The sequence below is a fragment of the Diadema antillarum genome, unplaced genomic scaffold (genome assembly GCF_040938485.1).
Source record: "Diadema antillarum isolate AM-2024a unplaced genomic scaffold, OU_Dant_1.0 seq00001629_RagTag, whole genome shotgun sequence".
Taxonomy (NCBI): Eukaryota; Metazoa; Echinodermata; class Echinoidea; order Diadematoida; family Diadematidae; genus Diadema; species Diadema antillarum.
Genome location: NW_027272338.1, coordinates 275,872 through 404,914, shown reverse-complemented (window position 1 = coordinate 404,914; position 129,043 = coordinate 275,872). Strand labels below are relative to the sequence as shown.

Genomic DNA, 129,043 nt, shown 5'->3' with positions numbered 1-129,043 from the left:
TGAAAACTCTGCACTCTCTGCTCACTTTCTGGTTTCTGCTGGAAGTTGGCAGACTTGATGTCACATAAACAAAGACCACAGAGACTCGCATAAGACGGCTCTGTGTCAAATCAGCAGTGTACAATTTGCAATCAGATCAATTCACTTTCGTTTCAACCCGTTAGAACTAGAGGGATACAGGAAATAAGTTTAACCCTCTGTCAGCCACATTTATCTTAAAGGGGATGGCTAGTAACTGATCAGTTGGAATCAGTGGGAATGCTGGGGGATGATTGTTCCAATCCTTGTAGGATTCATTTAAGACTACATTATATGTCTATTGTTGTGTGAAAATTACTTGCTTCAGGTCTCATGTTAGTACTGTGCATGCAGTTCAATGTTTTCAGGTTAGCGTGCCTGTACAGTGACAGGGCGATCGTTAACGGCCCGTTAACGATCGCCCCGTCACTGTACAGGCATGCTAACCTGGAAACATTGAACTGCACATTACTTGAATATGAGGCTATTCTGAAGCAAATAATTGTCACATAACAATATATGTACTCTTAAATGAATCCCACAAGGATTGGAACAATCATCCCCAGCATTCCCACTGATTCCCACTGATCAGTTACTACCTTGCTGGGAAGGATGTTCATCGCTAAGGCGGAGGTGGCGATTGTCACCTTACAGAGAATAAAGTATATGGAGAACCACAATGATACCTGGTTGGACTCTCCACCTCCATGACAAATATCAGAACAAGTTACAATTTTGCAAATTGTACCTGGGCAAACTCATACACGCAAACACGAATAAACGAAATCTTGTGGCGAATCTTTCACTTCATTGAAAAGTGAAATGTGTATGTAATCTGTCCATGTTTCGGTAAGAGATTCATACCTGAATTGCAAGCTATAATTTGTTTCTCCCGACCAATGGTATTTTGACCCATTTGCCCCTAGGTAGTGCTGTGAATAATCAATTCATCTTTCTCTTTCTCTGAACAATTACAAAAATACCGCAGCGGATTTGTCAAGATTGTTGACATGAAATATTACTCTGGCGGATAAAGGATGTGATCCGGTGTCAATGGCTTTCAAAGTCTTATTATTCCACCCTTAATCGTTCGTAAACATCTCCATCGCTATTAATCGTGTGTACCTTTCAAACTAAAAAGAATAAATAAATAAATAGATGAAATATCATAGATGTCGTTTCGGTGATCAATCACTTCATCGTTACCATGATATCTTCTTCCCCTTTCCGATGTATTCTTTCACCTTCCACCAGTGTGCATCTATTATCGTCGGTTTATGAACAAATAAACAAAGCGATTCTTTCTATTTGGTGCAGAAAGATTTTTATCCTGCCGCTGCCCGCTGGGGAACAATGGAATGGAACAGAGAGAGGGCTGACTTATCAGTGAGAAAACGTCTTTGGGTTCCTTTGACAAAAAGTTCATCAGATCAAATCCTTTCCTGGTTTTCCCACCAGTTTCCCTTTCATCAGCTTTGGCTAGGTCGGAAGTATGGAAGATATATATCATAACTTGAGCTCAGGTCGGCTATATCCCTCTGACTGCAGCAAAAACAATAAACCTATCATGCCTATGAATGCCCATCTCACTCGAAAAGAGATCTTGTTAATTCACATTCATCGCGATAGATCTTGGCAGTCAGTATATGCAAACATGTTCACCCTGTCTTTCTTCATTTCGATATTTTAGTAACAGACTGCACCTCTACCGAATTGTCTCCACTTTTGTTTTGCATTGTTTTTGTCTGTATACTCCGCTGTTGCGTATGACGCGCGTAAAATAAGCTCCACTTTTCGCAGACACCCGTACACGTACGGTGACACCTTGTACTTTCGCACGTGCGCCGATGGCCGAACGCGTTGATAATTATTTACTCACGACACTTCAGGGGGTGATTGTACACATAACGGGTCGCAGCACTTGCTGCGTTCTTGCAGACGGGGAGTTGCTGCCTTCTATTTATCTCTCTCGCTCCATTGGAGGAGGTACGTGAACACATTATGTGCAAGCATCTCATATTCTAGTATTATTTTGTCCGACCGGATTATCAAAAGTGATCAGCGTAAGCAATTATTTTCCATATTGGTCCAGGACTCGTGTAGCGATAAAACTTTCGCGTGCTGATACATGTCTTTGTTTGTTTGTTTGTTTGTTTGTTTTTCTCATCTTTTAACGGGTCGCATCAATCTTTAGGATTTAGTGTCATTCCTTATGACTTTTGTGCTCAAAACACTCACGATGCTGGGCAAAGTTGACGCAAATGGTTAAACAGCACATTGAAATTGTGTCGGACACGAATGCTGAGGAATAGTTTGTGTTGTCATCTTCAAATGAATGTGCGGGGGAAAAGAAATGGACGGTAACTGTTGCCGAGTTCGTGAGACTGTAAGTCAAGAAGTAAATTGTACCCGCGCGCATCCTTCAAACGCGGACCTTCTAATTTCACCAGCCACCCACGGGGAAGGGAATAGAAGCGCCCGAGTCAAGGAGTCTAACTCGGAACATCAGCCAACCTCAGCCCGAAGGAAGCCAGTGAAGTGTTCAATCGCATCTTCTTGAATGCCGAGATTCCGTGTTTGAAGAGCCGGTGCATGATACTCTTTTAGAGCGACGGGGAAAAAACGGAGTGAGTGAGAGAAAAGGGAGGAGCGGGAAAAGTAGAGACCGGGCAAAGCAATGGTATCAGAAATGCTGTGCCGAGACGCCGCTGCAACAGTCGCTGAGAGGCGTTGTGCGAAGATGTTTCCCCAGTTATGAATCGATATCCCCGCATCGCTGGCTGATGATATGACTCGCTTCGGGAAGTTTTGAATCTTGATCCAACTCGGGAAAGATATGAGATTTCTTCAGTAATTCTCTGTCTCTTTTTTTTCTTCGCGTCAAGAGTGTGATGCAAGATCAATTCGCTGTGCTGGAGATGAATTAAAATCCTTTTAAAAGTATGTGATTAACACCTGTGCCCATTGGAACCATACTTCCGGATAATGTTCATATCGATCCTTCTCCATACACTCATCTGGAAACATGATTCTTGATGACGTGCGAACCAAATTGCCAGCGGATTTCGTTGACTGATTTCTAGGCAAGACCATGGAATCGATCGAAGTAGTGTTCATCTATTTGAGGAATCTCTCCCTTTCTCTCTTTTGTTCTCTCTCCCTCTCTCTTTCTTTCTCTCTCTCTCTCTCTCTCTCTCTCTCTCTAAGTTGTCATAGCAACAAGAATGAGCGCCTGTACTTCCGAGTCGAGGATTCCAAGAATAAAGTGCGAGTTTTGGCAGCCAAGAAAACATGATAACTTTATTCCCGCATGCTTTGGCGATCCCATCGGAAACTCCCTTAAAGGACAATCATTGACTATCGATTTCGAGACGACGCGTTCTGACTGAGGGGACTGTTCCGTCAAAGCACCTGCATTCCAGCTCTGTGATTTGTTGAATCAAGCTTTCATTGTTGAGCAACTCAGGATACGGTCGACTTCGTTCTCATACCACAGCGTCGAGGTTCGGCTGCTGGTGTGCCGGGTATATTTCGCTCCGATAACAGGAAAAGGCGAGAAGAGAAAGTACGTTGGTGCACCTGCAAGAAAAGGCTCATGCTGTGAAGAAGCATGGCATAGCGTTGTTCATCGTGCGCTGGAAAATATCATATATCTTTGGATAACCAACAATACTTGATTTGACGAAGCAGGCGGGAGTTCTCTCTACTGGAAAATTTCCGCCTATTCGATTGCGTTGTACAGCAAAAAAAAAAGCCCAATAAAACAAAAACAAAAACGAGGATGGGAAGTTTTTAACTTAAGCTGATATCATTTCGGCTCTACTCGCTGTGCAATTCGTGTGATACTTAAAAGTAGCAGACACTTAATTTCTTTCCCCGTGTGCGAGCATCCCTTGGATAAAGATTGCGAAGTATGAGTTTATTGTGGTCACTTTTCTCACTGAGTACTTAAAAGCCATCTGGAAGTTGCACATGTGCATGGACACTGAGACATTACTAGTAAGTGGAGAGCGCAACAATACAACGGAGAGAGCAAGATACATGTATACGAAAAAGTGAAGGATACCGTATACGTCGGAGAAACTTTGGGAGCGGAATGCGAGATACCGCATCACGATTCAATGTTTAACTATTCTGGATAGATGAAAACCCTTTGGTTTGTTTCTTTCTGGATTACCGTCTGGAATAGAAGGATGCTGCCCGAACTCAGTGCATTCTCCATTCTTTTAGGTGAGTTATCTAGACATTTCACTACTAGACTTTGATTTATCTGTGAATGATACTCAGACATAAATGTAGAGATATACAAGTTAATGTGAATTAACATAAACAGCATAATGAATTAACTGCCTAGCAAATTGGCGTATCTTTCTCAACTCAGCTCAGATCACTTTACTTCCGGATGATGCGGTGATGATTGTAATCATGAAACATTATAATTGCATCCATGCATGTAAATGGAAAAAATATGAAAAAAAGAGAAAGGAGGGGGTGATTTGAAGAGATTAACTTAAAAAAGGGGGGAAATGGATATTAACTTTTGAGTAAGAATGGAAGGACAGGTACCAAACAAGTGCCAAAGGAGCTAAACCGGTAAACGTCAATACCATTGTGTGTTTTGAGCACACAGGTGTTGGAAGCCCCGGGGCGGTGTGTTAGAACCACACCACAAGCCCTATCAACTAACAGTCGCCTAGAAACAAGGGTGTTGCGTCGACGCCTGGTCAACAATAGGACACTCACGCGTTCTGTTACAAGATCGCAAAAGTGTAAATGTCGTTTCTTCTTCTTTCTTTTTTTCTTCTTCTTCTACTTTTAATGAGAAACTGACCAGGAAGAAAAGGGGCCAGGTTGAAGCGCATTTGTAACAGTATAAGGGGTACCCTGGAATAACCAAATTCAAGTTTGATGTTGCATCAAATGTTATGATACAGGCACTCTGTCATGTGATTCTGAAGAATTAGACTGGATCATGATCCATGCACAAGCTTGGATGTTTACTTTAGTGCCACTGGACACTGGTAGCTTAACTAGGACTTTTTTCTTGAATCATATAATTTGCCAGTATAAGATTGCAACAAACTGACAACGTACATTGTATGTTTGTAAACAGAGGCGTCTTCCATGCACAGACACACAGACAAACGCAGGAGGCCGCGGAACGCTTTTTATGTACAGTAGTGTGTTGGGGGGGGGGGGAAGGGGAGTTCAAGGGTAATGCTAGTGGTTGGGTCAAGGGTCAATCTCCAGGTGGAACCTTTGGAAAATAATGGGTTTTGAAATGATCTTTTTTTTTTCTCGATTTTTACGCCTCCGCAACGAAGTGTCGCCGGAGGCATTATGTCTTCGGGATGTCCGTCCGTCCGTCCGCAATTGCTTTTGTGGATGATGTAGGGGTATCCGAATGAAACATGGCATAATGTATGTATGAGTGGATGAAGGTGTTTTTATCAACTCGTGGGCGTACACGCTCAGGTCAAAGGTCATAATGGTCAAGGTCAAATTCTAAAAGTTCACTATTTCCCCCATATCTCTTCCATGCCTGAAGGTATTTTCATGAAACTTAGTACATTCTACATTTATTGCCGGACAATGATCTCGTCGGATGTTTTGGATCATGGGTTCAAAGGCCAACTGTCAAAAGGTCAGGGTAAAAGGATAAAAATTACACCACTTACACTGTTTTCTTTATACCTTGGAAATGACTGAATGTATCCACTTATGTAGACCTACATGCATTATATCGTACAATGGTTCTGTATTTTAAGATTTAGGCCATCGGTCAGAGGCGAAATGAACATGCCAAGATTAACTCATTATTTTCCATAACTTGAAAATGGCTCAAATTATTGCAATGAAAATTGGAGTATTATTACCAGATGATAATCATTCACGTTTGCTCTGAAACTGTGGTTTCACATCGGCTAGATGTACTATTGTATAGGCCTATACCTTTTGGAAGAATAATGCGATATAGCATAAAGATGCGAAGTACAACAGTGGCAGAATAATATTTCTACTTTAATATTTCGTCTTCTTTTTTCATAGCCAAAAGTGATGCGGAGGTGGAGACCCTGAGAACATCCACTCACTCATACCAAAATACACTAACTCTTACATAATTAGACTAAAGCGATTTTGTCTTCTTCATCACTTTAAGTCTCCTGGTTTACTGTGCATTCTGTTTGCACAAAATATACAATAAAAGCATACGAAAAGAAATTGTTTTTCTACTGGTTACTGGTTTCAAGTGATCCTTATTTTCATGTACTATTGGCATACACTGCAGCCCCTTACTTTCAGTCTACCACCGATCTCGCCTGTTTCACCTCTACTCTTCTCCTCTGCGTTACTTCATGACAAACAAAAAAAAAGGTCTACCAAATACCACGTTAAGATGCTTTTAAGCTACTGCATTGGTCTTTTGGGGGGAATACTCTTCCCTATAGTGCTTTTCGGCCCTCGAGCGGTTTTTTCGTCACGGTTGTCTGTACAGTAATTATATTTCATCAGCCTCAGTTTTCCTTTTTAACTTGATCCTTGGGTAATTCGATATTTGGGCGAGGATTTGCCGGTCCGCCGCCCGCGTATTTGCCCTAGTCTGTGGCCCCTTGAGGGGTCGCAGTTTTATTGAACCAAAGAATATTGCACCAGAAACAACTTAAAAGCTGGGGGAGAATCCAAAAGGATCAAATAGAGTCCATCGACGAAAATTAAAAGGGCATGTCCCATTTTTATTATGCTATATTATAAATGCCACATTCGATCGATGGCATTTACCGCTATTAACTTCCCCCGTCCAAACAAATCAAACGGAATAATGGCTGGAATCTCATCGTTTGACGGAAGAGTTGATTTATGTTACTTTTATTGTTTGGGATTTTTCATTTTTCAATTTCTGTCTTATAAAATGTCCTCTTTGATCAAATTAGAAGTTGCCCATCTATTGCCTTACGATTCCAAAGTGATTAATTGATATTCATGGTACTCAACACCCCTGATGAAAAAAAAAAGAAAGAAAATCAGTTCACATTAATCTTCATGTCAACTTGTCTGTTCTTAATGGCTGTGATTTTATAGGCCTATTTTGTGATGTCAAAGGCAACCTGTTAACATAAGTTAGCAATGTTTTTGATTGGAAAAGACGACACATCACGATCCTCATGGCAGCGATTTGATATCAAATAGAAAAACATTCCTCTTCTCCCGTTATTGGAATGTTGGTTTCCCTTGTACCGCATTTATCTAGATGCTATTTTTATTTCCTTTTCATTATTGCAATCTTTGATCATTGCCCAAGGTGTCAAATAATTGTCAACTATCCGCCCAAATACCCACTATTGCCCAAGTGATTGATATTCCTAAAAAAAAAAAAAAGTTCACAAGTAGTGTCAGACTCCTTGATCTATCACATTATACTTCCCGTATTCAGCACGTGATGATTGTTTCGTTGTTGTTGTTGTTGTTGTTGCTGCTGTTGTTGTTGTTGATGATGATGATTTTTTTCCTTGTGTTTGTGACAATTTTCTGTATTCTTTTCCTGTGGTGCAATGGGTAAGATCACATGCTAAGTTTCTTCATTATTCATAGTAAATCTCTGTCTTCTTGATGTGTCGCTGAAGCGAAATTATTACTTTCTTTATTACTTTCAACCTTGATATTTATTGATTGTCTCGAAGACATTTTTGAATACATTTATGCGAAGTGTGGAGCCATTAATATGAGCGGGATGTGGAATACAGGCTTTTGCCACTTTCTTGCGTTAACGAAGTTTCAGCTGCCATATCATAGGCGGACAGAGGGAAGAAATACATCGTACATGTTGTCTGTAAATGATCGCTTGTGCTCGACACACGAAGAGGAAAACGAGAGCTTCCCCTCGAGTATCATCTCCAAGTGGGCAAATAGCCTGTTGTCCTAAGAATTCTTCTTCTTTTTGTTCTTCTTTCTTTGCCCTCCCACTTTCATGTACCATGTTAATCTGGCAAATCTTCCATGGACAGGTAAAGAAATGGAGGGAAAATGCACAAGAAAACGCTTAGAAGGCTTTTTCATTGTATCGGCACCTTTAAAAGTCAATCCTCGGAGTCCTACAATATTGTAGTCGATCCTCAAGGTGCTTTGACATAAAGCTGTTTTCTTTCCTTTCCCAGGAGGCGATCTTCTTTGGGAAGGGAGAAGGAAGTGATACTAAGCCGAAATGGAAACAGAATTCATGATTATAATAGACAGATGGACAGAAATATAGATTAGACTGTTAAATATAACAAATACAGGAGAAAAGAGAAGAACGATTAGACTGACGAAACTGGTCACATGCTGGTATGGATGAACAGATCGAGCGCTGAGAGTTCGAATGCTAAGTGTTATTGGCGATCACGCAAATCGATGTCAAACGCATCATCGCTTGGGCGCCTGTGAATGTTTATACAGATAAATGGCGCTATATAAATGCTACTTCATCATCATCATCATCGCCATCATCATCATCATTATCATCATCATCGTGATCTTCAACACTTGTATAGCCCATGGGTACATTCTAGACCTAGCGTCTTTCTCTCACAAAATCACTTGCTATCAACGCAAGAGAAGAAAAAGTTTCAGATTGACGTTTCAGATTGTGACGTTTCCAATCTCACTAAAATCATAAAACTGATAAAGACTACGAGAGTCTCGTTTAACACCAAACAAAACAGTTACCTGTTTTCCGGAACAAATAAACTGACCCATTTTTTATAATCATTTGTTTCAACATCTGCATTGCTATATAAAACAAAAAATAAAAGTTCTTTACTGCCAAACTTTGCCGTGGTTTTTCTATACTGTTCAATTAAATATCTTTGAAGGTTTTACACTGCATGCACTAAAGATGGACATTACATCACCATACCCAGATTACAATTACAATGATGTGCAAGTCTTTGGTCAAAACCAATACATCAGAAGATTTCATTAAGAGGTTTATCTAAGAGTATTTTCACATGCTAACATCTTGCACGCATACACTAAACCTCCGAATCTCCCAAGATTCGTCACTACTGCAAACCCTAAGGCATGAGGGCATCGCTCTTTTGTTTGTATACAAAAGCACCCAAATTGTGGAATAAACAAGAACAGTAGGACCCTATCATTCAGTATAATATCGTAGTAATAAATATGTAGCATGTTCAGTCTAAAATATTTTGTCGTTGTCCTTATTGTAGTCATTTCTATGCCAGTAGCCTTTCTAATGGCGTTAAAAAAAAATTGCCCAGGATTGTGGTTGTATTTTTGTTTCTTCTGCAAGGCATAGGTTAACGGGATGGTATAATTTTGGTTGAGATGGGGATTCAGGTTTTGACTTATTGCGAGACAATTAGACGCCACTTTTCAAAGAGCATTCAAATCTAAAAGATAATCAACGTTTATTTGATGAAAATCGGTTTTGAAACGGCTGAGATATTTCTAAAACCAACGAGGTCTCATAATAAAAGGTGGGACTCACCTTTTTTGAGGACCACTTTGTTTTGCTTTGCTTTGTTTTGCAAAGCTATATCATCCCTTTAACTTCCGCTGAGTTACTTTTTTTTCCGACATCACGGTCACCCACATTGATAAGGAATTCATGATCTATTCGGATGATCCTACACGTTGCCTCCTCTCTCTTGCTTTCGAGGTCATTCCATCTTTTAAATGGTTCACGCGGTTCCACCCTTTGACATGTTTTTAGGCAGTTCAAGACACTAATCGCTATTCTCACATCCACCATTTAGTGTGAATGGAGTAAGGTTTCGTTCGCCCATCCTCCCACTTTCTCAATTGTTGGACGGTTTCACTGAATAATATCTTGAGCATTCAAAAATGTTAATCGCTTTTTCCTCACCCAGTACGCAATGAGTAGAAAAGGTCCCTCCCCCATTCAGTTTATGCACCGTTTCACGGACAGAATATTTTCGGCGTATAAAAACACTAATCTTGTTTTTCCTATCCCATTGTAGAAAAGTTAAACTAAGGTTTCCTTTATCTATTCTCAAACTGTGCCAGCTTAAATGTTGAAAGTCTTCAGCAGAGAAAAAAAAAATACGTGAAACACAACTGAAATGTGTTACCACGTGACATATAGGGCAATGAACCAAAAGTGTATCATCAATGAATTCCCAAACTTCCATTTAAGAGAGTGAAGTGGAAGAAAATAAATCCGTGGGGCTCGAGAAAGGATTGTTTGTTGTTTGTTTGTTTGTTTGTTTGTTTGTTTGTTTGTTTGTTTGTTTGTTTGTTTGTTTGTTTGATGTCTTGGAGTTAATGTCTGAAAACGCTCAAGGTTCTTAACCCCTCCGAACCTATATATTTGGTTACAGATTATAACCCAAACACCAATAACTAGGGATGACATAATAGGACATAGGAGGTATATAATTATAGGCTTACTTTACAGGTTTGCAGTTACAACGGAAATAGAGAACTTAATGTAGAGCAAGCTGTGTAGATCGCTGTATATACTTTCTCTGCGGAGCCGGCAACATTTGTGGCCGCTCCTCCAATTCGGTTGTGTACCGCCAAACGATCAATATCGATTACGCGATACCATTTAGGCAAACTGGTCGATCGAAGCGAGGGCTTCCTTTACGATAATTAACGACCACTTGTCGAAGCGTTTACCAGCACTGATTGTGGGTAGGAATCGATCCTGTAAACATTAACGCGCGCAAATCCGGGTCCAGCTCATATAGCAAAGTGCATACGAGAGGTCGTCTGCGAATCATATCGTCCACACCTAAGGATGCAAAAACGTGACTTTAAGCAGCGGCGGGACAGAGAGAAAGGAAGATAGATAGATAGATAGATAGATAGATAGATAGATAGATAGACAGATAGATAAATAGATAAAAAGATAGATAGATAGATAGATAGATAGATAGATGGATGGATGGATAGATAAATAGACACATGAATAGAAAGATAGATATGTTGTATTTAATGTAAGTGTCATTGTTTTGTCATCTGTTATATGTTTGTATGTGCAGGGCCCCCAGGAAGAACAGTACCTGCCTACTTAAGGGGCTACCCTGTCGAAAGAGGACTAAAAAAAATAAATGAATTAAAAAAAGAGAAAGTAGATACAAATAGATAGTAGATAGACAGATAAATAGATAGATAGATAGATAGATAGATAGATAGATAGATAGATAGATAGATAGATAGATAGATAGATAGATAGGTTGATAAATATAGATAGATACACATGTAGATATATAGATAGTAGATAGATGGGCAGCCAGAGAGAGAGAGAGGGGGGGGGGGGGGGCGGGGAACTGTGTACTGTGTTTATTTGGGAGGGGATGTCAATACACTTATCTTTTTTTTTTGTCTGTTCCGTTGGCAGAGATGATTGTGAAAAGGTCAAATTAATAAAGATACTTACCTACGTAAAGACATTACCAGTTAAGGAAGGACAAGGATTTTCACTAGTAATATGGATCAGTTCTACCTTCTACACTTCCATCTTATTATACCACAGTTAATTTCACTCATCATGCTCATATACCTTAATGACAATTTCATCCATCCTCATCAAATTAAGTGTTACCACTTGCAACGGGATAGAAGTGTGTGGAGAAAGACGCTTTGTGCAATGCACACATACACACAATTAGAGAAAAATCTCTTGCTTTAATAATCTAAAGTCATTCAATGAAATTAGATTAATTCCATTCCATTTCATTTCGATTCAAACATAATGATTACAACATTTTAATGCAACAATAACACAACAATGTAATCTAGAGCCATTAATTAATCTAAAGCCATTCAATGGAATTCACACCAAAGTGCAGACTCAGTACCAACTTCTCCGTGCATGCCGTGAAGTTCCACTAGTATGGTCTTATTTACCCAGGTACCCTTTTGGTTTAAGCCGTGTTCTCCCAAATGGTCTTGTCATAAGCAGTAACACAGCCTAGTGAGATGCACTCATAGATATGCATCAAAAGCAAGTTTAAGAAAAGAGAGCAGAACATTTGCAATAAAGAAAAAGTTTAAGTGCCAGGTAACATCCGAACTCGAGATAGCATCTTTCCAAATCCAAAAGCAGGTTAAGTCTACCAAAGTGATGGGAAGGGGCATCAGTGTTGAATGTGTGCTCCGAAGTGATAGCAGTCTTGAAGATTGACCTATTCGTCATAAGCTTTATTGATGCAGGTCGAAGTTCAGAAATGCTAATGTAATTGACACTTTAAACTAATAAAAAAAAACTTGAAAGAAAGAAATAAAACATTACAAGACAATAGCAATTGCCTTGCACTGATATGCCCGCATTATGGAAGCGATGGGAAGGGACACTGGAGTTGAATTATGATTGAGCGGAAGGTAGGGGCTTGAAGAAGTGGAGCGATTTAATCAGAGATAAACAAAATCGCAGAATTGATTGAGTCATCCCCAACCAAATCCCTCTCCCTCCTGCAATGTGCATCCTCTGGGTTTTATCTGTCATAGCTCGGTGCAATATTGTAGCCATATTTCTCTTCCCCCCTTATCTCACACCCCGTTTAGATAGGAATCTCTTTCTCTAGATACGTCAAATCCAATTTCGGTAAGGGGCCCCCCGACCGGCTTGCGTGGCCCCAAAACCTGGATGCCCACACCGAGATAAGAAAGAGGGTTGAACGAGTTTGGCTGACTTGTGATGCGACTTGTTAGATGACCAAAATGCAGAGAGAGATACGGTAAACTGTTCTCAATTTTTCTCCCAAAGAATCATCGTCATATCGAGAAAAATGATAATTATATAGATCAGTATTGCGGCATAAATTTCACCTGGCATTTTCTTTGTAAGCAGGACACTGGGAAATCTCCAGTTGCACTAGACATGCTTGCAATATGTACATGTATTAATACTTGTAATTATTATGATAGCAGCTACTATAAATAGCTACTATCATAATAATTGCAAGTATTCAAGGACCTATGTCCTTGACTTTTCACGGTAAGAGAATAATGTGGATACGGCACAATAAGAATGCTTGAAAAGTGTCAATTACAATACATTCTTTGTAGTTATTATGAGTATATTCATCCTGTAATGTTATTATTATTATTATTATTATTATTATTATTATTATTATAACTTATTATTATTATTATCACCAATTATCAAGTGGCTGTAGTAGTGGCAGCAATGATGTTAGTAGTAAGCTTTTTTTATTTTTACACGTTTAATTCGTGACGGCACGTCATCAAACCTCCAGTTTGAAAATACAAAAATGACTAGTACTTGTTTTAAAATTTTAGACATGAACGAGAGCTGTACTTTATCATACACGCAAACTCCCGATTGTTTTCCTTGAACTTCCACAATAGAGCTTATGATATTTTCAGATATATTTCCTTTGAATTTTCACCCACTTTTTTATCACTCACTTCATCATTGCCCTCATATTCTGGATCCCTCAAATCTATCGCAAAGCCTTATCACCCGTTTTTGTTCAAAACATTTTACGGGGATCCACGCGGCTTCATCAGCTAGTGATTTGTGTAGACAGCCGTTCAGCTGCGACGAATCGTGTTTGGAAAACCGTTCAGTCATGCACTATAATACAGCACTGAAAAAAAAACCATCAAAATGGGGATCCGTATTTTTTGTGCATGCGTGAGAGATAGAGAGAGAGAGAGAGACAGAGAGAGACAGAGAGAGAGAGAGAGAGACAGACAGACAAACAGAGATTCTACATTCGAAAAGCATTGTCAAGCACAAGGCAGTTCCTTGATTGCGATTGGAAGAAACCAGATATCAGTATAGATAAATAAGTTACATAGATAGATAGATAGATTGATTGATTGGTAGATATAGATAGATAGATATAGATAGATAGATAGATAGATAGATAGATAGATAGATAGATAGATAGATAGATAGATAGATTTTGTTTCTTTGTTCTTCTCATTCTATGTCTACCCCTTTTTTCCTTCCACAACCCACTTCCCCTTACCCGTCTTCCTGTAGCTAAAACGATACTTTGTAAGACAAGATAATCGAGTGCATGTTTTCGAGTGCGCCACTCCGTACGCATTCAGCATTTTTCCGATTAAGATAACATAACGATATAGCTATAATGATCGCCATTTTTATTCACCTTTGTCTGGTGAACTTTAACCTGCTAAGTACTTGTACCATGTATTTGAATTCAGATTATTGCAGTCTAGCAACACAGGCGAATTGCCTTCTTTCTCTTCTCTGTTTTCACTGTTTTCTGGGTTCATCCCCGGTCAAATCCGCCTCCGCAAGGGCTAATCCTGGGTTTTCACAACATCCCGTCTCCATGGTAATGATACGCTGGTAAATGTCTCTTGTCTATACATCGTAAGGATGTCATCTCGTAGTCTATACTCTGTTACAAGTTTTCAGAGTGGGATTAAAGGGACTGTACAGTACTGGTTGAGGTAGGGATTCATGTTTTGAACATTCCTAAGTGAGATAATGAAAAGCCTCTTATGAAATATGAAAGAGCATAATTTTAAGAAGGATTCAACGTTTATTTGATGAAAATTGGTTTTCAAATGGCTGAGATATCCAAAAAAGTGCTAATAATAAAAGGCGACATGCCCCAACTTTATTAGTATCTCTTCGTTTCACCTTGTTTTTGGATATCTCAGCCATTTCAAAACCGATTTTCATCGAATAAACGTTTGATACCCCTTAGAACCGCATGCTCTTTGACATCTCATAGAGTGGTTTCAGAATATCTCACAAAACGTTAAAAGCTAAATCTTCACCTCGACCAGAACTGTACACACCCTTTAACCCATCTCTTTCCACACTGTGCAAATCTGGAGTGCATTGCTGTGCTGCGGTAACACTATACGTGTATCGATGAAGATCATCAAAAGAAAATGGGCACCCTCTATATCATATAAGTATGTAATCCACACAGGATCGAGGTGGATTCGAACCGAATACCTGTTATCTGGAAATCAGGACCCTTTTGCTTTTATCGCTTTCATTTTCTGTCTTTATTTTGAAGGGCGGCATTTTCAGGTTTGTCATGTTTCTTGTACCCTCATCCCATCATCATCTTTTTTCTCTCGATCACAAAACGTAATACATAGCAGCAAATTTAATGGAACATCGGCATAAAGAGAGAAAACGCCATGGATTCGATGAGGATAGAAAAGACGACCACTAAAAGTAAGGGGCTTAAGAGGTATACACCCATCTTACATAGAAGTAGATACAGTGTCCTTAATACACGCCTGTCCCAGTTTCTTCTCTCCTCTCTCTTCTTCTTCTCTCTTCCGCTTTTCATCTCTCGCTCTATCTCTCTTCTATCTATCTTTCTCATGATCTCTATACCGCCTCCATCTCGGCAATGTTTCTCTTGCTCTTCCTTTCTCTTCCTCTTTTTCTCTTCCTATATTCCACTACACCTCTTTTCACCTCCTCCTAAAACATCTCTATTCTTTTCTAACTATTATCTCTCTTCATCTACTTTATTCTTATTTTCTCTCTCCCTTCATCTCACTACATCTCTGTTCCTCTCTTACTAATTTCATCTTTTTCTTTCTTTTTTCACTATGATTCTCTCTTCCATTCCTCTCTTCTTCTCTGTCCCTCTCATGTCCTCTCTCTCCCGCCTCCATCTCGACGACGTTTCTCGATCAAATGTCAATATGTCGGAGGATTGTCGTTCGTCAGGGGCGAAATTCTTCTCCGCGGCCATACAGCTACAAGTGTCGGAATGCGAAAGCAATCCGTCTGGAAGTGGGAGAAGTGGGTTACCATCCAATGTCAAGTGTGTTAGAATCCTGCGTGACTTTGACATTCCTCCTGCTTGCGTGCCCCTCCCCCCCCCCCCCTTTCACCTGCCCCTCCCTCTCCCTATTATTCCCTTTTTCTCTTGAGAATTAAAATGTTTTGAAAATGTTGCCGTGACTTAAGAAAGGGGCATCCTGTTTACTTGATGTGCTTTAAATCATTGCAGTGGAGAGGGAAGACAAAAGGATTGAGGCAATCCCTGGGAGACGGAAGGAGAATGCACAACTTTGACATTGTTTCAGAAGCCTCTTACCTTACATGGTCTGATTACCCCATACTTTTAGTGGTCGTCTTTTCTATCCTCATTCACTATACGTGACGTTCAAATAATAAAACCAGCACTGACTGTCGGGCGGAAGCTCGCTGGTCTTGTGGGTAAGACACTTGTCCGGTGATTAGGAGGCCGTTGGTTCTACTCCAGCCAGAGTGTGTGTGCCCATGATATTTTTTTAATCACATGGCTACTACTGAAGCACTGATTAATTTAGTTCGTATGTACTTCAATATAGGGCAATTCGTCTATCAGTTGCAATGCATGACTTTATCTCTTTATGTCTATGTTCAGTTTACTATCAATTAAGTTTTGGGATAGAGAGAAAGAGATAATGACGAAATGAAGAGACGAGATCCATAGCAAAACTGACCAACAGTGCACTCCCCCCCCCCCCCCCCACACACACACACACAAATGATAATGGGAAAAGCATGATGGACTATTAAAATATGATTTTCTCTTTATGAAATTTCCGGGAAAGATGCTGCATCATTTTGTGAGCTGTGATTTGAGAAATATACTAATGACAAAGGATATAATTGTCATTAGAGAAACTGACGATGAAGTGGTATAAAAAAAAAAATGTTATAGAAAGAAAACTAATGATGAAATAATTGATTTTGTAAAACATTACAACATTCCGGGTTTCACTTCGAAATCATTTTGTAATCCATTTGCTATCGCAACAGGAAGTGACAGACAGAAATAATTAAAGTAGATGATCAAGTTAAGCTGAAAATATAGATGGGTTTTGCATTTCAGTCACGGCAGGATTTTGATTATCAGCCGCTGAGTTACGCAAAATTGTGTCCAAACCGTGAAGAGGGAGGGTAACATTCTGAGAACGGAAGCAACTCAATCTTGTAAAGTGCTCTTATTTTCCGCCACGTTTCGAAAAGATGGCACTTGTCACGCGCAAAACTCCCACCAGACAAGGCATAGAAAAAAATAACTAATGCTCTCCAAGCCAGGTTGGATGTCGAACAAAACTTCGTAATTTGATTCAAACTGTGTTTTATTTCTACATTCTTTTTACACGAAAATAACACAAAGCCATTTCAACATGTTATTGAGAATTCATAGATTATATTCCAAATGAAAAAAAAAAAACTTACTGAGTAATTATTTATTCTTCTAACTGCGTTGTCGTGCATCAGCATTGAATGTCATCCTTATCTTACAATGATGTGACTTTGATGACATGAATAGCCGGTATCTCTTCAAAACTAAACGTATTTATTAGCTTTATTATTCTTATGGACTAGAATGGCATTTTTACTCTTTAGGTACATATAAAGTGGTCTAAACTGTGCTATTAGAATTATTAGGGGAAAAACACGCACACACGTAAAATCAAATAAATGCGAGACGTGGCTGATCGAAAGATTATTTTAGAAATGTGATGAAGAAAATGAACAAGAAGGAAAAGAAGAAGAAGAAGAACGAAAGAAAGAAGAAGGCAAAAGGAAACAGGATGAAAAGAAAATAAAAGAAGAGGAGACGAAAGGAGGAGAAAATGAAAACGAAAAGGGGAGGTGGGCATGTGAACACGGAGACCTGACGCGACGCGAGAAAGGTGGGAAAGTTACGAAAGAATCTCGGTCATGCATGTCCCTAGCGACAACACGTTCTGCGCAGCAGGAGAGCGAGATCTCTGCAGATTTCAGAGTGAAGATTGAGAGAACGATTGCGGGCCACGGCACGCTCGCTCATAAAAAAGGGGGATATGACCGTGATCATGTAGAAATTAAAAACACAACAGGATAAACACTCTCAGTATGTTCATATTATGGACAAAATCTGTTAATGGAATCGAAGTTGTACACAAAGTTTTTACTTTCATTCATAACCGATGTTTCTGCAAACTATCTAGGCATTGTACCATCAACTGGGCTCATAAAGAGCATGATATTTTTCAAGAATACCAGCTTTGAAGCAATAAGAATATTAAGATGATGATTTCAACCGAGACTATTCAAAGTATCTTTGTCTATGTGGTCATTTGTCACCAGTTTAATAATGCCAAGTCTCGTGAATATAACAGTATAAACCGAATCATGATGTGTTTTTTCGATGTATTTTGACGTGAAGTGTATTATTCTAGTTTTCTTACTCGTAACGCCATTTCAAAAACGTGTTAGCAATGCTGGCAGAAATCCCTATGTCCGCTTGGAGCTATAGGACTGGAACGTTATGACGCCATAGCAAGTATAACCTCGTAACGAGCTATTCCTATCTACCAAGACATATACACGATGTATTTCAATGCATGAAATACGCTTTGCTTTGTGATTTGTTGCTATACCAGGCAGACCTCGGGCAAGCCTTCTAGTTGTTAGTAAAAGTCTTAATCATGAAGTTTTAATGTTAGTTTATTGATAAAAGTCTCAGTCATAAAGGTATATAATCATGAAACGTTAATGTTAGTCAATTGATGTAGTCATCCGCTTAAATCGCTTCTCATCTTTCATGCAGTTATCGCACAGCTCCTGGTCATACAGGCGGCCAGGACTGGAGGCCTGCGGAGTCCAGACCTCGCTGGACCGACGTGGGGACCTGGCACGGAGTGCAGAAGAAGGCTGCGGAGGCTGCAGGGCGGTCAAGGCATTGAGGCTGTCACGCCTCCAGATCTCCATGGCGACTGGGTGTCCAGCAGGTAAGGAGCCCCGGTGCTATGCATTACCTTCGATGAAAGGGTTACAGTTCCTCGTGATGTAATGATTATGGCGGGAGCTGGTCCCCTTGCAAACAAAGGTTCATTGTAGCCTGAAGATGACGAATCCCAAAGTAAATGTGTGTTATTGAATTTCATTCATATTGATACTTAAAGATGTCTCATAGAGATTTGTTTTCAAGCGACTTGAAGAAATCAACTGATAACGAAGAAAGAAGAGTAAAAGATTTGATTTGATCGTATGGTTTTTCATTGCCATAAAGAAGTAAGATCACTGCAATGTGTTTTTCATTGTCAATTACCTTATGCTATGAATGTCTGCTGTCATCTTAGTCATACGATCTTACAGATTAATCCTAAGATGGAAAAGAGGGCGACAACCACAAGAAGGGATTACAATTCTTAAGATAATTATCAATAAGTGTGCCTACCGTAATAAAATGATGCATTTAAAATGAAATTGATTTGATGAATGGACTTGTAACAACGAACAAGGATATGAATCGAATGCTATAGGAATCTCTAGTTTCTCAGAGCTTACTATGATGCCGAAGTTTGATCTGGAAGTCTTCATGCAGTAGCTAATATGCCTACAGCCATCTAAGCCCAGGTTTTAACACATACACGACATAGTTCGGTTCGGAAGAGAGAACCATGCAGGACTACCGATAAACACATCAATTTCAAATCGTTCTTTCCCTCTTAAAGCCACTAATGTTGCCAACAGGTGTCCCTGCCTGTAGGCAGACGGTGATTGCCAGATGCAAACATGTCTCATTAATCATTGTCTAGGGGACTATAATCCCTGTTATTACCGCAGAAGGGTAGTTGGGACATTCACCTTCTGAAATAGTTTTATTTTTCCCTAGTGAAGAGCGAGGAAATGCGAAGGAATGTTTAAAGACGATCATGTGATTACTCGCGTACCAGCGTTGCGTGTTATAGTTTGAAATGGAATCACACAATCAACAAGTGGGTAGAAAACAAGACAGATACAGATAATCGTCACTGATTATTGTAACCATCAAATCTTCATTACCAGCTGCGTAGTGTGGCATGTAGAAAGTAACGTAGGACCAGGGAGATGGAGGAGTTCCACCTACCTGGTAGGACAAAAGCAATAGACACCCACTGTGATTGTATGAAAGGGCGTAACGAAATATCTGTAGTTTGAAATTTGGCTGTTTAAGAGTAGCTTTAGTATCACTGTTATGACCGGTTTCTTCACTCTGTATGCTGTTGGTCAAATCATGGCGTGCCGCCTCCTTGGTCAATATGGAACTTAATGGATACCCATATGGCCACACCCACTCGAAGGACATGTCTCAAAATACTCGTCCATGCGTTCTTCTGACCATTGTGTTTTTGTGTGGATTTCAATACATGTATACCTTCTCCGTCATTTGCGGATGACATAAGGACAGATCATTTCAATTATGGCGGATGAAGATGATCTGTGCGAGACTAGTGTACAGGAAGGAGGATGGCATTATCCGGAAACGTGTGCTCCAGGATTAAGTCCGTTTTGAGCGAGCGGTATGCAGGCGATCCTCAGGCACAAATTCTAGGTCAGGGGTGTGATCGAGGGGCTGGTATCTCACTCACAGGCTATGGCGCAGCCCGCCTCTTATCCCAAGTGATCAGCCAGTTTTGATCGCGTTGTGGCCGGGGTGATGACTGAGGTTTCAATAGCTGCATGCACGCATTCCACATCGCTGACATCTCAGCTGAAAATAGTGGGCAAAAATTGTCGGCATTTGAGTTTAGCCAAACCACTTCCCATAACATTAAAGTTGCGTCGGAAGTGGTACAGTGTTCATAAAACATGTAAAAAGGGAATTGAATTTTCTGTTTCATACTTCTGCTTAAGATAATATATCTAAAACTAAAAAGGGGTAAGGAAGGCTATTAATCGTAAGAATCGCACGAAAATACTTAAAGTCTACAAACAGAAAGACTTTTAGGTAATACACAATTCAAATTTCATTATGACGTCAATCCTTTGATTGTAAATGGTATTTTGTATGAATGATAGACAGAAATACATGCTATCGATATGAAGTGAGATTACAGCTGTTGGAAAACAAAAACTAAGTCTACTAGTCGTACTACGCTTTTCACATTCTTCTTTCCTTTTTGTTGTAAGAAACTGAAATCAGAATCAGGCTGCATGGTTCTCTTGGGTTTTGGCATGCACTTCTTCTAAAGTTGTGTTTGCGAAATATAATGAGGATTATTTGAGCATGGCAACTAGAGTGAGCGATGAGCACGCTTTGCGACTAGTGATGAAAGGATGATGAGGGTGTTTGTGATGTATTGGGAAAGGTGCCGGACCTCACACAGCATTGTGATCCTCTTCTGATCTACCAGAGGTCGGTTTGGGAGACCTGTTGGCCCTCCCCGCTCTGGAATCTGCACCCATTTCTCTACACCCACCGCTCCTCAAGAGTCAAGGATGTAGACCCGATGAAAGATGGCCGTGGAGCGAACAATAACAGTAAATCAGGAATGGAGTTGATGATTTATATTTGCCCCCATTATAGGCCAGCTTCGTGCCGATCTGTCATTTTACTGAAAGGCAATCAACATCAACACCGCATCATACCACGCACTTGGGTTCATCTGAGCATATAGCTCAGCCCGTTATCTGAGCTTCTGCCAAACTTAATATCCCATGGCTAAGTTTATGCAAACAGTAACATGATAACAGCAATTTCGTTCTTTTTTTCCATACCGTCCTTCAGTAATCAGTAATTTAGTTGGCATCCATTATTAAAGGAAGTTGATAAAATTATGCCCCCAACCATACACATGTATGATAGCCTATACACGACGCTTGTGAAGAGATGAACGCCACATCTCGTAATCTTACAGCACTTTCCGATGTTCTCAATCTTCAATATTGTGTCTGACGCCAAAACGTCGGCAACCAGAAACCTTCAGATGGTATTTGTTTTGTCACTACTTTTCATCGTTTTTTAAGGAAAAATTCGAAATTTATGATTTCTTCCCGAGACAATCGTCAGTACTGCATGTTCATATGGCTCAGGGAATATTTCCTGTTTGTGGCCATCCTTAAAAAACACAGAAAGAGATGCTGCGATGAAGCCAATCCTCTCCACTTCTCCCGATAAGAATCTTTAGTCTCCTCCGGTTTCTGTAGCTCTCTCTCTCATATAGATAAATTGGCCTTCTTGCTTAACCCTTTTCGTGTCACTGATTTGGCCGAAGGGCATTTGTGATATATTGCTACTTTCTTTGTGTGCGCTGTGACGGGCAAACATATTATTATTGAGCTTCAATATAGCGACGTGACAGATTGCATGACATTTTTATTCGCACCATATTTTTGCATTGCGTTTTCACCAGTTATGTTTTCGCTGTTGGTGAATTGAACTAAAGTACTGATTACTACATGGCATAAGATGCAGTACAATACATGCGGACAAAACAATAGGTCCTAATCAGTAGACGGAAAATATGTTCGATAGAAATATTGGGCCGAAGTGAATTAGAAACACTGCTCTATTGAAGATATCATCCTCTCTTTTAAGGTTGCGTTTTTTTTATACATATATATATCGCGTCGATCACATGTTGGCAAATTACATCATTCAGCTTTATAAATGTCCTCGCCCCCCCCCCCCCCCGCCCAAATACCTTTTTCGAATGAAGATAGTTATCACGTGTCACCCTTGCAGCCGGCGATGGCGATCTATCAATTTGAATCCGAGTTAGAGACAATTTACTTTAATCTTCCTCTACTTTTAAGAGCTCCTGGTTCATTAGAAGGATGAGAATGAGAATCCTCGGTATCCCTTCTTATTTTCACCACTTCACGTGTGGCGTTAAATCTCAAGTAACAAATTCAAAAGATCGTCTGAAGTTATGAGTATATGGTAAGGGTCGTGCAAACGATATTTCATGGCTCGACTGAGAGCTAGAGCGCACTATCTCGTGTCAGATGAAGCAGTGCGGTAGAGTCGGATGCAGTTGTCATTGATATGAAACAATGATACCCAATCCTCCATCCACTGTGCATGTTAGCTATACCGATGAATTCAAACCTTGGCGGAGAACCGATTAGCTAAGATGTCGGAAACCCAGACCAGTAGTATGTAATGAAGTACTAAATCGCCCCAGGATCATTCCAACGCCAAAAACTGAGAAAAATACGAGGTTATATTCTCAACTTGTATCCACCACCATGTCTTGAAATTAGTTCAAGATTTTAACGTACACTAGGCAATGGTAAGAGTCAGACGGTGAACCAAAATGTAATAGATTGCATACGCGCCACAAGTATGCATCCAAGAATCATCTAAGAATTAGGTGGCACTTGTTGAGTTCGAATCTATATTGCTTAGGTTGTATATTGTTTATATTCAATTTATCTATATATGCTTGACTCATCCATGTATCTGTTATTATGATCGATATTCGTACAGCATCAGCAAACTAACTTTGTGATAATAAACGCGTTCAGACTTGTCGCAGGAGACTCCCATACAGTTGGTGTTTCTACTCTAGTAGAATAGATTTTGTTCCTATTTTCCCATTCGATAATAACACGCATTCGTCACTTCTTTCACTGCCCCGTCTCATACCCCTGTTAAATCAGAGTAGGTTAGTTTGTTGTATCTGGTGACAATGTAACACCGCACGATGAATAGTGACTGAGCAACAATTAACCATAAGATATCTGATCGCTTCGTAATCTCAAAAGAAAAGAAAGAAATATATGACCTGAAGTAGCCTCTGAACGCACAGGCCACCTGAAATGAGCTTCATGTTCGCTCCCCAGCCGAAGTTAAAACTCCTATTCTCCATGATCGTACATAACAGTGCTCACCCAATTTTCTTATATCCCTGCATGTCTCTTCATATTTTCTCATGTGAAGCATCATTTTGTCAAGTAAAGCGACTCTTTTTCGGAAACTGCATGTATCACACGGTGTGATATATATCTCCCTCTCCCTCTCTCTCCATCTCTCTCTCTCTCTTTCTCTCTCTTTCTCTATCTATCTATCTCTATCTATCTATCTATCTATCTATCTATCTATCTATCTATCTATCTATCTATCTATCTATTTATCCATCCATCTATCTATCTTTCGGGATGGCCTGTACTCTTCTATAATCTCCTATTTTTTAGGTAGAATACTTCCCAGAGAGATTTTGAAGAGCCACGTAAATACTACAATATCTCTGACAGGTCTACTGGAATTGATCCTTCGACAATCCTTTGATCAACTTGACAAGACGCTCTCCTCTGCATTACAACTTTAACAAAAGCTCTGACAGATATTGTTCCCAAGTGTTCGTCGCTTTTGACACCGTCAAGCATTTTTAGCGCAGGAATAGAATAGACTAAGATCACAAAGCTCTCATCTCAACAAAGATGCACATATTCATTTTAGAGCTGCATTCAACTTGTTGGCATCATGACCTGTAGGGTATAATTGACTGAGTGGAAAATGGAGACATCAGATTTTCTACTTGTACGCACAATTGACTTGAAAATAACTCCTTTTAATGCTACTTAAAAGGCCCGATCAAGCTTCCATGCATCCGAGTGCGAAGACGCACAGACACGCACACATTGCACACATGAAGTGGAGTTTACTATCAGAAAATTATGTTGTGATGAAGAGTTTGAGTTATCATATTGAATTGTATGACAGTTACTCGCGGATCAATTAAATTCACACACACACGCACACCCTCACACACACACACACACACACACACACACACGCACACACACACAAACACACACTCACACGCACGCACACACATGCAGAACCACACTCAAAAATCTGAAGCAACACTTCGCTGTTTGATAAGACGAGAGTTGAACGCTGATCACAATAAATCATCGGTCAATGTCCAACGTGTCTGTCTTGAGACGACGTCGCGTCGTTTTGAATGATGACGTCGATGTGACCGTCCAATCCCTGTCTATCAAGAGAATAATATGTCTGATTTCCTTGTCGAACTGAACTTCAACGATGGCTGGTTTCAATCGAGGAGATAAAACTCTATACCTTGAAACAGAACAGGCCATAGTGTGTAAAAGATTCTTCCAAAAACGTTATCCTTTATCATGTTTATGAAAAGAGTGTGTAATCTAGATAGACAGGCACACCTTCGCATAATCATATACCCTAATATCACCGAGTCCGTGCATATTTAGACAAAGATTCTAATTTCTCGTAATCAAAACAGCCTGTCAATTCAACGAACGGTGGAAATGATTGAAGATCACTCTTAATCACACTGAAATAAGATGTTAAATTAACACGAGCAGGATGAAGGACAAACTACCAATGGTCATTTGTATGATACAAAATTATGTTTTCATTATACTTCTTCACAATGTGTACAAATATAAGCCATGAAAAGACAAAAGAATTGTGATGTGGAAGATCAGATGCCCACTTCACTTATTTGTTTGTTTGTTTGTGGTTTTTTTCTCACTGTAAAGATTTGCCACATGTTACCGCACATGCTAATCACAACTTGAAGAATGAGTCACTTCGCCTAAGATCATTGTGTGTTTTTTTTTTCTGTTGAGTTGTGTTCTGCCTGTTATATGTTTAAATAAACTTAAAGGCATGAAGAAGGCGACAAAATTGTATCGCATCATAATTAGTATATATGTAGCTACAATGGCTTAATGAAATACGGCTATAAGTCACGTGGTTCACATTTCACAGCCTTGCAATCCAACGTCCCCAGAAAGTCAAAGTGTTGGAGGTGTGTCTACAATATAGAGTAACAAAGCACTCTACGCGAATCACGCTGCAACATGATGTATCAGCTGCATTTTGAATACAAGAAAGAGAAGATTCGACCTATTTTCTTTCTTTTTTCATCATGCGATAGCTTTCTACGGAAGTTTTGATCATTTGCAGTGGAACCCATCGGGGTAGGGAACCTCCGTTCTGTGAGTTAAAAGAGGGTGATTTATCCGGGCGACAATAAATTGTGAAAAGCAGGCTTGATCGATATGGTGCCTAGATAAGGTCTGCGTATAGACTTTAAAAAGCAAGTCACGGACCATTGAGTTACCACTCCATGTGAAGTACGGCCACTCCGATAAAATAGAAATGTAAAACGATAGTGATAGATTGATAAAGTGAGGAAGAAATATGGAAAATATAGTGGAAACACACACACACACACACATACACAAAAGGAATGACGACAATCTCTTCTATTTGTCAGTTGTTGTTCTTTCTTTCTGTAATCATCGTCCTATAATGTAGGATAGGTATCGAGGTTCGCTTTTGAAATTATGAATGGTGGCTTGTTACTCGAAGAGAGTAGGAGCGACGATTATATGAGATAAGAAAAAGATAGAAAAATATGGAGAGAAATTTCATAGAACGTTATGCTATTGACGTTAGAAGAAGAAACACTTTTTAATTTAAGTATACTGACATAGATTACAATGGAGAGCTGATGACATCACTTGGCATCAGGTTGCCCTTCCTTTCCGTAGCTATGGTAACATATAACACGACACTGATTTGTTTTCGCCTCCTTCATTCACTTGTCTATGTGTGAGTCAGTGATTGGATGAGGGATGTAGAAGAACACGGGTCATCCTACGAGCTCGACACCCACGAGTCATGCAGCTCACGAGTTCGACATTGAAACAAAGATCCATAAGTCACATAGCCCACGAGTCATAGAGCCCACGAGGGTGACAATAGGCAAAAAAGACTCATCGTTCGACACAGGGCAAAATACACATGTAAGCCCGATGAGCTCGACACTAGGCAAACAAGGCCAACGAGATCGACACTAGACAAAAAAGGCCCACGAGCTCGACACTGCATACATTAAGGGCAGTGATGTAATGTAGGTCTCGTGGGCCTTTTTAGTCTAGTGTCGGTCTTGTGGGTCTTGTTTGCCTAGTGTCGAGCCGGTAGACCTTACAGCCTGTGGGCCTTCAATTTTTTAGTTGATGTCGAGCTCATGGACCTAGTTCACTTAGTGGTTAGCTCTTAGGCTGTATGATTCGTGGGCTGTATAACTCATGGGCTGTGTGATTCGTAGTAATTATTGTATGACTCGTGGGTGTCGAACTCGTGACGTACATGCGGTTGTTTTTTTTCTTCCCAATGTCGCCGAAGGGAAATAGACTACTGCATCTATAGGAGAGTAATATCGTCATCGCCGTTGTTAGTATTTGAGTGCATCGATCATAACACTTTAAAGTCCTCACACGTAAAGACAAACAGACAAATAAGATAACAAAATAATGTGAGATTGCGTAGCTATAACTTGTGACAAAAAGATACTGCTAACTTGGAGATTAGAATCCGTAATGAAAGTACACGTTATGCAAGTACACAGTAGATGGAGCAAGGTAATGCACTATTAATATGATATCAGCCTTTGAAATGAGGACATCGCAAGGGACTACCAGTTGCATAAAAACAACGACAGCAAAAGAACAAAAAGCTCGGTAGTATCCCGCCACCCATCTCGGAAGCGGCTTGCAGGTCAGACACCTGGAAGAGTTCTATAATGTAAGAAGAAGAGATGAGGAGGAAATGTGGACCAGATGATACTGATGGAAAGCAAATAGAACACAGCCGGCATAAATTTGATAAAAGGGCCATAGACGTTGGCCGGAACGGCTGCAGTCATTTGCGAAGTGGCCTGTAAGAACCACGAAACCACGAGTATGTGTGTGCGTGATGATGCGCGCGTGTGTGTGTGTGTGTGCGTGTGTGTGCGTTCGTGTGCTGCACTAGCAAGATAATCTGCTCAATTTCTGATAAGGGAGCACTTATGTATTAAGTGTGCCGACTTCTACTTTTGCTTTCATTATCATGCTTACATTGTTTTTTTCACTAATCTCCAGGAAGAAAATGCTGTATTGCATACACATTTATCAGTGTCTAGATAATGTCTTGCCGAAAAAGAAACATAAAACCATGGAAAGCAGATGGTTGACTCTTTAAAGCGCGGCGTACCGTGTTGACTTTAATGCGCTGCAATATATGGGCTTTCATCAATATATTCTTATAGATTGTAAGAAAGAAAAGCAGCCCGTGCACATTTCTTCATGCTTATTTCTCTGTTTTAGTTGTTTTGTTTGTTTGTTTGTTGTTATGGCAGAATGTTTAATCTCTGCACGTATGTAAATCGGCTTAATCCTTATAAAATATATGTCATCTTCTACAATTGGTCCTAAAATCCCACCGCGCCTCTCAACGTTTCGAAAAGTTTATTACCTCTATAGTGTCCACACCTATACAGGTGATATAAGAAGTCATTTCAACGTACATTTGCCCTTCCTCTCTCCCCCCCCCCTCCCCTTTTCTTTCTTCTTTTTATCCTTCTTTTCTTCTCATTTGATTTCTTCTTTACCTCCCCCATTTTTCCTTCTTCTTCCTTTAAGTCCCACTCCACATTCTCCTTCTTTTCTTCCTCTTAATTTTGTGGATGCGTGGAGCTGTCAGAGTTCCCTCGTCGTCAACGTCTCGTCTGCACCGGTCTCCCGGTGAATCCCGCCTCGCTCATCGGAGGCGTCCTTTGAACGTGACCTACTTTGACCTTGGAGGTCCTAACGATTTAACGATTGCTTTCCCATTCCTCCGTGTAATACTCTACCTTCGGTCCACCGTTCCCCCGTCGTCCATCAACTGAGTTGCCTCTGACCTACAAGTGTTGAAAAGAAGCCCTTTTTTTCCTCTCGAGACTCCTGCATGGCCACGTACGACTGAATAGGTGTCTGACGGTTTACGTTTTCCCTCACAGCTTAGACCCTCTATAAAAAACAAGAAAACAACAACAACAACAACCTTGTCCCCACCCCCCCCCCAAAAAAAAAATCCAAAAGTTTGAAAAAGCGAGTGAAGAAGAAAACGCGCCTGTAGAGCCATTGGAAATGCACAGTGTATGTGCTGTTGTAATAGAACATTCTCTTCCCATATAGTTTGTGTTGGGTACATTTTTTTTAAATTGGAATCACACTATAGACTGTAATTAGCAGAACATGTCTAGGGCCTATATCCTACGTGAAGTTTGTTGTGCAGTTACGGAGAAAATCTACAGATACCATGTCTGTAGATACCCTGTCGGTTACAATTACAGTGTAAGTCCTACAACCACTTCCAACGACAGCCGGGTACGATTACTCTAGTAGAGGTTGTCTTCTCGGTGTATTCATTTTTCTGGGTTTTTTTTTTCTTTTTCCTTTTGCCTTTCTTTCATTTTACAACGAAATCCTTGAAATCAACAACTTTGACATAATTTCAACTTCCGAGTAATTTCGTGCTTTGCAATATAAGTTAGTTTGTTGAACTATGCACCGAGAGACAGCATTTACCGTGACCTTTATTTCCCCTTTAACTTAAACACAATATTCAATTGATATTGAGAGCAATTATCATGCACACGTTTAGTTTCTCAAAAGAAAAAGAAAATCAAACCTTTCCGCGATACCACTCCATCTGTGTTGCTATTCTATTTTAGTGGACTACCGAATGTGCTGTTGTTGTTTTCCACACCTTACAGCCAGAGGGAGCCTAGTTGTTATTCAGAAAGTCTATTTTGGTATTTCAGAATCTGGTTAGTAGAGGATTAAATTCATTGCGTGTCTTGTTTTGTGTAAATGGAGAAATAAATGAAATACGTCTTTGCTAGTGCTCTGAAAATAAACGCAAAGAAAAAGAGATATGAGCACTAAGTTGATAACACGGAAGTTGGATTAAATTGTTGGAGCCAAATAAGACTGATTTGTGTTCATACAATTTTGTTTGTACAGCTAATGCGCAGGGGCAGCGCAGACGACCGTTTGTCTTATTTTGTATCATCCTGCCAAACAAACCAAAGCGAACCAGAACAGCCTCCTGTACAGGCACACACATACACACACAAACACATCAAAAGCATATATATATACACACACACTCACACACACACACACACACACACACACACACACACACACACACACACACACACACATACACAAGAAGATGCGTTTTAACTCGTTTATGGCTGTGTTTATATTTCGATTTATGCTGTTATGATGAGGGGAAAAGAATTACTGGTACAATACACGACCTACAGACCCATTCCTTGTTATCATCAATAATTCATGTACTTGTTATGAGGATGAGGGAAAAGGTTACTGTTATATCAGACGACCTTTAGTTCGGCTTATCATCGATAAACGTGTACTTTCATTTCCTCTGTATACACTCTCAAGTGTCTGTACCATCAACACAAGTACTTTTAACCCAATAAATAATTCCTCCCATTTTGTATGAAACTGTGTCTGTGTTTACATCTGCCTTTCCCGTCCTGCTTTTCCCTCCTTCATATTTTAAAAGACGGTGCACCTGCCAGCGCGTACCAGGGCAGATTCTCTCTGCAAGTTTGAAAAAAAAAAAGATCTGTTGATGTTCCCTTTTTGTTTCTGGTATAGAATGTCCGGGTGATGAACGTTATTCCGAAGGTTTGTTAATCCGAAAATGAAATAAGGTTCGTCATTCCGGTGGTTCGTTGTTCCGAAACACACAAAGTCCGTATACCTATAAAACTTCGACAATCCGAAAGTGAAAAAAAGGGTTTGTTAATTCGAACATAATGTGACATTATTTCGAATGTTCGTAATTCCGAAAATGAAATAAGGTTCACTAGTATGAAGGATCGTTCATCCAAGAAATGAAAAGAGGGTGCGTAATAGGCCTACTTCCGAACCTTCGCAATTACGAACCTAATCTTTGAAGTGCGTTTAAGTCTGTACCTTCGACAAGTGTAGATTGACCCCAAGTGATGGTGGCATGCTTTACAAATGCTAGCATTTCCTCTAAAATGACGGATGATATCATGGGGTTTCTATGCCAAGATACCAGTTCTGTCTGTGAAACCGCAGTGCATGATATAGACCATGTCATTTTTCCACCACTGATGCTAAAGATACATGATTAGTTTGTGATAATGCAACATTCACTGACAAGTCGATTTCGATGGTATAAAGCTTTATCCTCTTTTCAAACACAGCAATGACCTTTCAATACTCTGGAAGATATTGAAATATTAATTAAAAAAACACTCAACATTATGAAACATTCCAGCAGACTACTCGTAACAGAACACACGCACACTGGCATGTCTAGTGTGATTCAGGGGACGATTAAGTTTTGTAGTTGTCGTGCATGGATAAATTGCGTTATTTCAGTCTCTAACTACTGTGATATTTACGAACACTAAGCCTGTCCTTTAAACCACCAGACTTCCACTTAGATATTCTATAGCACATGCAGATCGTGTGGGCTTAATGCATACTCATAATAGAACGTACTATACATGGCGATCGAAGGCTGCGGATTTTAATTATACGGTGGCGTGCTACCTACCCCGGGGGGATCCTCCGTATGATAACAACAATAACCGATCCGCCACATCAAAACAGTGGGGGACAGCCAGTCGGATCGGGTGGTGGGTAAATGATGATAGAACCTTTGGAAGTGGAAGTTTGGGATCCCGATCTATTATTACTCGGCATTTCCTTTCCTCCATGTGCTGGCGTACTGGCGAGGCATATGCCATGCGAAGAGAAACAAAAATATCAAAATACCTCCTCCTTATCCTGGTACAGGTGACAGAATAGAAAATAATCATCGGTGGCCATTACTTACACCAGGGGAAGAAGATCTCAAATTGAATAACAATCCATCAAAGGAAAACTCTTCTGCGAGAACAAGACTTCAAACTGTAGTTTTTTAGATTTTCACTAACGACGAAGAGCTCAATAAATTAACGTAGAAGCAGATATGGAAAATTCAGTCGAATTATGTATTCATGTCAAAGGTATGAAACAGAGAAAGAAAAATGTTGGGAATATTTTGGAATAATCACTTGGTGAAGAGAATGGGCTAAAGTTACTTAGTTATTAATCATGATTTTATGTTGTATCTTTATATTTCATCTTGTAATTGTGACCAATATTTCTTCATCTTAAGAAGATATTAAAGTTTTGATCCCATAACTTTATCTCTTTTTACGATGTTATGGGGGATAAATTTGACGCGTCTGTTACTCCTCAGTTTCTTTCAGTTTCCCCTTCTTGGGAGAGATTTCATTGAAACTTGAAAATATTATGGAGTTTCACTTTAAGACCAAGGTGGAGTGCATTCCGCGCCAGCGTTGTTCGAAGATTAGCTCGGCGCTCGCAGGTGTCGCTGAAACTCCTGATGTGCTTCACAAAATAACTTGATTGAATGTTTCATGATGTTTTATCCATTACAGTGTGCCAGAATTACAGATAGTGATTGTATTACAGCTTTTGAAATTGAGTACCTTATTATGATATACATCTTCCATGAAGAACTTTAGTGTGATAATCTCGTCTTTCTACGTTTTGGCACAGACACGGTATCCGACTGGAATATACAAGAAATAAAAAAACAACAAAAACAGCGGGAAATTTTCTCGTCAAAACTTTCAGTGTTTTTCTCGTCCCGTTCCAAGAGATATCTTTGGTTTTAAAAGTAACATTCGTTATTGGCATTCATTACGGACTCAATGCCTCAGAACTTTATTTCCTGCTCATGTTTTTATTTTCTGCCTTGATCAATGATTGTAAGCCATCGATTCGTGCGGTGCGAAGCTTTCTGTGTATCAGAAGGAGCTCAATTGCTCGATATTCTCCGCCTGATCTCAATGCGTACTCTTCTCCTGATACAGTGAGAGAAAACAAAAATAACGAATGCATGAATCGATTCTCATGTCATGTTTACACTACGTGTATCTCGCCCCCGGCTTTGTCAGCAGAAATAAATGAATTTATCCACAAATCTACAGCAGAAATCAAAGAGGGGGAAAAAAAGACTGAGCAATTTCACACCTCTGGCCTTTTGAACATTTTGTTACTGCCATCCTTCTTTATTTCTCTACAGTGAAAACACAAATAATAGTAACGAAAAACGAATCTATGTGCATTTGTCAAGATCCACTCTCACTAGTCGTCATTATCGTTCGAATTATCGATTGACCGGGATGAATCAAGATCTGCGGAATGAACCACGTCTAGCTGAGACAGGAACGTCTGTACGACCGACTCGACTGATGGATTTACAATTACCATAGTAACTGTGTATAGCCAAGGTTTGGGGGAAAGTCTCACGAAATCTCAACACTTAACTTTCCCGGAAAAAAAAGAAAACATCGCAAGATTGTCATTGTTTTGTTTGTTAGTTTGTTTTTGATGTGTCGTTTTCTGTTATTTTCTTTTATTTTTGTGTTTGTTTGGGGTTTTGCTAGTTTGATTGTTGTTGCTGTTTTGTTTTTGTTTTTGTTTCGCTTTGTTTTATTTTGTTTTATATTTGTTGTTGTTGTCGTCGTTTTTTATAAGAGCCTTACATCGGGCCATAAAGGGGTATTTGAACAAGAATTCTTGTTCCGCCAGTATCCACAATCTGGCCATTGGGGACTCTAATACGGTGCGCTGAGCACGCCTCCGAGCTGACTGTACTGAAGATGATAGATCTGTTTATGCCGTTGTCCTTCAATATCAGGCGAGATTAATGTAGGTTGGTCACTGCGGATGAGACAGTCTCATTGTCGACAGATAGAAACAGGCGTCCGACAAATGGGGGAAAAGGGAAAGAAAGAAAAGAAGACTATCTTAACAAAAAGGAAAAGGATTTGGATGATCTAATTAGGAAGAAAAGAAAACAGCAAACAGCAACATCGAATTTGTCGTGTTGTTGTCTTCCGCAGCGACGGAGATAAATGTGTTTCAGTAATTCCAAATGAGATTGTCAATGTCAACAGATAGAAACAAGACGCCTGATGGATTAAAACAAAGACATAACCATGAAAAATAACAACAAACAAAAAAGTAGAATATTTGGAATGATCTACTTTGGGAGAAAAATATGGGGGAAAGATAAAAACCGAGGGGACGAGGAAAGGATTCGCTACTTCTGCCACGTCTGCGAATGCTCAAATGAAACAAAAGCAAAGGAAATTATTTAAGATAATGTCAAAGTTCAGAAAAAAGCAGAACGCAGAGCATATTGGGTATGAAAAGCAAAAACAGTAATACCGTATATCTCGAAACAACAAACAGTTGTCTTTAAAGGAGAGATTGGAGGTTCCGCTTATTCTTGGCTAAAATACAGAGAAAAAAGGCCTTGCCTCTCACCGCCGAATTTAAATCGGCGGTAATAATCATAAGGACAGTCAGTGATGAGTGGATATTTTGTTAATGATCATTAATATTGTCACCGACATCGTCAAAAGCATTAATGGGATGAAACATATGAGATACTGCTCCTGCTGACGATGAACATGAATATGAAAATCCAGTCTCAGTCTTCTGTCCACTATTGTGAAAAGCTCCTTGGTCCAGCAATATCCAGTCATAACAACGGGTTCGGCCGACGAAGAACGTTTGATGAAATCAAAGATGACAGTGTCCACCGCCATGCAGATCGACAGCTATGTCGGAGATGTTATCATTTACTGTTATGGCTAGATGGTATAAGCGAAAACAACACTGAGGAAATACTTCATGAAGACAGTGAAAGTGATACGGGTATATAATTAGAATGTCTCAAGCAAAAATGCAGCTTAGGTCATAGTATCAATGACAATGTTCCCTCACCCCCATCTCTGACTTTATTCTGCTACATTAAAAAAAGACTTTCACATGATTATGTTACCTTCGCGTATTGATTTTAATAAAGTTATCTAATTGAAATGATTCACCTCAAATAGATTGTGATTGTTGCTTCATTGCCATCACCTCGTTGTTCGTTTCGTTATTATAATTGATGGTAGTCGTTCAATTCAATTCAATTTTATTTTATTTTCCATTCATGCATTTTGTGGGATGGAACACCCTTGTCAGCCAAAGGCTGGTTTTCAGAGGAGTCCACACAGGTTTAGAAAAGGGAACAAATAACAACAAGGCCTTAAAATACAACCAACATTAACAAAAACAAGGGCCTGTGAGAATGAAATTCAAATACGGAAGAAAAAAATCGGCATTGCTGATATATCTTTACTGTGGACTGATGAGTGCAAATGAAAAGGGTTGGTATGTTAGTATACTCTGTTATATCGGGTTACGCATCATACATTCAAAGCTATTTTATTCATGTAGTTGTTTTTTAAATGTTTTTTAATGTTTTTTTAATGCAGTAAAGGAAGTCGTTGTTGGTATTGCTCCTGATGTTGCTTGTTCCATGTACCTTTGCCTCAAGCTCCCGCTAACCCCTCGGTGACACGTGGATCCAATTGCGTCTTCGTGACAAGTGCCAGTAAACAGCAGGCGTGACTCCATGCCGTGATCAAACGTGCGCCCAGCTCTCGCCGCTTTTAACACTCGAATTTGTCCTCCGTCTGCGTGCAAATAGCTGCCTCGGAAAACACTTCGTTCTTCCCCACGCTGCATAGATGACTTAAAGTGAAAATCTGCTCGATATGACCAAAGTCGTAATTTAATGAATGTAACTAAATCACTTGTAATACACAGAACGACGAATCTATCTAATAAACGGATTTTCTTAATAACTCATGGAGTGATAGAATTTCACTGTCATGTTTTTACGAAACAGATTTAGCTACCAATTATTCATTTACACTCGGTTAGGTAATGATGTCATTGCCTTACAAATATCCCAATGATTTGAAACAAACAAACTCTTCCTCAATTGTTTTGGTTGCAAGGAATTAAGGAAATATATCTTGACATCAAATGTAGGTATTCTGGCGAGTAGTTATTGATAACGATGACTTTTAAAATGTTGTCAACAAAAACAAGATATTTTTGATGCAATAACATAGGAAGTGTCATGATTCATAAAAATAATCAGTTTATGAATTTACATCCTGATATGTGACCACTACCACTATCTCTTCGAAACGCATGAATATGGACATATTTCAGACTTTTATACGTTTGACAGCACATGCTTTACGACTCTGCTTGTTTGGATTGACTCCAAATTATAGCTAAGTCAACTTGATCATTGAGCAGAGGTTCCCTTTAAAGTCTCGGTTCCATTTCCGTCTCATATCTTGCAGCGATAATGGTTTCCTTATACCATAAACACACAGAAGAAATATCGTGCTGGGCCCTTAACAGTAACATCGGTCGGTCCCCTTGTTGTGTGCCTCCGTACAATTCGACTCCCGTCGACTCGGTCGTGAGTGTTCTCCCCCTCCATGCTTGACAACAACCCCCTCCGAAGTCGCGAATATTGAAACTGTTATAATACACCATGTATACATGTCGATGTCACGTCAAATGTAATGTCTCGGGGAATAGTGTCAGTAGTTTCTTCAAGTGTCCTCGCTTTACTTACCATATCATAATGTTGTGTTCTATAATGCATGTCGTAAAGAGTTATTTTGAAGGCATGATAGCCAGTACTGTCATATCTGTAAATGTATATGTATTTTTTAACATCAAAATTGCTATTTAACGATACAATTTCAATGGACAATGCATGGATACAATACGATACGAATGGATAATGGATAATGGATATAATACGATACAATTTCAGTGGATCTGACTGAAAGCCGCGAAGCATGCCTGTGACCGCGTTAGTGTACAGTTTCGTAAAATCATGGAAAAAATAACAATGCAAGTCTTTTATCTTAAATTTATGACGGGTCGTAATGCAACTTATACTCTCTGTTGCTTGATTTTATTTCATTTCTTCAAGTTAGCTTGAAAATGGATTGACTTTTCTTTTTAAATATCTATCGTGGTGCAGACTGCAAGTTGCCTTCATAATATGAGGGCTAACGTCCTTTTACATGGTAGCTCCCCTGTCCTCCTCAACAAAAACTCATTTGAAGTACAAGGCCCACAAAGTATTTCTGTTACTGTAAGCTCTTATATCCGATAAAGGTGGGGCATCATTTAGGTAGGACAAATCTTTTCATGGACGAATAGCCGAAGTAAAACTCCCGGGGGCTTCCCGCGGCGTTTCCATGCTCATAGCATTAACCCACCGCGGATTTGTACGCATCGTAATGATTGGCAAAACGTGCTCTTTGGCCGACAAAGATCGAACCGACTCAGAAACCAAGCATTTTCATCACCCCACCAGCTCGCCCGTGCAGTAAGCAGCACAAATCGACACAGGCTTTTCGCACGGCGAAATGGGTTTTTCTTTCGTGTACGAAGTGCTTGGGTCAACGTACTTGGGCATCGACACTACAGAAAGCCAATCCTGACCCTAGAACCACGGGGGAACGCTAGAGGTTTTTTGGCGCTTTACCTGAGTAAATTTGCATGGAATAATGTTTTATTCATCATTCCCGATTTTTATTTCAACACGACCGTTGATATGAATCTACGAATGGTCCACTAAAGATTTGTCAGTGCATTATAATGATATAAAATGAAAAATATTCACATGTCAATCAAAACGAAGAAAAAGAATCAAAAAGTGCGTTCTGAGTGCAGTGCGGGTGGCAGATGGTTGTTTTCGAATGGCACTCTGTCTGTTACCATGCTTTAAAAGAAAAAAAAAACCGAACAGAACGATCTTTTTATGTATTTAAAAATCAGTCCATTTGGTCGTTTTCCACATGGCAGAACATATTGATATCAGCTGATTGAACAGGTGATGACGTTTTACGTTGTGTCATCATACAGAGTTGGCTAGAAAATGAGAGAGGGGGTGTACACACAAACACACACATGCATATGACAGCACTTTGTCTTTGTCTCTTCATATAGCTTCATGTGAAAAACTTGACAGGTAATAATCCATTTCTTTTTTCATGAATGAGGGTCATTTATAGTAATATCGGGTTGTGTTGTGTAGCAATATGTGACACGAACGAAAAGAAAATTGAAGATGGCATCTATAGCTAAGATGTATTTTACTTCAAGAAAAACATGATCAGCTGATGATGATAACATTTGGGAAAGGAGTGATTTTTTTGTTGTTGTTGTTGTTGATAAGAAATCGTCGGATCAGTTCAACAAGCACACAATCCTTCTTCATTCTTACGATGTTTGCATGTGTTTCTCGTTATGAATAGCGTCCTGAGGATTAGTGTGGTCGTAGTTTGATGCAAACCATTCAGAAACGTACAACTATACTGTGGTAGCTGTTGGCGTCTCATCTTGCCCGATAAGTAGGGTAAAGCGGTGATAATCTTGCTCGCTTCTCTGGTCGCTTTTGGGCGAGTAAACATCCCAGAGGTTAACTCACGCACGGAGTGTGAACAATTCCTGCAGGATGCAACAAAATGCACACGATTGCCCCTCTTCAAATACCCCTCCCCCTCTTTCACTCTCTCGCCACACACACGTACACACACACACACCAAAACACATACTACACATGTTCCCTCCCTACCCCCCCCCCCCTCCATCTCTTGCTCTGAGAGGAATATATACGGATTCCGCTTTTCTCCCGAAGGAGAAGGGGGTCTCGAGGAACCCACTCTGGTTCAGTAAAGTCGGATCCAAATCTGTCTCAAACACGCCGCTCATCCTGGTCATTTAGGCGTTTGTAGAATTGGACGGAAGGTAGATCAATTCCAAGGTGTTTGAATGTAAAAGCCATTGTTGTTGTTGGACTATGATGATGATGATGACGATGATGATGATGATGAGGAGGAGGAGTGTGAGGATGATGATGAGGATGATGATGAGGATGATGATGAATATCGTGATGATGATGAAGATCGTGATAGAGATGATGGTGATAATGATGATGATGATGATGATGATGATAATGATGATGATGATGGTGATGATGATGATGATGATAATGATAATAATGATGATGATAATGATGATGATGATGGTGATGAAGATGATGCTGAAGATTAAGATGTTGGTAATGATAACGATGATGATGATGATGAATTTCAGTTTTACTCGCAATTTCTTGTTGTATCTATGGTTTGTTCTTTCTAGTTAATGGGATAACGGAGATACAGCATACCAACACCTTTCTATCTCGGTTATCTATCCCTGCCCCCCCCCCCCCCATCATGTGTTTTCCCTTCTGCCGTGCACACACACACACACACACACACACACATACACACACACACACATACACACACACACACGCACACACACATACACACACACGCGGCATACGCATCCCTACCTCACAGGCACACGACAGTTACCCACTGTGTTTAGCGTGTCAACATAAGAAGCCTTGCCCCCTCTGGTCCCAACGTTTACACTGTAGAATCCGCTCCAGGCAAACTTACTTTTTATCTTTTCTCCCCGGAAATAAACCTCTCTCAAACCTTTCTGTGGGTGCCATGGGAGCAGCGTTCTCGCCGATGACAAGGATATCATCTTCCATGAACCGGAGCTTAACCAGCAGCCCACCGCTTTAATCGACAGTGACCTTTTTACCGCTCATCACTGCCTTACACAGGATTACCCCCCCCCCCCCTCATGCTATCTTATTTTCATATACTCCCAAAATATCAAAAGTTAGTAAAAATGTATGTGATAATTATGAAATGTTATGATTGTACAGGGATAGGTCATGTATATGTGATTGCAATAATATTTCTAATTTGAACAAAATGTGACAAATGAATTTGGTAGCATTTGTTGTCCATAACGACATGTTTGTAATTGGGATGACGATTACAATAATGATAATGACAACAGTTATAACAATAATGACGATAATGATGAATATGATGAATATGATATTAATCATAAGAAGATACCGAATATTATACAGATTAAAAGAAAACAAAGTGTAATGCTCTATTACAACTCTAAGGGCGCAGAGACATCAAACACGGAAAAATGGGAAAACGATGAGAAACTAATTATGTGACCGTGCATCACAAAGCGAACAAAAAGTCGCACCCCTTCATTGTACGTGAGGACTCAAAAAAGCTGAAATCGGTGAACCGAGTCAATCTTGAGTTTTTATATTTTCTGAAAGAGCTATCCTTCTTCTACATCATTCTTTAGTTTGGGATCATAACTTGAATGGGTAAGTGTGTTTTTTTGCAGTTTTTACAACCCTTTTTGGGGGGAGAATAGAATGATCAGGTATGTCTCAGAGTCCCCTTTTCATTTCGTGAAATCCTTTACACACTCTTCACTTTCAAGTCTATTAACTTTTGAAAGGATACTGCTTTGAAAGTTTGTATCAATCATGGACAGAATGTGTTAACAGAACATGTACAATTTCAGCCTAATCTGATAATCCCTTCATTGTTGTTGCTCCGGTGGTTTACATCCTGTGTTTTGTCCCTTTCATTGCATGGCTAGCACTGCTTGGTAAAGATTAAGCGCTTGAATAGACCTGATAGACCTTGTACTTCAGAGCCTCTTTTCTCAGTTCACACTTTTCCACATTGTGTGCTTTCTTTTTTAGTATTTATATCGGTTAGGGGTGTCCATTTGAATTGAGTTATACATCATTTTAAAGCTTAGAATCTGCTCTTTAAGAATCTGCCCTTAACTGAAAATCCAGGTCTGGCGACTTTCTGTTGGTTTTGTGGTGCAGGGTCACTACTTCAACGTTAAAATGCAAGTACCAATTGGGTGAATAGGACATTGTAAAGAAAATGAAAGTTCCTGTAACAGCAATGACAAGCAATATTTGCCTTAATATTCCCTACATTCTCTCCCAAATAAATATTCAGACAAATCTCTCAAGTATGTTGCACTTTTTCCATGTCACCAGTTGCCGGTACTACCCATATTTTCCCGCCAGCCTGGCCACTATACGTCAAATATTATATTACTGAGATTCGTGAACACCACACGATTTAGCCAGATTTGTGACATTTCAAACAAAGCTAGCCGAAGTGAATAATGAAGAACGATGTTGATTCCATATTTATTTCAATATTCCGTAATTGAGGTCGCACCTCAGAATATTATGCAAACATTTTCTTCCTCCCTGTGGTTTGACAAACACGTTTTTGAGATGTGAGGGAAAACTGTGTTGTGTGAGCGCGAGAAATTAAGGGCTTTTTACACTTGTGTTTCTTAACCCCGGACTTTCTCTGACCCAGGACTATCGTTAGTCCCGTACCAATTTTTTCAGCTTTTTACACTCGCCAATTAGTCCCGTACTATCTCTTGTCCGGGGCTAAGGAGAAAACTGACCTTTTTACACTCGTATTTCTTAGCCCCGGACTTTCCAAACCACATGAATATTCATAATTACGCTGTGTACTGTACACGTACACGCACGCACCGGCAGCACTTGATTACCTCGTTTCTGATTGGTCAGTGAGGGTCGGACTTCGTCTCCGTCGCTTAGCCCAGGATTATTTTTTCGTTCTGTTTACACTCACTTGCTTGGCACCGCAATTGCGGTGCTAGCACCGCAATTGCGGTGCTAACCCCTGCTATTTTGCAGGGCCAGATAGTACCGTACTATCGGTGGGGCTAGCCCACTTTGGCAAAAACGAGTGTAAACAGAAAGTGGGCTAAGGATAGTCCCGTACCAACGGTGGGGCTAAGCCCCCCCCCCCCCCTTAGCCCCACCGTTGGTCCGCGGCTAAGCAAAATTTTACAAGTGTAAAAAGCCCTTGATGAGAGGACCAAATAGGTTGTTTATTCAACCGGCACTCCACGAACCACAAACATTTTAGTGCCCGCGTCTGAAGAAAATGAAAGCTTCTGTTATTTACAAAGCGGTTACGTTATAACAAGATTTACTGGTTCTTGGGGTGTCAATCAAACTTCATACAGAGAAGATATATTGTCAGGTAAAATCGGGTTTTTCCTCTTCCTTTCCTCTTCCTATATCCGTTACTTATGATGTGACCATGACACCTCCACATGTACTGTGTTCAACTTATACACATGCATATAATTGTACATACATACTTACATAAATCTTCCTTTGCTGTGAGAATAATAGTGTGTGTGGATGTATGTATATACGTTGCTTACAAGTGCACACACACACACATACACACACACACGTTTTAATGCGATCAGTGACCATTACAATATTTTCGTCAAACTGATGTACGAGTGTTTGAGACAGGACAGATTATATGTTGATCTCATTAGAAGGCAGCATCCTGCAAATCTTGAAATGTCTGTGACTGGTGCAGGTTGAGAGCAGAGCTTCCGTTCGTTCAACCCATGTTGGCGTTTCTTTTTCCAAGTCAGAAGAGCTAGTCTTGACTCTTCAGACCGTGTTTGAACCGTGATGTGAGTTCGTTGGTGTTTCAACAGATTATTTTATTCGAAGACAGTAACATCCAATCTTTATTTCAGTCTCGAAATATGTAGATATGATTTCTTTCTTGCTTTTTATTGTTTCATGCTAATGTATAAAAGAGTAGCAACATAAACTGTCGGTCACTAACCACTAGTGTTTGAAGCGGCATTCCGTGTATTCGAAGATCTTGTTTCCGCTCTGAGTGACAGAATCCGCGAATGTTACATCTAATCTGGATATCGAGGCGGACTGCTTTCTTCCGCACTTTTTACACGAGGCGTCCGCCGAGACTGGTAAAATATGTTGAATGTTCGGTCCCACTGGAAGAATCCTAAATAGCCGATTCTTCAAAACGTCCACCACAGTTATGCATGCGACTTTTAATCTGTTGTCTCTGTTAAACATGGCTGCATGAGGCAGATAAAAGATTTACTGAGAGTTTTTTGTTTCCACTGTATGAACTGTCAGCATCATTTCAGACGTCACCGTTGGAATCTACTTTTTTCACGAGATCGAAATTCTCTTCCCTTGTTCACATCATTGACCTAGTTTGTTTTTTTCTACATTATTCTAACTAGATGTTCGTAGAATAAGGACAGGTGGAATTCGGAGTATACTCGGTGATATAGGACCTACTAAAACAAGATGGTTTGGTATCATTGAGTTTATAGGTCATGATCTGTTCCATATATATTTTCTCTGATTTTTTTTTCATTTTGCTCTTTCATGAACTGGGAAATTGTAAACTGAATCTGCTGAAATATCACGTTCAAATGGCCTGTGATTCAGTTGAGATCTTGCCTGTGTGTAATGACGTAATTGATTTTGATTGATTAATTTAATTGTTTTGAGATCTATTGACAATAATTGAGGTGATGCCGGTGTAAGGAGAATAAAATGAATATGTATTATTTCTATTGCATGTTTATTGTCACTTATATCAACGAGCAGAGATACCATTGCTATGTAGTGGTTTAGTTTCTCAATTTCCCAGTCTAAAATCTCCACTTTTTCTTGATTGCGAAGTAAGATGAACTAAAAACTTTCAGATGATGATTGTCTGTGGTGTCTGTCTGCGATTTCCCCTCATTCAATAGTCATGAAGGGTACAAGGCTGTGTGTGATCGTAATGGGGATGATTTGTGTGTGCAGACGTGTTTCTTGGCAACAGCGTCTTCTTTCTTTATCTCTATCTCTATCTCTCTCTCTTCTTCTTCTTCTTCTTCTTCTTCTTCTTTTCTTCTCCTCCTCCTTCTTCTTCTTCTTCTTCTTCTTCTCCTTCTTCTTCTTCTTCTTCTTCTTCTTGTTCGTCAGGAAATTCTCTTTCATATTCTCTTTCATCTTCATTTTCTTCTTTTAATACCCTCTCATCTGCATTTTTCGGATTCCGTTTCTGTATTTTTGCTCATAATACTGACGTTTGGTATTCCCGGTGTAGACAAAGCGTGCAAGTGACTGAGTGTAGCTGCTGTATAACTTATAAGTACACTGTACTACGTCTGTCTTACATAATTATACAATAGTGTTGTTACCTTGTGTTTGTGAGTGTATATACGTTTGTGTTGTTTTTTTTTGGGGGGGGGGTGATTGTAGGTGGTGGTGGTGGTGGTGTGTGTGTTTGTGTGTGTGTGTGTGTGTATGTGTGTGTGTGTGAGAGAGAGTGTGTATTCCATAGAGTGCAGTTCATTACAACATCAAGCTAATGGGCTGAAACATGACTTAACAGCAATGTAAAAAGTAATCCAAAGAGGTATGTTCAAAGAATATAGAAATATAGTGAAATTATCATCATGCTTTTATGCCTAAATCTGTGAAAATTTCTCGTAAATCATTCCACCATCAATGAAACCAACGATGAAAACATTAGTCCCCGACGCAATGGTTAATTACCCATCAATGGCCAACAGTGGGCCATCAAACGTGACACCACATTTGCATCTTGATACACCAGTCTCGTCTGTTTCAATAAAGTTTCAGTTCGGGAGAATCATACAGTTTGTCCAAAAAAATAAATTTGTATATATATATATATATATATATATATATATATATCGACATCTGCACAATAAGCAAGGCAGTATGTCTTATGCAACTCCGCGCACGAGTTGAAAACAGACGATATTCACCCAGTCGTTCTGTAAACAGAAACAAAAAAAAACAAGGGAAAAGGATTCCTCCAACAGAAAATGACTACAGCAAGGTACTTTAGATGTGCTCTGACATCACCACAAGGAGAAGTCTTCCGGTAAAGGCTCTCACAGTCTGATGATGGAGATGAACGCATATATTAAGAATTTGACAGATGATCATCATTTCTTTTAATCAGATTGGATTCAATTTGATTACAGGTCAGCTGCCTTCAAGTCTTCGCTTTTATTTCGACCATTTTATAAAATTATTATTTTCAGCAATGTTGTATGAACCAGAGATGCTTAAACTCTATTTGTCATGATAACAATCAGGGCAATAGGAAAGAGTGTGTGCAGTTGCCTCCCTATTCGCATTTTCAGAGTGTCTTATTATATTACACAATTCTATATACTTTTTTTACACCAGGAATGCAAACAAAGAAATTGTAAATTATCTTTAAATGAATCATTTTGAAATCAAGAGGACTAAAACTTCAAAAACATAGATCAATATGGGCAATGGGAATTATCTCCCGACAGCTCCCTCACAAAAAAAAAACAACAGAATCCTGCGTACGATCATGTTAACATTTATCTAGCACTCTTCTGCATGTCAATGATTGTTTAACATAGAATGTAACCTCTGTGTATATCATATACAAGTACAATGTATTTTATGCTCCTCTCGTACCAGCTATTATGAAGCATGCCCCGCTTTACATTATACTCCGACGAACAATAAAGGAACAGCTGTTGTGATACTGCTATCGTTATTACGTAACCGCCGTTGATTGGAAAAGTGTCGTTAAACGTTTTACCCGCTAGTCCTCGATTGATTACGAGCGCAACTGCGTGTGTAGTCGTTTTACATGTCATGTACGCCGCACTGTATCGTATTTCATTAGCACGAAAAGTACGGTAGAACATTACTGTCCTTGTTTTCTTCTCCTTCTTCTTCATTGAATGTCGGGAAGCTTCGCTGGTTTACATTCCGACTTCAGTACGTGTAATGATAGGATAGCCTGTGTTTGTTCAAGTGAGTTATTACGGTATACAAACAGAAGCGTCTGGAGCACTTGTGGTCAGTATTAGACACATCAATGCCAGCTGATCTGTCAGCCGCCAGGGTGGGTGGGGAGGGAGGAGGGGGATGGGCATGAGAGAAGGTTTGTACATGGCCAATCCCAGCTGATGCCAATTAATCGTATCCATTGGTCAGCGGGTTCAGTTAGCTACGTTTTACGGGGGGCCTGGGTAAACGATGACTTGATATCTTCATTAGATTGCCGAGCGTTGAGCCGCCGACAACTCTCTCCGCCCGATCGATACTCTACGTGTCTGCCGGGGATTTGGAATGGACTAGCCTTTGTTTCCAGACCTCAGTTTCAAATTGTTGCATTCTTCGGCAAACTCGTCAAAGGAAAAAAAAATATGCACATTTGGATTGATGTTAAGAGGATTTGGACTGACAAATAAAAAGTATTTGATGTCTTGGAAATTTTCAATCAAGTCATCAGGATCACCTATAATTCTAACTTCAATGCGATCTTGTCATGATAGATAACACCGTAATTGCGTAACAGTTGTTGTCTCTGCCCAATAGGATTTTAGTGGCAGATTTGTTTCTGTCGACACGCTTGCTCTTTAACTGAAAAGCTGTTCCGAAATATTGTGCTCAATATTCGAAAGGGTAGTAGCCCTCGAACTGTGATAGACCGTAAACTTTGAATACCTGTCACCAGCGAATTAAGAGCTCTGGTAAAGGGGTTAAGACTTGAAGTTGCTTCAACCATAGTCACAATGGTACTTGATTTTAGTGCGCGAAGTAGAATAAACTGACACCCTTTTCTCCCATGCCCCCACCACAACCACACCTCCCTGCCGTTTTCTCGAATATTCTACCTCTGACTGTTCGAGATAAAGGAGAGATCGAGTGAGATTAATTAGTGATCCCCCTTTTACAAGACATCGGCAATTAGCGTTGACGTGTATGGGATTGCACGTTGTCTTCACCCCTCTCCGATAGCCCACCCCTGTTAGGAACATGCAATTTCGCTCCATACATTATTCATGTCGTCCACACTTCAAATTTGTCACTCTACTCAGAATTGATATCTAAAATAGATATCTGTTTATGTTCCTTGTCTCCTTTTTTTCAGAAGGGTGGCAACTTTATCCATATTGCTTTCCTATTTCTTCGCAAACATCTTTCTATTCTTCTCCTTCTCCTCCATATCCTCATCCTCCTTTTTCATCAGATGAATGTTACCTATATATATATTTGGGTTTTTTCTTTTCTTTTTTTGCGGAGAAGCCTAGACTAGACTGCGGCTACATATGCGTCAATCGCATAATTGTTCACACCCTCGTGATTTGTATTCTGCTGTCTAAATCACTAGCGGAATCACTATGAAGTTTTAATAAAGCGCCTGAGACAGCGAGACTATCGTTTCAGCGACAAGGGGCTAATGAACCACGGGAGTGGGTTGGTTGAACGATCGCGCAAATGAGCACGGTGACTTTTTACTTTCTCGGTCAATTTATTTCGAGTTCGAATTTTTGTGTCAATATCATTACCTTAGCATACGACAGGAAAAAAAAAAATAGATAAAAAAGACATAGGTGAGCTGAACCGCACAACTCTTTAATGGGTCGCCACAGTAATGACGTTCTGTCAAATGCTTATTACTTTCTTCTGTATGTAGTATTTTTTAAGGCATGTGGTGAATTGAATCATAATCCACCAGTCATATCCCATCAGTACTACCATGATAAAATTGTGCAGTGGAAGATGAAGATGATAATATGAATAATAGCCGTAATAATGAAATATTAATCAAAATGATTGCCACATCAGTAATAGTGTTTAAATGAAAAATAATAATAATGCATGTGGTAATTCATAACCACTTTTTAAAGGGTCTAGAGCACTGTTAAATTGTTCTTACTAATGTAGAGAACGCAGTTGCCAGGTGTCAAACTGAGAATGATGAAGAGGGTCCCAAGTCCAAGTCCTGCCCGGTGCATCGACCTAATTCCTTGAGCGATAACTGATAAGGATGGGAGAGGACTGTCTCTTACAGCGGTGCCAACGCGGAGAAGGCTACCTTGTTGGACCATGTTGTTATTTATATTACTATTAACCCTTAGAGTGCCACATTGCTTACCTATCCGAAAGTAAGTGTGTGGAATTTGTGCACATTTGACGCATTAGCACAGAAATGGTTAAAGTGCAAGCTAACGATTCCACCCTCTTTCACTCTGCTCTTGTTTGCCTAGGTGTGAGACAAGGCCCGGGCCTGGCTTTCTGACTCGCCGCTATAGATTCCACTCGGACCTCAGCTTCACCTTCTACCAGTTCTACTACTCGGACAACCAGTGCCAGACACCGGCTTACTCTTACCGAATCCGTGGTCGACTCACATTGGGAGGCTTGTCATGGAGTCTCGAAGGGGCAACCGAAGCCGTCTACGAACTCGACAAGGTCACTCTGACCGTCTTCCAAGACGGCTTCGCCAGGAGGTTGTCGGCGCAGATCAATGGGTCGTGTCCGGAGGTGATAGCGCAGGACGAACCGTTCGTATTATTCCGGTAGGTGGCGCCCTCGGTGTCATCATTATACTAGTAGTCTATACATTAGAACATCAAGGAGCGTACACAGAGGGAACACAGTTCAGGACTTCATCATAAGGTCATTTTAACACCTTATCTTAAGAACAATAGTTCTTTATTCTCATTATTGCAATATACTGTTTTGATTGGCCAATGACATTTTAGGCGATCTATCCTTCCTTTACTAACATATGGGAACATAAACTTACCTTGATTGCAGACTATTAAGCTCTGAAAGGCAACTTTATACTGGTCTCCCAAACATACACAAGGAACAGAATATGGAAATAAATTTTCATTAACGTTCAACCTTATTTATAGGAGGTCACATCAAACATGTTTGATGTTTTGCACGTCCAAGTGACGTCAGAATACACAAGCTATGATACACAGGTTTGGGGGATAATATACGCATATTTTTTATGCTCTTCACTCACTTAGATTTACAATGTCAAGGAAATAAAGCATTTCTTACCCGCCAGACACAAAACTTGAATTGCCGCTTCTAAATGACGGTGATTGTGAGTGTGCGTTTTCTGTCAGCAGTAGTCGAGACTACGTGGAAAAGAAAAAGTACTTCAGGAGCTATAAGGCCTACGATGGCAAAGGTTCCCAGAGAAATGATGACGTGAAAAGGAGGGATTCAGCATCAAAATTGATAACGATAGTGATGATTATAATGATGATAATGACAATGAAGATAATGAAGAGCATCTTCACCATCATAATCCTGATGTTCTCTTTAACCCAGGGCAGCCTCTTCAACGTAAGCACTGATCTCCCAGCGCCCAGAGAGCTTGGCTAAAGAAAATCAATGATTACCTTACTCTAAATTTTGTCAAGTACTTGCAGTTGGGTCAAGAAGGACAGTTGGGTCAAAAGGGACAAGTAGGGCCAGAGGAAATAGACGGGTCAACAATGAGATGCATCTTTCTTTTCTCTTGACACTGGCAGGAAGTACGTGGTGCTGGACAGCACGCGGGACGATCCCCCACTGGACTGTACCCCGGGTCTGGCTTTTACCATGCACGAGCTGCAGCTACTGCGGCAGGAAATCTTTGAGAGGAGGGACGATGACAGCGGGCTGACCCGGCGGAGCGAGAGACTGTTCCTCGGCGACGTCCACACCGACGTCGCTCAGATGATATACTACCGGCCGAAGGCCTATCAAATGCCCCTCAGGAAATTTGACGACGACAGTGAGGTGAGATTCGATGTCGCTTTGCATTTTTATTTTCAAACAATCCCATTTTTTTTTTCCATATGATACGCAAGGACGCATTCATCACTATAACCCTGATAGCACAAAGCAAGAAGTTGTTTTCAAGCTTGGAATATATTCCTTCATGAAAAATTCTACACCCTCCATCTTTCACTTGCAGTAGTCACCCACGCACGAACTTATTTCTCCATACAAGCATGTACTTCCATAATCAGCGTAAGCACCCACATGTGCGTAGTCAATACATATACATACACATAACGTTATGAATATAATTGACCAGTATTGAGATTTGAGTTATATTACAAGCAAATAAATATATTCATGTATCTAATCATTCCTATTTTCATTTTTCTATCAACATTTATCACTGATCTTCATCTATATGCGTCTATCATGTCAGTTACATGGCAAAAATTTGAAAATCATCATGATCTGATCACGGATCATAAGCTTATCAGTTTAAAACTCAACTGAGCATGGATCATGCTTGATCAACATTCAATCAAGTCGGCTCCTTCTTACATATTGCGTGTTGTTTATTGGTTTGGTTTGATTTGGTTTATTCCTGCATTTTCTTTCTCTAAATACAATAACAGATGAAAACAAAGTGATACAGAGTATACAAAAAAAGAGAGTATAACATACAAATCAATATAAGAAATGTCAATTTCATAACAACATCAGGCTGTAATAACATATGAATCAAAGCAACATGTTAAGGCATACTGTATTTATATTTGAACAAAGGAGAAATCAATACAGGGGACCGTCATCATAAGCAGAGCTTGACGTGCATGAGGTTTGTGTGTGTGTCTAATGTTCGTGTGTGTTTCTTCTTGTTTGTTAGTTTGCTCGTTCTGGTTTGTTTTAATAGCCAGGATTATTTCTTTGTTTGTTTACTTTTAATCCTTGATTACAAGGAAGATCAGGGAAAAAATCGGGACGAATTAAACGCCAAATGTATTATACGAAAAAAATAAACATTAATTCTATGTTCTATTTTCATCAAATGATCATGACATGGAAATGTATTATGTCCACAAGGAGTAATGGATCCACAATAGAACTGGTTCCCCAAGAGTGTCCGTTATCAAAAAAAAAAAAAAAAAAAAAGAGTCTCACAAGAAAGTCCAGGGGCGGATCCAGGAATTCTGTAAAGGGGGGCGTAACTATTATTTTTGGTGCCACTTCCGGGTTTCATTTCATTTTTTTCTTTTTATTTCTTTTGTTTTTAACGATAAAAAAAGGGGGCGTGCGCCTCTTGCGCCCCCCTCTGGATCCGCCACTGGAGTCTTTTGATTTCTCAAACTGCAACCGTAACCACCATATCCCGCATCGTGTCATTGTGTTTGTTTGTTTGTTTGTTTGTTTGTTTGTTTGTTTGTATGTCTGTCTGTCTGTCTGTCTGTTTCTTTGCTCTCTCTCTCTGATTGTGGTATTTTCTTTATTTTTCATTTCTCTAACAGGAGATGGGGATGAGTGGCTTTGTAAATTTGCAGTATTCTGATCTTCGTATTTGCCATATATGCCGCTGCTTTCCTCATAATTCACAGAGAATGGACAGAAATAATTCGTGCAGAAGTCTTTTTACGAGGATTCTGACGCCTCGCGGTCGACGAGTAGTATGATCGTGACCATACGCTTGAGGATGGTCGTATGAATTTCTAATCCCGGCTCTTCTCTTCAACTCTTCAACACCACTCCATATTTTTTTTTTACCGAAAAAAAAAAAGAAATACATTTTTTTTTTGTTCTGTTCCACTGACTTTTCGCCGAGGGCTTATCCAGTTGCACACTAGACTCCCCTTGCCATACGTGCCTTCCATGTTAATGAGATGTAATTCAAACCGGCGTGTTCAGACGAGATTTGTGCGACTTCAGCAGTGGAGATTAAGCCTCAGTATGACGAGATATCATGTGAAGGAAAGTGGGTGATTCGTGTTTGCGGTCGCATTCTCGAGTATTGTTTTGAGCAATATCATAGCTTAATCACAAAATATAGACGATGGCTTTTCAATGGACAAAATACATCCCTTAACATATACCCAGATGAATATCCGGTCAGTCTGTAGGAACCAGGGTTCATCACAGTGTCACCTATGCAAAAACAAGACGAGGTTGGTCAATATCCTTTTTTTTTTCTTGTATCCCGACTAATATCGAAACGCATACATACATATATACGTGCGACTACGCTCAGCGCGATACAGCCAAACATTGCTCCGCGTTCAATATCAGCCTCAAATAAAAAATCTTTCTTTTTGCAGCTGCATTGTGTCCAGAAATAAGAGAATTGATTGAAATTACTTTAAATCACGCATTTCTCCAAACGCATGTGCACTGGTGTGTTGTTGTTATTTTTGTTGATGATGATGATGATGATGATGTTGTTGTCGTTGTTGTCGTTGTTGTGGATGATGGTGATCTTTCCGAAAAGGGTTACACTTGTCTTTTTGTTTAATCCATTTTCTTCATCACGCATTCATTAAGATTTGGTATCATATAATATGAATTTATCATTGCTCTCAAATACCAGTATATCTCTATTTTCTCCTTTTTTTCGGTCAGGTTGGAATAGAAGACAGTGCGATGCATTGAATGTAAGTGGATGGATTGTACGGAAACTTACACGGTATGCCTCAATTAAAACTCACACTCACTATGCTGTAAACGACCCGATAAGAATCACAGTTCCGTCTATCCAGGGAATAACGCTACTGACCACAAAATGTGCACGAGAGATCTCATCGGAGCATGCGTGTTAAGTTACGCTGCCTCGCGATATCTTGCTCGGCATACGATATGTATTTTTGACACGCATCTGACTCCACAGTCACGAGGGAGATTCGAACATATGCCCAGTGAAACACCGTCCCATCTGAACACACGGTCTAATAATTCTCACCTTTCTCTGAAACACTACCGCACGACAAGTTCACTGCTAAATACGCATATTTAATTACACGTGGCTATCATTCTGTTTGCCAAATATCGCCCAAGGTTGAGGGGGAAGAGAGGAGGGAGCGCGTAGAAGTCACCCAGTTTGAATTTGCCCCTCCTGCCTCCGTATCCGTTTCATCGAAAGTCCCCCTTGTGGTAATGTCTTTGAAATTGGAAGAAAGGGGTGAAGGGATGGGGAGGGGGAGGGTGTCCAAGGAGTTCCGAAGAACTGAAGTTGTTCGTAAACCCATTTCTCATTTACACCAATCCAATCTTGGACCAAAAGGATTAAGGTGTCATAACAGCCAAAAGGGACGAACCTTTGATGAATGCCGTTGATGGTAATTGCGGATGGGAAACTCTTTGTTGAATTCTGCAGGGCTACTATAATATTCACAGACACAACTGCTTTTAATGCGTCTGTTTATCTGTTGATTCATCATCGTGATTCCCTGACAAATGAAGCATTTGCTTTCATAAATAATGCTGCGATTTTTCCCCGACGCTGCGGTCGCATTAACAAAAATGATACGTCATTTTTCGTCGTTCCCACCAATGATCCTTTGCTTACCTACTAGACGAGATTTCCCCCCCCCCCCTTCTTTTTTTTCTCTCTCTCTCGTAACTTTCTCTCGAACGCACAGCTGAGCTCATCTTTTCCTGACTAACAGTGATCACAGTGCGAGAGACATTTTGTTGTGGTATTGGCCTGGTCTGCAGAAGGCCATGATTAAAGGAGAGAAAAAAAAATTAGAGAAAGAAAAAAAAAAGTGTGAGAGAAATGAATCGAGAGAGAGAGAGAGAGAGGAAGAGAGAGAGATAGAAGAAAGAAGGGATATGATGCTTCTTTTACGCTTTAACTGCCCAAAGCCACTATTTACCATTTTTATGCAGATGAAAAAAAAAACAGTTTTGATGCTTCAAAGTAGATCTAAAATGTGAGTTACAGATAGGAACAACCAATGTAAAAGTAGTAATCACTACAATCAATGTTAAATAATTATTGTAAAGCATACAAGATATGCACAATAGTTTTATTAAAATCGTTTCTACAGTAAATCATCTGCATTTATGGTTACTTGAAGAAAAAAAAATAGTGATATCTCTTTATTTTTGCGGTTTTATTGCCAAATTTTTCTATGGAAAAATATTTTGTGATACAAATGAACTATATACATGCATTGGTAAATGTTGATTACTGTTACGAGTAAGTTAGGATAAAATAGTCTTTTTCCGTTACATGTGTACCTTTGACCTTTGACATTTTGAATTAGGAAAACGTGTAATTATTCGGTAGTCTTCGTGAAAGGCAGCTGTACTTTTTGCACATTGTTGGAAGAACGCGTCGAAACTAATGTCACATTTATTTTCTGTTTACATAGCTTTTTAATTCTTACAGAGTCATGCCGATGTAACTTAAGCTCTAGAATAGACATACAATGGTATAATTTTCTAGTCGGTATATCATTTCATACGTATCATTGTAAATCTGTGGATACTACTCAGGCCTACTTAACCTAATAACAGCACAAACTACATGCACCGCTGTGTTCAAAATGTTACTATACCTCACTTGCCAGAATCAACGATCACAGGATCCAGAAGCAAGCGATTGGGCAGGTGGTGGTAGATAGGTCGCCAAATAGATGAGCACCCTCGCACCATCTCAGAAGCTTCAAGTGTCAATTGCACCCCCCCCCCCCTCCCCAGTTGAGTGCTAGTATTGATCATGTTCTCTGTGAATAATACTTCGTGTCCGCAGAAATTCGCGTATGCTGGATAGCTCTCAACAAGAGGTTGTCACTGAGGTGTATTCCACTTCCCATTTCATAACTTATTTCATAAATATAATTTGAGATGTTTAAGAGTAGGATTCAAATTACTTCTGGATCCTGCGAGAGCACTTTATCCGTGATTATCAAAGAAGACTCCTCTAACACGTTTTTGTTTTTTGTTTTTTACTCGCAAGTGTATCTTTTCCCGTAGTAAAATAGCTAATACTATATAAGCAATCAATAACTAGGTTACTCGAAAGCACACATCCGTGTGTATATTGTGTGTGTATGTAAGGGTGTATGTGTTTGTGTGCGTTTGTGCGTGTGTGCGTGTGCTTGTGTGTCTATCTGTCCGTATGTTTTGTTTGCAGTAATCGAAAGGAAGAGATGAAAACGGATGACGGCTGTCACCTCCTGCCGTGATGGAGCGGCAGGGTCATCTCTCCACCAATACGGGCGGAAGCCCAGACCACTTGGATGACTCAAGTGTTTTCATTGTCCGCTTCCTCCGGGCGAACTTTCGCTGGAGAACTGGGGAAGAGAAGCCATCGACTTTACCGACCCCTTGGTCAGATGGGTTATAGAGGGAGCTAGGAGCGGTGCTTATTAATATTTTGACAATGTCTTTCCTCCCCCTTCTATATTCCACACCCTGGGAGAACAATCATCATCATCCATCTGGTGGCGGAGACTGGTAACGGTTGCCAAGGCAACAGACTCTTCATCATCCTCGTGGTTCTAGGAGCAACCATCGTCCTCATCGGATGAATCCTATTTTGTTATTTATACACAAGAATCATATTGTTTGTCTTTCATAAAACTAGTGCAAAGAAAATTAATGAAATCTACAGAAGAGAAGAATTAATTTCAGGGTCTCTTGTTCAAACGGAGTGCATCAGCACAGTCGATGCACTTTCTTCTCAGGTTGCTGATTGCAAAGTAGAAGGAGAAAGGCACGAATGCAGTGAGTCAGGGAGAGGATGCGTGTTGCAGATTTCATTCATGTTTGTTGATGCAGTCCATTATAAAGGTACTTGGGGACATTCGATATTCTAGAAATGAGTTCTGGCGAGATTAATGTTTTACCTCATTGAATACTCATTGTCTGTCGTTTAATGCGACCATTCATGAATGAAACAACAACATATAGGGGAGAAATTAGAAGACAAATAATGGCATGAAAAACTGCAGATTTTTCTAAGTAAAGTCAATAAACTCCCACCGTTGCCATGGGTGTGTCGTGATAAACAGTGTATGCTTTTCACTTGCGAAGTTGCGCTTCAATAAACCCGTTTCAGTTGATTTAATCGCAAGACTGCGATAACGGAAAATGTTATCCCATTCACTTATTTGTTTGATGAGTGTTTTTTTTTTCTCTTACCATCCATCATCGAATTATAAGATGCAGACCTCACAACAATTTGAATTTTTCTATGGACATCGCTTTCAATGACCACTTCATTACTTTACAATGATCGATTGGTTAGTCAGCCACGCGTTTAATCCGAATCGACCAATCGCTGACCAGAACGTTTGTGGTTTCTGATGACGATTACAATATTCAAAAGTTACGGAGTCGGAAAGTCCTAAGTGAGTCACCTTGGCTCGGGTTGAGTTATAAAAAGAGGGATATTCAAGCTGATCGAGCGGAGAGAAAGAAAAAAAAATAAGGCAACTAACACATCTCGGTGTCCAGTTTATACTCTGAGAGAACAAAATCTAAGATGAATCTTCTTCTATATAGGGCTATATCGTCACTATCTTTTACTTTCACTAAGTTGTGAGATACGGTTCATGCCACATATTTCTCATTCATGGGGCTTTTTATACCATTGATTTTTAGAATCATCGGTTGCTTTGGGAGTGTGATATTATACCAGACATACTTTAAAAATGATTTAGTTCATGTTTTCACCAAAGAGCAAAAAACAAACAAACAAACAAAGAAACAGGAGAGAAAGATGTGTATGGAATTAAGCGTAGTTTGGCTCGAGCACTGATTGCATGCTTCACTTCTTTGTTCGCCAGCTACTTTGTACATTATTCACGCCTCTCTGAACGTTTTGGATGGCCATTTTTCCCTCTCACATCCCATGATGCCCGGAATCCATTCCATTCCTATCCAGGGGACGTCGCGTATACGTCACAAGGAGAAGAATTTCAGTCGCGTGGATTACCACTCATGGTATTGTTATGGTATACGTATATAGCTTTGAAAACAACCAACATCGCCACCTCCAGCAACAACATCGCAACTAAGATTATAAGACTGTTTCTCTTGCCCACGGTGAGAGAGTACGTACAATTTTTCTGGAGCAAAATTTGGCGGGAAAAAATGTATATGCATCAGTCTTGAATGTACATGACTTAAATTCGCGCGGCTATATTTGCTTTGCTCCTCAGGAAAAGTCAGAAGCGATTTGTATACTGCTTGTATGCTGCTTGAATTTTCCTGTACATAAGAATAATGATTTTTGTTTTGTTATGTGGAGCACTTGTATCGAATAGTTTTCTGTGATCATACGTCCTTTTGACATGTTTGATAATATATATTTTACTGCTCCAACCCGTGGAGGTATTGTAGTGAAACATATTTACACACAACTGGCTATACATTTTACCTAGACGCACATATACGCGTAACTGTAAGCAGAACGTAATAGCATACTCGAGACGAAAAGATCTTTGTTACTAGTTTGTTTCGAATTTTGCACAGCAGCTCGCATATTAAAAAAGTCAATGACGTATGGGCATGTTTTATGACGTATGTATTCATTTTCTAACTTAATCAAAGACCTGTACGTTTAAATAAAAATTAGATAACTACTTCAATTAAACATAAGATCTCCTCTTATTTACTTTTCTGCTTTTTTTTTTGGGGGGGGGGGCACTTGTTGGGGGTAGTTATGTGCTGAATTCATATCCTGGAAACTAATCTAGAATGCAAGTCTTCATTTGCTATCTGATCGATTTCCTAGATCGGTGTGTCTCTCCATGCGTGGATTTCCCCGTTTTCACAAAACTTTGTGATGCTGCGTGTCCGATTTTCCATGCGGTTCGCTGCGTCCGACGACGAAATTTATACGAACCCACTGAAGCAAGAGACACAGAAGGAAAGATATACAGTGAAGCAAAGATATGCAAGGAGAGAAAGATATACAGGGAGAGAAAGATATACAGAGAGAGAAAAATATACAGGGAGAGAAAGATACACACAGATAAAAATAACAGGGAGGGAAACATATAAAGAGAGAGAAAGATATACAGGAAGGGAAAGATGTACAGGGCGAGAAAAAATATCCAGGAAGAGAGAGATATATACAGGGATAGAAAGATATTCAGGGAGTGAAAGATATAGAGTAAGAGAAAGATATACGGGGAGAGAAAGATAAACACACAGAGAAATTATACAGAGAGAGAGAAAGATATATAGGAAGAGAAAGGTATACAGGGAGAGAAATATATACAGGGGAAAAATATATATACAGAGAGAGAGAAAGATATGATAGAAAGAGAAAGGTATACAGGGAGAGAAAGATATACAGGGAGAAAAAAAAATATACAGAGAGAGAAGGGTAGAAGAAGAAATGAGAGAGCCCAAAAGACAGAGGTATACAAAACTAGAGATCTCCGACAAATCAAACATTTTAACCGACGGTGGCGTGCACCTGCCACGGAGAATTCATGTCGCGGTTCTGTTTTTTTTTGCGTGTGTGTACTCATAATGAACAACTCGAGTGAATATTATCATTATATTAATCGTCAGAACTTTGAAATTCGAAAATTATTGATATTTTCAATGCTCACAGTTGTTTGTGGACAACAAAGCGAGAAAGAGAGAAAGATAAATGTCATTTGCGCTGCAAGAAAAAGAGAAATCTTTGTATACTCTGCAACTGTTGACACTATTAAAGCATTCTCTCATATCTCTTTATAGAAAAGAGAGCGGTGCTCAGCAGCTGTAATCCTGTGCTTATGTTGTCTACAAATCAATGACAACTCAGTAGGCCCTACTGAATACATTCACATAGATTCGTTCACAGCCATTACTTAAAATGATATGCGATCTAATGGCAACAGTTCCAAACTACACCCATGTTTCTGTTTTTTGTTGTTGTTGTTGTTGTTGTTGTTTTGTGTGTGTATGTGTTTTTTTTTTTTTAATGATGCCCCTGCTTGGTTTCTGGAAAGGGGTGGTGGATAGGCGCGTCTTTATTTGACGTTCTCTTTCTTTTAAAACTTCGCCTATCCCTTTTGAAAACGTCATGAAACTTTGCATGGTTAAAGAATAATGTCTCCCGACATCCTGCATGAAATCTATGTAAGATTATATGTATGATATGTAATATATGTAAGATTTACAAACAAACAAACAAACAAACAAACAAAAACACCATGTCACACGAGAATACGCTCCCCATTTGTACCGAAAACAACGGTGGGAATTTTTCGGGGTCCGAATAAATTCACTGAAAATCTGTAGGATTGTTTTCCCCTCCATCATAAAAAAAAAAAGCTGCCAGCTCTGTCATTCTGAGAAAAGGTCTGAATTACCTACCTCTACTATATACCAGCTTATGAAAGGAATCTTATTTTCAGGTTTGCGAAAGGGACACACGAAATTTAACGGAGGGCGCCCACAATTTTGTAAAGTTTTACTAAATAAGCTAATCGGCGTTCAGTGAAGAATTTCTTGTATTTTTTCTCACTCGTACATATTATACCCATAATTACCGGGGTCATCCCACGAGACCGACACCCACGAGTCATATGGTCCACGAGACCGACATCTTTAATATAGGTCCATGAGTCATACAGCCCATGAGTTATACGGCTCACGAGTATACAAAATACAGCCCATGAGTTCGACACTACATACAAAAGGCTCACGAGGCCGACACTAAGCAAAGAAAGCCCACGAGACCGACACTACACAATAAAGGCTCGCGAGACCGACAGTACGGAAAAGAGGCTCACGAGACCGACACTGGGCAAAGAAAGCCCTCGAGGCCGACACTAGGTAAAGAAGGCTCACAAGACCGACACTAGGCAAAGAAAGCCCACGAGACCGACACTAGACAAAGAAGGCTCACGAGACCGACAAGATGAACAGCGCCATCTACATGTCAGTTACAAATATGTACCTGTACATGGTGTTCCATTAAGAGGAAAATTACATACTGGCGGGTGCAATTTCGTCACGCTGTCGAGCGAGAAATCGTAACCAATTGAACAGTACCATCTACATATCAACGACATTAAGTATGTGTTTCTACACGTGTGGCTTTTAGGGGGCAGTTCTGTCACTCTACGGGGTGAGACATTGTTGCCAATTTTTCTTTTTTTTTTAAGTCAAATTGTCCTCTTATGGGACCCCCCCCCCCAAAAAAAAAAGTAGGCCTATGAAAAAGATGATAATAATAATGATGATGTGTGGTTTGATTTTAGATGCCATCATGCTATTTTTTAATAGGCTTTCCTAATTATCAGCTAGACGGTGGACAGGATCTAAGACTTTTTTTCGCCCTTTTCTTTCTCGCTTTACAAGTTAAGTAATGGTTAAGCCTTATTAGATATCCTATCCGCCTGCTTATACCCGCCTGCTTAGAGTCATACATTTGTGATTTTTCTGTAACTATAATATATGAAATTCCACGGATGAAACGTTTTATATCGCAGCGGATCACCTTGATTTGTAGCATGTCTTTGTAAAATAATTCTCAAAACCGTACATTTTTTCTTGAAATAGAATAGTTGTTTTCATGGGCGCATCTTCTTTTTCCGAATTCTTAACGCTACCATAATAGACGATAACATTATTTTCTGTGAATTTATACTATATCAACACCTTCGCAGATGACTACCCCCCCCCCCCCTTATCATGTAAAGCATGTGTATACTGGAACATTGAACATTTTGTGAATTTTTTTTTTGTAGTGAACTTCATTTCATACCTGGGTATTTCTAGTTGGTTGATCTGAATGTCCACATTATTTTATATTCCTTTTAGTAGGTGTATACCGCTATGGGCTTTGAGGAAAGGGAAACAACGGTGTTTGGGCATTTTCGAAATTAATGTTGAAACTCTCATGCACTTTACCTGAATTTTGTTTATTTTTTCACAAGCACTCACATACACAAACACAATCAAAGATCTTGAAGCGTCAAGGAGGTGAAGGAAGGCAATTGACGGGGTAATACCCGAGCAACTCTCCTTTTCCATCTCGTATATCTTCCTTATGTCATTATTTGGACACCTTATACCATTAAGTGGCCTATAGGTGGCGCTGTTCATTCTGTCGGTCTCGTGGGGCTTCTTTGCTTACTGTCGGTCTCGTGAGCCTCTTTTGCCTAGTGTCGGTCTCGTGAGCCTCTTTCGCCTAGTGTCGGTTTCGTGAGCCTTTTAAGCATAGTGTCGGTCTCCTGGGCTTTCTTTGCTTTAGTGTCGGTCTCGTGAGCCTTTTGTGCGTAATGTCGAACTCATGGGCTGTATAACTCGTGGGCTTATTTTACTTGATGTCGAACTCATGAGCTTAATTTACTCAGTGTCGAACTCGTGGGCTGTATAACTAGTGGGCTGTATGACTTGTGAGCTGTATGACTCGTGGACTGTATGACTTGAGAGCTGTATGACTTGTGGGCGGTATGACTCGTGTGTGTCGGTCTCGTGACGTGCACCCTAATTACCTTGCCCTTTTTTTCCAATACACACAACCAGCTCCGTTAGAAATAATGATAATAATAAAGTTTTGATCTTTTTCTACCTTTTATTTTCTTTGAATATGCAAAGGTTTAGCTTCATGTTGACTGCATGATTGATAAATGAAATGTTACAATAAACATCAATCGAATTTTGTGGTATATTTCCACCATTTAAAGAGTCTTTCAATATTCTGCCGAACAACTTTTACCATCCAAATCATTTGGAGCACCTGGAGCATTATATTATGATATTCACATGAGATCATCATGCATATACACAGACATGATCTATTGTATATTCACGTGGAATGTTTTACACTGCATAAATCATGTAAATAAAAGAAACAAATGAGAATACAGAAAGGAACAGGAACATCGGGCTCCAAGTCCTGTTGAATTTGTTAAAACAATCGTTATACATAAGGTCAATTCGTGATATCATCATGTACTAAGTTGCATCTAAAGAAGAAATGCGTATATGGTGCCAAATAGGTCGAAACATCAGTGTGATTACATCTCTACCTATGTAGCTGTGTGAGACATTAAGCCTTCTCCTCCCGTCAACCCCTCCCCGCGTCCCCTTCACGTCTGAATGGATGCCTTGCTCGTGACTTTGAATCAAGTCGGCCTGCTTTTTTTTCTAAATCCCAGCAGGTGAGCGGCATTTCGTGATAAAATGAGATGGATCATTTCGTCCGATTAGATCGACACTCGACATTGAAGTTGAGACCTGCAATATTTGTTCTTGCGCAGAAAAGAGAGAGAGAGAGAAATAGAAAATGATATGTTCATGCAAATTCAAGACTTTACCCTTCAAAACAAGTCTATTGAAAAGATGGATGGCGGGAGAATTCTTTGATCTCAAAGGATTTTTTTTGTAGTTGGTCGACTGTGAGCCTACTAAAAGGGGCAGAAAATGGTTTTTATTTAGAGGAGACAACGCGAAGTCGATTATAGTGTCAATGAACCATAAAATTATACTCGAGCGGGCGATTATCGTGAACACCCATTAATCAAATGAATGATGCTATTCAAACACAGCAATTGGGACTCTTTTCATGATCTATGATAGACCCTAGCATTTGCGATGATTTGTTCTCCTGGAAAGGCCAAATATGGGCTAATCCAAGCTTTCGTTTGCTTAGCCACAACAGTCGAGATAATGATATTACAGAATTATACCTCCGTGGGATTATGCACAATATAAGCGAGTCTGTCGGTGCGTGCTTGCTGGGTATGGGCGGCGAAGAACAAAAGAGACACCGCCACCGGTACGTGGGACTGAAGGCAAATAACCGTCTGCCGCCCGAGGCTGGTTTTGGTCCAAAATCGGATTAAAATTAATCTGCATTCCCCGTAAACGCGTTTCATTGTCGGATGATAAGTTCATAGAATGTGCGGTAGACGAACGAATGTCTGGGGCTAGCACTGTCTCCGTCTGTGGAAGTATTAATGTTAGATTCCTTTCTAACTGCCGAGTGGGGAGCGCAGCAGTAAACTTGGGTCTCAAGTTCGCGCTCGAAGGTGCACCTGCACATATTAACAAAGCGCATTACCGCGTTGATTGCATCTTTTCTCAACCATAGATATCCAATACGATAGTTCAGTACGGCACCACAAACGCCATCCTTTAGGAAGTTTGCAAAGGGGTGAAGTACAAATAGCAACGATTACTGCAAACATTTAGTGGCTCATAACTTCATAATTCCCATGTTGTTAGAAATGGCAAGTGCAGTTGGGAAAATGACTGTGCTAATATTCGGATTGATCGGTCCCAAGGCCTAATCACTTACCCGCACCCTGTGTCACTATGTTTAATGTTCTTTCTTGTCAGAAAAGCATTGCTTTTAAGAGTAATTGCATAGAGGTGTAACAAAGGTAAATAGGACCCTGGGGCCACTGATTATCACTCTGAGGACACTATAAAAGACTGCCCCCCCCCCCCCTTCTTCATCAATTATGTGTTTTCTGGTTACTGAATAGATTATGTTGAAAAAATGGGATAAGCAAGTTTGGAATTCATTCATACTGCTGATTATACGTTTGACATTCCCCCTCCTCCTCCTTCTCCTCCTCCTCCTCCCCCCCCCCCCCCCCTCTCTCTCTCTCTCTCTCTCTCTCTTTCTTTCTCTCCCCCTCCTTCTCTCTCTCCCTTTCTCTCTTCTCTCCCCATGTATATCCATCAAGTTATTCATCCATCCATTTTTATCCATTCATCCATCCATCCATCCATCCATCCATTCATTCATCCATCCATCCATCCATCCATCCATCCATTCATTCATCTATCTATATCTCATCGTTCTCATCGCCATGCTTCCGGGTTTCAGCTCGTTGAAAGTCATTGCATGATGTACATGATTGTTAAGTTTATCAGAGCCCATTTTTATCTTCTACTCTATCAAATAATGATCGCGGGGAACCCCGCAGAGAACTCACAAACGTTGGTATATACAAAAGCGTTGGTGTTTATATGATTCTGTCGGACTGAGGAAAAGTTTCCAAAGTCGCCAGGTGCTAGATTCCGGTTATGTATACACGTATAGGAGTTGGTGGATTGTCGTTCACGGAAAAGCGTGGGCGACGCGATTGCCTGTTGACCTGGTGAAAGTAATAAAAAAATGAGAAACAGAAAAAATTCTCTTCAGAAGCAGCTGCATCCTATCTACCAATAGGAGTACGAATGAAAAGAACGAAAAATGAGAAAAATGAAATAGAAATGAAATTAGATTGAATATTGAAAATAAGTCACCTTCCACGATCGTATTCAGCGTGTTTCTTGGATTGATTTTTCATCTATATACGTTTGATATAGGACGGCAAGCTGCATTCATTAAAAAAAATCGATATTTCTTTACAATTTTTCCTTGCGATCTTTTGCGAGAATAGCGGCGGGAATTACCTTGGGAAGGTTGTCAAAGTCACATTCAATGAGGGTAGCATTCATCAAGTAGGTCCTAAAAGTGGTTTGTTTTTTTTTCTTTTCTATGATTTCATATGCTCATTTTTTTATTACTTGGTAACATTTTTTTTTAATCTGTGTGCACGGACACGCTGAATGAAGGACAGCCATGACTTAATCTTGTACAGTGCTGAAATAAAATGAATGAATGAATGAATGAATGAATGAATGAATGAATGAATGAATGAATAAATAAATAAATAAATAAATAAACAAATAAATGTTAGACTTTTACCATGCTGTGTGGAAAGGATTTCTCATCGCTTGTGATAAAAGACTGAACCTCATATACCCGTCAAACGTTTAAAATGCTCACAATGACTTTGTGAGCAACTATCACCATGTTTCAGACAATTCTGAGCATTTCGAAAAGCCGAGTACGTCCGTCATTGTCCGTCCGTTTCTGCGGGCCCAGCGCCTACGCAAAATCAAAATGTCGTTTTCACTCGATTTTGGATTTCTGATAGAACCAGTATAGCAATAGCCATTAATTTTTCGTCATCCTAGACTTTAATATAACAAGATAGAGCTTGTGCGTCAAAGTTTTAAAAATCGCGCAAATGCCTTTGTGCACAATATAATGTAATGTAAAGCGTTTTTTAAGCAGCCATATGGCTCCTCAAAAAGGCGAAAGACATCTTAATTGCTCGTTCCAAAGCATCATGAGATGTAAATATGATTTTATGCATCTTAAAGTCGTACATTGATTATAATGACGTCATCTGAATTTTGAAATAGTCGGAATTAAACATATGACCTCATGCTGTTCAATAATTATCTTACTGTACAGTGCTGTATCTCGATATTCAGGTTATGCGCGATTTTATGTTTTCACTGACTTCCAATACGTTGTAGTACACAGTTTTCTCATTAATATCTCGATTTTTTCCCCATTTTGACGTAGTAATTAATCATGGTGAAAACTTCAAATTTAGGCGACATGTCCAAATTTCCCATTTTGCCTGAGACATCATTTGAATTTGTTCAAATAAAAATCCTCTTGCCGCATTTACAGCTGGGTTTGAATCTCAGTTCCATTGTTTTGTTTTGTGCTTTTTTTTTAAACCGAAGCCGATACCTTTGATTACGCCACATTTTACACATTTGACACACTATATAATGAAATGAAATGAAATGAAATGAAATGAAATGAAAGGAAAGGAAATGAAATGAAATAGATTGAAATGAAACAATTGGGCTCTTTGAAGCCCAGTTAGATAGACAACAAGAATATTTTCATTTATTTCTTGACCTACATCGGGGCCCACTATTTCAATGGAATATGTTTTGATCTTTTTTTTTACCTCAATTTAGCAAGAGCATGACATGTTGACATGAACAACTTGAATAAAACAGGATACTGATGGATTATAATACCCACACACATCCACACGCGAGAACACGCCATTTCAGTTTACTTTGTGTCTCAGGAACAGTTTGTCCAAAATGTGATCAAATTTTGTGTACATAATGCATCTAGAACTTGACCAGACAAGTATATTTCAAGATATATCATGTTGAAGTTCGAAGACGTAATGATTAGGTCAATAAGCGTGGTCCCGCAACTGTTCGTTCGCTCCAAATGATGAAAGCTGATCACGCGCGATCAGCTTTCATCATTCATGAAACTTGTCCATCTGCACAGAGGAGAGGAGGGGGAAGAGAATCAGAATTAGACGGTGCAAATCTTATTGATATTCAGAATTATAGAGATGAAGATTGGCGAGACGAAACGGAGTCTCACTTATTAGGGGATAATCGGAGAGTGTCGCGTTGAACCACAGCTATGACTCTCACAGCATTCGCTTGATATACATGCGTCCTGGTTTCTCCTTCACTCATTTGAACTGTTTGTTTCTTCAAAGAGGGAATTGAATTAAGGACTCAGATAAAGTTTTGAATAGTTTATTATCAGATAGACAATTTATTGATAGACAAAGCTCAAGTGATCATTGAATCTGGAAGTGACATCGGACCAATGAACACCAAATTTCCCATCATTATAAGGAGAAAGATAGGGAGAGAGAAAGAGGGAGAGTGAGGGGAGAGGGAGAGGCTGGTCTAGCAAAAGTTTTGTGTTCCCACAACAACACCCTTTGTCTAAGATTGGAAACGTGCAATTTCGATGCTAATCAGTATTCACTCAATTCTCCCTTTGTCAGTGTTGGATGGTCTCCAAAAGAGAAGGTTCTGTTAGTGTGAGATGGTAAAAAAGCAGGGAATTCTGCCACTTTGAGACAAACAAGGCTTCATCCGTCTCTTCGTCATTGTGAATAAACTTCTACCAAATAATCTCGCTGTATAATCACTCTCGAGGGATCGACAAGAAATGAAAAATGACAACAGAATATCACACTCCATTTGGGAGACAAGTTGTCTTCAAAACGTCTGGAAACATCTGGAAAAAGAAAAGACGTTATTGACAACCAGCTTGCGAACATTTCTTCGCGAATTGCATAATTACTCTACTTTTATGAAGCAGTCATTTGCTAGTGTCATCACTGGTGACGAAAAGAAAATGGGGTCGCCAGTCATCTAGACCAGATGCTAATTGGTATTATTTTTACCCCCTGGCGTTTCTCAACAAACACACACTACTCCACACAGACACGGACACACACATACACACACACACACACACACACACACACACACACACACACACACACACACACACACACACACACACACACACACACGCCATCACACACACACCATCACACACTCACACCATCACACACCACATAAGCGCACACACACAAAAAACTCAGAGAAAACTGGGTCAATGTCCGAATTGTAGCATCTGTCGCAATTCCTCCAAACGGAAGAGACTCTGTGGCGTTAAAGTCAGTCACGCAATAAATCACAAGAAAATGAGAAGATGTAGAATGACAAATAATCTAAGCTTGACTGCATTAACCTTTTAACCCTTCACTGCAATGCCCAGTAGTGTCGTTATAGATAGTCGCATTGTCGTATTTAGCAGAAAAATGGTGGAAGACAAAAACGTGTATATAATATGCCATCACGATTTCAGGGCCTTTTGCTTTCCATCAGTTGGGTGAGATTATGGTATGTCGATAAACATGGTTTATGTATAACTTATAGTTTTATGCGTGGTATTATACACGTAGATAGATAGATAGATAGATACAGACAGCTGTAATTCAGAGAAAATGAGCGTGTTCCAAGGCAGAATGTAGAAAGCGTGTTTTTGTCACCCTGTCCGAGCATTAAGTGGCGATCGTGCCTCTAAAATCAAAATTCTTGCGAAACTGACAAAACCAAATGAAAAATTAAAACAAAAAATGATATTCGATCCCGACGAGCGAGTAGATTCCTGAGACATTCGATAGCCCCCATGTTCCCCTTCCACGTCCCAGTCCTGGTATAAAAGCGCGAATGGGGAACAACTAACGGAACAAAACGTGTCTCACTGCCTTGGAGGAGGGGAACCCTTCCCCATTAGTGATGCCCCCGTGCTCGTTCGCCAACTTGCGACTCGCATCCGTTACTCCGAAACTGGGACTGGTGTCTAGGATTTCATTACGCCCTCATTGTCCGTGTCTCCGATGTAAATGCGTCCAAGTGGTTATCAGCACCGGTTCTTTGTCTGGTCCCCTTATTTCCCGCGGGACGAAAAGGAACCGGGGTTTTATTACTGCCCCCACCTCAAGATTACCCGCTTTCATTTCAAGAGTTATCACACATACCTTTATAAGAGGGACTGTTGTTAAGAACTATACACATATGCATGAGAGGACTTCAGAGAGAAGCATAAATGTGCCGTGGTGTTGATTGAGAAACTTTTTGGCGTCTGCTGAACGTATGACTGTAATGTCTTGATTGACATTCCATATCCATGCATTATTCATGGGATCCTTTCAAGGCACGACACAAGGTGTATCTATACTCTGCTTCCCTCTTTCAGCTCCGCAGCTTCAAGTTTCTCCTGAGTTTAGCCAAACACAAAACATTCCCTATTTGCCTGTCTGCGGTCGTCAGGGCGTTTAGGCTCGGAAGGGATGGGATACTGCTTGTTCTGCTAGTCAGCTAGTAGTACTGCTAGTTGGCTGCTGCAGTCCTGGGCTCGGGACGATTTAGCGTCAACCGAGGATTCTTCATCACCCGTCTATTTCAAGCCCCTTTTCATCACCATTTTACTCTAACTTTATCAATACAATCCTATTTGCATCGATCGCCTTCATCATGATCACTTCCTCTGTGATTCTATTGCTATGGAACCTTATAAGAAAGAACTCTTATGACATCATTAAAGCTTGTGTTATCCAAGGCTGTTTCACATTACGTCATCCAATACAGAGCCCTTCTGGTTTTTCTAGAGGAATGTCTTGGTCACGTGAATGTGACATCACGCACCCTATTCATCAAAGATGATTTTCAAACATTTCAATCATAAAAACGTCATTTTTTTTTTTGATTTGGGATTCGATGACTTCTTCTACCTAATACGTTGCTTCTAAACTAGATATCTTTGAGGCATCTTCACTAATTAGCATGATTAGGATGATTTTCTTTGTTTTTTATTACAAAAATTGAAAGGTTGAATATGTCATGCTTTAGCATGATGTCATGACAAAGGCAGAGGAAACACGCTGTATTTTACCAAGGTGATTATTTAAAGAGATTGCCGCTTCGGGCGCACTGACATAAGAAAACGAAGAGTTGTTATTCTTGAGGTCATAATTCTCATGTGTCTACTATCCTTTTTGTTTTACATTTTCATCATTCATTTACTGTTCTAAATCAACGTCTTTGTACGGGTAATTCTCCTTCCCGACTTGTACATAGGAAGCGGCTGCTAAATTTGCCAGGACATCCTCGCTAATCCCAGTACATGGACACAGTAATTATGTTCAATGGCATCCATTCGGAGCAGGCCAAACCGCCCAACTCAAAAGACTCGCAGATATCACATCGATACTACAAGACGAGGCGCATTTGAGCCGATCAGCTGGGCGGCGCTGTCAGCCAATCCCCGTGATCACGTTGACGGTGTGACCATTAGCAGGCGACCTCCGGCCGCGGAGAAGTCGTCGACCGATTCAAGTCACGATATTTCCCTGGCATCGTGTCGACCCGCCATTGAGGCGCTCTGCTCGATTCGACGGCAATGAAAAAATACACCCTAACCGCTCCACTGTCTACACATCGGGTTTAATACCCCTCCTTACCACTTTACCGATCGTTCGATGAAATTGGACTTCAGTGACGAAGTGGAGCCATTGACCCTGAGTGGGCTTGGTGCTGCAATGGCGTCATTGAGCTGAACGAACACTCTACAACCTTCATTCATGTTCTCTCTCCTCTCTCCCTCTTTTTTTTTCTTTCTTTCTCCTACTCCCTCTCCTTCCCTCTCCCTCTCCATCACTCCCTCTCTTTCTTTCTCCCTCTCTCTATCCTATGAGATTTTACCCCTTTTGGGGCTCCTTTTCAAAATTATTTCCTTTTTGTTGAAATTATTTATAAAACATGGATTTAAAGTCCGTAAATTCATCTGAACGATTGGTTTGAATATAGACACAAGATTCATTGCAGAGCAGTTGCAGTGCTTCCATGCGTTTTCCTTTCTCTACTCCTTCGATGGTTCGGAAGTAATCGTTTGGAAAATAAATGCTTTTCTAGTACTTCTACTTACTCAACTTTTCCATCTTTGCAACGTAAAGGCAACAGTCAATTTCACATCATTGTCCTGGTAATATTGACATCTCTTCTCATCAGCCTTGCACTCGGAAATGCTCTCTCCACTTTGATACTATGTTCATTTTTCCCTCTGGTCATCCAATAGTAGCAATTGATTGTCATTCGCACTCTCATTCAACTTAATATATTCTTTGAAGCTTTTTTTTTCTTTTGTCATTGTTGTGTTTTATAAAGTATTTTTGTCTTGTTATCTCTTGTCCTGTCTATTCTTGTCTTATTACTGCTTAGTTTCTTTGTATGGTTCGTCACAAGAAAAAGTGACAACATCATTTCTTCAAAACATTTAGAAACATTTTGCAACTGTCGTTTATGTCGACAGGTACTCCTAAAATAATTGAGGTTTGTTGATTTGTTTTTGTTTTATTTTTCTAGGGTTGTGAAATGAACAAGCGACTCTTTTCAGTGCATCCCTTTATTCTCTGACCGACCATGATATTCAACCAAAACATAGGATTACATAATTTCACTCACTTGAAAATAAGACATTGATAATCCTTTGACTCATGTTATCTATTTATGCTGTGTTTCTTATTTTAATTTTGAAATGTAAATGACATCAAATATGGTGTTTATATCATGCTGTTATGAAAAAAAAGATGAATGACTTAATTTGAATTTTAAAAAAAATCATGAATATGTTATCGTTCTGTTACCAATGGCTTGTGTGTTGTTGTTTTTTTTTTTTTTCAGAGTCATTGTGCCGTTTGTCGAATCGTGTACAACGCACGTGAGCACAAACCCCCGGTCCTTCCGAGGCAACAGCACGACAACGTCATTTTGCGCGGCGGCTGGGTGAGCACCCACTGCGAGGTTCGACCCGTGTACTTTTTGACCAGGCACCTCCTCTTCTTCGACAACCACACTTGGGAGGGACACTTTCACTACTACAAGGACCCGCTCTGCCAGTTCCCAATGTACACGGTCTCCGTGAAGGGAACGCGAACTTCCGGTAATCCCTCAATCGTCGTGGAGGGTGCTTTCGACTTCAAGTTCACGAGCCTCGCCATGTACCTGACTCCGCAGAGCGAGAGGGAGGTGAATCGGTTCAACTCCAAAAAGGGCCAGGGGTGTGGCAGGCGGGGTGCCTGGAAGATAGGCAAGACGCTGGACGTGACGTCAACGGGTGGGTGTGACGTTATCGGCATCGAATTGCCCCACACCGAGTTCGAGCTCCTCAAACTGCAGGACGATCCAGAGCTCGGCCTCCTACTCTTCAACGGACAGCGACCCAGCGACGGACGCAGTCCAACTAGGGAAGACCTCAGGCCAACTTCATTTCAGAGCCCGCTAGTTCACTGTTCGGAGCACGGTCCGATGGACGTTGTCTATACAGAAAACGCGGGAGAAAGTAACGGCAGTCGTGCTACCATAGCAACCAGCAATACAATTTTCTTCAGTATATTAATATTAGTAATAAACTCAGCCACAAAATGGCGGTTATAGCAAATAACTGATCTGATTTGATTTTCACCACTCTTTTTAAAACTGCACAGAAAAAGAAATGTAAATTTGAAAATTGCTTCCTATATTGACACTTATTTTGTAAGATATGATCTTTTTAATTGTAAAGTTTGGTTCAACTATTTCGAAAGACAGTTTTATATCATCTTGTGCATACTTGAAATAAGTTCCAAACAGCTGATTTCTTCTGTACATATGGTTGTTGATATTAAGCGAATAATGTCATTTTGTCTGGTATTTCCATGAATGTGTATGTGTATGAAACAATGTAGTAAGAATAAGAATATTTTGACTGCCAAAAAGATGTGTTGATCACGATATCTTTGACAAAGTCGACTATTAAATCTTGTCATTACTGTTCACTTGTAATGGCTTCGGCAGATCAAAGCAGCACTAACATGCGCAAACTGTGACTCAAAGAATAAGCAGTCAATCGAAAAGAAAAATATTGATATGGCATACAATTTTTATCGAAAGACGTGTCGCAATTTTGAGTGGTGTCTGTTTTGAAAAATGTTGCGTAAGAAAGATTGCCTTCATACCAATAAAAAATAGATAAATAAATAAATAATACTAAGCCCCTGGCCATGGTTTCATGTGTTAGACTTTCTTTGAACATCTTTTTAAAATCTCTCATGGGCAGCATTACCATAAAATTACTTTTAATCACGATTGCTCAATATGTCTCCACCGCCACCACCTGTTCGATTATCAAATCATCGTACTGCAATTACAACAAAGCGATTATAGCTCTTTTATGTATGTGCGATTTTCTACAGCAAATCATTTTCACTATTTACACCATAAGCCTTTATTTCCCACTGTTCTTTTTGTATTGATGAGATAGTGTCTATTTGTAGTTATTTTCTCCTTGATGTTGTCATATTATGCAGTGTTAACAGACAGTTAGTTTCGGGGACTTTTAAAATAACGATACCATAACTATCCACGAATTTGTCCATATTTAAGGGTCCGAACGTGAAAGTCTTCGGCAGAAAATACCGCACAATCAAGGCTCTTTCTTTACCGGTTCGTGCCATCAGTGACACATACTTGTACTGCACATAGTATTACATGGGGTAATTGGATCAAACTACTGGTACATTGTATTGTTCGATCCCTCTGCTTGGTCAAGTACATCATCATCAGGCGCACATGTCACTGAGAGGAAAGATTTTTTTTTGTGATTAGGTATGAGAAGTTAGATTCTGTAGTACGACACGTAATGATTGATAAGAACACGTTATATTTTTTCCTCCACTAGCGTATTGTAATGCGATATTTATGCTGATTTTATCAAAGTATTTCTTCTACGCACGTCACTATAATAGTCTGAAAGTGCTAAAAAATTTTCTTTTTTATTTATCACAGTGGCATTGAAAAGTTTTTTTGATTAGCTCTTTACACTTCTAATCCACAAATTTCAGAAGAATTTGTTTATCCTTACAAATTTTACTGCTCTTGTTTTTGCTTGTTTGCTATCCTATCATGTCTGAGCTACAGTGATGATTGGGAACCATGGGTCAGAAGTCATACATGTTGCTTCAGATTGTCGTATTTCCCTAAATAGTAGTTTTTCCATATGTGTTTACCCTGCTGGAAAGAACACAGTGTCCCACAGTGTGAGAAACACAGTGTGTTCACATGTGTTCACGAGAGTTTTAACAGTGTGAACACATTGTGAAACATCAATTTACAGTGTGACACAGATCATTGCCGTGTGAACACTGTGAAAAACCATACCACAGTGTGAAATCATCTCAACACTGGGCGTTTTCACATAGTCGACTATGTGACCACACTGTGAACACACTGTGGGACACTGTGTTCCTTCCAGTAGGATAGGTTGCGATAGTCCTTCATTCCTTCCGAGGGAACTATATGATTGTAAGTGGCGTCATTTTTCATCCTATCTTTTGGACGATGGGTATTCGCATCAGTTTCACTTTCTCAAAGTGATATGTCATCAGCGAAATTGAGACGAGATTCACTGCTAAGCAATCAGCTGTATCAGATCGATTGTTCCAAATTGGAATGGCTGCATTATTATACTTTTACTCTCTGTAATTCAATGTCTGTATTGCTTATTATCATTTGCTGCTGATCAGATGTTCTTGATTTCTTTTTTTTATTAATGTACATGGTCGAGGGAAATGTGAATATAGGGATTGATATGTAGAAGAAAATCATTACGAGGGAACATTTTGGTCTGACACTATTTTATTTCTGTCTCATTCATTTTTCGATGCTGCAGGTGGAGTGAATTGCAGATTGAACTTAGAGATGAAAAGAGAGAGTGAGAGGAAATTAAGAAGAGAGATGGGGAAGATAGAAAAAGAGAACAGTAGCTCTAGAAAGAGGGGGAGATAGAAGACAGGTGAGAGTGAATTGGAGATGGGTATATGGAGAAAAGTTTAGTACGAGATAAATGATAAAGATGGATGGACAGATTGATAGGTATAATAGATAGATAAAGATGAATAAAAAATAAACACATATTTAAAGAAAGAGATTAATATACAAATATTAAGAATGAAAAACTGAAGAAAAGACAGATTGAGCTTGACGAGACTAACATTAAACATAATAAATCTTAAAATAATCTAATGGATTGATAAGTACAAGATGCAGATAGATAGATAGATAGATAGATAGATAAATAGACGAATAAATAAACAAATATATATTAAGAAAGAAAAAAATGAAGAAAAATACAGAGTCAGCTCGACTTTAAACAAACATCTCAAAAGAAATAAAACTTAGGACTGTTCTTTGTGACAGGCAACAAGTTATGAGTATTCAATCTGTATATCTTCACGCAATGACGGCAAGATGGCCTGAAGAAAACAATACAAGACTCATGTCCTACTGTTAAAATGTTCCGGTTCTCAGTCGACAAGTATATTACAACCCCGAACACATGGCCCAGTGATCCCATGCCACACGTTAGTGATGATAAGTTTATGTTGAATTGTCACTTTTACTTACTCCTCGTCGTCGCCCACTGCCATACCGCTATAAGGGCAAATTTGTCGTATTGCTTAGGCTTTCTGGACTAATCCGAGGATAACGTAAGAGGATTTTTCATTAGGATAGGATTACAAATAGCGCTGCGGCGACTTCAAAAGATTGTCGTTTAGCTAGGTTTGTCGAAATGATGGTAACAATGAGAATGACGAGACAAAATATATGCACACACACACACACACACACACACACACACACACACACACACACACATATATATATATATATATATATATATATATATATATATATTTATATATGCATATATTCTTGTATATATGTCATGACTCGTTAACACAATATTGAATTCAGTGCCCCAGCAAAAGTATAGTAAGAAACCCGTCAACGCGATTACCTTTAAAATCAATTAATTTGAGAGCCCTTTGTTAATACTGATCGGATGATGCTGCAGTGATCACTGGTGATATTGGTCGCATTGGTGCCTCAAAATCTATTGTAAATAATGCAATGAATTAATATACATGACATGTAAAATGCAGTTACTTTATACCACCTCTTACCACGTTCGGCCTTTTTAATCACCTAGGTGTTGACGTCAAGCAAAAATGGTTAAACATGGAGTTTGTTTTAATGTGAGTGTCCAGACGTGCTGACATGAAAGAAACAAATAAATTCCATTTGTGAATTTCGAGTAGTGCAATTACACGCTGAGTTAAAGAAAAAAATGCTTTGTCTAATTCCAATATATAATTGATCAATGATTAATGTCGAAAATGTCTACCTACTCCCCCCCCCCCCCCCACAAAAAAAAGTGTGTTCAGGAAACCCAGACATATAAGGGGTCTACAGCTGACGAAAGCTATTCTGCTGATCAAGGAAACGGGAAAAACATAGAACATAAAAGGGAAGCTGATGTATGTTTAAAGAGATGGTACAGTTTCAATTGAGATGGGACTTCAGGCTCCTAACATGTTTTGATGATAATCTTTTTACAATAATGAGAAGCCTTTTATGAAAATTGAAGATTAATTCAAAGTTGATTTGATGAAAATTGGTTTTGAAATATCTGAACTGTCCAAAACAACGCAATCCTAATAAAAGGTGGGACCTACCTTTTATTACGCTCGCTTTGTTTTACTCTGCTTTTGGATATCTCAGCCGTTTCAAAACCGATTTCATCAAATGAACTTCAAATGAATTCCTCTTAAAATTGTATGCTCTTTAACATGTCATGTGGTTTCTAAGTATCTTGCAAAAAGTGGTTTCTAAGTATCTTGCAAAAAGTTAAAGGCTGAATCCTCACCTTAATCATCATGATCATACTGTACCATTCCTAACAATCTTATGACAGGTGGGGGACTGATAAAACGGGAGACACCCCTTCGACTAGCAGCTGCTGACATACCCGCTTTGTGCTATAAATGGTGGGTCTACTTGGCGCTCATAACTTTTCAACTTATATTTTTTTGTGTCAAGAATCGAGAAAGAAGTACAGTGATATGTTTCGTAAGTACAGTGAATGATTCATCATTCTTGTTCATCAATTCGATATCATAGATCTTGGATCGTAGATTGGTTGTGGCTTCAGGTAAAGACACTTACAATTATATTATGTATATATATATATATATATATATATGTGTGTGTGTGTGTGTGTATATATATATATATATATATATATATATATATATATATGTGTGTGTGTGTGTGTGTGTATATATATATATATATATATATATATATATATATATATATAGGCGTAAGACAGTATAATTAGTATTCCACTGGAGACGTAGCTTCTTCTTTGGCACAACATTTCTTGCATATATATATATATATATATATGTAAGGAATATGTCACGATAGAGGAGTGCATTAAACGTCAAATCGTATTTAATTAAATCCAAATGTGGATTTTTTATAAAATAAATTAGAATTTAATGCGCTCCTCTATCGTAACATTCCTGCTACTACTATTACTGTCAATACGCGCGGATAGGCGGATTTTATTATAATATATCATGACAATATAAAGTTCACATATACTCGCAGTGTTTGTTTTAAACACACATAAGGGTATTGTTGATGATTATGAGCTTATTAAAAAGAAAACTTGATACCAAGAAGATAATTTCCATCTCACCTGCGCCAGCGAACGAGCAATTCCAGCGTACTGGTCGACTTCGATTGATCCAGCCAACCAGCGTGATAAACCAATTGATTAGATGCTAGAATTTGGTGTAAACAACCGCGTCAATACACATACACATGCAGGTTCATACGCGTTTCTCATTGAGACGCACCGACATCAGACGAGAAGTGCATATAGAACGTTATATATTTGATGCCGTCAGTAGTTCAATTTTTCTGATTTGTCTCTTAACGACATTTATACGTGCTTTTTTAACCTTTTGGTTAGTTATGGTGACATCTAGATTGGATTGAGGTAAAAACAAAGTAAAGGTAAATCACGGATAGGGTGAAATCGCCTTTCTCTCTGACATGCACAGGTTAGGATGGTTATTAACTTGAAAAAATAGATGCTTGTATTGGTTTCATTTTGGTGTCAAGACAAAAAAAAAATAGAAAACTTGAAACAAGAAAGAATGATTACCCGATTTTAGAAACAGTTTCAGGGGAGTCTGTGATTGATCTGGACTCCACCCCTTTATGTTGTCAAGATTCCTCCCCTTTCTACAATGAAAACAAAAAGACATGTTCTCTAATGAAACAGTGCCGTATCGGTTACCATGGCCGCAGAAGAGGATTAGCCTCGATAATATATAATTTTTTCATACAATGTGGATGGGGACATCTTCAATCAATATCAGCTGAAATTGATAGTCTAGGTGTGAATGACATGATGAAGACAAAAGAAGAAGAAAGAATCAGAGGCCCAAAGCTAGCCGTCGTAGCGGAACCAATGACTTTACGCTGAAGTCTCTTCTTTTTGTAGTGGCGCTTGCTGGAATATGTCCACCGTAACAGATAAAAGCAGTTGTTTCTTTTGTTTTTCTCCTGTAACCTAATGTTTTAAACCACAGGGCTGATCCTTTGGCAACTAGGGATTAAAGTATCATGATGAATCTTTTGTTTGAGTCTTTTTTCCTAGTTTCGGCAGAAGAAATGCGATATCAAACTTTTCCATCCCTCCGTCTGTCATAAAAAATCATTGGACGCTTCTGTCTTTATTTCGTTGATGCCCAAAAACCACGGTTTTGATATGCATTATATTAGTGTACACATTATGTGTGTGGGATATAATGTATATTAAAAAGTGTTGATAGGAGGAAGTGTCCCCAACGATGTTAAAAAAAAATCATCATTGGCTATCAAGAAAGAGAATTAATTTGTCTTAGTTTTTCGCTCATATACGTGACGATGGGTTTAAACAAAACTATACGTCAAGCCATTGATTAGTTATTATCATTTTTAACTAAACCCCTTAAAAAAAGTGCTGCAATTCCAGTTTGCTGTGTTATATTTCTCTTAAAACTACATCATTTCATTCAAATGTGACATGATAAGAAAGCCTGATTAATTTTCCTTAAATGACAACTCACTTGTTCACATTATGCATTCATGCATTCCAGGGCACCGTTTCATGAAAGTTGTCAGCCCTGACAAGTTGTCAGTCTCTGACAATCACCATAGTAGCAGTCAGTGACCAAGGCTTCTCAGCCAATCAAAACCGAGGATTTTACTTAAATTGTCAGAGATGAACTTGTCAGGATTGACAACTTTCATGAAACGGTGCCCTGGAATGCAAAGTACGATTGCGTATAATGAGGAAAGGTCAAAGTGTTGAAAAATGGAGCAAACGTGTTTTGTCAAACAGTATACACTGGTATAATCTCCATTATAATTGTTGTGTGTCTTTTCAGGGAAGGAGTGTGCTTGAAAAGAATGCATTGTGGGATTGAAATTAGATTATAGTCTTCATCCATGAATTAAAAACTGTTGAAGTAAGTGAAGACTGAAATTAAACATGAAGGTTGACCAAGCAATCGTCTAATGTTTAGGTATAGAAGTTTGTGATAGTGCTCACTTTGCCTATTCCAGTGGCCTTTTTTCATCGAATTAATACGTTAACATTAGCAGAATTGTTGCGACTTTTCACTTTTGATCCGTCCCAATACGCTGCTGTTTTACACATTCCAGGAACATCCAGCCATAGCAAGTGTGGTGTTACTTAAAGATGATTAATCAGGCTTTGTTATGATATCATATCCAATGAAGATAATGCTGGTATAAGAGAAATACGATACATCAAACTTTAATTTCAGAACTTATTTTGAGGGATTTATATAGGCTGCTGAAGTTATCTGTGTTCCGTTGAGATGCTGTATAGAAGTTTTGTCCCATAGATCATGCTAACCGATGTTCTTCAAAATTAGTTTCGATTAAATTGATAAAATCTTTAGCCTATTGAGAGGTGTCATGAAACATCTTGTGCACGCTATGTAATGGTTATCAATAGACAAAATTACATCATGTCATTTTATCATACTTCGTACATGTCATGATTTAAGACATTGTTAAGTTCAGTTCAGTCTAATTTTGCATTCTATCAATGATCAATGCAATATAGTATTTGGATAATAGATAGACAATTAAATAAATAGATAGATACAGTAGACATATAGATATATTGATAGATCGATAAGAAAGAAAGAAAGAAAGAAAGAAAGATGGATAGATAGATAGGTAGATAGATAGATAAAAGATGTTAGGAATGACATAACAAGCAGATGGTGAGAAAATATCACATACCACTAGCACAGATTCTCTTGGCATTTGCCTTGTATCTCTTACCTTTTTTGTCGTTGTTTTATTTCGTACGCGACAGGTAAACGTGAGGAGGGGGGAAAATCAGCGACCGATACGGAAAAGTCACCAATATCTGATCCCGCTCTCGGGTCCGTGACGCGTGACTCTCATCGTCCGATCGATGCATCCCGTGGGGTCGGGTTTCGGATTTCGTCGGCAGAGCCCCCGAGTGATGGCAGAATCTGGGGAAGCTCCTATAAGATCGAACGCAATTATAATAAAGTCTCGATTCCACTGACTTTGTCGACTTTGTCGGTATAGAGGTTGTTTTCTCTCTCTGCGTGTATGACGTATACCTTTTTACGAGATACAAGGTATTGTTGTCTGTTGGTGAAGAGTACCTGACTCGTTTTCACAAGGGTATCTCTTCGATACTCCAGTGGGAACTGCATTGAAAATTCTTCTCAGAATAGTCTTGGTGCCTGAAGCTAAGATAGATGAATGTAGAAAATGATGATTTAACTTAAACTTACAAAAACAATGCGTTCCATACAAATATCATGGGGAATTTGGCTGTTACTACACGTTTATTTAAAAATGTTGTGTGTTCTTGACTCTCAACGTGAAACTTCCCTTCATATTAAATCTGACTGTAATGAATAGTTTTCATGAGTAACGTTAGACATAATAAAGAATTATGCAAAGTGGGCATAAAATATCAGTAATTAACCATAGGTCTGTATATCATTATCTACGAATCATATTTAGATGGGTGATTCAACGATTACAACCCTTACCCTTTTTAAAACAGTGTTGCTACCCCTGAAAGTCTCTGGGCCTACAAATAACTATAAATGAATTAAGGACAAACGTTACAGTGTGTTAATTCATTGAGAAAGAAGTCAATGAGTGAAAAATTGTTTGCACATCAATGTAAACAATTAGAATTGACATAAGATTTTTATTAAACCGAAATTGGGATTGTGATTTATATCACTGATCAGTAGAAGCACGGTTTTTTTTTTTTATTCTCCATAATTATAACGTTGTTAACATTATTATCATCATGCCCCAATTTAATGAAATCGTCACCTTTAATTCTGTATGATACTACATTGTTCAGTTTATGAAATCTATCTGAACACGTAGAGTGGCTGCCACTTTGAACAAGCGTTCGCAAAGTTCAATCCCTGCCCATATACAGTGCCTACGTCATTCGACAAAACATCTCACCCACTATACTTCCAGTCTCTACTTCCAAACCCCAGCGCCCCCCCCCCCCCCGATCCCCTTTGCCCAGGGCGTAGAAATGTATACTTTGTAATGCAAGGTTGTAATAATGACAGGGAGGAATATGATGGGGAAAACTAAACACTTCAGACTTTTCAGGCATGCTACTCCCCTCGCACATGCGGAATATCTGAACGATATAGCATCGAGAGGCACTCTTTGACTGTGTCTGAGGCAAACAGTACGTCAAACCAATAATCTTCCTTTTCACCAATTGCTGTTTTGGTTTTTTGTTTTGTTCGTTTTTTTTTTCTTTTTTGGTTCCGTCAAAATTAGCTTCGCCTCTCCCTGAGCCTCCTTATTGGCGAGCCCGTTTGCAGCTGCAAGTAATACAAACAACGCAGTAGTATAACTTCCCCATAGCTAATGGCATCTACTCAACGCGGTGTTATTGCAAGTTATATCATCTAGCGTCAAGAGACATAGAGGGCGCAATTGAGGGTAAGGCTCTCTGAAGAGGGGGAGGGACACGGCCGACGAAAGGGCACCAATAAATTGCACCAAACTAATACGAAGAGGGCAAAATCCTGCCCGTGAAAAGGGGGCATGCAATATTACAGACGAGACCCAATGAAGAGGAGGGCGGAAAGGGCAACATCCTGGCCATGAAAGGGGGCAATATATCAGACGAGACCAGATGAAAAGACATTTTAGACCATTTTATAGCGCCTGTCGCGAGTGTTGATGCATTGAACATTAGAAGTCAGTCACTCTGATTAAGATGACTGTAAGAAATTGTCAGGATTCCACTGGGGTGACACGTGACAAAATATTTGGTTCTTACCAAAGAAATTATCTACAGATTGAGTCACTGGCGTGTGAGTGGGTCTTAAATGTCTACGTCTGCTCGCATTTGTGTATATATGCTATTGAAAGAGAAGGAACGTGGTACAAAGATGGTCCTGGAATGGGTTTAGAGCCCCCCCCCCCCCCCCCCCCCCCGTCTAGGAGGACCTCCGGAGGACATGCCAGACGAAAACGAGCATTTTTATACTAAATTAAGGGAGATGAGAGAGACCCCTGTTTAAGAGAGTTTGAAGATGAGACACGGCTGGAGTATCCTTGTACACAACTGATATGGTTTAGACATAGTTTATATTTTTCACCTATTTCAATCAAAATGAAAAACTACAATGTATGTCAATATGAAATTATGTCGAATAATTCGTAGTCCACCTGTTGGTCAAATAATATTATCAATGACAGGAGAACAGAATTCCAGAAATGTATCCTGCTGTCTATAGCAACAGCTTATTTACAAAGCACACAAATCCGCCACCCTGATTTTGATTCCGAGAAAACAATGCCATATCTCTAAATGAAGAGCTTTCAACCAAACGGCGCTAAATCCATTGAAAATGATGGATTTAGCGCCTTTTTGAAGCAAGCTCTTCAAATTATATACATATAAATAATACAAATATAAAGATATAAAGATATAATCACACAAGTTACATGCCATGAGAGACATTGATATTATCTGCTTACGTCCATTCCTTCTCAACAAACACAACAACCACAAACATTTTTTTATAACCTTTGACAGTGCTCCAATCAGTTGTTGAGAAGGTATGTTACATGTACTAGTATCAGTTGTACAAAAAAAAAAGCGTGCTCGGTAAATCATAGCGAAGGGCATCACTGTCACCAACGCAATTACGTAGCGAAGGGGAAAGCTCTTTCGGTAGACTTAAAAGACATCAAACCTGATCCAATCAAAGAAGTAAGATGATTAGTTCTTGTTACTTGCCATCATGTTACTGAAACAGTGATGATACATGTGATGCTTTCTGGTATTTTACAATTGCCTTGATTAAAAAAAATCTTAAAGAGAGAGTCTCGATTCTGTTTTCTTTTCCCTCAGGTCATCCCCGAGTCCGTCATATATAGTTCAACTGTATATTGATAAAATTATGCGAGAAAGATACAAAGACATAACATGGGTCAAACACTATTTCCAAACCATTGCTGGTGTAGCTGATGGTGTTAATAAATGAAAGCAGTCTTCTTCACTGATCCTTTCCGTCTGTTCTTGTTGCTCTGAAAAAAAAAAATGCACATTGCATTTTACCTGAGAAAAGATCCTTATTCTTAAAATTAAAAAAAAAAAAACATAGATATCGCCTTGCTAGGACCCCACATTGTTTATCCACTGCTTGCTGGAACCGACTGTGAATTAATGAATTAATTGATTCATGAGGAATAGAATGATCGTATGTTATCTTATGATTATCTCGGAAGAAATGTGTCAAAATATGCAAGTAGTTTGTTTGTCATTACATAGGCCTTATTTCGATTATCATTTCACAATGAGGATTTGTTCATTGAAGGCTGAATCAGCTTAACATTCCAGTTATGAATGAAATAAAAAGATTTTACCCTGCAAGCCTTGACAAATGACATAGTTCCTCCTTTAATGTCACTAACGATGTATATCAGTATTTGCGTGTTTACGTTTGTGTTTAGTGTGTTTGTGTTCTAATGTTCATGGTAGACAGACAGAATTATGTTTCTTTCTGTCCTTTCCCCTTTATCTCTCCCCCTTTTTTAATCAGCAAAGGCTGAGCGAGTCCTTGAATTGAACTTAATGATCACTGGAGCAATTCTGCGACCAATCCTCGAATGATTAGTTTTCCAATCTCCATCCTAAGTCTAAGGTTTTATACTACTCGTGAATCTCGGGCAGACCTTCGTCGTCCCTATAATTCAACTTGCCATATATAGGTAAAAAGACATCAGATCAGATAGAAAGACAGCTGTCAATCCATACACACATAGATATATCAATAGATAGAGAGATAGGTCAATTGGTATAGGCTAGATAGATAGATAGATAGATAGATAGATAGATAGATAGATAGATAGATAGATAGATAGATAGATAGATAGATAGATAGTTATAGATAGATAGATAGATAGATAGATAGATAGATAGATAGTTATAGATAGATAGATAGATAGATAGATAGATATAGATAGATAGATACATACATACATACATACATACATACATGGACACATAGATGTCATTGTTATTTAGATATCTATCATTATCATTATCTTATAATTATCACTATCATACATACAGAAACGGGGTTATCCCACTATTATAGACACCCACGAGTCATACGATCCACGAGCTGTACATTGAAGAAATGTCAATGAGTCCTACACCCACGAGCTTGACATCAAATTAAACAGGCAATAGTTCCTATACAGTCTATAGTTCGTGGACCGTTTGGCTTGTGGACCGTATAGCTCGTGGATCTGTTTTACTTGATGTCACCACAGGTAGGTTTTGTTCACTTTCATAGTGTCTGTACGCTGGGCTGTATGACTCGTGGATTGTATGACTTGTGGACTGTATGACTCGTGGATTGTATGACTCGTGGGTAGTATGACTCGTGGGCTGTATAACTCGTAGGTGTCTAGCTTGTGACGTGCACCCACAGAAATTGTTGCGGCTCAATGGACAAGACTATTCATTATCATTTTTATACATAAAATAGAAAATAATCGTTGAGCTCAAAGGTTGTCCTTACCTAGACTTTTTCCCCTAAGATGAACAAAATGTCAGGATTACTATAATCTAGAAAATAATACTGTTGAGCTCAAAAGAGTTCCTGGACGAAACGAAAAATTAATTACTTCTCCACACCCTTTTCCAGTGAAATAAACCGAATTTCGACATTAACATTATATACAAATGCTTTTGATTTCTAAGGTTTGACTAACATGACTATAGTTACTCAAGAGGACTTTTTTTGCGAGAAACACAATTTCAGCATTACCATTATTTTAATAGACATACTGTTCTGTTGAGCTCAAAGTTTTCATTCATGAAAAAATAACTTCTTACTCAACTAGACCTTTTTCCTGTGTAAGTGAACAAAATTTCCGTATTCAAACTTTGGGTGTCCACCAAATGACTGCATTATGTTTCCACGCGTCCATTAGGCCTATTTATACTACATGTTCGTTAGATGGCAATTGTTATACAATTATCATATTACCACTGTTTCAATTTTTATCGCGTTTCAATTCCAATTCAATTCAAATCAAATTCTATTTCCAATATCACATTTTTGTTTTCAATACAATTTCAGGGAAACAAACGAAAAATGACAATTAGATATAAACATGCACATATAAAACTATTTATTCAAAATAATTGTATCATTGGACAAGAGAGGCCCACGTAAAAGACAAGCTTGTAGAGTTTGTAACGATACTTACTTTGATTTTATAACTGTGAAACCGAAAATCTCTGAAACCAAAAATATCGTTACAATATTCCCTGTCTGCCTTTAGGAAAAAAGAAAAGAAAGAGCCAAAACAGATATACAACTTATTGCTGCTAGGAGACGAGATTATTTGGCGGCATCTTGCGTTTGTCGCATTAAATTGCGGCACGCAATATTGATATAGAATTCTCACCTTTGGCATTGCGACTCCCTGACCCTTGACCTTTTAAGTATGAAGTGACACGCAAAGGTCAGGCGCTGACCTTTGACACCAAGCTGAGGCATAGATGTTGATGGAAGACGATTTCTTAGCTAAATTTATTGTGGTTACTTTCCTTTTTTCCCCAGTTGGATTTATTTATATCATTTTTTCGGGACAGCTCTGATCTGTAGGGTAAAAAGTGCAACAGATGTCGAATAAATCAAGTATCTGTGTCACGTCATGTAAGAGGAGATTTTCTGTGAGATGAAATAGTACTAATAATAATATAATATGTCAATTTATAAAGCGCAAAACCTATAGACATATATTCTTCTGCGCTGCAAAAGCTTCTGATGTACTTGATGATAATGAACAGTTAAATGAAAAGATGTGTTTTGAGTCGTGATTTAAAGACTGCTATACAGTTGGGGATTTCCTGACTTCTAATGGTAGGTCATTCCAGTACAGCTGTACAGCCAAATGCTCTGTCTCCCAATGTTACTTTTGTTTTATACGTGTTGGAATTTGTAAGAGAAGAGCGTCCTTGAAACTGTGCAAATCATGAGTGTGTTTGTGAGATTTAAGCACTAATAACTTGAATTCAGATATGTAACAGGGGGCTTGACCGATGAGTGACTTATATACAATCAACAAATTCTTAAACAATGAAATGCACTATATATGACGTCATTGAAAAACTGTAGAAAAAAAAATGCTTGCAGTGGGACGATTTTTCTTTTGAAAGACGTTAAAAATTTGGAAAGAAGCCTTCCTTCTCTTTACCGACGTTTTGCCGAATTATTATCTGTTTATCTTGTTTATTCGTTTTTAAATACGATTATTTTCTCGGAGTTGCTGGGCAAACAATCCCACTCATCCAGGGACTGTTGATGGAAGAAGGTCTTATGTGTATACCGCGTTCCTCGTATGAAATATTGCCTCCTGACATGAAGTAAGATGTTTATATGTATCTATGCCTGTGTCAAATCCACAAACAATATATGAGTTTGATTTCATACAGATTCGACCGATTGAAGCAAATTCAGATTAATGATATTGTGTCTATTAAATTGACGATGAAAAGAAAACCGTTTTGAACAATTTGTATTTTCCCTCAATTGTTTCATCTGTATTATATGCCCACAAATTCACTGTGATTGAATATATATTCATCTCTCATGTCTATGCATACATAATCTGCACATAGTTTTTGGAATAAGGTTTATTCGTGAACACAATCAGACAACGTCCAGCTGGAAGCTGCATATCGAAATTGGTGTATGGATTGTAACATATACCTCGCCACATTTCTGCTGCCTCTGTGGTTTCTTTCATTCACCTCATGAAAATTTGTCAGATTGATTTCTCGTCTGACTCTTTCGTCACTGCTGCGTTGTTGACAATCCATCGTTTGCGTACAATCTCTGACTTCGACCTTTGACCTGCATTTCACGGGCAATTCCCAGTGCAAATCTCTGCCTTACCCAAGCGTGACCGGTCGGGAAGACTGGCTACATATTGTTGTCTGCCTTTTTTTCGAGGTAGTAAAAAATCCATTACGTAGGTGACAAGTGATAAGAGAGCAAAATGTAACCTACATCTGATCAAATCCTGTATGTATAGCTTAGCAATATTATAAAACACGCGCACACATAAATTCCAGAAAGATAATTCAAGTTTATGCTAATGTTTTAAATCAATCTGCTTGTATGGAAGTCAGTTCAAACTGTTTTCCTTTCTTTTCGCAGCATTTTGAACATTACTTATGTATGTGCCTAAACATTTGTGAGTAAGCGTTTAAAAGGTTACCCCTTATCTTATCCTGATTACTCCCTTTAAAAGAAGAAAGGTTGGCTAACACGAAGAAATGAGAGTCATCAGACGTAGTGAGAAAAAAAAAAATGTGTATAATGATAAGGATCGCCAGTTACAAGCATTATTCAGAATACCTGCTGTGATTTTGCAGTCGAAGTAATTAGATTACTTAATTAGACACAGGAAAAAAAGAGAAAAAATTGGATGAATACATTTTTCTCGCAAGCTAGTCGGCAAAAAACGTCATAAACCTGGATCCACTCTATCAACGTAAGCATAAGAAATCTATACAATAGAAAAAAAAAAACGAGGAGCATATGAAAACATATTAGTCATGATACAAGGGATAGAAAGAAAATGTAAAATACCAGAAAAAAAAAGAAAAAAAGTAAAAACTATCGTAAATTTGGGCCAGATTTCATTTTGTTTTGCTTTTGTTGAGTTGAGTATGCACATAAAACAACTTAACAAGAAAAATGCCTTACAAATAGGTTTTGATAATCTCTAACGAAAGGTTCAATACAAGGTAACAATATAGGGTTACGTTTTACTGTTTGTTGAATCTAGGTGTTGTTTGCATGTTTGTTTGTTTTCGTATATTGCGTTTTTGCATTAGTAAATCGGCACTCCTTTATACAATACACCTAAACCCTTTTTGTTGTTGTTTTTTTTTCTCCCTATGAAATGTCTCGCTCCATGCACTTCGCTACACACAAACGATGAGATCTATAACGTTCCGTGAAAAGTGAATGGCACTTGAGAAAGGTCAACAAGGAAACTATGTATCTACCTGTTTCCGTGACAGGGGCTCGTTCTTAAACCTGACCCCTTTTATATGAACAGCGCAATCTTCTGACACATGAACTACACACGATCTTGACCAAGAAGCGAGTAAGAGTTGCCACTCGGCTAAATTTGCCGTGCTGTTTTCCTCAAGATGGAGGTTCGGGGCATGTTACTATTCGTAATCGGCGGGCCTCCAACTAAATCAATGACTTTTGTGAGTATCCGTTGAAGTGCGTCCTGAATGTGTTTTCACGGTGTCCTCCAGTTTCCTGAGGGAGGAGGCGGGGGTCGGGGGGGGGGGGTCATCCCACTAGACAGACACCCACAAGTCATACGGCCCATGAGTTCAACACTGAAAAAAGGTCCATCGGTCATACAGCCCATGAGTCATACAGCCCGTGAGCTCGACATAGGCAAAAAAGGCCCATGAGTCCGACATCAGGCGGAATAGATCCTCGAGAACGACATTATATCACAGGGCTTAATGTATCGGTCTCGTGGGCCTGTTTTGACGTAGTGTCCAACTCGTGGGTCTTTGTTTGCCTATTATCGGACTCGCGGACCTTACTTGCCTAGTGTCGAGCTCATGGGCTGTATGGCTCGTGGGCCGTATGACTCGTGTGCTGTATTACTCGTGGGTGTCGAACTCGTGACGTGCAACCGGAGGCATGTATGGTTGAGCTGTCTTGGACATATCGCCCTCAATAGCTCCCATCCCCGAATTGCTCTTATTTCCATAATCTACGCCCACAGGAGGCATGGCATCTTAAACATATAGCTCGTGATTTGAGTAGAATGGGAGCGTCTTCAAGCATTTCTTTTTTCATCTTGAAAAATATACACGATTCCCTCAGCCACCATGACTTCGCATGCCGGTTGTGCAATACCATTTTGAACATTCGCCGTAGAAGTATCAGTAAGAACATAGCAAAATGTAGATATGTATTCAAACACATTAATGTTTCCCGTCACCATTTTCTTCCTTTTCGTTGTTAATTTTTTAACCCATTGCTTGCATTCAAGACACATTTCATGCAGGGTTATCACGCGGCATACTTGGCTGTCGTGAGCGGTGGGCTCAATTCTGGTTTTATCGATCTATTGTTTTACCGCTATTGTTTACACAGTTAATGTCGCAAGTTAGAGGGACTGGACCCTAGACTAATCTTCGTGACCGATACTCTGCCTGGCGGAGATAGCACGAACCGGTTTCTGATTTCATGTCGGTTAGGTCGGATGTCCGAGGGCGACCCGAATAATCAATTACAATATTGGCCCCGTTCATATTATTACGCGCATGAGGTGCTGTCATTTTATGTCTACTGACGTGTGCCGAGCACTACAGAATACCTGTGCGGAGGATGTCGGTTCGAAATGAAGACGTGTTTACGACTCTATAGAAGCTCCCTCCGTAAACCCTACAGGAATGATTAAACCTACTGTTGATGAATTCTGCTGACACATTCCATAACAACAATACTTGGAACGACTACTAGTATAATGTTATACACAACGAAAACGCTACTGATGATAATGATGATAGTAAAATTAGTGGTAGTGATAGTATTAAAAATATTTGACAATATAAGAAGAAGACGATGATCATAATGATGATGTTGAAGATGATGATGATGATAATGGTCATGATGATGGTCATGATGATGACGAAGATGGAGATGGTCATGATGATGATGATGATGATGGTGATGGTGATGTTGATGGTGATGGCGATGGCGATGGTGATGGCGATGTTGATGGTGATGGTGATGGTGATGGTGATGGTGATGGTGATGGTGATGGTGATGGTGATGGTGATGGTGATGGTGATGGTGATGGTGATGGTGATGGTGATGATGGTAATGGTGGTGATGGTGATGCGATGGTGATGGTGATGATAATGATGATGATGATGATGATGATGATGATGATGATGATGATGATGATGATGATTACGAAGAAGAAGAATTAGGCAAGGAATTATCTAGAAGAAAGAAAACTAACATTATGAAACTCCAGTAGTACTCATCTTAACAGACATATAAATGTACACAGATGATGGATCAAAACATCACACACTGCATTCATTTTAAGCTGATTCATAACGTAGCCCAGTAATTAGGATCTTGCTAAAAGAAGAAAAAAAAAGAGTTGATGGAAGGCAGAGGAAAAAAAACTAGGAAAAGAGAAGTGGCCATGAGCACCAGAGCTGAACGAAAGAGCCAAAGTTAATCTTCTGTTTGACAATGACTGGTAATAAAGATTACAGGGTCCCATGAGAGCCTTCAGTTCGAACGCACTGCAGAAATCTAGAACAGAAATTGCCTCGTTCAGGCTTAAATGGCAACGATAATATTATTGTACACTACTTGATTTAGAACGATCAATCTGACTGGTCTATCTTGCTGATAGAGAGATTTTCTACTGTCGAAGGCAATTAGAAGAGTAGTCATTTAAAGCAGTCAGGAAAAAAATGGGAGTAAATAGCAGGGATTGGTAGATTACACAGGGCTACAGGTGCATAAGAAAAAGGTAATTAATTTTAAACGGTAAGTGCTGATGACCGCTGTGACATTATGATATTAGCCCCACTGTCCATGTAAAAATGATTTATGTATTCTGTGTATGCGCGTGCGTGTATACGTGTGTATGTATGTGTCTGCTTGTGCGCATGCCTCAATATCTACGTACAATATAATGAGCAATTCCACGTTACCAACACTAGTCTTGGTTGGTCGTCAGAGGGACTGCGCATTTCTCTTGTCATCTAATTGTTATCAGTCTCTGATGCATACAGGTCATTGCAACTCGAACAGTCTTTCTCACCTTATTAAAAAAAAAAAAAAAAGTTTCTAGAGGGCGCCAAACCTAAAAAAGTGGTGCCGGCTGATCTGGACCTGACATAATAATCATACACATTCTATTTCAAATCATTTGTTGTTGATACAAACTCTTACAATCTATTCGGGTATATATTTAAATTGCAATAGACTGTTTGGGTCTATTTTTCATTTCTTTCCTTTCGCTTTGGTGTATCTTGTCTTGTTTTGCTGAGTGCACTGTACGTTTCTCCTTTTGTGAGCGCGTGTGTCTGATGTAGGGGTGAAGGTTTGTTTTGTTTTTATCAACGGAGGATCCTTTCAACCATTCAGAACGTAATAAAAGAATATATATCATATGTTTGTCGTGCTCCAGATACTTGGTAGAACTCTTTTTTTAGGGGGGGGGGGGGAGTAGAAAGAGGCGTGGGCGTCAAATTCTTCTCCCACTGAAGTCTGATAATTTATGTGACAAGTGAAGTATGAAAAACACGCCTGTAAAGATATTTGTTGTTCTCCTGGGTCCTATATGATGCTCGTTTACGTTTGGAAAATGGTCTTGAAAGAATTTTAGGGTATTTTTATCCCGCCTGCTTGAATTTATCATCGAGACAGGACCGACCGGTCGACGATCACTTTGTGAGTTTGCTCTGTTAAGTCGTTTTAGCTGTATGATCATCACATTCCAGCCAGTCCTTCCTTTTCGCTTGTTTTTCAAAAATATCGTATTGGAGTCGCGCTGCCTGGCGTGCAGGTTACTCAAAAATTACTGCAAATATGAGTAGTACAGTGTAATCAACCCATAATGAGATTCATATAAAGAACATGGATTTGCCGACTTAAGTACTGCAACAGTAGCAGTTGAAATGAAATTGGAAAAAAAATCAAGATAAAAGAAAAAGTAATGGAATGGAACAGCTTCTATTTGAACTAAAGAGAAGGAAAGCATAAAAACAAATGGTCCGCAGGGAAAACTGTGACAAAGCTTTCACTATAGCGATGGTGACTGAATGGAGATGGAATACACGTATCGTTGTGGAAATTGAAAATCTAAACGATTATTTTATCTTACTTATGATTTCGATCATGATCGAATTCATTGTTTAGGCCCTACATGTAAACAACGACACCTGTGGAGTATTGTAGCCTTTGCTGACGAGAGTTGTGGATATGTCTCCATGAGCTAAATCCTACTGAAGTGAAGATATTACAGGAAATGAGTTTTGATATTTAGATTTTTACAAACAAGACAAATCACAGAAACTATCGTATTGAAAAAAAAAGAAAGGAAGAAGTCATTTTCTGTCATTTTTTATATAATCAATGTTTATACTTTTTTAGTCAATGTACTCTAAAAATAAACTAGATAATTTTGTGCGTACTATTTGTGTTATAAGAAACAAGCGTGAATTCCAATGTCAAACGAAACTGTGCCTCGATAATGAATACAAAGCAATGCGTAAACCGAAAGTGTGAGAGTTAAACACTGTTAAAGAACCATGTTACGACACATTTAGGTAAATTGCACATTTTGGTAACTGCACATTTTGGTAAAAGAAATTTGTTACTAAAATGTGCCTACAGTGCACCGATACCTGACGGGATCAACTGTTACCAAAATGTGCAGTTAAAAGTGGATTTGCCTGCACATTTTGGACAATCTGCACATTTTGGTAACTGAACTAAAATCCATGGATGGGCTTGAGAGTTGATTCGGTCAAGGAGAGGGTGTGTACAGTTCTGGTCGAGGTGAGGATTTAGCTTTTTATTTTGCAAGATATTCAGAAACCACTCTATGAGATGTCAAAGAGCATGCAATTCTAAGGGGTATCAAAAGTTTATTTGATGAAAATCGGTTTTGAAGTGGCCGAGATATCCAAAAACAAGGTGAAACAAAGAGATCCTGATAAAGTTGGGGCATGTAGTCTTTTATTATTATCACTTTTTTTTTTGGATATCTCAGCCATTTGAAAACCAATTTTCATCAAATAAACGTTGAATCCTCCTTAAAATTACATGTTCTTTCATATTTCAGAAGAGGTTTCTTATCATCTCACTCAGGAATGTAAAAAACATGAATCCCTCCCTTAACCAGTACTGAACAGCCCCTTTAAGGTGATATGATCCTGCAGTAAAGACAGGCAAGACACTATTTTGGCCCACATTGCTATCGCTTTTCAAGGAGCCCCCTTGGGCCCTTGATGGGGATGAAAGTTTGAGGGGTGGAGGCCAAGGGGGAAAACACATTTTTATCTTCTTCTTCAGAACCAGTGGGCGAATTTCAGTCAAACATGGTGGGGATCATCCTTAGGGGGTTGGGTAATAAGATTGTTCCTGTTGGGCATATGGCCCCCATGGGGAGCCCCCCCCCCCCCCCCCCCCGTCTTTCTGAGGTAGGGGAAATTTAAGGATATGAGGATGTAATGTGTTGCATAATATTTGTTAAATTTTGAGTTTAATATATATCAGTATACAGTATATTAAGATATATACAGATTTGATATTGCAAATTTGATTTTGATGTTGGTATTGTATGATTATCATGTGTTTATTTGTATGTATGTGTTCATGCAGGGCCTCCAAGAACAACAGTGTTTAACCCACTGATGGAGCCACCCTGTGAAAATAAAACATATAAATAAATAAATAAATAAATAAATAAATAAATAAATAAAAGATAGGTAGAAATTTGTGCTCCAGGCCAAAAAGCATTACACGCAAGATATGTTGTACGTGGATATCTTTACAGCTGAAGAATATAATTTGTTTATGGGAATACTTGGGTATCCCCCTTGGAGACGGGGGGGGGGGGGGGGGGGCAAGGGGGAAAACACATTTTCATCTTTTTCAGAACCAGTGGGCGGATTTCAGACAATCAAACTTGGTGAGGATCATTCTTAGGGGGTAGGGTCCCAAAGTTGTAAGTGTGGGTCAAGTGCATTGGTAGGAGATTTAGCATTCCAGGAGTAAGAATTCAATTAAGGTGATCAATAATTGTTCCAGGCAGGACTAGTGTTCAGTGCTAGTAATTTTGTGAAGGGGGGGGGGGGCATTTTTCTGGCATAGATATGTCAATGTATTGAGTCCCTGTGCTGCCATGACATTTTCATAATACTGGGTCATGGGTGGCGATACAGTTTTAATTTGTTTTTGTGATGATTGTGATGATTGTGATGATTGTGGAGGAGTAAAAAGTTACCAAAATGTGCCGTCAATGTCCTGCACATCTGGTAAATTTACCAAAATGTGCAGTTACCAAAATGTGCCGTGACATGTTACGGCACAGTTTGGTAACTGCACATTTTGGTAATTTACCAAAATGTGCAATTTACCAAAGTGTGTCGTAACAAACCATAATATTGACTGAGAGTGAAGCTGGCAACATCGTTATTGTCATTGCACGATCAAAAACGTGGCGTCTGCTCATGTCTCTTAATGCCGTATGAATGATGTTCTGAACGGGTGACACGGGAAAGGTTATACTGCACTGCTCTCCCTCCTCTTTCCATTGTGGCCCCTGTGTTACGTTGGATGAAACGTAATAGCGCCATCTTGTGGCATCTGCTTAGAGAAGTACACCGCTTTTTGGAACTCCAAAGTCACATATTTTCGATATAAATTTACATAGAGATCATGTTATATGCTGATATTGCAGCGTGTCTCAAAATACAAAGCAGTATGATACAATATGTGCTCGCAGGCCACAAGCATTATATCACAGGGAGAAATTGTTTAAAAAACAACAACAAGACGTACTATCATTAAAAAAATTAGCCTAATATTCTGTAATGAATGGTCACGTAATGATGATTATGGTGTTTTTAATTGGCAAAAGAGTTTTTCCTACACTTAAGACTAGATTAAGTTCAAATTAATCGTGTCCTCATCGTCTGAGAGTGGTTGCATTTTGTTTGTGAGTTCAAATGACGTAAGTAAGTAGAGATTATTAAATATCATGCCATTCTAATCAACCTCAGCACGATTCCTTTGCGAACCATGGAGGCTATTATTATTTTTCATCTCATGTCAGAGCTATCGGGCCAATAAAAGTCTAATTATTTTATATGCATTTATGTGATGTTGCTTCTTATACTGCTGTTTTCTTTAGTTTCAGTTGCTTCATTTTCTTTATCAGTTATTATTTTTCTTAACAGGTATGTGTGCTTCTGGGGTCAGCTTACTTTTACTTGTTGCCAGGTTTTTGAAGGGACTGTACAATTCAGCTAAACCTTCATTGTTGTGTAATTTTATGTACTATTTCTGCAATACTGATTCTCGACATAAATTAACAAAAAGGGTAAATTTCTCTTTGATGCTTCAGTAACAAGCTGCTGCAGGAAATTCTAATGGGATGAGAAAAAAGTCATAATGTAAGGGATTTTCTTTTCTTTAGTAAGTTTGAAAAGTTTTCAGTTTTTACGTGTTCTATAATTACTTGTAACCAATTTTATTCGAAGAGTCGGGCTCAGACTATCTCTTTTTTTTTTTGTTCTTCTTTTTCTTTGTTCTTGCATGCTTTGGCATTCTTGTGGGTGAAACCATTTTAAGACTGTGCATAGATTATTTCCTCGCATTAAATGTTCATTTGTGGACACGTCTGAGTATGACGTCAGAGGATTATAAGCTAAGAAGATGGAGAATATTTAGTAAAGAAAAAGCGTGTCATGATTTCAAATAATTCTTACCGTTATCATTTGCATGATGACGGTATAAAGGGGGGAACGCACCCTACATGAATTCATTTAAACAATAATTGTGAACAAGATCGCCACCAAACCTCAATATCACTATGCATGACAGTCATACACGACTATTACATAAATGCTTTCTAATTTGCTTGTGAAAGAAGACATTCATTACGCATGCCCTAAGTAGAGGCAAACAAATGAAATTATCCTCCACTCGTCCTTGTTTCTTTCTCCCTCCATCCTGGCTCCCATTATCCCCCATCCTGGTTGATTGTGAATCTTATATCGATCACCGGTTCTACGGGGGCCAGCCTTTTCGACTGCCCCCCTAACCCAACCCCAGCCCCAACTGCCCAACGCACCGTTATCTATTTGTATCTGCGGGTAATCGATGACTCTTTTGTCACGCCATGTTAGATCTCTGGCCTTATCGATCGGAATGAAAGAATCATCCAAATAGCTGAGCAGTTGTGTCCTACTTCGAGTTGTGGCAACCAGGAGGAGACTTAGGCTTTGATTTCAGACCCTGTTGCACATAGTCACTCTGAGATGATCATTTTACTATCCTATGTCTCGCATTTTCAATATCATATTAGAACAGTATTGTTGTGCGCATATGTAATCATGTGTAGATTTAGTCACTTATGTTGCAGCGTAAAATATACAGCTGGCGTTTGACGTATTTCGAGCTTAGATCAGGATGTCTGGAAAAATTGGGTCTATAATATCGCTGTTTGAGAAAGGAGACAGGGTCTTGATCGATACTCCCTTTGTCCCTGAGCGCGAATTGCGAACAAACGTGCCGGGAGGTAAGAGGGGGGCTAATGCTGTTTCTTTTTTGTTTCGTGCAAAAGAACGCTCAATAAATTTTTAGCGACGACATATGGGACAAAATGGCTGGAAAATATGGTGCGGCCATCTTTGGAGAAACCTAATGGGTAGAATTCTGACTTAATATTCCTGAAAAGGACTCGTATTTTGGAAATCATAACGTTGGATTCAGTTGGAATAACTTTGCAGGAAAGAAACGCTCCCTTCTCTATCGCGAAACGAGAAAACATTCCGGGATCCAACAAGGCCGTGGAATAATTTATCCTTCAGTATGCCGACAACTCGACCTAGATAATGGCGAAACTCGCTGAGGTAATCAGTGTTCCTAATTCTCTTTTCTTTCTTTTTTTTTCAAACCGCAATTAACATGCTTGCTATCTTTCCAGACATATGGCATCAGTTTTTTTTTTTCAAACCGCAATTAACATGCTTGCTATCTTTCCAGACATATGGCATCAGTTTTTTGTTTTGTTTGTTTTTTTTGCTATGTTTATAAGAGATGACCTAACCATGAATGAGTTCTCTTTTTATTTCTTTTTTCTGGGGTGTTATTTAGTAATGATGAAAGTTACTCACAGGAGCCTGATCATGAAGCATACGGATGGTGATAATCTCTCTATATCCTCTCAACATGCGAATTTGACAACATTTAGGGCATAAATTTGCTATTCAAATAGAAGTGGTAGACAATGCACAAAGAAGTCGTCATTTCTATGTATACTTAGTAACTTATAACGTTTGAGTATTTCTCTTTCTCCCGTCAATCAATTTGAATTGTGAATTGTCAGTACTAGTGTTATTCTTGACTATCAAGCGTGTTGGTAATTTATGATTGCTAATGTATGACATGAGTAGAACCAATAAAAAGAAACTATTGCAAAATTTGGACATTTTATCACTTAGTATAAATCATTATTCGTACTTCATTCTCAATGTGTTTTGCATCTCTTGGATGTCTCTATCCAGCAATACAATTTGATTTCAGTTTTCAATGGACAATTTTTCAAGATGAATTCTTCTGCACTGGGACCTTAGTAAGCATTCTGCCTTTCTGATATGTCCTTGAAACTTTGATCGCAATGTTTATTTCCCTTCAGTAATTTAGTATTCTGAGGTGATTTTTTTTTTCTTCTCGCAGTAACTAGTATCATAAGATGGGTACTGTATAATGACTCTTCGTAGGATTGTGTTCATTATGAATCAAGGTTCTCTGATCTCTTTAATCGAAAGAGAAAAGCCCAAACATCTAACACATTGAATTAGGGGTCAGATTTTGTCAGGAATTTCTTAGGAAGATTTTCCTTTTGAGGCAAGTTGATATATAATTTGCTATTCTTCTGCCGATTGCATCTTTCTAGTAAAATTTAGTTGAAATGAAGATGATTTCCAACGAAGGACACCTCTTACAAGTTTATACATTAACATGGAGCTGTACACACAGTGTCTTAGATCCATGAGATTACTGTGCGAAGTGGGATTCAAATTTGAAATAACATTATCCGTCGACCATACTATGTGTTCCTGATTTGTTTGCTTATTTGTTTTATTGTTGTCGTTTTCCAAGATGTGGAACGTGTCTTTGGCCACCGTGTTCCTACTATGGCTTCACATTGGTCACGGTAAGTCTATGCATGACACTTTATAGTTGATATCCCTCCCCCTCCCCGACTCCCAGACTTATCATTTGATTTCATTTATTTCCAGTTCCAAAAACAAAAACAAAACAAAAAATATATATATATATACACTCACAAACGCAACGTTATTTTACTAACATAAAGCCTTTTAAACGTTTGCATCAGCTCGTCAGTTCTTATAAGAAAACATACTTTGAACTAAGTCATATAGACTCAATTAACGTTGTATCAAATTATGAGCAATTAAGTAGGATGAGAATATTCATGAGACATCAAAAATGCCCTGTTCCTTAATAAATTTCTAAATATTATTTGGGATTCATTTTACATGCATTGATTTGTGCCATATCAGCTAAGTCTCAGACAAAGTTCTGAATCTCAGAAACTTACTTTTTATGAAAGTTCATGCAGAACTACATCAGCATCATTCCTTTATCACCACTGAATTTCAGCGCTCTTCATACACTGAATAAAGCAAAAACCAGTGAAAACAAAACTAAACAAAACAAAAATTAGTGAGCCGGCATCTAACTAACTCAATTTTATACATCAAGGTTTTGACTTCTCGGAGTGTTCGTTTTGGATTAATCAAAGTTTGAGAACTAACAATAAAAAAACAGCTTTATCAAAATAAATGCCACCATGGTGTAATACTCCTGTCGCATGCATAGGCCTACATATTTGCACATGATGGAAGTACCTGTGTAGTAATATACAAATGTCATTTTCTTCGTAGTGGGAGCCCAAAACACGACCGGCCTGACTCCGACCACTGAACAGCGCACGACGGGTACGACCGCCGCCTCGACTGCGAACCCGAACATTACGACCACGGTCCCGACCACGCCCGAGCCAAACAGGGCAGAAATTCGATGGCTGGCTATCGTGGATGAGCTGATGGCGCAAAGGTCGCAGAGCCTCAACGACACTTTCTTCGCCATCATGGAGCAATATCCAGATGTTCCTGGCCAGGTAAGTCCAAAGGACAGGTGGTCATTATGATTTTAATACTTAATGTCATAGAAAGTACAATAGTAAAGGAACACAGCAATGACAACAACTACATCAACAACAAACATAAACCTGGTAAAGCATCCAAAGATCGTGATCCTTTGTAGTGCAGGATGTGTTATAAAATTCATCTATGACTGCAATCTTGATCAAACCGAAAATATTGACATTGTTATGCATCTGTACAGTTATTGGTACAAGGCATCTATTATGTTGCTTGATAGTGGCTCCGGGGTTACTCCTGGCAGATTCATTCAGATATTCAGCTGATATGGGATGATTTCGTCATGCCCGCTAATCGGGGGGGGGGGGGGGGGTTAGGGGGAGAGAAAGCTCGATAGCTCGATATAGAGTATTATCTTATTTTCCAGACCACAACTAACATGACTAAGTTTTATCAGATTATGCGAATAACTTGAGAATGCTTTTCTTTTTCTTTCTTAAACTCGTTAAATCTCTGTTGATAAAATTGTGAGTTGAAATCATCACTTTGTGGGAACATTTTTTTTAACTCTCATAAATCACCAGGAAAGTGCTTCTATAGATCACAGTGTGTCTTTTTTTTTGTGTGTGTTAATTCCCGTCAAAGGTCATTGAGAAAATTTACTTCAACGGCGACTTCATGACAAACTCGAGTTCTCGTCCCGACATGACGTCGGTGACGACCGACGAGCTGCTACAAATCTTGTCCGTCATCATCGACGTCCTCGACAACGAGGACGTCAACATGACGACCAGGGAAATACTGGTCACCGCTGCTTTCGTCCAGGATCTCACGGCCACCATCCTACTCGATATGTCGGAGAACGACCTCCTCGCTGACTACGGAGAGATTGATGGCGTCATGTCGGTAAGTTAACACTCTGCGCACCGCATTAATTTCTTGTCAATAGCAGCTGCTATGCGTGTGAAATTTGTACACATTTGACTCACTGTCACAGAAAGGATTGTTCTTGATCACAACAGTTTAGTATTCTGTCCCTCAACAACAGTAACAACATCAGCAACACCAAATCATAATATCTTCGCTTTTTACAGCCTCTCTCAAATGGCAATGTCGCATTCTTCTTCTTTTTTTTCATTACACAGAAATTTTCTGAGCATAGTTATCTTTGCACATCACTAGAGGTGTGTTATTGTGACATATATTTGCATATTGTTATAGTCATCATAGCAAAACCCGTTTCGTGTTGTTTGCTATGTAATTTCATATCATTTTTTTTCTCTCTCTCTATTCAGTACATTATTGAAATCTGCGATATCCTGCTGGACGAAGAGTACCTAGATCTGTGGTTGGATATTCAACGGGTATGTATCATAGATATAGTTGAATATAAACATAAAGAAAAAAGCTATATATGCGTATATACTATAATACATAGTATTTACGTATGGTGTTTGTGTTTGTGTGTATTATATATACATGCCAATGTTGTTGAGGAAATGCGATATTAGTCGTGTTAGTTGTTTACTTTTTAAGTTTTCAGGATTAACCTATAGAGTTTGAAAATAGTGGAATAGCAGCAGTCTGGACGAGACTATTATTTTAATCAACATTCAGGTATGAAGTCCCATTCAATGACATCATTGGCTTACAAGACCATAGATTTTGTATCATCGATTCACAATGATATCAACTATCATTGCGTCAACCATTCATCTTTTAGAGATTCCCGCAGCATATTGCCATTGTCAAATTGTATTTATCGGTATTGTAGTTCGTTGTCATTTGAAAAAAAAAACACAAGAAGACGGTGAATCGCGAACCTTCTTTTATTTGAATTTTCCCCAGGCGTTTCCCGTCTACGCTTCGGTGATAGAGACTGTCGACGTAGCATCGTTGGCGATAGCAAACCTTTTATCGACTCCTGGAAGCCTGAAGTCTCATGTCAAAAATATCAGTAAGTATCTCAAAATCTGATTGAACAGAGAGGTTTTAAATCTGTTTAATATTATATTCACCAAATAATTACTATATCTTGCTTGTTCTCTTTCTAATCTTAAATCACAAGCCATTGAAAAAGCATATTTTTTCAAGTTTTGCATTAAGACTGTGACTTCATGACTCTGTTTCCGTTTGACTGATTGCGATTTGGATAGGATTTTAACAGATAAATTATGGCATGTATCTCATGCATGGTACTGAGCAAAAATTAACTAAAAGAAGAAATTTGCATGTAATGGACTGGCGGTTCTCTTCAGTTTCTGTCTCTTTAAGTCTTGAAATTTGACAAAGAAGTAAAAATAGTAAAATCATATAAAGGTAATAATTTATAGTAATAGAAGTATATAATAATATTATAGGTGGTAGTAGCAGTAGTAGTAGTAGTAGTAGCCGTCGTCGTCGTAGTAGTAGTAGTAGTGATAGTAGTAGTATAGTAGAAGTATATTATTTATGTTATTAGTACAACAAGAAGTAGTAGTAGGTAGCATCAGCAATATATTAGAAGTAGTAATAATAGCAATTTATCACTGTTAATCTTCCCGTTCTCTTTTCCCCAGACTATGAAATGATCAAAGACACATGGCAGAACATCACAGAGAATGGGGAGTACATCTTTCAGATTGGTGAGGGAGAAGGTATCATCATCCCAGAGACTTATCTCGACATCATCGACTTCCAGAGTAAGTAGTAGTCATCGGAGACATCGTTGCTCGTCAGCATGTATCATCCGAGGCTGTGCCTTTGAATGATAATCATATCAAAATGATATGTCTTTCTGTTAGCCAGAATCATCGTCTATCAGCACATTACATCTCTTTGATGATGAAGAGCTAATGTTATAACGCCACCTGATTCTCTCCCCCCCCCCTTTTTTTTTCGGAGGGGAAACAAAATGTTGATTTAACGTAATCAGCGCTTTTTTAAAGACGTTTGACATACCTTGCTCCGAACTCGTTTACACTACCATTTGCGCATGGTCTTTCTTTTACTTTAATATTAAATCCAACGTAAAGATTTTGTTGAAAATAAGAGTTTGAATACAATATTCAGTTATACCTCAGTTACGATCAAAGTTGATTCCTGTAAGGGACACAATCATTTTCCTAAATCTAGTAACAGGCAAACACGCACATCTCTTCTTTTTTTCTCACTCTCAGTTCATGAATTGTGATCTATTATTTTGGATTTTAAATAGCAGTGCCATGTCGTGAAAAACGTGACTAACCATTATGTTTCAAAATGTCATAAAATGTTACAAATGATGTATGTAAGTATATCGACACATTGTAGAATATTCATCCATCTATCTATGTTATCTATGTCTATATTAGGTGATGACGTGGTTGGTTTGGTCGCCGTCCAGTACAAAGGGGTCAGTGACGTCATGGGCAGGAACTATACAAGGGCGTCGGTCACCGACTCCATCAGGGCTATGATGAGGTGAGGTGTCAAGTGCTTAATTGTGTGTGAGTGTCTGTCAGTTTGCGTGTCTGTGTATATCTGTATATTTGTGTGTATTCAATGTATTACTTGTTCATCGTGGTTTCATTCGTCCGTGCACTTACTTAATAAGATTGCATCATTCCAAATCATTATAGACTATTTATTTCGATATTTTTTTTCTTGGAGAATCGGCATCAACATATAAAAACAAATTTGATCTGATTCATGGTATATGTGGACATTTCACTCAACCGTTCAGGTAATAATTTTGTTATTTCACGTACATTTATAATTGCTGATAAATCTGCCTTCGACTGTAGTATTCCTCTAAACTTAAACAAACTTATTTCTTATTGCTACAGACGAAATACTTGTGACAAAACAACAGTTGACTTATCCGACGAAAGGTTAAAAAAATGAGGAAATACTCTGCAGATATGTAACTTACCCCGTGAAATTCTTTGCAGATTGTTTTATTAAATGGCACATGTTTTTTCCGTTTGTAGATAACAATGCAAACATCACGTTCAACACAAATTTCTCATACCCAAACAAATTCATTTTGTCCTATTTTCCACAGTGATTACCGACCTCGCATATTGGCTAATGACGTCATATCTTTAACTGCGATTCGGGTGCCGGACTTCAGTGGGACAAGTGTACCGGTTTTCTATAAATTCAACAATCTCGAGAAGGTCTGTATACGCTGTCAGTCAATTAACATCAACATTATTCCTTTTTCAATCAAACCATGATAACTTGTCAGTGATGTTAAAACAACTTTGTTAGCACTACGATTGACTTTATGTGAACTCACAATGTCATATATGAAATGATTTTTCCTTTACATGTTTTATTGACTTCAAAGGACAAAACACAACACCTGATATGAACAAAGTCTATACATATGACAAATGAATGTCTGGTTGAGTGAAGAAATTAAGTGTTGATGCTACCATCATACACTCGTCATTTGTTAGCAATCTGTCGCAATATGTTCTCATAATCTTGGCTTTTCATCTTGGTTTGAAAATTACGAAATCTCAAAATAGTTTGTTTTTTGTTTTGTTTTTCTGCAGAAAGCAAGACACCACGATGTTGTGTGCGTCTTCTGGAACTTCGATAAATAGTAAGTTTACGACCGATTCGTATTCATGTCATAGGCCTAGGTTATTTTTATCAAGCTTATAAGAAATTCGCATTTTGATAGAGGAATTGCTCTCTTAATTTGATATAATAATTCAATAATAACATATATTGATTATAACAATGATGATGATAATGACTTCTCCTCCCTCTGCTTTTAGTATTAGAGCATTCTGCTGTATGTTTCTTGAAAACGATCCTAAGTTTGTGTGGTTCGACTGGCTAATAATATTTCTTACGTGGTTTGTCTTTGTCAGTACGGACGATGGGGGCGTTTGGGATGATGAAGGTTGCTACTATGTCGCCTCGGGCTCGGACGCATGGTCGTCACAGTGTATGTGTAACCATACCACCAACTTTGGCCTGCTCTTCCTCGAACATGATCCAGAGGTAACTATGGGTTCAATTTGAACAGATATCGTCCCTGTCTTGAGTATGTGTAACTGTAATTAAGAGACGAGTTCACGTAATTGTGTGTCTTGGGCCTGCATGAGAGCGCGATTTGTTATATGAACTAAATTCTTGCGTGTGAGAATTGTTGTTTTCACTTTAAACCGTTTCATAAAAGATGCTAGGATGGCGACCCTTGCTGGAATAGCAACTTCACGTAGCAACAGCCAATCAGGAATGTTGGATTCTTGTCATTACCACGACAATTGACATTCCAGCAAGAGTTGCTTTCATAGCAACCTTTTATGAAATTGGTTCCAGAACTTGCGTTATTGAAACATGGAGCCCTGCTGAAAATTGATTTTCCTTTTGAGTTATGATGAACTAGAGACTGTCCAATTTGATTGTGACTGCGGAATTCTAAAGCCATTAATGTTTCTATTTCCATGATTTCTTCTTCTTTTTTTACAGTTCATTGACTGGCACTTTATCATCCAGACATGGCTGTGGTCGATAGGTGCTGCTGTATCTGTGCTGCCCCTCTTTCCTTTCTTCTTCTACCTCATCTACCTTACGTAAGTTTGCGTCTCATTATTTTCATTACTGTTGCTGTTGTTTTTGTGCATGTTGATCCTACCTTCCCTATTTTTATTGATTTATGAATCTGACATCAATTGGAAATCAATGACAAACTACACTCACATTCTCTACATATTATTTATCATTGTTTAGCATTTTATTATCATAGTATTATTTTTTTATAGTTCATCGCATACACTTAGTGCATATGATAAAGAAATATCATGTAAACTTCTGTTCACGTATTTAGTCTATAAAGACATTTAATATACCTTAAATTCGGAGCTACCAAGCCTCACACATTCTGCGTGAGACTCAAGCATTTAGGAGCCATCTCACGATCTCACGCATGGCACCCATTTTTCTCACGCATCGGGCGAAGTCTGCAACTTGGGCCTATAATAATGAGCACAGCTCAAAAGATTACAGTGATAGTTGCAAATGAAGGTATATTTCCCTTTTGTCTTTCAAAATAAGTAAAAATTAGTCACTAGTTAAGTATGCACCTGATCGCACCATTAAGTTGAAATTTGAAAAAGCTCCCTACCGTGGGAGGCCACAGGGGGGAAAAAAACCCTCCCACACCCTCGCTCGCGCGCACATTACTTAGCATGCCGAGATGCCGAGTCATGCAAATCTCACTCATAAATTTTTTTTTGAACTTGGCATCCCTGTAAATTGTCAGTCCTGTTAGGTCCTAGCATGCTGATTCAGCGAACCTTTATTTGAAAAGAATGTCATGATTAATCATGACGGAATCTATCCGCCGTGACAAAAACTTTAGTGCCCTACAATTTGTTTCCCTACATTTTTTTTTCGACACACATGTTAGATGAGCATTGTCATGCAGATCTTAGCTTGATTTGAAATTAATATTGTACTTTGTGAGAAATTATCTTTCTCTCATTATTGTGCCTGTCACAGGACAATAAATTCCAAGCGACGCTCTGCACAGATCAACTTCGTGTTCAGCCTTATCATGATGCTTCTCATATTGGCAACAAATGAAGTCGGCAAGTGGAAAAACGTAAGTACAATAAACGACCCTCACTTTCCACATATTTGGAGCATGATAACTCTGATCAAAATAAATCGATATGTGTGAAGCATGAATGATAGCATTCTACCATATCCTAGAATTTTATCATTGTGAAAGTTTTCAGCCACTTATTTCAGCTCTTTCCCCATTGTTTACGGCAAAGCCCTTGTCATGCTTCTGGCAGAAATTATCATGACTATTAAAATTCTCACGGTTGACTTAGGGATATGAAGAAAAGAACAATATCCTTACGTTCTTGTGCAGAATTGTAAACAGTGCCATAAAACGTTTTGATTTGACCACCAAAATACTTAAAAAGCCCTTTTAATTCGGCTGAAAAAAGAATGCGAAAGAAAGTTATTTTTTGTAAATGTCAGCTGTAAATATGAGAGGAAATAATTAGTTCATTGTCTTTTTGTAAATGAAAATTATTCATTCACAATTAGGTTAATTCGTTTGTTCCTCTTTAAGCTTCCATTGCATGTGCTTTCCTCTAAAATGTGTAAGGCTCTAAAATGTGCTTGTAGTAAATCACTGCCAGTGTGTTATACCTACGCTATGACTTTGTCACTGCGTTCTCTTGTCATCCGAATTCAACTTATACAGAGTGCGTACGTGTGTATGGGCTTTGGGATCGGAATGCACCTGTTTACAGTGTCGACGTTCAGCTGGCTCTTCGTGATCAGCATACTCCTCTTTACCAGGGTGACGGAGCTCACCGACAAGGAAGCGTCACACTGGTTCTGCGTTCTCATTGGCTGGGGTAAGTCACGTGTTCAGGGGCGAATGTGGCAGTGACACCCGTTACATGCAACGCCTCCTTGCATCTTGTTTTAAAGGGGAATTCTGATGACCAGCTTTTTTATAATCTATCAATTAGACACAATCACATGACTCTAGAATTCACTAGTGGTAATAAACAATTCAGTACATAATGATGCTGGGAATAAAATGATGTCTTGGCTGTCGGCATAGGAATATTGTAAAGTACAGTACTGTTCAACAATCACACATTCCATGACGGCAAGCAACGGTGCCGGGATGAAATGTTCGTTACAAGAAAGTAATTATAGGATGTAATCCTGCGTCATACCAGGAAAAAACAATCAAACAAACTTTGTCAACAAGCTGGAGGAGTTCTTTTCTTTACAATGCACGACGTCTTACGATTCGTAACAATTCAAAGTGGATAGCGTTAATTTAAATATATTCTTCTCTTGTTAAGTATCATTCAACTTAATCATAATTTGTATCTGGTTTCTTTCCTTGCTATTCCAGGCTTACCTTTCGTGACTGTTGGCGTGTCAGCAGGCATGATGTACCCTGAATACGGAATAGGGCCTAGGTGAGCTAATTTTTTCTTCGTCATGTTGTCGTCAGTAATGTTGTTCTATGTTCTTGCTCTCATGATGCTGCATTTTAAGATACTAGGGTCATTCTCAAAATATCAAATGAAATAAAAAAATCATATCTCTTGTTAACGTCATGACTATCGCTGATACATGATGTACCTATTGTCAGTTCAAGTTGTTGTTGACAGATTTTGTGAACAAGGTCTTTATTGTTGTTAGTTTTACGCACCTTGTTTTCTGTTACCAAAAAAAAGTGATGTCTGTATGCTTTTGTCGAAAAATGAAAATAGATTGAATCTAATTTGATTTAATTTAATTGCACTGAATAGTTCTTGACAAATTCAATGTAACACGTGTCTTCGTGCTTACAAATTCTTTTCAAGGAGACATAATGTTAAGTTTATCATATTCATCAATTCAATCAGTCTTGATACAGACTGTATTTTATGTTTGGTTGTGTATCTTTTCATCCTATTTCGTGCGCCTCAGTTTCGTGCAACCAACAAGAACGATGCAGCAAAAGCTGATAATTAATAATATAATTGATTAAAGTGAAAATAGATTGATTTCATACTATTACGTTTTATAACAAAGATATCTATACTTGTTTTTTTCTTCTCTAAACGACAGATGCTGGTTTAATGATGCCAGTAACATCAAACTTGCCTTTTTAGTTCCCGTTGCGGTGTTTGGAGTGGTAAGTATGATGATGCAAAATAAACATGTCTTGAATCAGACTTCTGGGGGCATTTCGTGAAGTATTTTGTCCGACAAAGTTGTCGGACAAATTTGCTATCAGCCAATCAGATGCAAGGATATCAGTAGCATGTAACAGTTTGTCAGAAAAATATCCAACCAAAACGCTTCATGAAATCCCCCAGTTCTGACATGACATGCACCGAGCAGAGTAGTCAAGAGTCAATGACAGTTAATGGTACCTGTACCACATGAATATTTAATGAAAGTTTTAAATGTAATAATGTTCTAATGGGCAGTTAAGGGCAAACACCTCAAACAACACATTTTCCCATCGTATTCTCGTATACGGAATAAATTCCCCTAGTTTAGCTATTACAGTTGTTAAACAATTTTAAAAATGTTAATCAATATTTCTTTGTTTTTTCCCTACAGTTCACAATCTTACTTCTGCTGGCATCCATCCGAGCCATTTTGCAATCGGGCAAGGTCATCCTCTTCGAGCGAGAAAAGGAGGAACTCCTTAAATTGAGGTGATACTCCACTTCTTATGATATTCAAAAATTAAAATAACACTTTTAGATGATGAAGCTCAGTTAATTGGAATGACATGTGTAGATGAAAGCATATTTTCCTTTTTCGATATTGAAGAAGAAATTTTGTCACGTATCTCTCTCTCGCTCTGAAGGGAAAAGCTTAATTATATCATTATTTGCTCTCCCACACACTCTGTGGTCTGAAAACCAGCGGTGTGACCAACGTTAAGTCTTCTCACTCAGAGCTTTTGTTACATTAAAGTCCGACGTTATTTTCTATTACCATGGAAACCTACCCGAGTACAGACGATCTCATTAGATTGTGTAAATCTCTTCCGTTTTCCTGTCTCAGCTCACTTGTGATGCAATTTCCGATGTACCCAGACATTCTCCAGGAATACAAGTGCATCCCGTTTCGCTATACAGGTTGACTGACTGCTGTTAACTATAGATGTTGATGTATTGTATCTGTACTTTTCTCCAAGCTATCTCGTTGTTTCTGTTTATTTTGGAATGCAGGACAACATGTCTGTGCTTCCTGATCATGTCGCCCGAGTTGATACTCTTCTACTTCTGTGGCCAGTTCTCGTTCGTCAACCCCATGATAGGCTACGCCTTTGGAGCACTCATGCCTTTCCAGGTGAGTAACGCTCTATCCCGTGGCCTACTTCGCACTTCAACATTGCAGTTTTCCAAGTGATGTCAAAATGTAGCGAATTGAAAACGGAAATAGCAAAAGGAATAAGAATAATGAGCGTTTGAAATGATAATGATGCCACTAAATAACATGACAGCTGGAGTAAATTTATTCATTTATAATTATCAAGAATAGTTTGATTATGGCAACACTATTATCATTGACACATATAAATATATCTATTTAATTGTTTCAAGGATAGAGAAGGCACAATGATAAAGTTTGTACAGGAATGTCTGTAGTATTTCCTTCCAAAAGGAAGGTTTTTTTTTTTTTCGTTTGATACAAGGATTCTAGTTGACAATACATTTCTTTTAACGTGCTTTGTGACCAAATCTTTTGCAGGGTATCATAGTCGTCGTGCTGGAGATGCGCTTGAACAAAGAGGTAAGTATGTTTTACAAGTTCTTATTACATACCAGCATGTTAACTGACAGAAACGGTTAGCACCGCTATTCCAGAAAATGTGCAAAACTCATAAAATCACCATAATGGCTAGTAACCGATACGATCTTTCATTCGGCAACGGAATAGTACGTTAAATATAGCTCTGCAGGGTACAAATATACTACAATATGCATACAAAAATAAATACTTCGTCAACTTTTAACAAACGCTGTTAGCAGATTGATTTAAAAATGAATTTGTTGATCCTTCTTTTTTCCGCAGTTACCGGAAGCATTGAAGCTGAAGAAGAACCCACCAAAGGAATTGAAGGACGAATACGACATTTGGGTGAGTAATGACAAATTGGTTTTTCGTCAGACAGAAAGCCATTATTATTATTATTATATACCATAAGGAACGGTAAGACGGGGTGATCAAATAGAAAATAAAAGATAAGAAAAAAAACAAAAGGAAGAGCAAGAGCAAAAGTGTGTGTGCTTATTGAATGTGTCTGGGGAAGGTGGTAAAGGAGAAATCATAAATATTTAACGCTGCAATGATGCATCAACACGATCTTATCTTTACTTCGTTCAATTGCGATCTTGTCAAACAGTTTCAGGCATTGTCTGTCCACGCAGAAATCCAGAAGTTTTTACTGTTCTCTTGCATTGATGTGTGGATTCGATTTCAAAGTACCTCTCTGTATAAGTGCAAAGACACCTTTACATAAATAATAAAATCGCTCTGTCACACTGTACACGGGAGCACACCATAACAATATTGATGTTATTTCTTATGTTATTGGTCTCAACGAACTCAACGTCTGAACTTTAGTTGGAACGTACGATTAAGTTTTAGTTAAACTCAAAATACGTTCTTTTATAACTTATTTCCAGGCTGAGGAGTTGGACGAAGCTGTGAGAGCCGATTCATGTAAGTAACTTTGTTTTGTTCCATTGTTCATGTAAGAAAGGGATGGTAGAAACAAATCAACATGGAAATACTGACAACGTTATCTCTAAATCTTTTTCCTCATTGTTGTTGGTATTTTGACATGTCCAGCCGTCTATGTCAGTCTTTTAAAAAATTCAGAGTAGACGCTATTTAGTCGTTGTGCCAATTCTGAAGTTTGCATAATGTGTAATCTGTCGAAAAAGGAGTCGGTAGAACTTCAAAATTATGTGTTGCATCTTAGCAACGATATCGAAAGATTTCCACTGCTGATACAATTATACTTTAAGTTTCCATGTATGAGGAAAAAGACAGTGTTCATATGTTTCTCGCTGCTATTCCACGACAACAATTTCCTCTCCCTTTATTTTATTCTACAGCCCTAGCCAAGGAGCAAGAATACTTTGGAAACGAAAGGGTGAAATCGAGACAGGTGAGAAAAAAAAATGTCAATACATTTACCCCTTTTCTGTATGCCAGAGCGTTTGTCAGTTTGTACACAGGAAGAATTAATGTAATAGAGCATGTAGCTCTGTGGTTTATGCAGAGAAAATTTGCACCTGACATTTGCCCAAAGTCCTTCCTTGTTCCTGCAGCATGCGCTTGTCAGTATGTAGGTTGTTTAGTCCATACTGTCTATTTCACTAATACGGTAAAGGCATAAAGTCGATCTCACCAAAAACAAACAAAAAGAAACGACTCAACTGTCTTCCTATATTTTGTTAGTCGTACAGATTTAATACTCAGCCACAAACATAAAGTTAAGAGGTATTTTCCAATTCATTACACAAGACATAAACGCTTGGGACATAAGGATGCGTTACTATACTTGAAATATTCAATCTATAATACCACTTTTGATTTCAACTTGCTATTTTGTCTAAACGGATTCGAAGGTCTCAGCAGATTTAAAAGGAAAAGCTTTAGCTTTAATGACGTATACACTACTCATGAAACGTTCTCTCACAAAGTGTAATAAAGTGTTATTTGTCAGTTTAATGGAGACAGGCATCGTTCTACTCGCTATGTAATCATCACGCATGAAGATTATTTCCCCGTTCAAATTTAGGCTATATCCATTTCTTCGTCTCCATTTCAGTCGATGCTGTCCATGCGAGGTATCAAGCTGGCAAGAGCCGCGCACGCCACCAACATGATCGGTTCCAGGCCCCAGATGGTCGGAGGGACGGGCTCCAGAAATACGAAGAAAACGAAGAAAAGGAAGAAGAAGAAGTCTAAGATCATTTCAGACCAGGAGGCCCGCCAGCAGGCTGATGGGGAGAGCCGCGGTCGCAATTCCACAGAGCCGACGGGACCGCCGGGCAAGCCAAAAGTGGGTTTTATTCATACGGACTACTCGGAGCTCGATCCCCCTTTCGGGAAGAAGAGCACTGCCGAGGATATCGCCGCCAATTTACCCAAGAGTCCACCGCCGGAGAACGCCGGGGAGGAGGACGCCCAGCGGGAAGGGTCCACGGAGGAAGACGCCGACGCAGCCTAGTCCGCTGCCTCGCAGTCCCTCTCTGCCCGGCGCGCCGGACGACCCCGAGGAGACTTTCGAGAACTTCCTCGCGCCGCCGCCGCGCACGAAAGGCGACGGCGCAAGCCCGCTCGGAGAGCGCAACTCGCCCGAGGGCGCGGACAATGAAGGCTACGAGGATGATGAAATACTACGACGAGAACGGCGAATACTACGATGACGAAGAGTACTATGGGGACGACTACGGAGAAGGAGAGTACGATGAAAATGGCGAGTACTACGATGATTACGGAGACTATGACGATTACGGCGATTATGAGTACGATGAAGAATACGACGAAAATGCAGAATATTGATTGGCTCCGAACTGTGCGGGTAACCTTTTGCTAGTGAACACTTGCATGTCATGAATTGACCCATTACCATTCTCACGAGATCAATGAGATCATGATTAATAGCAGAATTGCCACATACAAGATGTGTACAGTATGAAACACTTGCAATGTGAAAAGCCAGGCTAATATCACCGCAATACATGCCTGTAAGGTTCATGGACGATTCTGATTTACCAATGTAAGCAAAAAATGTCAATATTTCGCTGGTTGCTACTTGAAGCATTCCACAATTGACTGTTAAATCTATAAGCACACTGTCACTTGTGCAATACACACTCCAGATCTTGATGTGTGAAGCCGCCTGTTCGTTGCGATGAAATGCTGCCTTTAGGTTTGTCAATTCTAGTCATTAGAAATTCGCTGAGCAGTAACGCACGAAACTGAATACTATACATATATTTTCGCATTATTTCCTTTGCGTTCAGTTCACTCTCTCAGCATTAATCGTCTTAATCAGAAATATTTATTTCTCTCCTAATCATTTAAAATCATCATTTATCTATAGACAAAGTTTCCAATCCGTCAAATTATGATACAGAAGACATATTGAGCATGTTGAGGGAAAATAATTTCCCGCTTTCTTCAGTGTCTCATGTATTTTGTTGGTGAATGAACATTTGAAATTAAGAAATAGAGGATCAAACGACAATATCAGCCAATTATTACAAATAAGCAATATATTAGACAGGCTTGTTGTCTTCAAGCAGATACCATACCGGTATATAATAACATAACTCTCTTTAAATTGTGGTTTTAATGTGGGATGAAACTTGATAAGAAAATTTTAAGAGCAAAACATACATGTTTTAAAAGAACAAACACAGGTGGAGACTGTAATGCCTTACGTTTTTATTGCCTACAAAATAAAAATGTGGCTTGTTTAAAAGCGTGTTTAAGAGAAAATTCGTCTTAAAAATTAGTGTGCCAGTTTCTTGTGCCCCAACCAAATGTTAGCCGTTCGGCTCAGGAGTCTGTGTTCCTCACACGCAGATATATTATAGAATTCAATGCCTTGTTTGGTGTTGAATTTTTTAATGGTGATGACTCTGATCATGCGGAATTTTAGAGCAAAATCACGTCTTCCGCTTCTCCGTTTACTGGATGAAACGTGTTGCTACAGGTGTGTTTTAGATGAGCTCAAAACAGGCAATATACGAACAGACGAAGGGCATCTGTTTCTATGAAACATTCATTTTGTGGATACATGGCGATAAAGTGATATACCGGTATTGAACATTTTTGTTTATTGATTGTAAGATTAATGTAATTATATTCTATATTTTGATTTGTATAGTTCTTTCGAAATGCCAAAGTAACAGTGTATATAAGATATTCTTAGAGACTGAATAAATTTCTCACGTCCTTTTTAACTAAATATTGCATGATTGATTTCTTTTTTGTTTTATATTTGACGTGTTACATACTCACATGTATCGATTCAGATAAATGGGACCTCATGGATTTGGAAAACAGATAATAAAGAGATATGTCCAAATGCACTACTTTTGCAGAAATGTTGCATGGGCAACGATGGGGTAAACGGCATGGAGACGGGATGAAAGTACCGAATTTGAATTATTGTCTCAAATTGAACAGGTCGAGGAAAACTGTAATACACTGTCACCAAGCAACCGATTTCTTCTAGATGAAAACACAACACGTGTGAATAAATACACAAACACACAAACGCACACACACACACACACATACATAAAGACTGCCTGATGATCGCACCTCAGGTGGGCTGCGTGAAACTCTGAATAGTAATAAAACTACACGTGTACAATGAACCTCTATAGTCAACCGGGTGGGATGTGTGAATGTTACATAATACCATACATACATACTGTACATGCCAATATGATGCATGATAAATAATTTATAATATAATATCACACACAAACACACACTCATATATATATTATATATATATATATATATACTATATATATATATAAAAATTATATGAAGTCAGATCAACCGGAAGAACTACAAGATGTAAGCACAAACACACATCTACTCACACGTATAGTATGCCGTGGTGCACAACAGCCACTGGAGAGTGACGTAAGTCGGACGAAATAATCCATCACAACAATTAAATCTAGAGTGAAGGAAAAGGGTGATAAAGATAAGGAAGTCATGGAAGTCATGTGGTAATCAAGATGTTTAAGTAAAATGTTCAGTCTTTCTTTTTTGTACCCGTTTATGGTCAAGTGATATCTATATAGATTTTATCTATATTTACATTATTCATACATAAGGAAAGAAATACATAAAGAGTGTGTGTCCTTGGTTGTGTGTGTGTGTGTGTGTGTGTGTGCTATGTGGAAGAGTTTATTTGCAAACATCTGAATCATAAATCATGGGGGCATTTCATGAAGCATTTTGGTCGGAGATTTTTCTGACAAAATGTTACAAGCTACTGAAATCCTTGTATCTGATTGGCTGAGAGCAAATTTGTCCGACAACTTTGTCAGACAAAATACTTCATGAAATGCCCCCCAGAATGTTATTATTCAAAAAGACCTGTACGGAAGCCAAGAAGGAAGCTGTGATGAACCAAAACGTCTGCAGACGACAAGTAAGAGATGAACTGCGGGAACATCATGAAGGGGAAGGTCGAAACAAACGCAAGAAGGCGTGCTTCATTCTGTGGTGGGAAAGATCGATAGCAGAGCACATGTTCACTGCCATTATCGATCAATAAGAGCGGAATATGAAGAATTATGAAAGCACAAGAGCATCATTATTCAAACCTTGAGTGTTTTACGGCAGTTTGATCAACCAACAAATTTGTTGATACATACAATGTTTCTTAATAATGTGGTGCATTAAGAACTTTTATAAAATGGGTTCAAGAATGTAGCCAATTGGAAGCGCTGAAATGAGTCATGTGTGCGTGCATTATTTTCTTCAGGTATGCACTAAGAAGAGTCTCTCTTCCACCTCCCTGGCCTGACGTACGTCACAATGTTTTACACTAGCAGTGCGCACTCAATCAGTTGTTAGAAGTGCGTCACGCGCTACTATACGCGCTGTCAATCCTGTAAACAACTTCTAGTTCGGGCCGCGGGCTGCCACAACAGCCGGCGGCCTTTCTTGTGCGTAACAGTACGTGGCGTACGTATACTCTTATACGTACGTACAGTACTTATGTGCGGGATTTCCGAGTGCGACGTGCGTAAATGTTTGGGACGAACATCTTCGGACATCTTGACTTTCGAGCGAGTGCTACATGTAGCTGACTGGTATTGACCCACAAAGGCACGTGAATAATGCTGTTAGTTTTCGACCCATTTTATAAAACAAATGATGCACAGGATTATTTCGTGGCGTTAGTGAAGGTGCGGCTCACTCTCGAGTATTGACAACGGTTGGAAAACATGCACTCGGCTGCGCCTCGTGCATGTCGCACCATTGTCAATACTCTCGAGCGCGCCGCACCTTCACTAACACACTCTATCCTGTGCATCATTAGTATAAGAATATTTTTCAAGATCAATGTGGACATGGTGGAAATAATGAGGAAAAAAATACAGCCAGCGGTTTTATGTTTCATTCTTTTCCAAAATGTGTTTGACTGTATCCTTGACATCTGAATGTATTAGTTAGAATATTGTATATGGAAACCGCTGCTGTATTTATGTTGTTGTTAGGTGGGTGTGTGGGCTTTTTGTTTGTTTGTTTGTGTGTGTGTGTGTGTGTGTGTGTGTGTGTGTATGTGTAAGTGGTTATGAATCGACATCGTGTATTTTTCCAGAAGTTCACGAAGCATCCCTGTGAGTGAATAATCTTTCTTTTTAGTTTAGTTTTGTGCATTTAGATGTTGCTTTAAAGGTGACATCATATCATACATTTTACGATTTCATCCTCACTGCTTCCTCAGATGATTAATGAAAGGAAATTAACATTGAATAAAGAGTGGTTTTAGTATCAGCTCGTGGCTGGCTTTCAGAATTAATTTGACGGCATATTCTGAAAGGTGAGATGGGTGACATACATTGCATTGTGGCAACTTATAGAAGATAGCCTTGACTTTGCCAGATAATTGATTACTCTATACGTCAGCAGACGCCACCAGGCTACCTCAATAACTTGAGTTCTCTCTGTAGATGGAGACACGGTTCTGAATGATCAGATGAACGCAGGACAGTCAAAGGGGGCGTGTCATAATTTTATAATTTTGTTGTCTTTTCGCTTCCGGTTCCCCATGATTGGTTATGACTTGTTGCAGCACTCCTTCTGCTGTTCAGTTCGACTTATCGACCTGGTGTTATCGAAGAGGTCATTTCAAGATGATTTGTGCTGTGGATACAAACATCACACATGCTGTCTCCATTACTCAGTCGGATCGAGCATACGCGCATTTACCATTTTTACTACACACACGATCCTGTGCAGAAGCTCGTTGTCGCCTTTCGCCGCACGTGAAGCTACCAATGTTTCACTCGGATTGTCGGTCCAGTGTTTTTGTTGTTTCCTTCATGGATTATTTCGCGTTTTTATATGGAATCCCTCTCGGAGTGAAAGGTTGGTGATGCTGATGGACGTAAAGGATGTCTTGTTTGATGCGAAGATGCAAGGCACTCATCTCATTTTACGCATACAACTGCGTCTTCGTTTTAATACATACATGGCAATTTGAGACGATCTTCTGAATGGGTCAAAGGACAGTTAGCGATTGACTTGGGTTTTAATACAATGATGCCAATGTATGATGATAAATGTCGTGAAATGAATCTAAAGGCGGATACTGGCGCTATACAAGAAGTCACCATCACCACCACCATCATCATCGTCATTGGGCGCAATAATGAATCTGCTTTGCATTCTCCTGTGACATCCACAATCAATATATGCGTTGAATTTCGGATTGGGCAAAATTGGTTGCGTATTTGTTTGAATATCAAGACACTGGATTAAATCAACGTATAGTTATTGAAGAGCCAATCAGGGGATAATATGATGTCTTTGGTCTAGCATACAACACTCTTTTTCTCGAATATAACGAGCGTATCATTTTTTTCTATATGTAGTATAATTTTTCCCAGTTTGTAAAGGGGGAAATATTTTTCAAATGAGAAAAATCTTGCGACTCAGCACGTCGAGTAGAACGTCTTTCGCAATATAGATTTGCTAAAGAGGTTTAACAAATGAACAGATATTACATTCTCGTTGTTATCGATGCAAGATTCGCAATGGTATTAAAGATACACGACGTTTTTGTATGTTTTTGTTTTGTTTTGTTTATTGCATATTATTCTCAGGAACAAGATGGACACCAGCGGGTATCAGAATGAAAATCTTGTTTGCATTGACAGCAACGGGTAGCAAATCAAGATCATAACGGTTTGGTGATAAGAAATCGAAACCTATCAAGGATCTCGGCACGTCCCTAATCGGAATCTTGGATCCATTGCGGACATGCAATCTAGAGAATACGATTAACTAAGTGCTGCGAAACTTATCGCCTGACATGGCTGACAAGCTTTCTTCACGACTTAAGAAACCTTTACTGAGGCGACAAATCTATTTAGAGCAGGGGGAAATAGATGCTTCAATAAAAGGACCTTTTGATGTATGATTCGATGTCATACATTCTGATGACATGGGGGTCTGCACAAAAACGTGATTAAAATGGAACGGCATTCGATCTCTCGTTGTCACATGTTCACCGAAGGAACAGAGTATAATCAAAAGGAATAGTCATGGAAAGACATAAAGTGGCAAAAATCGTACTGCTGATTTCAGTGGACGACTTTAATGTTCATACATACATACATACATACATAAGAGAAAGAGGGAGGGAGAGAGAAAGAGAGAGAGAGAGAGCGTGAGTTGCAGAAGGAGCAGATAGGACACGAGTAGTATAGAAGTAAAACGGGTACACAAAAAAATGAGAAATGAGATGAGAATTAACTACATTGATGATGATTATTATCACGTACTTAATCTAATTTTATTTTGTTACTCCTTAAAGATAATTACATGTGTCATCCCAAGCTAACTATTTCATCAGTTGTTTATATTTCAGGGAGGAAATCTTTTGTAAGGTAAGTTTGTAAACTCTCATTCAAATCCGTATAATTCTAACTAATACGTGTGACTTGTCTTTGAGCTATGGTGACCACAAAGCGCGCGATTTCCATTTCTTCACTTTCTCTCTTCTTCGATCAAACTTTTCACTGTTATATCACCATTATGTAATTATCAATCTATTTTCAGCCAGACATCATTGACGGTGAGTATAACAATGCTTATTACGCTTTTCGTCATTGATGCATCTAATTCATTTTCCTAGTGTACAGGTGGTTGTTTGCACTTGTTAATAAAGGTAAATCACAACGACCCCTTTTATCACGTTGTTTCTGTACGTAAGAATTGTCATATATATCTATAATGCACATTACATACGCCAATGTATATAGGCCTACATTACATACATGCTTGACATTTCTGCCGAATAGTTTGACTTTGTGTGTGATGCTCTGAACTTTATCTTTTTAAGGGTGTGGTGTAGTTTATTCTCGCATTTTCCAAATCCATTTTCCAAATGTCATGATGTTGAAGTGTAAAACCTGTGCAACAAGTAATATCCCTACTCGTAACATCGGGCACGCACTGCGAAGAAATTTCGCTCAAGTTAGAACGCTTCCGAATTTCACATTCATCACAGCATACAAAACCCATCCAAAGTGTCTTTTGACAGTTGCTAATATCACGCACAAGGGGAACAAATATTTGTCTATTTCCTAATATTAGTTTTAAAAAATCGAGAAACGTTACGATGGTATGTGTTTGTGACTACAGTGACAACGGTGGATTATTTCTGTATTCGTTTATCAAGCTTACACAATTCCATCGATTTGAAAATGGCAATTGCTCGATGAAGATCAATGCATACACTCTGTGTTCATTTCTAAACGCAAAAATGCATCTCAAGCATAAATGTAACATTATCTTAAACAGACGATACAACGACGCCGACCACAACTATGCGTGATGAAACCATAGCAACAACCAGCGAAGTGATATCGACCACATCGACGTGTACCAGTGAATGCGGCACAACAACAGAAGGTAGAATATCAGTTTATTTGCTTGAATCAATAATTCGGGTTTAAAGGTTAATATTCCAATCTTCTTTTACGGAGGCTTTAAGAAGGGTCAAGTTAGAGCTGTATGTAGAAAGCTAAACGCAGGTAGTATGTTGCCCCCATATAGTTTTTACTGCAATCCTTATGTCCTGATGAAAAGCGGTGGAACATGATCCATTGAATTTGACGACAAAATTAGGGGGAAGTATTAAGATCAAATCCCCTTTTAGGGTAGAACTAAACATAAAAATACGCTGGACGCGCACGCGCACAAAACTACCTTACATGATATTTCTCCCACTACAAAAATCTACCTTTTGTAATAGGCAAACCTGAGCTCAGTTCCCCATGAGGCCGTCATCCTCGTCAAGCCTTGATTATGCTTCTTTGTTGAATCAAATGTATTGCCCTTTAATGATTCATGAAACCATAAATATTTCGTTTTAATTATGCCGTATCATTACATAAGATTCTTTGCAATACAGTTATTTTCTGTTCAACTCTCTATAACGATGGTAATTCTATTTTGCTTTCAACTTGAGAAGCGGAATAAATGCAAACAAACAAGAAATTGAAGCTGAGAAATAAATTTCACATTTGCCTATGTGACATTTTGGTTGACTGTTAAAACATACAGGATGTGAATTCCCCCTTTTCTTTCTTTCTTTTATTTTTCCAGCTACAAACCTGTGTGATGACTCTCAGTGTCTGAATGGAGCAACTTGTATGGAAAACGGCACCGGAATCATCTGTGAATGCGCCTTTGGATTTACCGGAATTCATTGTGAAACTGGTACAAAATTTGACTCACGTCTTTCACGTGCGCTCATTTGGTCGACAGACACAGCAGAACTAAATGAAAATTAACTTGAATAATTCATCTTTAAGTGCTGCATGTTCAAATGATATCTGTGAGTAACTTCAGGAAACACCCTAATTATCATTTTTTTCATTTTCTCTTTTATTTTTCCAGTTACAGACCCGTGTGATAGCCACCAATGTTTGAATGGCGCCACTTGTATGGAAAACGGGACCGGAATCATCTGTGAATGCGCCTTCGGATTTACCGGAATTCATTGCGAAAATGGTACGAAATTTGTTTTAACGTTTTTGTCGTGTGCTTGGTCGAAAGACACATCAGAACTTAATGAAAATCAAGTTGAATAATTCATTATAAGTACTGAATGTACAAATGATATCTGTGAGTTACAGCGGAAGACGCACTAATTATGTGGGTTTTTTTTTCTCTCTCTTATTTTTCCAGCTACAAACCTGTGTGATAGCCACCAATGTTTGAATGACGCCACTTGTATGGAAAACGGCACCGGAATTACCTGTGAATGCGCCTTTGGATTTACCGGAATTCACTGTGAAACTGGTACGAAATTTGACTTTTTTTTATCGTGTCCTTGGTCGACAGACACCTCAGAACTTAATGAAAATCAACTTGAATAATTCATTACAAGTACTGAATGTACAAATGATATCCGTGAGTGACAGCAGGATATACCATAAGTATGATTTTTTTTTTCTTCTTTTTTTTTCTTCTATTTTCCAGCTACAAACCTGTGTGATAGCTCCCAATGTCTGAATGGCGCCACTTGTATGGAAAACGGCACTGGAATTACCTGTGAATGCGCCTCTGGATTTACCGGAATTCACTGTGAAACTGGTACGAAAATTGAACTGCGATTTTTATGTATAATCAGCAAGACTAAATAGAAATGAAATTTAAATAATTCATTTTAAGTATGTTCGAAGGACATCTTTGAGTGACAGCAGGCGACACATAAAAGACGATTTTCTTCCCCTTCTTTTCTTGTCTTTTATTTTCTAGCAACAAACATCTGCGATAACTCTCCGTGTTCAAACGGCGCTACCTGCGTTGAAGATGGCTCTGGTTTCAACTGCGAGTGCGCGTTTGGATTTGAGGGTACCCACTGTGAAATTGGTATGAAAGTCGACGTAGGCCTATATCTTGATATTCTTCTATAAGTGTGAGGGGGAAATGCTTGCCAAGAATTACAGCATATCGTAACAGTGACAGGGCGGTGATTTGGCTCAGTCGGTAGAGCGTCTGCCTCAAAATCCAAATGACCCGGATTCGATTCCCCAGCCCAGCTCAGCAATGTTGTGTGTAATACTGTTCCCTCTAGTAAGAGGCAAAACACTCTGTCCCTCGGATAGGACATAAAATGGAGGCCCCGTGTATGAGAAAGTTACAACTTATATGCGTGAAAGGTCCCCCTTCATTCATTCATCGCAGGAGCATTCAAGAGCAGGGTGCATAACCCGATAAAGCGTTCCGCCTCACATCTAACCCCATGGAAGATCTGCTAATCCAGCTGATTATGGGTTATCCAGCAATCTTCCCAGATGGAAAATAAAACAACCAAACAGATTAAGTTGTCCTTAAGCTGATCTTTTTGTGCCCATGCACAAGGGTAACTGGCTTTCACATTGATTCATTATTGATGGATGCAATTAGAAAAACATAATTGTACGCAAAGAAACAAATCATTGCACTTGGAAATTTTAAGGAGGAGAGTAGGAAATATAGTGGATAATGTCTAATTGTGGTTTGTTTGGGTTTTTTTTTCTTCTTTAGCCACAGACCCGTGCGATAGCTCTCCGTGTTTGAATGGAGCCACTTGTATGCCGCACGGCACTGGCATTCTCTGTGAATGCGAGTTTGGATTTGAGGGCACCTTCTGCGAGACTGGTATGTGATATAATTATACACCTTTATGGCGTGTTTTTTTTTTTGTTTTTTTTTTTGTAATGACTCATTATCTTATCCATCAAAAGAATTATAGGACGTTCTCAGAGCACTATTCTCCTACTGTCGAGTCAGTTTAGCAAAGAAAAAGCAAAGTGATAAATACTAGTTAGATACGTACACCTGTATCTATAACATTCGACGTATGACACAGGTACGGTGTAGTACATGTGACTCATGAGTCAGATCAGTTATGACCACTTGGGCTTTTCAATTTAATGAAGTCATAAGAAAACATGGTGGTGAAATACAGTGCCTCTTCTCGAGAAATTCGACGTATTTAAGTTACATTCATCTAAGTTATCGACATTGAACGAGGCTAACATGTCCCCATTGCAGTTGTTATGTTTCTAACTATAGTATTTACTTCTTCTTTTAGATCTTACACCGAACTTCAATTTTTCGAAAGCACGGAGGCTTGAACCAGAGGATTTGGGTAAGTAATTCTCCAAAACATGATGTGAGAACAGGAAATACCAAGCAATTCATCAATAATGGTTGACAAAATGGATAAATGGATCCAAAGACAGTTATAAGCATACCTTCATCGTCTTCTAAAGACAAGGTTACAGTCTTTTCAAATTCAAGGACATACCACGCTTCAATCCACTCATGCACCTGTATATAGCCAATGCAGTCAAATGCTTGAAAAGCACATGTCTGACAACTCGTCAGTCAAGTTTTTCCCGTTTTCAGAAATCTTTGTTGTGATATGCAAAAAAATATATATATTAATAATTTAGCAAGCCAGTCTGATGGTTGTGATGATATCTCCTTTGTAGGCGTGGCTCGGAACGCACAGAATCCATACCTGAAGTTGGCTGCCTATTACAACTCGTTACAGACGAAAGCGGGTAACAACCACGCCTCCGTGACCGAGCTGTCGTGCAGAAATGACGGCGTAGATTGCATCAGGCTGGGTGGTACGTATATCCACCCCCCCCCCCCCCCCCACGTGGACATTTCTTACATAACGAGCCCATGTAAATGAATATGTTTCTCAACAGCTCACCTATAATGCTAATAACTGCATCAATATCAACTATGTGTTCCTATCTACCTTTAATCGCATTTCGGGGTTGAGAGCTGTTATGTGAGGGGGGGGGGGGGTCATTATCATTATCAGCATTGCCAGGTGCATAATTTTCACACTTGAGTCAAGATATCGCTCTGGTTAAATCACCTTGTACTACATGGATGTGTGATCTGGGCAAGAGTAGATTGCAGTGTTTGCTGTCTTAAGAGTCCAGATGTTTGTCCACCATACCACACTACTCGATCCCATTCATTTACCAAATCTTCTAGCAGAAATTCCCTATCTCGTATCTAAAAATCATGTGTTGAGCAGGTGTACCTTTAAGTCAGTGCTCAAAGAATGTACTGAAGAACATTGCGCATGCCTTACTTATATTACTTTTGATGCCCAAACAATCCTACCAAACTCCAGGAGTGACTTCAAGGCTTGATCCACTAACTCAGTACAGCCAAACATGCCTTCACCACCCGGACGACTGCTTGGCAGGCTTTGCTTTCTCGGCGTGGTTGTACCTGGACTCGTCGGCCAAAGACGGGACACCATCTTGGCTTCTGGCAGTCGAGGAGGGCACCCTAACCATCCCAAGCGTGGAGCTCACTATTCTGTCATCAAAACGCCTAAAATTTTCGGGTAAACAGCAGTGAACGACATTATTAAGAATATTACGGTCGATGATGGGTTGATACTGTATCATTATCGGTATAACGAGATTAATCACTTGTACATACATTATAATCAACATGTATATAATCTTATTATTCAAAGACGATTACCAAATGTTGAACAGGAAACTCATCCATATAGCGCTTCAGAAGCCCTGGTGCAGCAGTGAGAATGACGGTATTATAGGGGTCGAATAAAGAGAATGAATACTTTGTTATTGTTTTCTTCCGTCTTTTCTTGTTTTTGTTTTGGGGGCTTTCCGAATTAATCTGGTATCATTAGAAAACTGTCAGAGACAGTATTCAGATTACTGGTTGGCTTACAAGGAATTACCACTGTGCTAATTAGTCTGCAAAAATGTTTTCCATAACAATGTGAGACGGAAATCAGTTGGAAATGTTTGTTCTCGACTTTGACAGCTATAACGATAACTCTGCCATCAAAATCAGTAACCAGGTTTAAAGCGATCTATGGACTATTTCCGTCATGGTATACCAAATATAAGAAACCAGCCCCTTGCCCCTATATTTCAGGTCTACAACATTCATATTACAGATTGCTGTTCATTTTTGTTTTCTGGAAATCAACTCTGATTCTATGTTAAGCAAATATTTGATTAAAAATAAGCTGGTTAGCATCCCATTATGACGTCATCGTTCTGTTTAATGATACCTATTCATGACAATAAATACTCTTCCTCTCTTTAGTAAACAACGGGCAAACTATATCAACCAGGCGAGTACCAAGCAAAGACGTTATCTGGGACCAATGGTTCAATTTCGGAGCGTCTTGGAAACCAGACTCGAGAGCACTCATTTATGTTAACTCCCATCTCATCGGGGACGCTTCAACAAGTGACGTCACGGAAGCACTGGATGCGGCGAGCTCGCCGCAAATTTGGCTAGGAGCCAAAGAAGAGGGACATTCCGCAGCACCAATTATGATATCAGACTTCACTTATTGGGATCGTTACCTTTTTGACTTCGAGGGCCACCGGGCACTCGGGATGACAGGTTAGCATACTGAAATACAGACAACAATTTTAATACCCAGCCTCCTCTTACCTAGCTGGACCGAAGAGGGTGGTTGATATTCGGGTTTTGCATATTTTACCTCCCAGTATTTGCTCGCGTTTCTCTTACAGTTATGACTGTCTCTATGTATGACACAAAAAACAGCATCAAGTACAACTGCATGGTTAATGAATTCTGATAGAAGAACATTAAATAATAGCATTTATCTTGCACTATGAATGCACCAATCACATGTCATGATAACATTTGTTATTTTGCAAAGTAAACGCATTCATTCATCAGTTCAAGAAAATTTTGTTATTTTCAACCACTTTGAGAGATTCTAGTACCTACCATCCTATGCGTTCAATTTTTGTTTGTTTTTCCGAAACCTATCTAGCAAACTGACCGTCTTTTATTCTATAAATGTGCCTGATTTCTGTGTTTTCATTCATCATCTTCCAGACGACTTTCGGTCTATCTATCTGTTGTTGTTGTCTTGAACCCATGTCATTCGTACATCTATATTATGATACTGACGACATTTGATCCTGTGTCGTTTTCGTTTTTATTGTTCTTAAGCCGACGAAGCCCATGTACTCTTCACGGCTGATCATTGGTGGACTGCCGATGGCTTTGCCCGCAGAGACCATGTCTTATTGGCAGAGTACCTCAATGACGTAGCAGAGACCACGCCCATCTCCACCGACCAAGACGCCGTGGTGTCTCTGACTGAAGGGCGTGACGGAAAGGGAATGGCTCTTGACGTTGATGGCGTCTCTGGCTTCTGGTTGTTTCTCGGTAAGATAACAGTCTGGGTTTTTTTTTTTTCTTGGAAAGAAAATGTGTCGTCATATTGATAAAGGTTTACTCTGTTGATATGGATTCCAGTGTCATTGCAAAATTTAGGAGGGAAGCTTCATGTATATGCATGTGCATAATAACGTATAATAACTTAATGTATAACAAACCTCGCGTCGAATTAGGGAGTGAAAGTCATAATTATGGAAACTCTTAGATTTATTGAATGTAGCATTGCAACACACATGATAACTGCGCAAAAAAGGTGTCAAAGACATAGCGTTAAAAAGGAGGGATTATTGGAATAACATAGGCCCTACGTCAATGTTCACAGAATGGCTATGCAGGGTGAAATCACGTGAATGAAGATGATCCTTTATACAGTGCATGTGAGGAGATAGATGCCAGTTTATCAAATTAGTTATTCTGGGATCGATGCTGCCGTACCAACTTGACGGTGCACACAGTGCATTTTATTTCTATCAAGATTTTAAGGTGCAACCATTTTCACTGATTATTTGATAAAGTCTTACTTGTACGTTCAACAAGTCGGAAGAAGGCACATTTTGCTTCATGCCACTCCTGCGTAACCATGTCCATGCGTTATGGATCAACGTTAAAACACAGGGGAGTATCCGGACACGTGTATCAGTGATCCTAGCCTGTGTCCCCATGGCATTACCTTGTCGGCATGGCTTCAAGTTTACGACCCAGCGGACGACAACCTTCACTGTCTGCTCAGCTCGGGCGGCCAGGCGACCCGAGGATTCGCGCTCTACCTCTTCCCGGAGAGGAAGCTCCGCGCCATGGTCGCTGACGGGGACAGACAGTGGATCACAGAGGTCCCCTTTGATAAATTTGACGGTAATGTTGGAGAAGGGGAGGGGGAAAGGGTTTATATGTAACATCATGTAATGCAGATGAAGTTGAATCAGAGCAGGGAGCTGAATAGGTGATTCTTATGAGTTTTGTAAGTTTTAATGACACTGGCATGAAAAGGACTGGAACACAAACTGCTGACATGGCTGATTTAATGCTAGTCATCTGCTACCATGGAAACAATAGTAACTAAACGTTGCTATTGTTGAAGACTGCTTAAAAGGGGGAAAACCTCAGCCAGGTTTTTGAGGCAAGTAAATAAAGTATCCACTTGGGCGAAAACAACTACAACCAATCAAATGCTGGTATTCTAGATGGATTGATTTTCGTTCTATTACCTTTTCACTTGTAAATGTACTTGCAAGTCAAACTCAAGTGCAGATTTGCTTTGGTGCCAACATTTAGGGATGCATGTCAGGTACAGGTAAATTAACGATTTATCACATTTCAAAAATCTTGTTATGTTGATACATTGTGATATTAGAACTATGAGTATTTACGAGTTCCTTTATGGATAAACGAATGTTCTTTCAGACAATGTCTTTCAGATCACCATTGAATCACCAAACTCGTACAAATGATCAAAACTTTGATTCTAAACTCTAGATTGAATCCCACCAGCAGGTGATTTTACTGCTTTTCTCTTTCCCTCGTTTTGCCCAAATTCAGAATGGACCCATTTTGCACTCGCCTGGAACCGTACCAAAGGTCTCTTCCTGTACATTGATGGCGCCACTCGCGGTGTCGACACACGAGGCACTATACGGATTAGGGATGCCGACTTGGATCAAAGACTCATGGTTGGTCGGCGAAACGACTTCTTGGGAGACTACGCCGCGATGGGATTCGAAGATCTGGCCGTGTGGGAACGGGTCGTTGAGCCATGGGAAGCAAGGATGGTGTTTGGTCTGACGGGTAATTCGATGAATTTTCTATTAGAAAGGAAAGCCTCTTGTAGATGTTCTGTCCTCTTGAGAATGTTCTTATATTGTATTTGCACCATTCGTTAATGGGTACAATAACAAAAGTGATACAGGATCCTCTGTTTTTGTTTTTGTTTTGTTATTTTTGTTCAGCCTCTTTCTCCCTATCATTTTCTTCTGTTGCTTCCTCTTTCTTCCTCGTCCTTTTCTTCGTGATTTTCTTCTTCCCCTGTTTCTTCGTCTACCCATCCGTGATTGTCAGTGCCATTATCAGTGACATCATCATCATCATCATAATCCTCATCGTCATCATCATCATCATCTTGCGCAACTAGTATATAATGTTGGTATTCCTTACTTCCCTTATTATCCAGATATTGCCACCTACGGAACGGCAGACCTCTACTGGGATAGCGAAGTTTTGGTTACTAGTACCTTTGACCTTCTCCAGGAAGGTGTTTCGGCCAACATCGTACCAGGACCCAATGAGAACGTGACCACCGCCATCTTAAACGGGAAAAAGTTTGTGAGATTGCAGTCTGACGGAGCGATAACTCTGGGTAAGGGATGTGGTCTTCTCGGCGAGATTTTATCAAGAATGTAATCTACAAAGTTACCAAATACATTCAACGGCATTGTGGAAGTGACGCCAAATAGAAGTCGAACAACAAACCATATCATGACATTTCCAAGACCTAGTGTAAAAAAACATTACAACATTTCGTGTTAATCTTACACTTATGTTTACACTATAATGATGATGATGCTAAAACCATTGTTGTTTTGGTAAAAAAAATAGTAATAATAGACATACTATAATCAGCAACATTATGATTATGAGAATTTTAATCATTACTGTCATTATCTTTCTTGTAATAATTTACTTTAAGCTTAACATAGCTCGAGGCCCAATGGCTCTATAATGTTGGTTAATTTTGGAGGGAACATGCAGGCATCGCTTTATAGCTTGTTTACACGACATTTCTTGACTGTGATGGAGTTCGTCAAACTTGTCAAATTAGCTACACTATAACATTAAGATATATATAAGGACACCTGATTCAATATGTTGCCAGTTTGGTTTCACGACTGCGTTCGTTTACCGATTAATGTTGAGCACACAAACGCGATTTCTGAGTTGAAATATTATCAACTTGCTACATATTGCTTACTATTTATTTATATCTATAATAGAAAATATGAATGAATAATACAGGTCTCAAAATTTCTCTGTTTGATTTTATCGGGATTTGATTTCTGCATAAAAGGTACGTTTCCTTCATCATGTCTCACCATCACGGACTCTTGTTCATCTGGTTTCACCATCTCCATCTGGGTCAAGTTGCCAGGCAACCAAACCACCACGGGACAACATCTCAGCATCGAGTAAGAGTGTATATCAAAACGAAGAAAAGGAATCCATGTACCATAAGGGAAGATCGTATTGTCAAGGGTGGAAAAAGGAAACAATTTAAAAGTCATTGCCCAATGTGATAATGTCAATAATCACACAACTTCAAACAATTAAGTCATGACTTACTTAGCAACATTTTCTGAAAGTGTGTACACATGGCAATTGCCTTTGTATCCCGCCTCCTGGTAATCCGCTTCTTGCATACGAATTACCAGTTTTGCCGTGATGTTTGAGTAGTTGTGAGCTTTTTCTCCTTCTCACTTTCCATCACAGTCACTCACAATTTTTATTGTTTCTTTACTCTTACATAATTCTCTTCCAACTATTTTTGTTCGTATTGCGTAGATCGCGTGGACTAAGTCTTAGTGTCACTGATACCACGGCTGTTGCTTGTGTGAAGACATCCGATACGGTCTGGACCACAACAACACCAATCACGGTAAACTGACTCTTTCTTCCCCTTCCTGAAAATGATTTATAGCTATCTAAAATAAAAAATAATTGAAACTCGGATCTTCGATCGAAAGAGATCGACACCTTTAGTATCGATACTTCTTGCACATGCCTTCCACTCCAGGGATTCGGCCGGACTTCATATTTCCATACCATTCATTTCATTTCCAACAAAATGCAATTTCAGTTAGGAGGTATTATAGCATGATAACCATAAAGAGAATTCAGTATGATGTACCTTCTTTTTTTTTTTTTGCAATTGTGAAAATTGTACATGAATCCAATGAAAACCTGTCACAATCGTGTTGGCTTATCTGCGTCGAATTACTTTGTGGAATATTTCTCTGACTTTAAATAACAGAAACGAGGAAAGTGGTTCAATCTTGCCGTCACGTGGAGTAGGTATGAAAGTCTCGTCGTTTACGTGGACGGCTTCGAAGTGAACGAAGCGACGTCAACCTCGGAGCCGAACCAGGATGTTCTTCAGTCGTCCGTAACGGCGATCACCCTAAACAGCTCAACCGACAGGACCATAGTCACCGACCTGGCCGTGTGGTATCGGTACACTTACCCTCGGAAGGCTCACCGACGTTTGGGACTGACAGGTACGTTTAAGTGATCAATTCGATGTTTGATATTATTGTTAGCTAACCCAAGATTCACCATTTACAATATTCAATTAGTCTTTGTCAGATGTTGCTTCCTAGTGTATTTTTCGCATACCCTGTTTCTATCTAACGATCCTGTGATGTCTTTACACATCTAAACCTCCTTCACCTATATAATAGTGGATATCAACTTTACTGCTGTTCTTACGTTGTTTCCCGATGGTAAACTGATAGAAAATGTCCCTATCGTATTCGGTAAACGAGGGGCCAAGATAATGATACTCAGAATAAGCAAGCTAATAGTTTACTTAGTTATCAAATTTTAATTTTGTTTTTGAGCTCAGGTAAAAACATTAAAAAAAAAACTTTTCCATTTCACATTTCAATAAGTGAACTTTCATTCTGATTAGATTCCGAGGGTTACTGCCACGACCTAGGCGACTACTGCTGGTCTTTCCAAGCCCCACTCGACCGCGTCCACCACTTCACCACGTCTGACACAGGAGCCACCTTTGTCACGAGTTTTAACTTCACCGGCACGGCCATCGAGACTGACGGAGAAAACGGCTACATCACCCTCGGCGACTTCCGGGGGAAGTGTCCGAGTGACCCTGTGACCTGCACGCATGGATTTGCTATTAGCCTCTGGGTTAATATTGAGCGTCCGGAGATACTGGACAATTCCATTCGCTCTATTGTCAGCCTTGGTGCTGAGAAAAACGGTGAGGAACAAAGTCTCATTGTAAAAGTCAACAAATTTAAACCTATAGGGAGATGCTAAC

At 39.2% G+C, this 129,043-nt stretch overlaps 1 pseudogene; it reads left to right on the top strand.

The window, feature by feature from the left end:
• The first annotated feature begins 15,663 nt into the window (after positions 1–15,663).
• LOC139711243 (uncharacterized) lies at positions 15,664–110,553 on the top strand (annotated as a pseudogene).
• The last annotated feature ends 18,490 nt before the right edge of the window (positions 110,554–129,043 follow it).